The sequence below is a fragment of the Ranitomeya imitator genome, chromosome 2 (assembly GCF_032444005.1).
Source record: "Ranitomeya imitator isolate aRanImi1 chromosome 2, aRanImi1.pri, whole genome shotgun sequence".
Taxonomy (NCBI): domain Eukaryota; kingdom Metazoa; phylum Chordata; class Amphibia; order Anura; family Dendrobatidae; genus Ranitomeya; species Ranitomeya imitator.
In genome coordinates, this window is record NC_091283.1 from 377,319,273 (window position 1) to 377,461,171 (window position 141,899).

The 141,899-nt window shown below is 45.7% G+C and overlaps 1 protein-coding gene across 2 annotated transcripts; it reads right to left on the reverse strand.

Annotated features, from left to right (window-relative positions):
* Nucleotides 1-337: 337 nt before the first annotated feature.
* Nucleotides 338-50,891, reverse strand: LOC138664036 (gastrula zinc finger protein XlCGF66.1-like). Of its 2 annotated transcripts, XR_011318279.1 has the most exons (6): nt 50,816-50,891; nt 19,587-19,736; nt 19,278-19,457; nt 19,059-19,180; nt 18,878-18,975; nt 338-842 (listed from the first exon to the last, which is right to left on the reverse strand). XR_011318279.1 is itself a non-coding variant. In XM_069750450.1 (5 exons), exons 2-5 carry the CDS (start codon nt 19,662-19,664, stop codon nt 18,963-18,965), a joined length of 393 nt encoding a protein of 130 aa, XP_069606551.1. In that variant the 5' UTR covers nt 19,665-19,736; nt 50,816-50,891; the 3' UTR covers nt 17,723-18,962. The 2 variants fall into 2 exon arrangements, 1 of the variants encoding a protein (XP_069606551.1); XM_069750450.1 differs by lacking the exon at nt 338-842 and having other exon boundaries at nt 17,723-18,975.
* Between the last annotated feature and the right edge of the window lie 91,008 nt (nt 50,892-141,899).

A 141,899-nucleotide genomic window follows, 5' to 3' on the forward strand; every position in this document is an offset into this window, starting at 1 on the left:
GACTTATGACCATGGGATAGTTCAGTTTTTCTTTTTTAATACAATTGCAAAAATTACTACATTCCTGTTTTTTTCAGTCAAGATGGGGTGCAGAGTGTACATTAATGAGGAAAAATGAACTTTACTGAATTTACCAAATGGCTGCAATGAAACAGAGTGAAAAATGTAAAGGGGTCTGAATACTTTCTGTACCCACTGTACATTTATTCCTGCCTGCAGGAGATGTGTTGGCTCCAGCCCTGGTTTCATGGATTTTCTCCACCTCATAAATTACATTATGTTTTCAATCCTAAAGTATTCAGATTGTGCAGTAATCTCTCCTGAAATGGGGGCGCTAATACTTTCTTGGCAGCGCTTTTCATAGCCCTGACTTTTTCCTTCTTCCCACATCAGGGATTTTGGAAGCCAACAGCATCATTACCCTCCGTTTTCTCATCATAATATTTTTCTCACTTGTCAGCACATTCTACGTATGCTGTCATTTGGTTTTGTAGTTTACGGATCTGGGCAGGTAACGGTCAGTGTCTTCTAATCTGAGGGGGTAGGTGGATCCTCCAGGTTGTAAATTCTATAGAAAAGGGCTTTCAATGCCCAAAGTCATTTGAACAGTTTTGGGTGGAGGAGAATGTTGTGGTCTAGAGGCAAAATGGTGATCATGGTAATACGGCCGGACTACACCACCGATAAAGCCGCCACAGCCGGTGACTGAGAAGAATCTGTGACCTCTCTGCATTTAGTGGTTACTACTCACCTGGGTAGCCATATGTGGGAATCTCCTCTTTACACCGCTCATCCCCCCTCACATATGTCTCTGTAGTATTAATATGGGTCAGATCTTCACCCTGAAACAAATATTATAAAAGTCACCGACAGATGGAGAAGTCCCATCTATGTTCAGCTCTAATCCTGCCATCTCCACCGCTCTCATTACACAAGTATAAAACATATAATACTGGTGGATAAAGCAAAACTGAACACAAGACGTTCACAGACATCTACACAATGTGACAGGGTCACTGGTAAGGTGATAGAGGGGAGATATGTGTCACTGCACTTAATGGCGTCAGTGGTGTGAAACCAGAGCATTTTTTCTCCAGCACACTACGTGTTGTGAGGGTTAAGTTGTATTAACAGGGCTGGTTTTATGTGGACCTTCACAGAGCGGGTGGGAGAAGGTCCACTTTTGTCTCCCCTGGCAGACCTGCCAGGACCTGCATGAGGACATGATCATGTGATCAATCACATGATGGGGAAGTTGCAGGCTTGGGTTGACATAACCGAGCTCTACAGTCTGGGTTCAGCTAGCCTGGAGATAGGACTCCAGAGGCTTTGTGGCTCATCAAGTACAGACTGAACCTGTCCTGCTCCAGAGCGGGGTGCCACCCGCAACATATGGACTGTGCTGCTCCAGAGCGGGGTGCCACCCACAACATATGGACTGTGCTGCAGAATTTTGTTTTCTTTTATCGTTTTGTTTTTGTTTTAGCCAAGAAGGCGGAGTTCGTTTTCCCCACAAGTTGGTTTATGCTGCCTTACAATACATCAACGATGATTTAAATAGACGGTGTTCCCATTTTTCCTACCTCAGTGTGCCACCACGTGAGTGAACTACCACAACATCATAAAACCTCTTTCACACGTTCATGTCTCCGGTATGTGAGGTGACAGTTTTCACACGTACCGGAGACAGGTACACATGTACACCCATTCAAAACAATGGGTCTGTGCACGTCAGTGTGTTTCCATGGACCGTGTGTCCCGCACGTAGTAATGTCCGTTTTTTACCGTCAGCACGGACGGCAAAACCTACTGCACACGTGCAGATGGAGAACACACATTGATGTCCTCCGTGCGACACGCATCAACATTGCGGAAGAAGAGCTACAGTAAAGCCGTTTCCCGGCGGCAGGTGCTGAAGACGGCTCTCATTATTCTCCCCTGCTCTACCGGCGGTCAGCACTGTTAATAACAGTGACAGCAGGAGCGGATTATCAGGGTATTCATCACCCGCCGCCTGCAATATATCAAAATAAATGAATGAAAACCCCGGTGTGGGTTCCCTCCTATTTTCTTGAACCAACCAGGAAAACCTCACAGCTGGGGGCTGCAACCCTCAGCTGTTAGCTTCAGCATGGCTGACTATCAAGAATAGAGGGGTACCCACACTATTTTTAAAAATTATTTAAATATATAATTTTAAAAAATGGTGTGGGGTCCCCCCCATTTTTGACAACCAGCCTTGCTAAAGCTCACAGCTTGGGGCTGGTTTTCTCAGGCTAGTAAGGGGTCATGGATATTGACCCCCCAGCCTAAAAACAGCAGCCTGCAGCTGCCTAGAAAAGTTGCATCTATTAGATGTGTCAATTTTGGCGCTTTGCCCGACTCTTCCCACTTGCCCTGTAGCAGTGGCAAGTGGGGTTAATATTTGAGGGGTTGATTTCATCTTTGCATTGTCAGGTGACATCAAGCCCAAAGCATAGTAATTGAGAAGTGTCTAATCCTATAGTTATATGGTAAATAAAGACACAGCCAGAATAAAGTCCTTTAATTAAAAAAATGACTGACTCCTTTAATATTCTCAATTAAACCATACTTACAACCTCGCCTAATTCCACTGAAGCCCTCGATCTCCTGTAATAAAAATAAAATAACAAAACAACAATATTCCATACCTGTCTGTAATTCTGTCCTATGCATGCGTAATCCGTGTCTGGGGGATAAATATAGTTCTTACCGATAACGGTATTTCTCTGAGACCATGACGGCACCACGGAGAGAGGGGATCCGCCCACCAAGGACAGGAAACCTACAGATAAAAAGGGCGGTACCACTCTCCCGCATCAGTTGTTTACTAGAGAACGATGGAAGACTATGGAACAGCTTATTAGTTTCAATATTACTTAACTTAATTGAGATACCGCGTGACCTGTCATAAATAAACTATGGCGCTATATTAACGTGCACACCCATGAGTGAAGGGAGGGAATGTACGGGTGCCGTCATGGGCTCAGAGAAATACCGTTATCGGTAAGAACTATATTTTTCTCTGTCGCCCATGACGGCACCACGGAGAGATTTCATAGATCTGTACATTCAGGGAGGGACCACCGCTTCCAGAACCCTTTACCGAAAGTAAGGTCCGAAGAGGAGATAAGGTCCAATCTATAGTGCCTATAGATTGTGGAAGGTGATGACCAAGTAGCAGCTCTACATATCTGGTCAATCGAAGCTCCGGCCTTCTCCGCCCAAGAAGCTGCCACTGCTCTCGTTGAGTGAGCCTTGACCTCCCCTGGAACAGATATTCCACTTGATGAGTAGGATAGGCTGATAGCATCTGTGATCCATCTCGTCAGAGTAGCTTTGGAGGCTTTTTTCCCCTTTCAGGGATCCTGAAAGCACACAAAAAGAGAGGCATCCTCCCTACTCTCTCTGGAGGCTTCTAAGTACTGCATGAAGCATCTCCTGACATCTAGTGTATGCAATGATTCCTCCTCCCTATTTTTAGGGTTAAGACAAAAGGAGGGTAGAGATATCTCTTGAGTTCTGTGGAACCGGGATGCCACCTTCGGGAGGTATGCTGGATCTATTTTGAGAGTAACACTATCCTCTAAAAACCGTGTATAAGGAGGGTTAGCAGATAGTGCCTGTATGTTGCTTATTCTACGAGCAGATGGGAGGGCGACGAGCAGGGGTGTTTTGAGGGATAGGAGTTTTAATGGGATATCCTCTAAGGGTTCGAAGGCGGTTTAGACAGGGTTTTAAGGATCGAAAATAAATCCCATTGAAGGGAACTTTACTGGACGTGGCCTCGAACTACCTGCTGCCCTGATGAACCTGGAAACCCACCGATCCATAAAGTGATGTTTTAAGGGACAGATTCCCAGAGAAGCCTCTGACCGGGGTTCAAAAGGAGGTTTGGATAGGGATATAATATCCAAGTTTAAATTCCAAGGAGGAGTAAACCGAGAGGGGATGGGTCTTGACCTGGCCAACGCTTTGATGAACCTGGATATCCCAGATACCCAGCCGGGTCGTAATTGTACAGGGCCCTTAAAGCCAAGACCTGAACTTTTAAAGTATTTGTGGCTAGTCCCTGTTCCAATTCCTTGCAGAAACTCTAAGACAGTTATTGGAAACTCCCTCTTCTAACTTGGAACCTGAAAGGAAGTTCCTCCAGGTATCCCCCCCAGCAGTTTGGTGGTTCCTATATGGTCTTCTCTACTCCTGAAACATTCACAATCAATATTATGGCTAATATTCTGAGGAGTTGCACCAGAGAAGTCTGGGTGACCAGCGTTTTGACCATTGCCACATATTAGGGCTCAGAGTATCGGCCCCCGACCACCTGCTCTATATTTCCACGAGGAGGGGACTTGGAGAAGCAACATGTGCCTGTTCAGACTGGATTACCCAGTCATGCACCGCCTTCGTCTGCTTGCGTCATAATGGCGCGTTTTCACCCCACGCGTGCGCACTAGCCTCCGGTCCTGGACTGCGGGAAGATCAAACCAATAACAGTTAGTACACAGATAATGGCAGAGCATTAGGATGTACACACATTACTCATCCAGGAGATGACATCTATTCCGAATCTTTAGGTGTCTAAACCCTAAACAAGGGTTGGATGTTATTGCAACTAAGGAATACACAATCCGGGAGGTAATATTTCCTAACATCACCAGAGTTGGCCTTCTCATTAGAAACGATGAAAGGGAAACGTGGATCATCACTCCTATTTTACTGATATTACACGCATATACATATCCTAAGAGGCAAGCTTGTCAGCATTATAGACAGCCATGGAGGGAGTAGCCATACTCTATGGCTAGAGAAAAGCAGGATTCTTCCCACCAGAGAGGTGCTGATTCGCCACAAGGTGCCAAAGACAGACATGCCGTCCCTGGTAACCATAATACAATAGACTTATGGGACGAGAATCTGTCTACTAGATGTTAATCAAGGAAACCAGCCCGATTGTCACATGTGGGATTGGGAAGGATTTTTTCCTTCCACTTCTTGGTATTTTCTGCTCCCAGGACAGTAGTCTGTCTCTTTATAGGTTGAGAAAAACTGTTCCATACGGAAGAACTGCTAATTTACTCAGACAATTCAAGCAAAGCTGCTTGCTAAGCCCTGTTGTAAAGAATGAATCAACAGAAGTTAGAACTGGGTACAAAACCACTAGGACTCTATAAGCCAGGGTTGGGGCCCAAGACAAAAATGTGAAATGGTAGACCAACGATATGCCTTGCGCGTAAGCACACATTTTGATGCATGGAGGCGCTATTGATGCAATGTGAAGCAAAAGCACAATGAAGCACCACGATGCAATATGATGCAATACAGTGCATAAAGGCAATATGAAGCACAATGATGCGACATGATGTAATATGATGCAACATGATGCACAGAGGCACTGTCAACTATGATGCACATAGGCAATAAGAAACACTATAATACGTGATGCACAGAGGCACTATGATACAATATGATACACAGAGGCACTTGATATGATGTATAGAGGCAGAGAGGCACTAAGATGCAACATGATTGCCAGAGGCACTCAATATGATGCATAAAAGCACAATGATGCAATATGAAGCAGAGGTACTCAATATGATGCATAAAGGCACTATAATGCAACATGATGCACAGAGGCACTCAATATGATGCATAAAAGCACAATGATGCAATATGAAGCAGAGGTACTCAATATGATGCATAAAGGCACTATAATGCAACATGATGCCCAGCGGCACTCAATATGATGCATAGAGGCACTGATGCAACATGAAGCACGGAGGCACTTAATATGATGCATAAAGGCACTATGATGCAACATAATGCATAGAGGCTCTCAATATGATGCATAGAGGCACAATAATGCAATATGAAGCACAGATGCACCCAGTATGATGCATAGATGCACTATGGTACATTATGACACCCAGAGGCACTCAGTACGATGCATAGAGGCACCATGATGCAATACAATGCGCAGAGGCACTCAATACGATGCCTAGAGGTACCATGATGCAACATGATACATAGAGGCATGCAATATAATGCATAAAAGCACTATGATGCAATATGATACACAGAGACATGCCATATAATGCATAGAGGCACCAAGATGCAATATTATGCACAGAGGCACCTAGAATAATACATAGAGGCACTATGATGCCACATGACACACAGAGGCACTCAGTAAGATGCACAGAGGCACTATGCTGCAACATGATGCAGAGGCACGCAACATAAGGCATAGAGACACCATGATGCAACATGATACGTAGAGGCATGTAATATAATGCATAGAAGCACTATGATGTGACATGATACAGAGACACTCGATATAATGCATAGAAGCAATATGATACACAGACACGCAATATAATGCATAGAAGTATCAACATGCCACATGATGTCCAGCCACACACAATATAAAGCATAGAGCTACAGACATGCTTGAAGATGTCAAACCGGCCCATAGTTAAAAGCAAAAGAACAATCTCTCAGAGATACTGATAAGCCTCCACTTCGAATAGTATATCTCATTTGTTAGACTGACCCCACCCGAAGGAGCTAACTAATGAGCCTCAGCTGAAGGGCAGTCTTCATGGAGACAAAGTGCTTCATTAACACTATATGTCCTCCCAAGGCCTAGAGTAGTTAAGTTGCAAAGAAAAGTGAGACACCTGTTTATCAGACCCTACTTCAGGGGTCCCCAACTCCAGGCCTCGAGGGCCTCCAACAGTGCAGGTTTTCAGGATTTCTTTAGTATTGCATCGGTGGTAATGTGATCGTCTGCACAGGTGATGATTCCAACCCCTGTGCAATACTAAGGAAATCCTGAAAACCTGCACTGTTGGCGGCCCTCTAGGCCTGGAGTTGGGGACCACTGCCCTACTTCCAAAGGTCACTTTGAAGCCCAATCATAAGGCTCTGCGCAGACAAGACATGCAACTAACTTAAGCCAAATCATGAGATGAAGCCTGGACATATGGCCTTATAGCCTAGAGGTCCAAGGTCTGGCTGTGTATATGTGAAAACATACCTCGCTTATGAAGATCTAGCACAGCTTAGCACAAAGGCATGAGCTATCAACAGAACATTCCGCCATGCACATACCTGTGCTGGCTCCATATCTGCTAAAAAACAGGGGGAGCGTTACTGCACTTACCTGTGCTGGCTCCATACCTGCTAAAAAACAGGGGGAGCTGATAACGCCAAGAGCCCATCATGAGGAGAAGCGGCGTCCCATCAGGAATGCTGTATTGCTGTCAATGATTTTCTCTCCCCCATGAGGTCCAGGCCTGGCAACCGAAGTAGCGGTGGCTTGCCAGTCGGCGTTGGTGCAGAGTGCCTCCACTGCGGGCGGAAGCGCTCCACCCAGGAGTCTCTTCACTGGTCTCTGTGGCTGAGGGACTCCCCCCGGAGGGTTTCAGCCCCGGGCTCAGCTCCGGTGTTTCTCTGGAGAAGATTCTGGGAGAGGCAGCATGCGGCTTTTTTTTTTTTTTTTTCACGCTGCACACTTGGGGCCCCCGCTTTTGCAGATTGCAGGCTTACGCTTCAGGAGGGAGAGCGCCACTCTCCCCGTAACCACAGAGGGACCCCCCTGTATGTTTATCGCTGCTGCGGCATCTTTTTTTTTTTTTTTTTTTTGTGGCTAGTGCTGCGGTTTGCACTGCGGCCCGCTTTTTGCTTTCCAGTAGGCCACCGTGCTGCTCCTGCGGTTCCTTTAACAACTGATTACTGAAGCAGCCTCTTTTTATGCGGCGGCGATTCCCGCCGCTTGATTCAATTATGCTCCTGCGCAGAAGCGCCTCTTCCGGCGCCTGAACAGGAACGCTGTCTGCCGACGCCCGCGGAGTGTGCCATTATCGCTCTTTCCACCAGCTCGCACACGCGCAGTTTGCTCAAGATGGTGCCGCACATGACCCGCTGCCCACCGGAGCTCCTGGTCTCTTTGCAGCCTGCCCTAACGCGCGGTTCCCTGCACGCCGGTCGGCTATGCAGTGTGCAGGCTGACGCTTCCAAAGGGAGAGCCGCGCTGCTCCTCCCGCAACCACAGAGGGACCCCCCTGGATGTTGCCGCTGCTGCATCTTACCTGGGGAGGTGACCGCGAACTCCATGTCACCTCCCCCACACACCCTAAAGGCCTACTAGCCCCAGCGGTGGTGCCTCGGGTCACCACACCAGCCGAGGCAGAGGGACCCCAGCTGCCTGAGTCGGACTGATTGGCCCCGGAATCCCACGACGATCTTCCTTCTGGTAAGTCTGTAGGTCTCCCATCAAGGACAGGAAACCAACTGATGCGGGAGAGTGGTACCGCTCTTTTTATCTGTAGGTTTCCTGTCCTTGGTGGGCGGATCCCCTCTCTCCGTGGTGCCGTCATGGGTGACAGAGAAAATTAGTTTTTAACCTGGACGGTGCCAAGATGCGACCGTTCAGGCTGAGAACCACTGGTGAATGAGCTGATGAAAGCGCAGCATCATTTACCATCGTTGACATCATCGAGGCCGGGCTGAACTGCGGTGACGTCAGTATCGTGGGAAAATGCTAGTGATGATTTCACCGCTTGTCACTGAGGCTGCGCTCGCAGCAGCTCATTCACCAGTGGTTTTCAGCCTGGACGGTCGCATCTTGGCACCCTTCAGGCTGAAAACTATTTAGCCCCCAGACATGGATTACAGCGTGGGACAGAACGAGGGACAGGTATGGTATACTGTTGTTTTTTTATTTCACTTTTATTATAGACTGAGGGCTTCGGTGGAATTAGACGATGCAGTAACTATGGTTTAATTGAGATTAATAAAGGAGGGGGACGTGTCCTAGCTGGCCATGTGAGCGGACGCATAGAAGAGCGCTCCCGCTGCTAAAGGGCTAATTATTCTGTGCAGACGCTGCTGACTGGACTTTTCTGCCACATACCGGCTGGCTGAGGGTCAGGGGAGCAAAGCGGTGCTGAGCGGTGGACCCGGCTTTGGAGGCAATGACCAGGCGGCGGCAGAAGGATGCGGGTGCTGGCGATGCAGGAGCCAGCCAAGATGGCGCTGATGCCAGAGAAGGCGCTGACAAGGAGAACGCCGCATGTCAGAGGCGTATGGAGGTGGCGGCGAAGCTTCAGCAGTATGCCAGAGTGGATGCTGCGGAGGAGGCAAGACAAGGAACCAGAGCTGGAGCGGGTATGGAGGAGGAGGATGCGGTCCTGGCTGCAAAGCATGAGGTACAGAAGGGGAGGGAGAAAAGCAGCATGGCGGGGGCAAAAGGGGGACCTGAAGATTTGATACAGGAAGAGGAGACGACCCTCAGGGATGTTTTTGCGTTGGTCTCCTCATGCAAACAGTCCCTAAATACTCTGACCCTTCAGATGCAGGAGGTAAAAGGGGAAACAGCACAGATAAATGCAGCCCTGCAAAAGATGGACAGACGTATGGGGGTGGTGGAGGAGAGGGTGAACACGGCAGAAGACCATATAGTAAAACTGCAAAAAGTGGAGAAAAAGTTCGCCCAAGCAATGCCAGAGCTCGCTGCCAAAAATGAGGATCTGGAAAACATATCCAGAAGGAATAAAATACGTATAGTGGGTCTGCCTGAAAAAACTGAGGGGAGAAACCCCACAGAGTTTATTGACAGCTGGCTGCTGGAGAAAATTGGGGGCACAGTGCTGACAAAAGTTTTTGCTGTTGAGAGAGCTCATAGGGCCCCGCCGCAGCCCCCTGCCCCAGGAGCGAATCCTCGTATCATGCTTGCCAAAATACTGAATTACAGGGACAGAGACATTATCCTCAGGAAGGCTAGAGAAATGGAGGATTTGACGGCTGGAGGTCAAAAGATTGCTATTTACCCGGATTATTCTGCTGGGGTTCAGAAACAGAGGATGAAGTTCACTGGAGTCAAGAGACAACTGAGGGAGCTGGGAGTGCAATACTCTATGCTGTTTCCTGCAAAGTTGAGAGAGGTGGCTTTTGATAAAACCCATTTTTTCCTGACTCCAGAGGACGCTACCCAGTGGATTGATACTAATGCTAAAAAACTTAAGGAAAAAGGCGATTGACATGTCGGGGAGATCTGGATGGGAGTTATTTCTCTGTCGCTGGAGGAGGGATCTGCGTTTAATAGCATAATTGCCAAAGGGATGAGCAACTGTTGAGGGCTGAGCTGGGCCATATTGAGTGATTGGCCGGAGGGGGCAGTAACGGTTAATAAGTATAGGGGAGGAGGGTTACGCAGGGTACTGTGTATTGTTTTGTAGTTTCTCTACATGTTTATATAAGTTGGAATGTTCTGTTGTGTTTTTTTTTTTTTTTTAAAACGTGTGGGAAATTCTGATCGTCACGGCAGAGGGAGGCGAGTGGAGAGGGCAAAGCAAGGGAGAGTGTTCGCAATGGGCGGTGGAGCCCCACTCTTGATGAGAGGTAGAATGTGTTGTATTGGGTGGGTTAGGGGGGCAAGTTGGGAGTTGGGAGGGATTAGACAGCTCATACTTGGGAATGAAGATACTATGAAGGATGATGAGTCACATGATGGGGGGCCGCATTAAAATATTGAGTTGGAACGCGAGAGGCCTTGCGGATAAGTCTCGGTGGGCGGCGAGTCTGCAGTATGTTCGAGAACAGAGAGTCTCAATGATATGTCTGCTGGAGACGCACTTAGTGAGGGAGAAGGTAGATGTATTAAATAGGCGCTGGATCCAAAAGGCATACCATTCTACCTTCTCTACGTATTCTAGGGGTGTGTCGGTGTTGGTACCTGTGGGAGTGCAGTATGAAGAGGTGATGGTACAGGTGGATGTGGATGGTCAGTATGTGGTGGTGCAATGTAAAATAAATGGAGTGTTGATGTGTATAGCGGCAATGTATATTCTGCCCCCATACTCAAGTAAAAAAATTAGAGAGGTGTTGGAACGGGTGGAACGTTGGGGCCCGATACCATTTCTAATCATTGGTGATCTTAATAATATATGTGATGACTTTTGGGATAAAAATAAAAACTCCCAGAATAGGACAGTGGGACACATTACTACGTTTGGGACTTATATTCGCGAAGTTGGTATGACTGACCTTTGGAGAGTTAGACATGTTGGGGAAAGGGGGTATTCATGTTATTCACCGGCTCATAGTACTCTATCCAGAATTGAGCTGGCACTAGGCAATCGTCTGTTGGACACGATGGTGGGGGATGTGAGATATTTACCTAGGGCCCTCTAGGACCATAGTCCAATTGAGGTGGAGTTCCGACTGATGGGGACACAGGCTGCGAACAGGAGAGAGTGGAAAATTCACCCTAAAGGTACCTTCACACATAACGATATTGTTAACGATATCGTTGCTTTTTGTGACATAGCAACGATATCGTTAATAAAATCGTTATGTGTGACAGCGACCAACGATCAGGCCCCTGCTGGGAGATCGTTGGTCGCTGAAGAAAGTCCAGAACTTTATTTCGTCGCTGGATCTCCCGTGGACATCGCTGGATCGGCGTGTGTGACACCGATCCAGCGATGTCTTCACTGGTAACCAGGGTAAACATCGGGTAACTAAGCGCAGGGCCGCGCTTAGTAACCCGATGTTTACCCTGGTTACCATCCTAAAAGTAAAAAAAACAAACAGTACATACTTACCTAACGCTGTCTGTCCCCGGCGCTGTGCTCTGCACTCCTCCTGTACTGGCTGTGAGCGTCGGTCAGCCGGAAAGCAGAGCGGTGACGTCACCGCTCTGCTTTCCCGCCGCTGTGCTCACACAGACAGTACAGGAGGAGTGCAGAGCACAGCGCTGGAGGACAGACAGCGTTAGGCAAGTATGTACTGTTCGTTTTTTTTTACTTTTAGGATGGTAACCAGGGTAAACATCGGGTTACTAAGCGCGGCCCTGCACTTAGTTACCCGATGTTTACACTGGTTACCGGCATCGTTGGTCGCTGGAGAGCTGTCTGTGAGACAGCTCTCCAGCGACCAAACAGCGACGCTTCAGCGATCCGGATCGTTGTCGGTATCGCTGCAGCGTCGCTTAATGTGAAGGGGCCTTAACTGGCTGCACAGTATAGATTTAGATAAGATAAAACAGGAGTTGTAGGAATTTTTTGTGCTGAATGATGGGAGTGTAGATGCTCTTACTGTATGGGAAGCCATGAAGGCGTACTTAAGAGGGCTGTTGTTAAGAGATATTAGTAAATGTAAGCGGAAGACGAGAGAGGCAGAGAAGGCAGCGATTGATGGGCTAAGAGCAGCGGAAGATGAGATGGTAATAATGGGTACTCCTGAAGCTGGGAACAGATTAAAGGCAGCGCAAAGTCACCTGGAGAAAATTTTGTTGGGAAAGGCAGAAAGGAAGCGGGAATTTCTAAAGCTGGCTTACTATCAGGAGGGTGAGATGGTCTGTCACATGCTGTCGCTGGTGGCTTCTGCCCAGAGGAGTACTTTGTTTGTCCATTCTCTAGTTTCCGGGAGTGGTACGAGTGTCTCCAAAAATTCAGAGATTTTGGAGGTCTTTGCGGACTTTTAAGCAGACCTATATTCCTCTCAGGTAGACGAGTCGGCGGGAGACACAGTGGCGTTCCTTGAGGGTGTGGGGCTCACGATGTTGAGTGACGCAGATAGAGAGGGCTTGGAGGCTCCCGTCACGGAGGAGGAACTGGGTCGGGCATTACAATCCATGGCTAATGGGAAGCCACCTGGAGTGGATGGGTTTCCCGCTGAGATCTATAAAAATATGGGGGAGGTGCTAATTCCCAGAATAAAGGCGGTCCTAGATGAGGCTAAGAGTAGAGGGTATCTGCCAGCATCCATGAGAGAAGCCATAATAGCGGTGATTCCTAAGGAAAGGAAAGACTTGGGGAAACCTGAGTCGTACCGGCCAATCTCCTTGCTCACTATGGATGTCAAGCTTCTGGCCAAGGTGTTGGCGACGCGGTTGACGAGTGTCATCTCCAACCTGGTGCACCCAGACAAATCTGGCTTTATGCCTGATAGATCCACGGCGGTCAACCTAAGGAGGCTATTTATGAATCTGCAGCTTAGGTCTGATAACTGTGGCCAGAGAGTTATTGCATCCTTAGATGCCCATAAGGCATTCGACAGTGTGGAATGGGGATATCTCTGGCAGGTGTTGCAGTGTATGGGGTTTGGCTCGCAGTTTGTGTCCAGGATTCAGCTGCTGTACTCGCAGCCGGTGGCTAGAGTCAGGGTGAATGGGGAGTTATCGCGGACTATACAATTAGCTATAAAGATGAGACAGGGGTGTCCGCTCTCTCCTCTTTTGATTGCTCTGGCCGTTTAGGCCGATTAATTTAGGCAGATTAACTCCCTGTTCAGGAATTTTTTTATGGGGGAGACATCATCAACGTATCAGACTGGAGAAGCTTCAGCGACTCAAGGAAAATGGGGGCTTGGCACTGCCAATCCTGAAGTATATTTTCTTGCAGCCTAGAGTCAGCATTTAAAGGGCTGGGTGCGTGAGGGGTCGTCCAGTGCGGTACAGCAACTGATGGAAAAGGTGACAAAAAGAAGGCCAGTAATACAGTGTCTGGAGGATGGATCCCTGGGGGCTTTGGGGAAATTGTATCCAACTATATTATTGATATGTAAGCTGTGGGGTAGACTGAAACATATACGTGGGATTACGGGGCTGACCAGATTCTCCCCGTTATGGCATAATAATAATTTACCGGAGTTTGTGGCACTGGGGGTGTTACCAGAATGGCAGGCCAAGGGGATTCACTACGTGTATCAGATAATTGAGAAGAGGGAGTTGAAATCCTTTTCCCAATTGCAGGTGGAGTTCGGTATCGGGCCTGCGGGGGAATGTCAGTATTTGCGGATGAGACACGCATTTGGAGCTCAGAATAGGGACGGAGGCATCAGAATTCAAAGGGATATAGTGTTGGAGTATGTGTGTGGTGAAAGGACTACTGGGGGGTGTTATTTCCACTCTTTATAAAGACTTGCTGCATACTTACTGTAGTGAAACCTCCACCAGGGGGAGCTGGTGAGGGAAGAGAGGTTAAACACTAAGGGAAGTAACACAGCTCAGGCACAGGTGTCACAGGTAATGAGAGACGTCAGACATGCCAAAATCATACAGAGAGATATCAGAACTGTACACAGGGGCAGTCAGGAGAATAGTCAGGGACACGAAAGTAATCAGAGCCTACCGGGAACGTGGTAACCAAAACGTGAGACGTAAGACAAAGTCGGGGTACAAGCCAAAGTCAGAACCAGGAGGGTAATGTGGTATCAGAGACAGAAAACAACAGCCGAAGTCCAGGGAACAGATCGAGCCATACACGGGTACGGGCAGTCAGAGACACAAGGATCACCAAAATCAGGATACAGGTCAGGGGTTCAAGCTGGGAAACATGAACTATCACTAACAGCGGTAGGCAGGCTGTGAGGGACTGAAATAGCCCAGCTAGCTCAAGAACGAGGCTGAGGAGATTAACCCCCGCATGACCAGTCTCAAAAGAGGAAAGATGAAAATAAACTCCGGACTGGACCATGACCTTTTGGGGTTTCCGATAATGGCGAGAGCTAAGTAGGAGAGGGATTTGGGCAGAATGGAGAATGAAACTTGGGAGTCGGTGCTGGAGTGGGTTCCACGGCTGTCGCTGAGCGAACCGTATAGGCTGTCACAGCTTTATGTAATACACAGAGTATATAGGAGGTGTTATATAAGGCAGGACTGCGTGCTGATTCTGAGTGCCCGAGGTGTAAGTCTACAAATGCTGGTATATTTCATATGATGTGGACGTGTCCGAGACTGGCTGCATTTTGGTTGGTGGTTTTGAGTCGTGTGGAAGGAGCGTACAGATGCACGGTGCCAAGGGACCCAATGGTGTGCTTGCTGGGATACATGGATGAGATTGGAGTGGATAACAACCTGAAGACAGCTATTGCCAGATTGTTGTATATGGCCCGAAAGGTAATAGCGCGAAATTGGATTAAGGATGAACCGCCTCCAAAAGAGAATTCCTCCAATATGTGAAGCAGGGCCTGATATTGGAAAAGGGGTTTTATAAGAAAAGAGGGAAAATAGAAACGTTTGATAAATTGTGGTCTTCGTGGCTTGCCATGGGATAGGTTCGCTATAGAGGACGGGTGAGTCACGGTCCTGAATTGGTGAAAACAAAACATGAGGCCTGCAGTCCTAAATGAGATGATAGTCATTCTATAGTTTTGATGGTCAAGCTATTAAAAGAGGTGGGCTGTCTTATAGGGAGGGGGCGGGATAAGTTGGGAATGGGGGGGTTTGTTTTGGGGGAAAACTTTGTATTGAAAACAAGAATGTAACATGTATATTGTAATGTTGTTCTTAATAAAAATTTATTTGAGTAAAAAAAAAAAAAAGAGAGATTAATAAAGGAATCTGTGTCATTTTTTCAATTAAAGGATTTTATTCTTGCTGTGTCTTTATTTATATACTGTACTGTATAGGATTAGTAATGGATAGGTGTCTTATAGACACTTCTCCATTACTAAGCCGTGGGCTTGATGTCACCTGACAATATAAAGGTGACATCAACCCTACAAATATTAACCCCAATTGCCACCGCTACAGGGCAAGTGGGAAGACTCGGGCAAAGCACCAGAATTGGCGCATCTAATAGATGCGCCTTTTCTGGGCAGCTGTGGCCTGCTGTTTTTAGGCTGGCTGGAGGGGGGCCAAAAGCAATGGCCCCTTACCAGTAAGAGAATACCAGACCCCAGCTGTGAGCTTTAGCGAGGTAGGTTGCCAAAAATGTGGGGGACCCCATGCCATTTTTTTTACAATTATTTATTAAAGTATTTAAAAACAAACATAGCATGGGGACCCCAGTGTGAGGATATGGCCGCTTACTAAAGACTATAGGCCAAATGGTGGTGGAGCGGAGTCCACAGCTCTAAGGGTGTGTGCACACGTCAGGATTTCTTGCAGAAATTTCCTGAAGAAAACCGGAAATTTTCTGCAAGAAATCTGCATGCTTCTTTTCGCGTTTTTTTTTTAAGCATTTTGCAAGCGTAAGTAGCTTGCAGAATGCTAAAGCTTTCCAAGCGATCTGTAGCATCGCTTGGAAAACTGATTGACAGGTTGGTCACACTTGTCAAACATAGCGTTTCACAAGTGTGACCAACTTTTTACTATAGATGCTGCCTGTGCCGCATCAATAGTAAAAAGATATAATGTTAAAAATAATTAAAAAATAAAAAAAAGGTTATACTCACCCTCTGACGGCCCCCGATCTCCTCAGCGGTTGCTTTGTGTGTAGGACCTGCGATGACGTCACGGTCACATGACTGCGATGTCACGGTCACATGACCGCAACGTCACGGTCACATGACCGTGACGTCATCGAAGGTCCTTGACACAGAGCATCTATAGGAACGGAAGCAGCCACGTGCACCGATGAGAGGCGGGCCATCAGAATGTGAGTATATCACGATTTTTTATTTTAATTCTTTTTTTTTTTTTTAACAATTATATGGTGCCCAGTCCGTGGAGGAGAGTCTCCTCTCCTCCACCCTGGGTACCAACCGCACATGATCTGCTTACTTCCCGCATGGTGGGCATAGCCCCATGCGGGAAGTAAGCAGATCAATGCATTCCTAGGTGTGCGGAATCCCCGCGATTCCGCAAATTAATGAACATGTTGCTTTTTTTCTGCGATGCGATTTTTTTCGCGGAAAAAAATGCAACATTTGCACAAAATATACGGAATACACTGAAAATAATGGGAGGCATATGTAAGCTGTTTTTTCGCGTTTTTTTCTCATTTTTATCGCGAAGAAACGTGAAAAAAATGCAAAAAATCCTGAACGTGTGCACCTACCCTAAGACATAAAGACTTTTTCCAGCATGGAGCACCGGTGACATCATTATCATTGTACTTTAATAGTTAATTTGCTTGATGTGTTTTATTAGTGATTTTATTGCTGTTTCATTAGTGGTTTTCTTGCTCATCAGTTCATGATCAGGAATCAATGTCTCTATTCAGTGGCAGTCAGCAGAGGAAGACGAGCAGACTAGAGTTTATGTGAACCTAAGGGTACCGTCATACTAAACGATATCGCTAGCGATCCGTGACGTTGCAGCGTCCTGGCTAGCGATATCGTTCAGTGTGACAGGCAGCAGCGATCAGGATCCTGCTGTGATGTCGCTGGTCGGGGCTAGAAGGCCAGAACTTTATTTGGTCGCTGGCTCTCCCACTGACATCGCTGAATCGGCGTGTGTGACGCCGATTCAGCGATGTCTTCGCTGGTAACCAGGGTAAACATCGGGTTACTAAGCGCAGGGCCGCGCTTAGTAACCCGATGTTTACCCTGGTTACCAGCGTAAAAGTTAAAAAAACAAACACTACATACTTACCTACCGCTGTCTGTCCCCGGCGCTCTGCTTCTCTGCTCTGGCTGTGAGCACAGCGGCCGGAAAGCAGAGCGGTGACGTCACCGCTGTGCTTTCCGGCTGCCCGGCGCTCACAGCCAGAGCAGAGAAGCAGAGCGCCGGGGACAGACAGCGGTAGGTAAGTATGTAGTGTTTGTTTTTTTAACTTTTACGCTGGTAACCAGGGTAAACATCGGGTTACTAAGCGCGGCCCTGCGCTTAGTTACCCGATGTTTACCCTGGTTACCGGCATTGTTGGTCGCTGGAGAGTTGTCTGTGTGACAGCTCTCCAGCGACCAAACAGCGACGCTGCAGCGATCGACATCGTTGTCGGTATCGCTGCAGCGTCGCTGTGTGTGAAGGTACCTTAAGGCCAGACTCTATAAATCTCATTTGTATCAAGGTCTCGCTCCCCATTGTACTCCCAAACCTGGCCCATTGTGTGGGTGGGGATAGTAGACTCAGGGGAGCCGTCACCACGGGAGGTCTCACATACAGTCCCAGCTGATGGAATAAGCCTTGTTCTATGAGCTAAAGGAAAATGTTTAAGGGAGCCGGAGAAAAAGACATAGGGTTGAATCAGGCAGTTGTTTGAGGGATTTCGATGGAAGAGGATCCAAGCTGGAATGGATGGATGATCTATGCTTTGGAGATTGTTGGCTGGAGGGGTATCCATGAGCTATGGTCTGGATATCCATTGTCTGGAGGAACATAGGCTGTGACTGCACACTATACCAGCTGGAGGTACAAAATCTGTGGGCCAACCAAAAGTTGGGAGACAGTGGGCATCGCCTGGTATGGAGCCAGTGGAATTACCGATCTCAGATTGGGAACTTGTGGACTAAAGACATTGTATTTTGGCCATCTACCTGGATTTTTTAAACAACCATGGATGTATGGAATAAAAAAATTAGTTGCATCGTTAACCTGCCTAGGTGATTTTTATAACCCACAACCTCAGATCTTCACACGATCTATTCTTGGTAACCAGCCTTGCTGAAGCTGACAACTGAGGGTTGCAGCCCCCAGCTGTGAGTTTTGCCTGGTTGATTCAAGAAAATAGGGGGGAACCTACACTGGGTTTTTCAGTAATTTATTTAACTATATCGCAAGTGGCGGCTGAGGAATACCCCGATCATCCGCTCCTGCTGTCACTGTTATTAGTGACAGCAAGTGACGGATGATGGGAGTAGAAGTCTCAAAAGCCCCCACCTGCTGTCATCGTTCAGACTTAATTATAACTCATCATTCTCTTCTGCTCCTGATGATCGCCGGCAGAGCAGGGGAGAACGATGAGAGCCGTCTTCAGCACCCGACACCGGGGAACAGCGCTTACAGTAGCGCTTCTTCCCCGGCGGCAGTCTGTGTGGTACTGAGGCGGTACACGGTTGCCACATGTGTGCCGCAAGTATTACAGACACAGATATCTCCGGTATTGGTTTTTCCGTGATCGGAAATAAACGGAAGTGTGAAATTCGCCTAAGGGAGATCTCATGACACCTTCTCTCCATCTACCTGATCCTGAGGAACATTGGGATCTTCTTGTTTACAGTCCTGTGGAAGAAGAAGAGTACGGGGACATCTTTCTGGTGTTGTCCTCTTACTGGATAGATCTGGAGGAAACACATACAGGGACTGAATTCATTCTTTACATGCAGATAATTATAGGCCGTGTGTATTTAGTCCTGTCTATTACCTGGAGATGTGAGGGGCTGGGGAACCTCCATTATGACGTTCTTGTACAGATCTGTGTCCTTCTAAATACTCCCACTCCTCCATGGAGAAATAGACAGCGACATCCTGACACCTTATAGGAACCTGACACATACAATGATACCGTCATCCCCCCCCCCCCCCCCCCCCGATTCCTTCATAGCGTTACTGTATAATGTCCCAGCATTCCCAGCACTGTCACCTCTCCAGTCAGCAGCTCAATCATCTTGTAGGTGAGTTCTAGGATCTTCTGGTCATTGATCTCCTCATGGATCAGGGGGTGAGGTGGAGGCCCCGTGATTGGGCTCAGGGGTCTTCCCCATCCCTCAGACACAGGGTCCTGACAGCGATCACTAGAGGTCTTCTTCACCACTGTGTAATCCTGGTAATGGAGAGACACATTAATAAATCTCACTACAGACATTTCCAGAGTCCTCACCTCTCCAGTTCTGTCCATCTGTTATTCCCATAGATAAGAATGATGTAATGTGACGTCATCAGAATCTCTCACCTCTCCAGTAATCCGGAAGAGGATCTCTAGGGTGAGGTGTAATATCCTCTCCGCCATCTTGTCTCTGTCCATATCCATCTTTGATGGGTAAATCAGGAAAGTTTTCTTTTGCAGACGATCTTCACTGAGAGAATCAGATATTGTAGAGACCTGAATGAGAAGATGAGCCGATGTAACATCATAAGAATCCTGTGTAATAATACAATTACTGGAGATAATAAGGGAAACATATGAGGAGATTTATTATTTTACAGTATTTAGTTTCCTTCTTTACATCTACTAATAAATCCTATATATTTAGGCCACAGACAACAAGCAGTTTCCTCCTTGGAGTCGGCAGCTGAATACGTTTCTCATAGACTCATCTTCCATAACGCTAATTCTCGTCTCATTTACCGACCCTGGAATCGGCATTAGTAATACTGCAGGAGATATTCATTACACACGACATGAGAAATAACTACTTCATGATGACGACGACATCTTCATCTTCTACTACGGCTCTAGAGACATATTTGTCCAGAGTCAGTCACTGACTCCATCACCACCGGCTGTCTATATGAAGGTTTCCCGTCTTCCCCGCACTGTAATTTTCTATCACATTAGATATCAGGTCTGATTCACACACAGAAGTTTGTTTATAGCCTAGGAAGGGGGTAATACCCATGGAGTTTTCCAGGCTAGTAATATCAGCTGACAAACTGTATACTTAGCCTTTAGTGGCTATTAAAATGGGGGACCCCCCAAAAAAGTGATGTAGGGTCCTCCTATAATTAATAACCAGCAAAGGTTATGCAGACAGTTGCGGGTTGATATTAATAGCCTAGGAAGGGGCCATGGATACGGTGGCCCCAGGCTTAAAAAAAATCAGCTCTCAGCCACCCAGAAAAGGCACATCTCTAAGATGCTCCAATTCTGGCACGTAGTATCTCTCTTCCCACTTGACCTTTAGTGGATATCACTGAAATTGTGATGATGGGAAGGAGAGGGTGACCAATACCACACCCCACTGAGCTCTGTCAATTCATAGCCATCATAGCAACCGAGTGGGCTACCATTTTGGATGATGCACTCCTGCCTATCCAACTATCGTATGGTAAATATCTCATAGATTCTGGGTTCATTAGTATTTGCACCAAGAATGAGGCTAAGTGAGTATTTATTAATTGTCGGTGGTCGGGGGTAGTCAGTGAGGTGGATGGTACCATATTGTGCATGTAGGGGGCAGTACTGTGGGAACATTAAAAAGTGGGGGGATGGCAGTACTGTGGGGACATTATAGTGTGTCTGAGGAGGATGCCAGTCCTGTGGAAACATTTTCCTGTGTCTGTGGGAAGCCACTATTGTAGGAACAAAATACTGTGTGTGCTGGGATGATGGTACTGTGGGAAATTTATACTGTGTGGGGGGTATAGCGGTACAGTGAGAACTTTATACTGTGTATGGTGGGGGTATGGCCTTACTATGAGAAGATTATACTGTGTGTGGGGGGATGGAGGTACTGTAGGAACATTACATTGTGTGTGGGGGTATGGCGGTACTATGAGAAGATTATACTGTGTGTGGTGGGATGAGGTACTGTAGGAACATTATACTGTGTGTGGGGGGTATGGTGGTACTGTGAGAACATTATACTGTGTGTGGTGGGATGGAAGTACTGTAGGAACATTATACTGTGTGTGGGGGTATGGCGGTACTGTGAGAATATTATACTGTGTGGGGGGGTAAGGCGGTACGGTAGAAACATTATACTGTGTGTGGGGGTATGGCGGTACTATGATAACATTATACTGTGTGTCTAAAAGTGAGGTATCGCGCTAGAACAGCTACAACAGACTATAAATGTGTTTTTTTTTTCTTCCTGAAAACTGTAGTGTGCCCACAAACGACTAATACTGAAACTACCAATGCTGGTATCAATCGTGTATAGAAGTAGTAATAAACACTTACTCTTTGCCTAGGTCATGGAAGATAATACCAGTTGGTATAAAGACCTGCGGGTGCTGTTGCTGGGGGTTCCGAATAACCAGGCGGCAAGAGTAATTAGAGTAGTTAGAGTAGTTGGAGGACGCGCAGAGCCAGAAGCGCCCCAGCCGGTGGCGTCCCTGGATGCGCGGCTGAAAAAATGGCTGACAGTGCTCTGCAGCGTGTGACGTCACGAGGCTACGGAGCCCTGCTAGGGCAAAAAGCTAACCAACACGTTTCGAGGGACTCTGTCCCTCTTCGTCAGGGTTACCGCCCCTTCCCTGCCGATTGCCATATATAGCCGTTCAAAGTAGTTATCCTGTTAACCCACGGTGTACTGGACCAAGAAAGGCTGTGACCGCATACCAATTAGTCTTCGTGCTCATTTGTATACCGGATCATATCAGCCATATACTGCATGTAATTGCTGACACCAATAGCCTATTTGAGCCAGGAACATTGGTTTTAATGCTAATTTGTGTGCGATCTGACTTGCCGTGTAATTATATAGTGTTATTATCCCCAATACAGTTATGCACTAGTTCTGCAATAGAAAAGAGGGATGAGTGTGGGAGCGCTCTAGAGATGTAGGGAAATGCTGCAGAAAGAACGAAGGTGCCAAAAGAAATAAAAGTATTTAAAAATTGGAACTATAATTCCTTTACTAGTATTAGTAATTAAAATTAGTATTTAGAACTGAAAGTGGGTATTAGAATACGCTACTGGGAATAAAATTATTTACGCATGCAATGAACCGAATGGGCAACTAAAACTTTTATTAATAAGTAAAAAATGAAAAATGAAAAATAGACGTGAAAAAAAGGCATGAAAAAAAAATGACATATATATAAAAATGAAATATACATATAAATGGAAATAGAAATAGAGTTAAAATGTGCTCATACATTTATGACCAAGTATATACGAATGCACTCATCGGTCTATTGAGCACGCTAGTTGCTGAATAAATAATGGCTAATGATAAAAGCAATTTTAATAGTAGGCTGCTTTAAATACGCCCTTCCAGGCTTAAAATCTTTTTACGTATATTTTTATCTTTATTTTTGTCTCTTTACCTACATAAAACCAAAACAGTTTTTTTGGGTTTTGTTTAAAATAAAAAACTCCCCCAAGAATCACCCCACTACTCCAAATTAAAACGCATATAACTCCAACTCATAGTTAAGGCCCATAGGGGCCAAACTATTTAGAGTGAAAATCCATTGGGATTCGACCCTGGATATTTTCTTAAGGTAGTCTCCCCCTCTTTGGTTTTGAAGAACGATCTGTATACCACAAAAATGGACATCCCTCAAGGACTGATTATGTTTGTCCTTAAAATGAAGTGAAAGGGGGTGTCCTAAAAATCCTTTTTGTATATTTTTAAAATGCTCCTTAATCTGCTCCATTAGGCGTCATTTGGTGCGGCCTACATATAATTTCCTACACGGCACTGAATGAGATAAATAACCCCTGTAGAAAAACAGGATATATTTTCTTTGATTCGAAACTCCTTAGTGCCATATGAGTCAAAGAATGTGACTTGATGAATTTTTTTAAAAGAAGTATGTAAACATCCAAAACAACCTCCGCACGGTAAAAAGCCCACATTCGAATGGTTAGATGTTTGAAAACACTTTTTGTTGATTGCCGTAGTAGGGGCTATAAGGTTGCCAAGTGTTTGAGCTCTTCTATATATGAACCTAGGGTGGACGGGAAGAAGCTCACCTATCACTTTATCTTTCTGTAAAACAGGCCAGTGTTTGCGAATGATGCGAGCAAATTTATTATATCCCGCATGGAACTGTGTCACAAATGGCAAAGTGTAAACCTGTTCCGATAGGTTGCTGTTTCAGGAGTCCTTCTTAGCTGTTTGCTTAAATAAAGAACCCCTATCCGTTTGGGCCAGCTCATATTGTGTTTTCTCTAGCAGTGGCCTGGGGTACCCCTTTTCCAGAAATTTCTTGGTTAAAAAGTTGGCTTCCATATTATAGTAACATAGTAACATAGTAACATAGTTAGTAAGGCCGAAAAAAGACATTTGTCCATCCAGTTCAGCCTATATTCCATCATAATAAATCCCCAGATCTACGTCCTTCTACAGAACCTAATTGTATGATACAATATTGTTCTGCTCCAGGAAGACATCCAGGCTTCTCTTGAACCCCTCGACTGAGTTTGCCATCACCACCAGATTCTCACTGCCCTAACAGTAAAGAATCCTCTTCTATGTTGGTGGAAAAACCTTCTCTCCTCCAGACGCAAAGAATGCCCCCTTGTGCCCGTCACCTTCCTTGGTATAAACAGATCCTCAGCGAGATATTTGTATTGTCCCCTTATATACTTATACATGGTTATTAGATCGCCCCTCAGTCGTCTTTTTTCTAGACTAAATAATCCTAATTTCGCTAATCTATCTGGGTATTGTAGTTCTCCCATCCCCTTTATTAATTTTGTTGCCCTCCTTTGTACTCTCTCTAGTTCCATTATATCCTTCCTGAGCACCGGTGCCCAAAACTGGACACAGTACTCCATGTGCGGTCTAACTAGGGATTTGTACAGAGGCAGTATAATGCTCTCATCATGTGTATCCAGACCTCTTTTAATGCACCCCATGATCCTGTTTGCCTTGGCAGCTGCTGCCTGGCACTGGCTGCTCCAGGTAAGTTTATCATTAACTAGGATCCCCAAGTCCTTCTCCCTGTCAGATTTACCCAGTGGTTTCCCATTCAGTGTGTAATGGTGACATTGATTCCTTCTTCCCATGTGTATAACCTTACATTTATCATTGTTAAACCTCATCTGCCACCTTTCAGCCCAAGTTTCCAACTTATCCAGATCCATCTGTAGCAGAATACTATCTTCTCTTGTATTAACTGCTTTACATAGTTTTGTATCATCTGCAAATATCGATATTTTACTGTGTAAACCTTCTACCAGATCATTAATGAATATGTTGAAGAGAACAGGTCCCAATACTGACCCCTGCGGTACCCCATTGGTCACAGCGACCCAGTTAGAGACTATACCATTTATAACCACCCTCTGCTTTCTATCACTAAGCCAGTTACTAACCCATTTACACACAATTTCCCCCAGACCAAGCATTCTCATTTTGTGTACCAACCTCTTGTGCGGCACAGTATCAAACGCTTTGGAAAAATCGAGATATACCACGTCCAATGACTCTCCGTGGTCCAGCCTATAGCTTACCTCTTCATAAAAACTGATTAGATTGGTTTGACAGGAGCGATTTCTCATAAACCCATGCTGATATGGAGTTAAACAGTTATTCTCATTGAGATAATCCAGAATAACATCCCTCAGAAACCCTTCAAATATTTTACCAACAATAGAGGTTAGACTTACTGGCCTATAATTTCCAGGTTCACTTTTAGAGCCCTTTTTGAATATTGGCACCACATTTGCTATGCGCCAATCCTGCGGAACAGACCCTGTCGCTATAGAGTCCCTAAAAATAAGAAATAATGGTTTATCTATTACATTACTTAGTTCTCTTAGTACTCGTGGGTGTATGCCATCCGGACCCGGAGATTTATCTATTTTAATCTTATTTAGCCGGTTTCGCACCTCTTCTTGGGTTAGATTGGTGACCCTTAATATAGGGTTTTCATTGTTTCTTGGGATTTCACCTAGCATTTCATTTTCCACCGTGAATACCGTGGAGAAGAAGGTGTTTAATATGTTAGCTTTTTCCTCGTCATCTACAACCATTCTTTCCTCACTATTTTTTAAGGGGCCTACATTTTCAGTTTTTATTCTTTTACTATTGATATAGTTGAAGAACAGTTTGGGATTAGTTTTACTCTCCTTAGCAATGTGCTTCTCTGTTTCCTTTTTGGCAGCTTTAATTAGTTTTTTAAATAAAGTATTTTTCTCCCTATAGTTTTTTAGAGCTTCAATGGTGCCATCCTGCTTTAGTAGTGCAAATGCTTTCTTTTTACTGTTAATTGCCTGTCTTACTTCTTTGTTTAGCCACATTGGGTTTTTCCGATTTCTAGTCCTTTTATTCCCACAAGGTATAAACCGCTTACACTGCCTATTTAGGATGTTCTTAAACATTTCCCATTTATTATCTGTATTCTTATTTCTGAGGCTATTGTCCCAGTCTACCAGATTAAGGGCATCTCTAAGCTGGTCAAACTTTGCCTTCCTAAAGTTCAGTGTTTTTGTGACTCCCTGACAAGTCCCCCTAGTGAAAGACAGGTGAAACTGTACAATATTGTGGTCGCTATTTCCTAGATGCCCGACCACCTGCAGATTTGTTATTCTGTCAGGTCTATTAGATAGTATTAGGTCTAAAAGTGCTGCTCCTCTGGTTGGATTCTGCACCAATTGTGAAAGATAATTTTTCTTGGTTATTAGCAGAAACCTGTTGCCTTTATGGGTTTCACAGGTTTCTGTTTCCCAGTTAATATCCGGGTAGTTAAAGTCCCCCATAACCAGGACCTCATTATGGGTTGCAGCTTCATCTATCTGCTTTAGAAGTAGACTTTCCATGATTTCTGTTATATTTGGGGGTTTGTAACAGACCCCAATGAGAATTTTGTTACCATTTTTCCCTCCATGAATTTCGACCCATATGGACTCGACATCCTCATTTCCTTCGCTAATATCCTCCCTTAAAGTGGACTTTAGACAAGACTTTACATAGAGACAAACCCCTCCTCCTCTCCGATTTTTACGATCCTTTCTAAACAGACTGTAACCCTGTAAGTTAACTGCCCAGTCATAGCTTTCATCTAACCATGTCTCGGTTATTCCCACTATGTCAAAGTTACCTGTAGATATTTCTGCTTCTAGTTCTTCCATCTTGTTTGTCAGGCTTCTGGCGTTTGCGAGCATGCAGTTTAGAGGATTTTGTTTTGTTCCAATCTCCCCGCTGTGGATTGTTTTAGAAATGTTCTTACCTCTCTTCTGAGTATGTTTTCCTGGATCTTCTTTGTTCAAGTCTAATGTTTTTCTTCCCGTCCCCTCTTCTTCTAGTTTAACGCCCTCCTGATGAGTGTAGCGAGTCTTCTGGCGAATGTGTGTTTCCCAGGTTTGTTGAGGTGTAGTCCGTCTCTGGCGAGGAGTCCATCGTACAAGTAATTCACACCGTGGTCCAGAAATCCGAATCCTTGTTGTCTGCACCATCGTCTTAGCCAGTTGTTTGCATAAAGGATCCTGTTCCATCTCCTGGTGCCATGCCCGTCTACTGGAAGGATAGAAGAAAAAACTACCTGTGCATCCAGTTCCTTTACTTTCTTCCCCAACTCTTCAAAGTCTTTGCAGATTGTCGGTAGGTCCTTCCTTGCCGTGTCATTGGTGCCAACATGTATCAGAAGAAATGGGTGGACGTCCTTGGAGTTGAAGAGCTTTGGTATCCTATCGGTCACATCCTTGATCATCGCACCTGGAAGGCAGCATACTTCTCTTGCAGTTATGTCCGGTCTGCAGATGGCTGCTTCTGTGCCTCTCAGTAGTGAGTCTCCCACCACCACCACTCTTCGTTGCTTCTTGGCTGTACTTTTTGCTGTCACTTGTTGCTGTGTGCCCTTTTCTTTTTTGCTTGCTGGTATTGCTTCATCCTTAGGTGTGCCATCTTCATCCTCTACAAAGATTTGATATCGGTTCTTCAGTTGTGTGGTTGGTGATTTCTCCATGGTCTTCTTGCTTCTTTTGGTCACATGCTTCCACTCATCTGCTTTTGGAGGTTCTCTGACACTTTTTTCACCTTCTGTGACCAGTAGAGATGCTTCTATTCTGTCTAGAAAGTCTTCATTCTCTTTGATGAGTTTCAAAGTTGCTATTCTTTCTTCCAGACCCCGCACCTTTTCTTCTAAAAGGGCCACTAGTCTACACTTCTGACAGGTGAAATTTAATTCTTCTTCTGGTCGATCTGTGAACATGTAGCACATGCTGCAGCTCACCATGTAGGTTGTCACATCTGCCATGTTGTTCCTAGATCCTGCTGACTTGCTGTGTGTTTTCCTTCTTGTGTAATCTACTCAGCCAAGCTCTCTTGCAATAATGTCCTACAGGCAAAAATTTGCGCGCCGTAAGGCGCGCGGTTTGGTGATTCTTTCCAAGCAGCTGGTCCCGGCTGTACCCAACGATCTTCTAGCTTAGGGAGACTCTTCGCTTTTCCCAGAAGGCACCTGTAATATGCAAATTAGCCTCCTCAAGCTTGAATCCCTGGTTTGGTGATTCTTTCCAAGCAGCTGGTCCCGGCTGTACCCAACGATCTTCTAGCTTAGGGAGACTCTTCGCTTTTCCCAGAAGGCACCTGGAATATGCAAATTAGCCTCCTCAAGCTTGAATCCCTGGTTTGGTGATTCTTTCCAAGCAGCTGGTCCCGGCTGTACCCAACGATCTTCTAGCTTAGGGAGACTCTTCGCTTTTCCCAAAAGGCACCTGGAATATGCAAATTAGCCTCCTCAAGCTTGAATCCCTGGTTTGGTGATTCTTTCCAAGCATTCCAAGCAGCTGGTTCCGGCTGTACCCAACGATCTTCTAGCTTAGGGAGACTCTTCGCTTTTCCCAGAAGGCACCTGGAATATGCAAATTAGCCTCCTCCAGCTTGAATCCCTGGTTTGGTGATTCTTTCCAAGCAGCTGGTCCCGGCTGTACCCAACGATCTTCTAGCTTAGGGAGACTCTTCGCTTTTCCCAGAAGGCACCTGGAATATGCAAATTAGCCTCCTCAAGCTTGAATCCCTGGTTTGGTGATTCTTTCCAAGCAGCTGGTCCCGGCTGTACCCAACGATCTTCTAGCTTAGGGAGACTCTTCGCTTTTCCCAGAAGGCACCTGGAATATGCAAATTAGCCTCCTCAAGCTTGAATCCCTGGTTTGGTGATTCTTTCCAAGCAGCTGGTCCCGGCTGTACCCAACGATCTTCTAGCTTAGGGAGACTCTTCGCTTTTCGCAGAAGGCACCTGGAATATGCAAATTAGCCTCCTCAAGCTTGAATCCCTGGTTTAGTCCTCAATCGTTGAGCAATTGCACCTAATCCTAGTAAATTGCACTTTTGGTATATTTGTAAGCCAAAGTCCAATAGTAGAGAAAACATACATCCGCACTGCTCAAAGGTCCAACTCAGTGACCGTATTATAATATCGGTCTAGCACCACAGAAAGTGATACTGGCTGTATGAATCCTTTACACCTGAATCAACGGGGTGCTGCTGCCAGGAAAAATGTGTGCAGAATCCAAATGGCAAAAAAGAAAAAGTAGGCGCGCACTTACCCTGTTGTATTCATACAGCCAGTATCACTTTCTGTGGTGCTAGACCGATATTATAATACGGTCACTGAGTTGGACCTTTGAGCAGTGCGGATGTATGTTTTCTCTACTATTGGACTTTGCATTTTGATTTTCTTTGTACACACTACCAGCACGCTTGGTCGCTCACACCCTTGCACCAGGTGATCATTAACAGACTTTTGCTTGTTAGCACTGTTCGGATCTCCATAGCTATGGAGCCCGAGGCTGTTTCCTTATCACATGGACTCCTAGCAGGGAGGGAAAATGTGGATGCTTATTTTTCTGAATGTGAACTACACGACAACGTTTTTTCACTTAGCACAAAGATGCTGGAACACAAACTATTTATGGCCGCAGAAAGAGAGGTAAATTTGTTTTGGACAAATAATTCTTTGAAGTCTTACATGGAGTGCGGTCGAGTACCGCGAGGACTGCGTGTCATAAAAGAAATGGCTCAATATAAAGATAATGTATCCTTCATTAAAGAGTGGGAGAAAATCTTACTACAATGCTCCCAGGAATTACTCCGCCTCGTGTTGAAGCAAAACATTATTAATTATGAAGCCACTAAAGCCGAACTTACTAAAACTAAAGAAGAATTGAGAACCAGGTTGTCTGACACACAATGGTCAACTATTGATAAAAAACTGGATACAAAACTGGTCATTTTGCAAAATGAGATAAAGCAAAGGAAAAGAGACAAATTTATAAGAGACAAAATTGATTTTGAAACAGACAGAATTTTTACTTGGAATAAAGGCAGCCTATCAGAAGGCCATCGCAGATCCCGCAACAAATGGAATCAGAACAAGGGACAAGGACGTAACAAGTCCCTGTTTAAAAAGAACAAAAATAAAAAAGATTACCTTACAACAGACTCAGACTCAAGTGCTACCAAGGATCCTTGTACATCTAAAAACCAAATGCCATTGCCACCAGCATCTATCTCAGGTGTTTCCCCTTTAGACGCAGGACGCGCCGAGGGGGTAGGAGAAATGGCAGAAGAAAATCCAAAAAAAAGGCGGCAAGTTTCGTGGCGGCCAACGAAGTAGCGGTTGTTAATTTAACCCCACGAACCTTGAGTGAAGCACATCTGTCGGTGTTGTCCAAAGGATTGAATTTTTGTATAGCAGAACCATTTAATCTGGTAGATTTTAAAATCGACCTTTTCAAGGCGGTTCGCAAGATCCATTTGTTTAAGTCGTTTTCTGCAGTTAGTAACCATGCCACCCCCCGTGAAGTGTTCCCAGGTGAGTCACCTTGCCATGTGGGTCCCCTGGGCTTTTTTGTCACAGAGGACCCATTTGGTGATGTGCGGGAAGAGACCCGTGACCTTTTGGATTCTATGAGCATTACTCCGGTTTCTGCAAGTCATAAAGATAAAGTAACTGCACCTTTTACTGGAGGTAATAAATCTACCTATATGCCCCCAGTAGCCCCAGGTAATCTTGTAGATGTTTTCCAATCGCAGGTTTTAAAAGACATGGAGGCTTTAATATATGAAAAGCCCATAGAAAACCTTCTTTTAAAGGAAAAACAAGCTTTGGGTGAAATACAGGGCTGGTCTGATGTGATTGTCCGTAGTGCGGATAAAGGTGGCAACGTGGTGCTGCTTACAAGAGAATATTACAAAACAGAGGCATTGAGACAGTTGTCAGATGATACAACGTATTTGAAGCTTAAGGGGGACCCTACGGTAAAATTTAAAAATCTCTTGCGTTCGTTGCTAAGAGATTTTGTGGATAAAAAGGTGTTTTCTTGTAAACAGGCTGAAAAGCTACTACCGGATTTTCCGAGACGCCCACATTGGTATCACATACCGAAATTACACAAATCAGTGGAAGCCCCCCCTGGCCGTCCCATAGTGTCAGGGGTTGGTTCGTTAACTGAGCCTATCTCCTCTTACATCGACTGGCTGCTGCGCCCCCTGCTGTTGGATGTCCCTTCGTTTATTAAAGACACGGGAGACTTTCTGAATGTGATTAAGGATTTTGAATGGCAGGAGTCATATGCTCTGACTTCGATTGATGTCGAAAGTCTTTATACACGTATTCCACAAAAGTTGGGGGTGGAAACAATTAGAAGCATTTTGGAGAATACTCCCACTGGTCATGACACTGTGGAGTTCATTTGTGATGGACTCTCGTTCATTTTAGAACACAATGCTTTTTCTTTTGACGGCCAGTGGTACCTGCAGACGGTGGGTACCGCTATGGGTACCCCCGTCGCATGTACCCTGGCAAACCTCTTTCTTGCGAGGTTTGAGGAGGAATATATTTATTCCAACAAAAACCCATTTCTTCGACATATCAAGCTATATGCTAGGTATGTCGATGACATGTTCATGGTGTGGGATGGGCACCAGGATGCCTTCACGGAGTTCGTGAGGTACCTGGGGACATCCAATACCATGAACATGGGGTTTACCTCGCAATTTGGAGGCACCAACTTGGTCTTTTTGGATGTCCAGTTATGCATTGAGGACGGGGGGATCTCCACTAGAGTATATCGTAAACCCTCGGCATGTAATTCTTTATTACATTATAACAGTGCTCATCCGCCATACATGAAGGGATCTCTGCCCTATAGTCAACTTCTTAGGGTTAAGAGAATCAATAGTGATCCTGCAGGTTTTGCGCAGCAGTCAGTCGATTTGATTGGAAGATTTAAGAAACGTGGGTACCCCCCATCTATTTTAAAAAATGCCTACGATAAAGCAGCAGCCACGGATGTTTCCACCACCTCCAAAAAAAGACAAAAAGAAGAAAAAAAGTTTGTCTTCAGTTTTAAGTTTGGCCCTCTTGACAACCACATCAGAACCGTCATACGTAAAAATTGGTGTATTTTACGTCAAGATACTGACCTCAAAGAAATAATAGATAGGGGACCTCTCTTTGCTAGCCGTCGCAGTACAAACATTAGAGACAGCATAGTCCGCAACCGCTTTGTCACTACCAAAAATAATTGGCTCACAGATAGTATCCCTAAAGGCAACTTCACATGCGGGGGTTGCAACTTCTGCAAGTACCATCATACGGGTAATAGAATTAGAGTAGGTCATATCCAGCACACTGTACGGGACTTTATTTCTTGCAGGACTACCCATGTCGTCTATGTTCTTTTTTGTCCGTGCAGACGCTTCTATATTGGCAAAACCTTCCGCCCACTGTTTGTTCGGATTAGGGAGCATTTTTACTCCATTAGAACAGGGAAAGGAGCTCCAAGGTTAATAGACCATCTACACACTTGCCATGCAGGAGATGCCCAAGTACTAAGATTTGCGGGTTTGGAGCGGGTCTCGTTGCCTGAGGGAGGAGGGGATTTGCGCCGCCTCCTGCTGCGCAGAGAAGCCAGATGGATCCTGCGTGCAGACGCAGCAGGACCAGCTGGTTTAAATGACAAAGTCGACATGTCGGTTTTCTTATAAAAATGTCTCAATCTTGGTTTCTAAAAGCTGTATTCAGTTTATTTGTAGTTCTCAGCATGTGCTATTTTATTGTTGTTGTTTTTAATACCATTTTGTTTTAAATGTAACACTGTTTATGTTTGGAGTCCAGGGGGAGGAGTCTGGGATCCAGATGGGTCTATAAAACTCCTTCCTGTTCCACTCAGCATTAGGACCCGTTGAAGTGCTGTAGAGCACGAAACGATCGTTGTCCGTGGCTGACCCTATCCCTCCCTGCTATCCGTTTGTTTATATGTCCTAATAAAGTGATATTCACCGCAACAGGGTAAGTGCGCGCCTACTTTTTCATATTTGTAAGCCAACCCGGAAGGTGGCAGCTGGTGAGGTGTATAAAACTATTAGAATCAACCGCCTTCCGGTGGCATTTAGTGCGCAATTGGTCGTTCTCCACATAGATAGTGAGATCCAAGAAATTTACCTTAACAGGACTTGTGTGGTATGTAAATTCCAGGCCATAGGAATTGTTGTTAAGCCCCAAAAGAAAGGTGCTAAGCTCAACTTGGGAGCCTTCCCATATAAACAAAATGTCGTCAATAAACCGACGCCACATAACCAGACCAGGATGTAATTTACCCGCATTATATATGGGAGACTCCTCCCATTTGGCAACATAAACATTAGGGGCAAAACGCATGCCCATGGCGGTGCCCCATGTTTGGAGGTAATATTAGCCTTCATATATAAAATAATTGTGTTGCAAAATGAACTTGTTACAATCCACAATAAAGTGAGTCTGTTCACTTGTGTATATGTCAAGGGCCATAAGAAAGTATTCGGCCACTTGGCAACCTTTGTCCTGATCGATGACCGTGTACAACGACCTAATGTCCAATGTACCTATTATATAATCTTTTTCCCACTTGATGGTGTCTAAAATCTGTAAGGTGTGACCCGTGTCCTTTAAATATGATGGTATCATTGTCATGCATTTCTATAAGTGTACATCGACATATCGGGACAGGTTGGACGTTAAGCTGTTAATGCCCGATATTATGGGTCTACCAGGAGGACGAGTCATGCTCTTGTGGAGCTTAGGAATATGGTAGAATAAAGCCCTACTTGGATTCTTATTCATTATAGACTTAAAGGGCCACTGTCACCCCCCTCCAGCCGATATAAACTAAAAGAGCCACCTTGTGCAGCAGTAATGCTGCATTCTAACAAGGTGGCTCTTTTAGTTTTGTGTTCAGGTATTACTAAAATAAAGCAGTTTGAAACTTTGCAAAAATACCTATCTCTGTCCATGGAGGCGGGTCCTCAGCCCCCAGCTTGAATGGTACTCTGCCGTCACTCCAATCTTTAGGGGCTTTCAGCGCCGCCCCCTCCGCGCTGTTTTCTTTTCAAATCCGGCGCCTGCGCTGTGTAAATATTTGTGGGGCAGGCGCAGTAAGCTCTGGCCGTCTGACGTCCCATGTTATGATCTGGTGATTCAGAACCATAATGGGCCTAGTGGTTAAGAGCACACAAAGTGACCTGACAGTTACCAATAACAAGGACGAGCTCTGAGACGTGGGAACTCTGCTGACCGCAATCCCTAATCCTATCATACCACACTAGAGGTAGCCGTGGAGCGCTCCTGACCAGTCCTAGGCGCCTCGGGCACAGCCTGAGAAACTAGCTAGCCTGAAGAGAGGAAAATAAGCCTACCTTGCCTCAGAGAAATTCCCCAAAGGAAAAGGCAGCCCCCCACATATAATGACTGTGAGTTGAGATGAAAATACAAACACAGAGATGAAATAGATTTTAGCAAAGTGAGGCCCGACTGACTGAACAGACTGAAGATAGGAAAGATAGCTTTGCGGTCAACACAAAACCCTACAAACAACCACGCAGAGGGCGCAAAAAGACCCTCCGCACCGACTAACGGTACGGAGGTACCCCCTCTGCATCCCAGAGCTTCCAGCAAGCAAGAAAAACCAATATCGCAAGCTGGACAGAAAATATAGCAAACAAAAGTAACACCAGCAAAACTTAGCTTATGCAGGATAGACAGGACACAGGAACAATCCAGGAGAGAGCAAGACCAACACTAGAACACATTGACTGGAGGCCAGGAGCAAAGCACTAGGTGGAGTTAAATAGAGCAGCACCTAACGACTTAACCTCGTCACCTGAGGAAGAAAACTCAGAAGCCGCAGTACCACTCACATCCACCAAAGGAAGCTCATAGACAGAACCAGCCGAAGTACCACTCATGACCTCAGGAGGGAGCTTGACCACAGAATTCACAACAGTCCCAGCCAGGCTTGCAGACTGCGCCTGTGCGGGCAGTGCGGCCACCCACCTCGGTAATCCCTGCCCCGCACTGTGTTATGCATCATGCACAGTGCAGGGCTAGGATTCCTGGGCATGCGCACTGCATGTGTCAGACTGTCACCCAGGTCCCCCGCCTTACAGCCTCTGTCTATTCAGCTGATTGTCCCGGCGATTGCTATGAGGAGGAGGAGGCACGATCAGCTGAATAGACAGAGGCTGTAAGGCGGGGGACGTGGGTGACAGTCTGACACACGCAGTGCGCATGCCCAGGAATCCTAGCCCCGCACTGTGCATAATGCATAACACAGTGCGGGGCAGGGATTACTGAGGTGGGTGGCCGCACAGGCGCAGTCTGCAAGCCTGGCTGGGACGTCAGACCGCTAGAGCTTACTGCGCCTGCCCCACAAATATTTACACAGCGCCGGCGCCGGATTTGAAAAGAAAACAGCGCGGAGGGGGCGGCGCTGAGAGCCCCTGAAGATTGGAGTGACGGCAGAGTACCGTTCAAGCTGGGGGCTGAGGACCCGCCTCCGTGGACAAAGATAGGTATTTTTGCAAAGTTTCAAACTGCTTTATTTTAGTAATACCTGAACACAAAGCTAAAAGAGCCACCTTGTTAGAAAGCAGCATTACTGCTGCACAAGGTGGCTCTTTTAGTTTATAACGGCTGGAGGGAGGTGACAGTGGCCCTTTAAATTCCTTTGTATACAAAATACCCATGGATTTCCCTTTTTGCGCTAAGACATTAAGTTTACTAATGTAATGTGAGGTGGGATCACCCGTCAATTGCTTACAAGTCACTTGGTCTTGAAGAAGTCGAACTGATTCCTCATGGTACATGGATCGGTCGAGAACCACAATGCCACCCCCTTTGTCCGCAGGCCGTACAATCAGGGCCGGCGTCAGCACCCGGCACAGCGGGCAAATGCCGGGGCCTTGGGAAGAAAGGGGGGCCCACTAGCAGCTGGGAGAGCAGAGCAGGAGATAACATGCTCTCTCCGCCCACAAAGTCACTGCTGGCTGCGTTCTCTTAACCCCTATGTGCCAGCTCTCACACAAGCATCTTATCACTCAGTGAGTGCAGCCAGGCAGGCACACATAGGGGTTAAGAGAAGGCAGCCAGCGTGACTGTTTGTGGGCGGAGAGAGCAGTTCTCTGCTCTGGCCCCTGGCTGGCTGCAGACAGTGCTGCAGTGCTGAACTTATCAGGAAGATTCCGGAGGAGCTAGTCCTACCAGAGTGCAAAGGTATCCAGCAATAATTGCAGTTGGTCCTGTGGCTCAGTCTGCTGCTGTCTGTCTCTGCTGCCTAAAAATGTGGGTGATGTCTGGAGGAGCAGCTGGTGGGGTGCAGCCTGCAGCCACCCAGCTCTCCCAGAACCCCAGAATACATGCATGCTGCACCAAACCTGCACCAGTGGGGTAGGAAGAAGCTTAACCCCTTCCCATCTGTATGAAGGTTATTGCTAAACCTTAAATATAACAATCTGACCCGCATAAATGGGGTTAACCAGATGCCAGGACGACGGGGAGCTGCTGCCATGTGGGCTGTAGGTTGGGGCCCCGTGGCCCCATGCTGGTGACTGGAGGGACTCTGCCCAGTGCTGGCATGTGGGTGATTTCTGCTCCGGAGTCTCAGCTTCTCTCCTCCAGGTCACACTGTGCAGTCACAGCAACATTGGTTGTGTCTGTCCAGGTCCCAGCAGCTGCCACTGCTCCCACCAAGGACATGGCATCACTTAACCCTTCCCCTGCGGCCACTGGCAACAAATCCACATTATTCCTTGATTAAATCAGGTTCCAACCCAATAGAGGAGCAGACATTTCCTGCTGCCATTAGGGTCCGGGAGTGGGTGACATTGGCTGCCCTGCTACTCTGTAGTGGGGGGTGACAAGTGTAACATGGGGTAACGATGAAGGAGAAATGCACAGGATAATAGTGAGAGCGACAGAGGGCAGTGTATGGTATGGAGCAGTCACGGGTGGGCTGCAGGATCCCCCCATACTGTACATGATTGCTCGGGACAGGGAGGCGTTTAATGAGCTTCTAATGACGGGGCACTAATTGGGTCATTAGGGTTTGTGGAAAGGATTCAGCATCAGGTCCCTCATTAATGCCCGAGCGATGTTACTTTGTAGCACAGATCTGTTAGGGCCGCAAAACCAAACAACGTTGTTTATGTAGAAAAGTCTTTGTTTCATAGAAAAACTCAAAACAGAAAAGATTTTCTGATACAACAACGCCCTGCTCACGACACTGCACAGCACCTCTCCTGTATATATACACTGCACAGCACCTTTCCCCCTGTATATATACACTGCACAGCACCTTTCCTCCTGTATGTATACATTGCACAGCACCTCTCCTGTATATATACACTGCACAGCACCTTTCCTCCTGTATATATACACTGCACAGTACCACTCCTCCTGTCCTGTATATATACACTGCAGAATTTACAATAGCTGTCACTCATGTAAGAAGTGAAATCTGGCATTGTACTATACATTTCTCTGCCATATCTGTGCATCATAAATCGGGTATGTGTTAAAGGGGGGGGGCCCACTGAGACTCTTTCGCCCGGGGCCCTCAAAAACCTGGAGCCGGCCCTGCGTACAATAATATCCTGATTGGCCTGGAGGTCTTTATTTGCCTTCTTCTCCTGACACCTGCTGGTGTAACTTTCACATTTGCACTTTATTATTATTTTATTCAGAGTATTGTGTTTACAGTGGACATGTTGACACACAATTGTGAATCTTTGTACTCTCTTGCACCTTACTAATTTATATGCAAAAAAATGTTTATGTATGTTTATCATACGCACTATATATAACACTTTGGTTTTGTAATTGTGCACTTATATATATTTGGTAATTCTGCACTGCATATTTTTTGTTGTGATACTTTTTTTGATATTTTTGCCTAGTTGCACCCTGAGATATTTCCACATTTATTTTACATATTCTTTTGTAGTGCGCCCCCTTTTTCTTGTACCATACAGATATGCATTGTATTTATCATTTTATGTAATTTTTTGATTCTATATTATTTTTAACCCGGTATACCAATAAAAAAATAAATATATACTTTCTGTACTTTGGACTTTAAGTCGGCTTTTGTTCTTGTGTTTCTATGTGCGTGTGTGTGGGGGTATAGCGGTACTAAAGGAACATTATACTGTGTGTGGGGGTATGGCGGTACTGTAGGAACATTTTACTGTGTGTGGGGGGTATGGCGGTACTATGAGAACATTATACTGTGTGTGGGGGTATAGCGGTACTGTAGGAACATTATACTGTGTGTGGGGGGTATGGCGGTACTATGAGAACATTATACTGTGTGTGGGGGTATAGCGGTACTGTGAGAACATTATACTGTGTGTGGGGGTATGGCGGCACTATGAGAACATTATACTGTGTGTGGGGGTATGGTGGTACTATGAGAACATTATACTGTGTGTGGGGGTATGGTGGTACTATGAGAACATTATACTGTGTGTGGGGGTATGGCGGTACTATGAGAACATTATACTGTGTGAGAGTATGGCGGTTGTTATGTTTGCTAATGACAGGTGTTATGAAGGCAATCCAGAAACACAGTGTGCTTAGCGATCAGAGCGCACACAGTGATCTGACAAATACCCAAAAATACAAGAACGAGCTCTGAGACGTGGAAACTCTGTAGACTGCACACCTGATCCTATCCTAAACACAACTAAAAGCGGCTGTGGATTGCGCCTAACAACTACCTAGGCAACTCGGCACAGCCTAAGAAACTAGCTAGCCTGAAGATAGAAAAATAGGCCTGACTTGCCCCAGAGAAATTCCTCAAAGGAAAAGGCAGCCCCCCACATATAATGACTGTGAGTAAGATGAAAAGACAAAACGTAGGGATGAAATAGATTCAGCAAAGTGGGGCCCGATATTCTAGGACAGAGCGAGGACAGTAAAGCGAACTTTGCAGTCTACAAAAAACCCTAAAGCAAAACCACGCAAAGGGGGCAAAAAAAACCCACCGTGCCGAACTAACGGCACGGCGGTACACCCTTTGCGTCTCAGAGCTTCCAGCAAAACAAAAGACAAGCTGGACAGAAAAAAAGCAACAAAAAAGCAAAAAGCACTTCGCTATACAGAGCAGCAGGTCACAGGAACAATCAGGAGAAGCTCAGATCCAACACTGAAACATTGACAAGGAGCAAGGATAGCAGCATCAGGCGGAGTTAAGTAATGAAGCAGTTAACGAGCTCACCAGAACACCTGAGGGAGGAAGCTCAGAAGCTGCAGTACCACTTGTGACCACAGGAGTGAATTCAGCCACAGAATTCACAACAGGCGGTACTATGAGAACATTATACTGTGGGGGGGTATGGCGGTACTATGAGAAAATTATACTGTGTGTGGTGGTATGGCGGTACTATAAGAACATTATACTGTGTGTGGGGGTATGGCGGTACTATGAGAACATTATACTGTGTGGGGGTATGGCGGTACTATGAGAACATTATACTGTGTGTGGGGGTATAGCGGTACTGTGAGAACATTATACTGTGGGGGGGTATGGCGGTACTATGAGAACATTATACTGTGTGTGGGAGTATGGCGGTACTATGAGAACATTATACTGTGTATGGCGGTAGTGTGAAAATCCCTTTTTTACGAGAGATGCCAGTACTGTGGAAACATTATACTCTGTGAGCGCCATCATATACATTACATAAGGGGTGTAAAAAGGAGAGTCATAAAAAAGACTCATCAGGGCTGTGCTGCATTTGTACAAACAGACTGCTATCTGCCGTCCAGACGGGACCATGTGACATCAATGGGAAGAGGGAGGGTTTCCGGAGGGAAGAGTCTAGAAGGTGCATCTGGTCAGGAGACCTTGATGACGCAGTTACTGATATTATAAAGGCCGGAGCCCCAAAGGCAGAACAGATTTGGCGCCAACAAAGGAAAGGAAAGGGGTGCGGGGAAGAATCTGAGGTACCAGCTCATGGTAAAGTGCCCGAGGCAGCTGGGTGTGGGGCAGAACCTGCTTACAGGGCATAATGGGGGCATTACACTGTGTGAGGCCAAGAAAGGGGCCCTGTACTAGGAGAACAATCCGCTCCCTCACTTCCTGTCCTCCATAGTTGGCTCGTATGTATCTATTATAGGAAACAGAACAACAACGTTATGATTCTTATAAAGTGGCAACAACAACCCCAAAAGAGTGTCAGTGCAGAAGGGGTTAATGTCCCCGCGCCCAGTAATGGGGAATCTCCACATACCTCCACCTGCAGAGCCCCACTCCACATATATGGCTGCTCTGTGCGCACAGGACCTGTGATGAGGTCACGGGGGGAGGAGTCAGGGGGTCACATGATCCGCAGTGAAGCAGCTACATGAGTCTCCTCAGTAATGCCGTAGCCATGTTGGTTGTGGCATTACAGTGATTGGCTGGCCGCACAGCATCATCAGGTCTATAAGAGACCTGGCACCGCCCTGCTCGTCACAATCAGCTCCGGAATCAGACGGTGTAGGGAGAGATTCTGCCGAGATAGGGTCAGATGTGGGGGGTTTCCAGTTAGTGAGGGTCTACCATCATAGAATCCACAAATCCCGCTAAACCAACAGTCCTCCTAAGGACTAATTCCGGAGTATATAGATTGCAGTGCTAGGTAGGCAGGGAGTGTATGTGGCTCTATACATATCAGTACAAGGCCTGCAGGCGCTGTATGTGGGTATATAGATATCACTGCATACATCACTGTCTGCTGCTGCCTATTACATATATACATAGCCCCAGGTGTCAGTGGTCAGGAATACATTTTTTTGCATCTTAATCCTGATTATTTTATTCCAGAGCCCCTTTTTTCCCCATTTGCTTGTTGACACTGCAGACAAGAGCCAGATCCTTTTCAGAGTTCAGCGTAAAAATCCGACTATTTTACACGGGTTTGTCCGTCTCAGCGATCATATCTGAGTGCCTAGAAAATTCTGCCATTTTTTGTGGTACTGTAACATTTTTTTTGGAGTGTCTTATCCAATTTCTTCACACCATTTTGCTGTCCAAAAAATATTTAGCAACAGAGCAGATATTGTAAACTGAGTTTTGTACTCCACACGGATCACATATCATTGTGCTCAAAATTGTGCCATTTCAGGACACCATAGAATTTTTATTTTTGTGCCATTGCAACTTATTGACACAGTTTTGCTGGCCAGAAAAAAATACAGGCCTGGTATGTGAAAGTGGCTCTCTCTGTCACACGCCTCATCTATCTGTGGGGCTACAAATTGTGGCATTTGAGGCCTCCATTGAACTGCGTTTGCTGTGTGTTACCCTAGTTATTGACACTAGGGTTGAGCGAAACGGGTCTGTCATTTTCATAAGTCGCCGACTTTTGGCAGTCGGGTTTCATGAAACCCGACCCGATCCCTGTGTGGGGTCGGCCATGCGGTACGCGACTTTTGCGCCAAAGTCGCGTTTCAATTATGCGAAAAGCGCCATTTCTCAGCCAATGAAGGTGGACACAGAGTGTGGGCAGCGTGATGACATAGGTCCTGGTCCCCACCATCTTAGAGAAGGGCATTGCAGTGATTGGCTTGCTGTCTGCGGCGTCACAGGGGCTATAAAGGGGCGTTCCCGCCGACCGCCATCTTACTGCTGCTGATCTGAGCCTAGGGAGAGGTTGCTGCCGCTTCGTTAGAAGCAGGGATAGCATTAGGCAGGGTCCATTAACCCCCAAACCGCTTGTTCTGTAGCGATTTCCACTGTCCAACACCACCTTTTGTTTGCAGGGACAGTGGAGGCTACATTTTTTTTCCTCAGCGCTGTAGCTCATTGGGCTGCCCTAGAAGGCTCCCTGATAGCTGCATTGCTGTGTGTACGCCGCTGTGCAAACCAACTGCTTTTTTCAAAGCACAAATCCTGTTGTTCCTTCCTTTCTGCACAGCTATCTTGTTTGTGTGTCCACACTTTTTATTTCATTTGTGCAGCAGTCCACTCCTTGTTATTGCTGCCTGCCATACCTGGCTGAGATTACTGCAGGGAGATAGTAATTGTAGGACAGTCCCTGTTTTTTTTTTTCGTTACATCTGTTCAAGCCACTTTCTGCCACAGAAAATATACTCTAATACAGTGGCCCAGATTTATTCACTAGTCTCCCTGAATTAAAAAAAAAAGGGTGCAGATTAAAATTGGCAAATCTGCATCAGTGGCAGTCCTGTGTGTGGCATCTGTGTCTCATTTTCTGGCACAGAAAACATACAATCTAAGGCCGGCTTCACACTTGCGAGATTTACGGACGTAAGAGCGCAGAAACTACGTCCGTAAAACTCGCAAAAAATACGGCACAATTATTCTCTATGCCCCTGCTCCTATCTGCCGTATTTTACTGATCAGTATTATACGGCTTTCTACGGCCGTACAAAATCGCAGCATGCTGCGTTTGTCACCATACTGCGCAAGAAATACGCCAATGAAAGTCTATGGAAGCGTGAAAAATACGGATTACACACGGACAAGCAGTGTGACTTGCGAGAAATACGCAGCGCTGTTAGAGAGAAAAGCCGGTAATTCAGTGCGGTGTACAGAAATATCACACTGACAGCTTACAGTAGAATAGGTAGAATAAATGTGGACACATAGAATAGGTATATATATATATATATATATATATATATATATGTCAGTGAGACACATATATGTATATATATATATTAACCCCTTCATGACCGGGGGATTTTTCGTTTTTCCGTGTTCGTTTTTCGCTCCCCTCCTTCCCAGAGCCATAACTTTTTTATTTTTCCGTCAATTTGGCCATGTGAGGGCTTATTTTTTGCGGGACGAGTTGTACTTTTGAACGACGTCATTGGTTTTAGCATGTCGTGTACTAGAAAACGGGAAAAAAATTCCAAGTGCGGTGAAATTGCAAAAAAAGTGCAATCCCACATTGGTTTTTTGTTTGGCTTTTTTGCTAGGTTCACTAAATGCTAAAACTGACTTGACATTATGATTCTCCAGGTCATTACGAGTTCATAGACACCAAACATGACTAGGTTATTTTTTATCTAAGTGGTGAAAAAAAATTCGAAACTTTGCTAAAAAAAAAAAAAAAAAATTGCGCCATTTTCCGATACTCGTAGCGTCTCCATTTTTCATCATCTGGGGTCGGTTGAGGGCTTATTTTTTGCGTGCCGAGATGATGTTTTTATTGATAGCATTTCGGTGCAGATACGTTCTTTTGATAGCCTGTTATTGCATTTTAATGCAATGTCGCAGCGACCAAAAAAACGTAATTCTGGCGTTTCGAATTTTTTTCCCGCTACGCTGTTTAGCGATCAGGTTAATACTTTTTTTTAATTGATAGATCGGGCGATTCTGAGCGCGGCGATACCAAATATGTGTAGATTTGATATTTTTTTTATTGATTTATTTTGATTGGGGCGAAAGGGGGGTGATTTAAACTTTTATGTTTTTTTTATTTTTTTCACATTTTTTTAAACTTTTTTTTTTTACTTTTGCCATGCTTCAATAGCCTCCATGAGAGGCTAGAAGCAGGCATAGCACGATCGGCTCTGCTACATAGCAGCGATCTGCTGATCGCTGCTATGTAGCAGAATTGCACGTGTGCTGTGAGCGCCGACCACAGGGGGGCGCTCACAGCGACGGGCAATCAGTAACCATAGAGGTCTCAAGGACCTCTATGGTTACCATTCACAAGCATCGCCGACCCCCGATCATGTGACGGGGTTCGGCGATGACGTCATTTCCGGCCGCCCGGCCGGAAGCGGTAGTTAAATGCCGCTGTCTGCGTTTGACAGCGGCATTTAACTAGTTAATAGGTGCGGGCAGATCGCGATTCTGCCCGCGCCTATTACGGGCACATGTCAGCTGTTCAAAACAGCTGACATGTCCCGGCTTTGGTGCGGGCTCACCGCGGAGCCCTGCATCAAAGCAGGGGAGCCGGCATCGGACGGTATAGTACGTCCGATGCCGGTAAGGGGTTAATATTTATTCCAGCGCTATACAGCTTGAAAGCCGGTAATTCAATTACCGGCTTTTTCTTTCTCCTTCCTAAAACCCGACATGATTTGAGACATGGTTTACATACAGTATTTTTAGCCTCATTCCCCGGGGTTTTGCAGCGAGGAGTAGCATTGCATTAGCAAAGCTCCTTGCTGCAAAATGTTTTAACCCCTTCAGAAGGATTTACATCGTTGGACGTTACAGATCTGCGGAGGGTAAGTATATTGTTGGTTTATTATGTTTTTTCTTTCACAGAACGAGGGTCTTCAGTGACTGGATTGGGCGTAGAATAAAATACTCCAACAACCATTGTTTTTATTTCATTAAAATAATTTTAAATAATGTGTTTGTGTTTTATTTAACCCTTTACTAATATTGTATTAATAATGGATAGGTGTCATAATTGACGCCTCTCCATTATTAATTAGGCCTTACAATAGCAAGGTGGCATTAACCCTTCATTACCCCATATCCCACCGCTACACGGGAATGGGAAGAGAGTGGCCAAGTGCCAGAATAGGCGCATCTTACAGATGTGCCTCTTCTGGGGTGGCTGGGGGCAGATATTTTTAGCCAGGGGGGGGCCAATAACCATGGACCCTCTCCAGGCTATTAATATCTGCCCTCAGTCACTGGCTTTACTACTCTGGCGGAGAGAATTGTGCGGGAGCCCACGCCAATTTTTTCCGCCATTTAACCCTTTATTTTAAGAGCTAGAACGGCCAAATTTTGCAGATACACTCTACTGACATTAGTAGTGTGGAATCTGCAAAAAAAATGGAGAGAAGACATGGTTTACTGTATGTAAACCATGTCTCAAATCATGTCGGGTTTTAGGAAGGAGAAAGAAAAAGACGGTAATTGAATTACCGGCTTTCAAGCTGTATAGCGCTGGAAAAAATATTAATATATATACATATATGTGTCTAATGACATATATATATATATATATATATATATATATAGACATTATATATATATATATATATATTTTTTTTTTTTTCTTTTTGGGACACATGGATCATTTCTATAACGGTATGTTGGTTTTGCAAGCCTGCGAGAAAACCACGCAGTACGGATGCCATACGGATTACATACGGAGGATGCCATGCGCAAAAAACGCTGACACACCCTGCCTGCGGAGGAGCTACGGACCACTATTTTCGGGACATTTCAGCGTATTACGGCCGTAATATACGGACCGTATTTTCATACGCTGAGTGTGAAGCCGGCCTAACAGTGGGCCTGATTTCTTGCCAATTTTCCCCGAAATAAAAAAAAAAATAGTGGGAGATTAATATTGGCATTTGTGCTCGAGTGCCAGTCGTGTGTGCCATCTCTCTCAAATTGTGGGCCACAGAAAGCATAGTGTCTGTTTTTTTTTTATTTTGGTTTTTAAATTCTCCCTGAAAAAAAAAAAGATAGTGGGAGATTAATATTGGCATTTGTGCTTCAGTGCCAGTCGTGTGTCCCATCTCTCTCAAATTGTGGGCCACAGAAAGCATAGTGTCTGTTTTTTTTATTTTAGTTTTTAAATTCTCCCTGAAAAAAAATAAATAGTGGGAGATTAATATTGGCATTTGTGCTTCAGTGCCAGTCCTGCGTGTGTGGCATCTGTCTCATTTTGTGCCACAGAAAACCGAGTGTGTAACATTGTGCCTGATTTTCCTTGCAGTCTCACCCACCTATAAAGGGATATCTAAATCCTACAGAAGTTTGAGTTCACCTTGTAAGTTGTTTTAAAGTAACAAATACCGTTACTTTGGTTACATTTTTAAAACAATGAGGAAGTCTGGTGGAAGAGGTCGTGGCCGTGGGCGTTCATTGCCAGCTGGTAATGATGGTAGTGGTGGTGGAGCATCAGGTGGTCGTGGGAAAAACAATATAGCACCTAAGTCTCGAGCTGTGGAGCCAGGTTCGTCATCTGGCTACACAAGGCCTCGAACGCTCCCTTTTCTGGGAGTAGGAAAACCGCTTTTAAAGCCGGAGCAGCAAGAGCAAGTTTTGGCTTTCCTTGCTGACTCAGCCACTAGCTCTTTTGCCTCCTCTTCTGAAACTGGTAAATGTAAAAGCAGCGCGTCGTTAGTGGATGTTCACGCTCAGGGACAAGTCGCTCCATTGTCCTGTTCAGCAAAAACAACAACAGAGAAGGATGCGTCAGGCGACACAACGGGTTACTCCATGGAGCTCTTTACACATACCGTTCCTGGGTTAGAAAGTGAAACAGTTAACAGGCCATGCCCATTACAAGTTGAATCGGACATGGAGTGCACAGATGCATAGCCACAGCCAGATTACTATGCTGTTCCTTTGACTCAGACCACAACATTACCCTCGCAGTGTACTGATCCAGAATCAGACCCTGATTAGACTATGGTGCCCCGTCACGAACGCTATACCACCGGCTTACACGGTAACACAGACGAAGTTGCACATGAGATAGAAGAGGAGGTCATAGATTACCCAGTTGTTGACCCCGATTGGCAGCCATTGGGGGAACAGGGTGCAGGCGGCAGTAGTTCTGAAGCGGAGGAGGAGGGGCCGCAGCAGGCATCAACATCGCAACAGGTTCCATCTGCCGGGCCCGTATCTGGCCCAAAACGTGTGGCAAAGCCAAAACCAGTTGGAGGACAGCGTGGCCATCCGGTTAAAGAAGCTCAGTCTGCAATGTCTGAAAAGGTATCCGATGCTAGAAAGAGTGCAGTCTGGCATTTTTTTAAACAACATCCAATTGATCAGCGCAAAGTCATCTGTCAAAAATGTTCAACTTCCTTAAGCAGAGGTCAGAATCTGAAAAGTCTAAATACAAGTTGCATGTATAGACATTTAACCACCATGCATTTGCAAGCCTGGACTAACTACCAAACGTCCCTTAAGGTTGTAGCACCCTCGGCGAATGAAGCTAGTCAGCAACGCTACATCCCTTCCGTCACTGTAAGGCCACCATTTTCCGCACCACCTGCAGTATCTGTGCAGGTTTCGTTGCCAGGCCAAAGCTGTCAGGGTCAGGGAATCACCAGTTTCATAGTAGGAAACACTGCATCTAGGTCACCGGCAAGAATACCGTCTCCAACCGTCTCTCAGTCTGCCATGTCCACCGGCACCCCCGCTAGTTCCACGATCTCCAGCTCTCCAGTCCAGCTCACCCTACATGAGACTCTCATTAGAAAAAGGAAGTACTCATCCTCGCATCCGCGTACACAGGGTTTGAACGCCCACATAGCTAGACTAATCTTGTTAGAGATGATGCCCTACCGGTTAGTTGAAAGCAAAGCTTTCAAAGCCCTGATGGACTATGCTGAACCACGCTACGAGCTACCCAGTCGACACTTCTTTTCGAGAAAAGCCATCCCAGCCCTCCACCAGCATGTTAAAGAGCGCATCGTCCATGCACTCAGGCAATCTGTGAGTACAAAGGTGCACCTGACAACTGATGCATGGACCAGTAGGCATGGCCAGGGACGTTACGTGTCCATCACGGCACACTGGGTGAATGTGGTGGATGCAGGGTCCACAGGGGACAGCAATATTGGGACAGTTCTGCCTAGCCCACGGTCTAGGAAACAGTTGGCTGTAGCCGTTCGCCCCCCCCCCTCCTCCTCCTCCTCATCCTCCTGCAGAAACGAGAGCTCGTCCACAGACCGCAGTCGCACAACCACTCCATCCGCAGCTGCCACTGTTGCACACCAGGTGTCCCATTATGGGGCAGCTACTGGCAAGCATCAGCAGGCTGTATTGGCTATGAAGTGTTTGGGCGACAGACACACCGCGGAAGTTCTGTCCAAGTTCTTGCAGAAAGAAACGCAGTCGTGGCTGGGCACTGTAGATCTTGAGGCAGGCAAGGTAGTGAGTGATAACGGAAGGAATTTCATGGCTGCCATCGCCCTTTCCCAACTGAAACACATTCCTTGCCTGGCTCACACCTTAAACCTGGTGGTGCAGTGCTTCCTGAAAAGTTATCCGGGGTTATCCGACCTGCTCCTCAAAGTGCGCGGACTTTGCTCGCATATCCGCCGTTCGCCCGTACACTCCAGCCGTATGCAGACCTATCAGCGGTCTTTGAACCTTCCCCAGCATCGCCTAATCATCGACGTTGCAACAAGGTGGAACTCAACACTGCACATGCTTCAGAGACTGTGCGAACAGAGGCGGGCTGTTATGTATTTGTGGGAGGATACACATACACGGGCAGGCAGTAGGATGGCAGACATGGAGTTGTCAGGTGTGCAGTGGTCGAAGGTACAAGACATGTGTCAAGTCCTTCAGTGTTTTGAGGAATGCACACGGCTGGTAAGTGCAGACAACGCCATAATAAGCATGAGCATCCCCCTAATGCGTCTGCTGATGCAAAGTTTGACGCACATAAAGGAGCAGGAGTCTGCAGCAGAGGAAGAGGAAAGCCTTGATGACAGTCAGCCATTGTCTGGTCAGGGCAGTGTACAGGACGAGGTAGCTGGCGAACAGGAGGAGGAGGACGAGGAGGATGATGGGGATGAGTATTTTTTTAATGAGGAAGCTTCTCCGGGGCCACTTGAAATTGGTGGCGTGGCAAGGCCGGGTTCTGGTTTTTTGAGGGACACAAGTGACGTAGATTTGCCTGTAACTGCCCCTCAACCCAGCACAACCGCAGATTTGACAACTGGAACTTTGGCCCACATGGCGGATTATGCCTTACGTATCCTCAAAAGGGACCCACGCATTATTAAAATGATGACCGATGACGATTACTGGTTGGCCTGCCTCCTTGATCCTCGCTATAAAGGCAAATTGCAAAATATTATGCCACATGAGAACTTGGAACAAATATTAGCAACCAAACAATCAACTCTTGTTGACCGTTTGATTCAGGCATTCCCAGCACACAGCACTGGTGATGGTTCTCACACGAGCTGCAGGGGGCAGCAGACCAGAGGTGTTAGAGGTGCACAAATCAGAAGTGGCGTTGGACAGAGGGGTTTTCTGACCAGGTTGTGGAGTGATTTTGCTATGACCGCAGACAGAACAGGTACTGCAGCATCAATTCAAAGTGACAGGAGACAACATTTGTCCAGTATGGTTACTAACTATTTTTCATCCCTTATCGATGTTCTCCCTCAACCGTCATTCCCATTTGATTACTGGGCATCCAAATTAGACACCTGGCCAGAATTGGCAGAATATGCATTGCAGGAGCTTGCTTGCCCAGCAGCTAGTGTGCTATCAGAAAGAGTATTCAGTGCTGCTGGTTCAATATTGACCGAAAAAAGGACTCGTCTGGCTACCCAAAATGTTGATGATCTAACCTTCATTAAAATGAACCACGACTGGATTTCAAATTATTTTGCCCCACCTTTCCCGGCTGACACCTAGCTTTCCAATGAAAAGGTCTTACTTCTGGACTGCTCTGACTGAGTTTTCCAATCTCGTAATTTGCAGCAGCTGTTTGTCCAGCATACGACATGTTTACACCTCCCTAAATGGCCAAACTCCCCCCACGGGGCCGTGGTCTCGCCACTTGGCGCAAGCACCCGTGAGAGTGCCGTTTGTCTGAAGAGGTGGGTGTGCACGCTTTTGGTCGACGGCACTGCCACTGGGTCCCTCATAGTACAATAAAGTGTCTCTGGCGGTGGTGGCGCGCAACCAACGTCAGACACACCGTTGTAACATGAGGGGCCTTGGGCCTGTACCGCCGGCCACAAGACAGTTCCCCCCCCAAGCTCAAACAGTGCTCTACGATTTGCAAAATTATCTCTCACAGCTCCACCAATGTTTAGTCTATGCGCTGACATCCTTCAATGCCTGGCACTGACAATACCAATGTGTTGACATGTATGATGCTACTTAAAATAGTCAGGGGCAGTGTCCTATATTTACACCAGTAAATACTTTGCGCCAAATTACTAGGTCTGAAACTCAGCAGAGGAGCCCACCCCTGTACCTAAGTATTCCACCCTTTTGTTTTTTGGTTTTGTTGTATTGCGAGACATTAACATCTATTTATTTTTTGGGAGTACTAACTGTCAGACACTCATTACAATCGGCCTCCGCTGACAACACCAATGCTGCCTGTGTACCCCTGCAAGATAATTCCAAGTGCATAGAGCCTACTTTTGTTATGTTAGGCCTACTAAGCCTGTCTGCGGTCCCTCCTTCCAATAGTCCTCCACTGACCACACCACTGCTGCCCGTGTACCCCTGGAAGCTATTTTAAAGTGCCTACAGCCAACTTTTGTTATGTTAGGCCTACTAAGCCTGTCTGCGGTCCCTCCTTCCAATAGTCCTCCACTGACCACACCACTGCTGCCCGTGTACCCCTGGAAGCTATTTTAAAGTGCCTACAGCCTACTTTTGTTATGTTAGGTCTACTAAGCCTGTCTGCGGTCCCTCCTTCCACTAGTCCTCCACTGACCAGACCACTGCTGCCTGTGTACCCCTGGAACCTATTTTAAAGTGCCTACAGCCTACTTTTGTTATGTTAGGCCTACTAAGCCTATATGAATAATCAGGATCACTTTGCACTCAATACAAGTAGGTGCTTAGGAGGAAAAAAATAAAGTCAATAGAATAGAACAACCTCCAGCACACTTAAAAAAGTTGAGAAAAGTCTTGTCTTCAATTCACAATGATGCAATTTTATTCATTAATTCTGGGGGTTCATAGCCATGAAACAAAGTATAACGAGAGATTTTCCCAACGTTTTGACCGTAAAACGGTCTTTATCAAGGGTACAATCTATACAAGTAAAAACAAAAAATACAACATAAATAAATAGAATACTATGAAAATACAGATAATAAATCAAAAACTGTTATTACATAACATCCACAAAAATACTGGTAGTCCATATATGTATCTGAACTCTCAAAATCAACACCATGGAAAAAAGTAAATATGATATTCATTTATCAAATTAATCATAAAACCAGGTGTTCACATAATATAGGCCTTGAAGGCAGGACAATTAATGATGCATGGTTCCCAATGAACCTAAAGAGACAATAATGGGTAAATAAATCAATACATAACTAAATATCTATAATCATCCCAATAGAGGTCAGAGCCGTGAGAAAATAAGAATGGGGAGGTACAAATGTATATAGTCGCTCTATAATATACAAATCCTGCACAAATTGTATAGCACATAAGCTATAAGGATATAAATGAACACACGGAAGTTAGTAACGATGTATCCCCATAATGAGCCAGAGGTCCCCGGGAGAAAAAAGGAAAAGACCACCAACAATGAACAAATAAACAAGCCTCAGCGTGCTGTGAAAGATAAATACCTTTAGTGGTGAACAAGATAAGTGGAGCAGTAGTGGAGCAGTAGTGGAGCAGTGTGTAGAAGGACCTTATATAGGGCACTGATGTAATATCCGGTCAGTCACATGTGGTGAAGCCGAGTCATCCCGGAAAAAGCCGAACAAGAAAGAGGAGAAGTATGCATGTGTCGTAACCATAGCGCCGGGAGAAGCCGAGCGATATAGTAAAGCAGAAGGGAGAGAAAGCCACGCAGGCACAGACATATAAAGCGTCGCTCATATAGTACCGGAATCAAAAGAACTAGGAGAATAAAAGATAAAGCGCTAACGCTAAGCAGTACAAAACTATATGGGAGGAAGGAAACAAAGAATATTAACAGGAAAATAAAAGGAAAAAAAAGAAAAGAAAAGAACCAAAGAAGAGGAGATAAGCGCTCATATAGGGGATACATACCTATACATCAAGGAACCTATGAAAAAAAAAAGAAAAATAAATGACTCAAATATATATACATACAGCCTACTTATTAAACACTGTGACGTATGATCAAGATATATTCAATAACTAATCTCATACTCCCTATTCAGTCCCCACGGTTCCAGGGTTTGTAATGTGAAAATCCAAAAAGATTCCCTGGATTTAAGTCTCTTGATCCTGTCACCTCCCCGTCTAGGTAATGCTACACTCTCTATGACCTGATATTTAAGTTGAGACACATTATGTCCAGCAGCAGCAAAGTGTGCTGGAATAGGTAGCATTAGTTTTTGCAAAAAAAAGGGAAGAAGCCAGCACTGCTTATGGTCAGAACGCAATAACTGAAGTGCAATTGCACATAAATTCTAACTGTATTTCAAATATGAGACATTTAGCAAACAATTGATCAATTCTTTGAGCTACCCCGCCACTTCACGGCAATCTCATAATGGGGCAGTCCTAATCTTCGTATTTTATTTACGTTGTGCCATTATGGCTTCCTGAATGTATAAAAAAAAAAAAAAAAAAAAAAGGAGGACCACATTAAATGCGAACTGTACCTGGAGCATTTTCAGAATCACTCCCTTGGTGCCAGGAAAGGCAAGCGCAGATAAAGGCCGATCAGGTCCAGTGCGGACATTTCAGATCTGGCTTCCACACTGACAAACCCGCACCAAAGATGAAGGGTGAGACAGGCTGAGACACAGGTGCACAACTAACTTGAGCCTGAGGCGGGGCAGGGCTGCTGTGTGTGTGCACAGCAGCCTATCAATCACAGTGAACACAGAAAGAATGGCGCACATAACCCAGCGTGCGCGGCAACAGTGGTGGTCAGCCACATACCAATGCAAAGCAAAAAAAAGGGAAGAAGCCAGCACTGCTTATGGTCAGAACGCAATAACTGAAGTGCAATTGCACATAAATTCTAACTGTATTTCAAATATGAGACATTTAGCAAACAATTGATCAATTCTTTGAGCTACCCCGCCACTTCACGGCAATCTCATAATGGGGCAGTCCTAATCTTTGTATTTTATTTACGTTGTGCCATTATGGCTTCCTGAATGTATGAAAAAAAAAAAAAAAAAGGACCACATTAAATGCGAACTGTACCTGGAGCATTTTCAGAATCACTCCCTTGGTGCCAGGAAAGGCAAGCGCAGGTAAAGGCCGATCAGGTCCAGTGCGGACATTTCAGATCTGGCTTCCACACTGACAAACCCGCACCAAAGATGAAGGGTGAGACAGGCTGAGACACAGGTGCACAACTGACTTGAGCCTGAGGCGGGGCAGGGCTGCTGTGTGTGTGCACAGCAGCCTATCAATCACAGTGAACACAGAAAGAATGGTGCACATAACCCAGCGTGCACGGCAACAGTGGTGGTCAGCCACATACCAATGCAAAGCAAAAAAAAGGGAAGAAGCCGGCACTGCTTATGGTCAGAACGCAATAACTGAAGTGCAATTGCACATAAATTCTAACTGTATTTCAAATATGAGACATTTAGCAAACAATTGATCAATTCTTTGAGCTACCCCGCCACTTCACGGCAATCTCATAATGGGGCAGTCCTAATCTTCGTATTTTATTTACGTTGTGCCATTATGGCTTCCTGAATGTATAAAAAAAAAAGGAGGACCACATTAAATGCGAACTGTACCTGGAGCATTTTCAGAATCACTCCCTTGGTGCCAGGAAAGGCAAGCGCAGGTAAAGGCCGATCAGGTCCAGTGCGGACATTTCAGATCTGGCTTCCACACTGACAAACCCGCACCAAAGATGAAGGGTGAGACAGGCTGAGACACAGGTGCACAACTAACTTGAGCCTGAGGCGGGGCAGGGCTGCTGTGTGTGTGCACAGCAGCCTATCAATCACAGTGAACACAGAAAGAATGGCGCACATAACCCAGCGTGCACGGCAACAGTGGTGGTCAGCCACATACCAATGCAAAGCAAAAAAAAGGGAAGAAGCCAGCACTGCTTATGGTCAGAACGCAATAACTGAAGTGCAATTGCACATAAATTCTAACTGTATTTCAAATATGAGACATTTAGCAAACAATTGATCAATTCTTTGGGCTACCCCGCCACTTCACGGCAATCTCATAATGGGGCAGTCCTAATCTTCGTATTTTATTTACGTTGTGCCATTATGGCTTCCCGAATGTATAAAAAAAAAAAAAAAAAAGGAGGACCACATTAAATGCGAACTGTACCTGGAGCATTTTCAGAATCACTCCCTTGGTGCCAGGAAAGGCAAGCGCAGGTAAAGGCCGATCAGGTCCAGTGCGGACATTTCAGATCTGGCTTCCACACTGACAAACCCGCACCAAAGATGAAGGGTGAGACAGGCTGAGACACAGGTGCACAACTAACTTGAGCCTGAGGCGGGGCAGGGCTGCTGTGTGTGTGCACAGCAGCCTATCAATCACAGTGAACACAGAAAGAATGGCGCACATAACCCAGCGTGCGCGGCAACAGTGGTGGTCAGCCACATACCAATGCAAAGCAAAAAAAAGGGAAGAAGCCAGCACTGCTTATGGTCAGAACGCAATAACTGAAGTGCAATTGCACATAAATTCTAACTGTATTTCAAATATGAGACATTTAGCAAACAATTGATCAATTCTTTGAGCTACCCCGCCACTTCACGGCAATCTCATAATGGGGCAGTCCTAATCTTCGTATTTTATTTACGTTGTGCCATTATGGCTTCCTGAATGTATAAAAAAAAAAAGGAGGACCACATTAAATGCGAACTGTACCTGGAGCATTTTCAGAATCACTCCCTTGGTGCCAGGAAAGGCAAGCGCAGGTAAAGGCCGATCAGGTCCAGTGCGGACATTTCAGATCTGGCTTCCACACTGACAAACCCGCACCAAAGATGAAGGGTGAGACAGGCTGAGACACAGGTGCACAACTAACTTGAGCCTGAGGCGGGGCAGGGCTGCTGTGTGTGTGCACAGCAGCCTATCAATCACAGTGAACACAGAAAGAATGGCGCACATAACCCAGCGTGCACGGCAACAGTGGTGGTCAGCCACATACCAATGCAAAGCAAAAAAAAGGGAAGAAGCCAGCACTGCTTATGGTCAGAACGCAATAACTGAAGTGCAATTGCACATAAATTCTAACTGTATTTCAAATATGAGACATTTAGCAAACAATTAGGACTGCCCCATTATGAGAATGCCGTGAAGTGGCGGGGTAGCTCAAAGAATTGATCAATTGTTTGCTAAATGTCTCATATTTGAAATACAGTTAGAATTTATGTGCAATTGCACTTCAGTTATTGCATTCTGACCATAAGCAGTGCTGGCTTCTTCCCCTTTTTTTTTGCTTTGCATTGGTATGTGGCTGACCACCACTGTTGCCGCGCACGCTGGGTTATGTGCGCCATTCTTTCTGTGTTCACTGTGATTGATAGGCTGCTGTGTACACACATAGCAGCCCTGCCCTGCCTCAGGCTCCAGTTAATTGTGCACCTGTGTCTCAGCCTGTCTCACCCTTCATCTTTGCTGTGGGTTTGGCAGTGTGGAAGCCAGATCTGAAATGTCCGCACTGGACCTGATCGGCCTCTACCTGCGCTTGTCTTTCCTGGCACCAAGGGAGTGATTCTGAATATGCTCCAGGTACAGTTCGCATGTTATGTGGTCCTTTTTTTTTTTTTTTATACATTCAGGAGGCCATAATGGCACAACGTAAATAAAATACGTAGATTAGGACTGCCCCATTATGAGAATGCCGTGAAGTGGCGGGGTAGCTCAAAGAATTGATCAATTGTTTGCTAAATGTCTCATATTTGAAATACAGTTAGAATTTATGTGCAATTGCACTTCAGTTATTGCATTCTGACCATAAGCAGTGCTGGCTTCTTCCCTTTTTTTTTGCTTTGCATTGGTATGTGGCTGACCACCACTGTTGCCGCGCACGCTGGGTTATGTGCGCCATTCTTTCTGTGTTCACTGTGATTGATAGGCTGCTGTGTACACACATAGCAGCCCTGCCCTGCCTCAGGCTCCAGTTAATTGTGCACCTGTGTCTCAGCCTGTCTCACCCTTCATCTTTGCTGTGGGTTTGGCAGTGTGGAAGCCAGATCTGAAATGTCCGCACTGGACCTGATCGGCCTTTACCTGCGCTTGTCTATCCTGGCACCAAGGGAGTGATTCTGAAAATGCTCCAGGTACAGTTCGCATGTTATGTGGTCCTTTTTTTTTTTTTTTTTTATATACATTCAGGAGGCCATAATGGCACAACGTAAATAAAATACGTAGATTAGAACTGCCCCATTATGAGAATGCCGTGAAGTGGCGGGGTAGCTCAAAGAATTGATCAATTGTTTGCTAAATGTCTCATATTTGAAATACAGTTAGAATTTATGTGCAATTGCACTTCAGTTATTGCATTCTGACCATAAGCAGTGCTGGCTTCTTCCCCTTTTTTTTTTTGCTTTGCATTGGTATGTGGCTGACCACCACTGTTGCCGCGCACGCTGGGTTATGTGCGCCATTCTTTCTGTGTTCACTGTGATTGATAGGCTGCTGTGCACACACACAGCAGCCCTGCCCTGCCTCAGGCTCAAGTTAACTGTGCACCTGTGTCTCAGCCTGTCTCACCCTTCATCTTTGGTGCGGGTTTGGCAGTGTGGAAGCCAGATCTGAAATGTCCGCACTGGACCTGATTGGCCTTTACCTGCGCTTGTCTTTCCTGGCACCAAGGGAGTGATTCTGAAAATGCTCCAGGTACAGTTCGCATGTTATGTGGTCCTTTTTTTTTTTTTTTATACATTCAGGAGGCCATAATGGCACAACGTAAATAAAATACGTAGATTAGGACTGCCCCATTATGAGAATGCCGTGAAGTGGCGGGGTAGCTCAAAGAATTGATCAATTGTTTGCTAAATGTCTCATATTTGAAATACAGTTAGAATTTATGTGCAATTGCACTTCAGTTATTGCATTCTGACCATAAGCAGTGCTGGCTTCTTCCCCTTTTTTTTTTGCTTTGCATTGGTATGTGGCTGACCACCACTGTTGCCGCGCACGCTGGGTTATGTGCGCCATTCTTTCTGTGTTCACTGTGATTGATAGGCTGCTGTGTACACACATAGCAGCCCTGCCCTGCCTCAGGCTCCAGTTAATTGTGCACCTGTGTCTCAGCCTGTCTCACCCTTCATCTTTGCTGTGGGTTTGGCAGTGTGGAAGCCAGATCTGAAATGTCCGCACTGGACCTGATCGGCCTTTACCTGCGCTTGTCTTTCCTGGCACCAAGGGAGTGATTCTGAAAATGCTCCAGGTACAGTTCGCATTTAATGTGGTCCTTTTTTTTTTTTTTTTTATACATTCAGGAGGCCATAATGGCACAACGTAAATAAAATACGTAGATTAGGACTGCCCCATTATGAGAATGCCGTGAAGTGGCGGGGTAGCTCAAAGAATTGATCAATTGTTTGCTAAATGTCTCATATTTGAAATACAGTTAGAATTTATGTCCAATTGCACTTCAGTTATTGCATTCTGACCATAAGCAGTGCTGGCTTCTTCCCCTTTTTTTTTGCTTAGCATTAGTTTTTGACACCTGATGGTAGACTTGTGTTGGGATATGCGGTCCTGGATATGCTGGGAAGTCTCCCCAACATACCCGAGACCGCATGGACACTTAATCAAATATATGACATAAGAGGAGTTGCATGTGAAAAAACCATTTATATTGAAAATTTTTCCGGATCGGGGGTGTGAGAAGGTCTCTCCCTTCGTGATGTTAGAACATTGAAAGCAATGAAGACAAGGGAACGTACCTCGCTTCTGTGTAGAGAGAGTCCTTTGTGTGTAATGGGGTTTATCAGACCCAATGTCAGCCTAACCAAAAGATTTCTGAGATTAGAGGGTTTTTTGTAACACATGATGGGGGTGTCATTAAATTCCGGGATACCCGGATATGCTTTACCCAACAAATCCCAGTGACGTAAGACACAGTTTTTTATCTTATAAAGATATGGATGAAACGTGCTGACAAAAGGTATTCTTTGTCTCCCCAAATCCACCCTGTTGCTCCTAATATTATTTGTCGCCTTTTGAAGTGTTCTTAAAGGATAACCACGTTGTAGGAATTTAATTGACATTTCATGATGTCGTATCGCCTGCTTCTCCTCATTAGAGACAATCCGTGATAACCGATGATATTGAGAAATAGGTAAAGACTGCTTGACATGTCGAGGGTGACAGCTACTATAATGCAATAAACTGTTCTTATCAGTTGGTTTACAGTACAGGTCCACATCAAGATTTCCGTCAGCTTCTAATGTAATCATTGTGTCCAAAAAATTAATGGATACATTACTTTTTTGCATGGAAAATGACAAATTAGGAACACAGGTGTTCATGTCACTTACGAACCGAAGGAGAAGATCCTCTCCCCCCCTCCAAATCATAAAAACATCATCTATATACCGTTTCCAGTATATAGAATGTGTTTGAAATAACGGATGTGTATAAACATAAGTTTCCTCAAAAGCTGCCATAAAAATGTTTGCATATGGCGGTGCCATGTTCTAGCCCATGGCTGTCCCAGTTCTTTGTATGTAATACTGATCGCCAAACATAAAGAAGTTTTTGCGTAACACAAAGGATAGTAAATCCACACAAAACTGAAGCTGATCCGGGGAAAAATCAGTATGTTCTGTCAAAAACCATTGAACCGCTTCAATACCTCTTTGATGATCGATACACGTATATAAACTGTTCACGTCTAACGTGACGAGTGTGCACCCAGAAGCCACGGGAGTGATGGCGTGCAATTTAGATAGAAAATCTGTTGTGTCTTTGAGATATGAAGAAATATATAGCAGGGGAGTAAGAATACGATCCAATGTGATGGCCAGGGGAGAAAGAAGGGAATTAGTTGATGCCACAATAGGTCGTCCTGGTGGATTCATTAAGTCCTTATGCACCTTTGGCAATACGTAAAATACAGGTATCATCGGTTGGGTATTGATGAGATATTCACTTAGTTTGGCGTCAATCGTACCTTTTTCTTTATATGTTTTTATAATCAAACGTATCTCCCTTGCCACATCAAAAGTAGGATCTCGATCAATTGGCTGATATGTGGTTCTATCATTCAACTGTGACTGTATGATAGATGTGTAATGTGATTTATCCATTACCACTATGGACCCCCCCTTATCGGCGGGTTTAATCACTATCCGCTTGTTCTCTTTCAAATTTGTCAATGCATCTTTTTCTATAACAGATAAATTTCTATGTATATGTATGGAGCCTTTTTGAATGGATTTCAGGTCTGCTTCAACATCCCTCTTAACTAGTGAAATATAGGTCTCAACAGGATGATAAGTGCGTGGTGGATTGTAATTGCTAGAGACTCTGAGGCCTAATTGTTTAAGTTGAAATGATGTTACAGATTGACTCAAGTTGTTAGCATCAGCAGTCCTTTCCTCAATAGGATTGCTATTAAAATGTACTTTTAGTCTTAAAGACCTAAAAAAACGGTGTAGCTCTTGATCTAGCCGTTGAAGGAGGGGGTGGGGCAAAACGATAGTCCCTTTTGTAGGACGTTGTCTTCAGTGGGTGAGAGATTAGGCCTCAGAGTCTCTAGCAATTACAATCCACCACGCACTTATCATCCTGTTGAGACCTATATTTCACTAGTGATTAAACCCGCCGATAAGGGGGGGTCCATAGTGGTCATGGATAAATCACATTACACATCTATCATACAGTCACAGTTGAATGATAGAACCACATATGTTATGAAAGGCAATTCAGTACTACAATGGACATAGCGGTCAGAGCACATACAGTGATCTGACAACCCAAAATCATAGAACGAGCTCTGAGACGTGGGAACTCTGCAGACCGCAATCCCTAATCCTCTCCAAACAACACTAGAGGCAGCCGTGGATTGCGCCTAACTCTGCCTATGCAACTCGGCACAGCCTGAGAAACTAACTAGCCTGAAGATAGAAAATAAGCCTACCTTGCCTCAGAGAAATACCCCAAAGGAAAAGGCAGCCCCCCACATATAATGACTGTGAGTTAAGATGAAAAGACAAACGTAGAGATGAAATAGATTCAGCAAAGTGAGGCCCGACTTTCTTAACAGATCGAGGATAGAAAAGGTAACTTTGCAGTCTACACAAAACCCTAAAGAAAACCACGCAAAGGGGGCAAAAAGACCCTCCGTACCGAACTAACGGCACGGAGGTACACCCTTTGCGTCCCAGAGCTTCCAGCAACAAATTAGACAAGCTGGACAGAAAAAATAGCAAACAAATAGCAAAGAAGAACTTAGCTATGCAGAGCAGCAGGCCACAGGAATGATCCAGGGAAAAGCAAGTCCAACACTGGAACATTGACAGGAAGCCAGGATCAAAGCATTAGGTGGAGTTAAGTAGAGAAGCACCTAACGACCTCACCAGATCACCTGAGGGAGGAAACTCAGAAGCCGCAGTACCACTTCCCTCCACCAACAGAAGCTCACAGAGAGAATCAGCCGAAGTACCACTTGTGACCACAGGAGGGAGCTCTGCCACAGAATTCACAACAGTACCCCCCCCTTGAGGAGGGGTCACCGAACCCTCACCAGAGCCCCCAGGCCGACCAGGATGAGCCACATGAAAGGCACGAACAAGATCGGGAGCATGGACATCAGAGGCAAAAACCCAGGAATTATCTTCCTGAGCATAACCCTTCCATTTAACCAGATACTGGAGTTTCCGTCTAGAAACACGAGAATCCAAAATCTTCTCCACAATATACTCCAATTCCCCCTCCACCAAAACCGGGGCAGGAGGATCAACAGATGGAACCATAGGTGCCACGTATCTCCGCAACAATGACCTATGGAATACGTTATGTATGGAAAAAGAATCTGGGAGGGTCAGACAAAAAGACACAGGATTAAGAACCTCAGAAATCCTATACGGACCAATAAAACGAGGTTTAAATTTAGGAGAGGAAACCTTCATAGGAATATGACGAGAAGATAACCAAACCAGATCCCCAACACGAAGTCGGGGACCCACACGGCGTCTGCGATTAGCGAAACGTTGAGCCTTCTCCTGGGACAAGGTCAAATTGTCCACTACATGAGTCCAAATCTGCTGCAACCTGTCCACCACAGTATCCACACCAGGACAGTCCGAAGACTCAACCTGTCCTGAAGAGAAACGAGGATGGAACCCAGAATTGCAGAAAAATGGCGAAACCAAGGTAGCCGAGCTGGCCCGATTATTAAGGGCGAACTCAGCCAAAGGCAAAAAGGACACCCAGTCATCCTGATCGGCAGAAACAAAGCATCTCAGATATGTTTCCAAGGTCTGATTGGTTCGTTCGGTCTGGCCATTAGTCTGAGGATGGAAAGCCGAGGAAAAAGACAAGTCAATGCCCATCCTACCACAAAAGGCTCGCCAAAACCTTGAAACAAACTGGGAACCTCTGTCAGAAACGATATTCTCTGGAATGCCATGTAAATGAACCACATGCTGGAAGAACAATGGCACCAAATCAGAGGAGGAAGGCAATTTAGACAAGGGTACCAGATGGACCATCTTAGAAAAGCGATCACAGACCACCCAAATGACTGACATCTTTTGAGAAACGGGAAGGTCAGAAATAAAATCCATAGAGATATGTGTCCAAGGCCTCTTCGGGACCGGCAAGGGCAAAAGCAACCCACTGGCACGAGAACAGCAGGGCTTAGCCCGAGCACAAATCCCACAGGACTGCACAAAAACACGCACATCCCGCGACAGAGACGGCCACCAAAAGGATCTAGCCACCAACTCTCTGTTACCAAAGATTCCAGGATGACCAGCCAACACCGAACAATGAACCTCAGAGATAACTTTATTGGTCCACCTATCAGGGACAAACAGTCTCTCCGCTGGACAACGATCAGGTTTATTAGCCTGAAATTTTTGCAGCACCCGCCGCAAATCAGGGGAGATGGCAGACACAATTACTCCTTCCTTGAGGATACCCGCCGGCTCAGACAAACCCGGAGAGTCGGGCACAAAACTCCTAGACAGAGCATCCGCCTTCACATTTTTAGAGCCCGGAAGGTACGAAATCACAAAGTCAAAACGGGCAAAAAACAGCGAACAACGAGCCTGTCTAGGATTCAACCGCTTAGCAGACTCAAGATAAGTCAAGTTCTTATGATCAGTCAATACCACCACGCGATGCTTAGCTCCTTCAAGCCAATGACGCCACTCCTCGAATGCCCACTTCATGGCCAGCAACTCTCGGTTGCCCACATCATAATTTCGCTCAGCAGGCGAAAACTTCCTGGAAAAAAAAGCGCATGGTTTCATCACTGAGCAATCAGAACCTCTCTGCGACAAAACAGCCCCTGCTCCAATCTCAGAAGCATCAACCTCGACCTGGAACGGAAGAGAAACATCTGGTTGACACAACACAGGGGCAGAAGAAAAACGACGCTTCAAGTCTTGAAAAGCTTCCACAGCAGCAGAAGACCAATTGACCAAATCAGCACCCTTCTTGGTCAAATCGGTCAATGGTTTGGCAATACTAGAAAAATTGCAGATGAAGCGACGATAAAAATTAGCAAAGCCCAGGAACTTTTGCAGACTTTTCAGAGATGTCGGCTGAGTCCAATCATGGATGGCTTGGACCTTAACAGGATCCATCTTGATAGTAGAAGGGGAAAAGATGAACCCCAAAAATGAAACCTTCTGCACACCAAAGAGACACTTTGATCCCTTCACAAACAAAGAATTAGCACGCAGGACCTGAAAAACTGTTCTGACCTGCTTCACATGAGACTCCCAATCATCCGAGAAGGTCAAAATGTCATCCAAGTACACAATCAGGAATTTATCCAGGTACTCTCGGAAGATGTCATGCATAAAGGACTGAAACACTGATGGAGCATTGGCAAGTCCGAATGGCATCACTAGATACTCAAAATGACCCTCGGGCGTATTAAATGCAGTTTTCCATTCATCTCCTCGCCTGATTCGCACCAGATTATACACACCACGAAGATCTATCTTGGTGAACCAACTAGCCCCCTTAATCCGAGCAAACAAATCAGATAACAATGGCAAGGGGTACTGAAATTTGACCGTGATCTTATTTAAAAGGCGGTAATCTATACAAGGTCTCAGCGAACCATCCTTCTTGGCTACAAAAAAGAACCCTGCTCCTAATGGTGACGATGACGGGCGAATATGCCCCTTCTCCAGGGATTCCTTCACATAACTGCGCATAGCGGCGTGCTCAGGGACGGATAATTTAAACAGTCGACCTTTTGGGAATTTACTACCAGGAATCAAATTGATAGCACAATCACAATCCCTATGCGGAGGTAGGGCATCGGACTTGGGCTCATCAAATACATCCCGGTAATCAGACAAGAACTCTGGAACCTCAGAAGGGGTGGATGACGAAATTGACAGAAATGGAACATCACCATGTACCCCCTGACAACCCCAGCTGGACACCGACATGGATTTCCAATCTAATACTGGATTATGGGCTTGTAGCCATGGCAACCCCAACACGACCACATCATGCAGATTATGCAACACCAGAAAGCGAATAACCTCCTGATGTGCAGGAGCCATGCACATGGTCAGCTGGGTCCAGTATTGAGGCTTATTCTTGGCCAAAGGCGTGGCATCAATTCCTCTCAATGGAATAGGACACTGCAAGGGCTCTAAGAGAAACCCACAACGCTTAGCATACTCCAAGTCCATCAAATTCAGGGCAGCGCCTGAATCCACAAATGCCATGACAGAATACGATGACAAAGAGCAGATCAAGGTAACGGACAGAAGAAATTTTGACTGTACCGTACCAATGGTGGCAGACCTAGCGAACCGCTTAGTGCGCTTAGGACAATCAGAGATAGCATGAGTGGAATCACCACAGTAGAAACACAGCCCATTCAGACGTCTGTGTTCTTGCCGTTTAACTCTGGTCAAAGTCCTATCGCACTGCATAGGCTCAGGTTTATGCTCAGGTAATACCGCCAAATGGTGCACAGATTTACGCTCACGCAAGCGTCGACCGATCTGAATGGCCAAAGACATAGACTCATTCAAACCAGCAGGCATAGGAAATCCCACCATGACATCCTTAAGGGCTTCAGAGAGACCCTTTCTGAACATAGCTGCCAGCGCAGATTCATTCCATTGAGTGAGCACGGACCACTTTCTAAATTTCTGACAATATACCTCTATCTCATCCTGACCCTGACAAAGAGCCAGCAAAATTTTTCTCTGCCTGATCCACTGAATTAGGTTCATCGTACAGCAATCCGAGCGCCAGGAAAAACGCATCGATATTACTCAATACAGGATCTCCTGGCGCAAGAGATAATGCCCAGTCCTGAGGGTCGCCGCGCAAAAAAGAAATAACAATCAAAACCTGTTGAACTGGATCACCAGAGGAGCGAGGTTTCAAGGCCAGAAATAATTTACAATTATTTTTGAAACTCAGAAACTTAGTTCTATCTCCAAAAAACAAATCAGGAATAGGAATTCTTGGTTCCAACATAGCTTTCTGATCAATAGTGTCTTGAATCTTTGTACTCTTGCCGAGAGCTGATCCACAAATGAAGACAGACTTCTAATGTCCATCGCTACACCTGTGTACTGAACCACCCAAATGTCTAGGGGAAAAAAAAAGGCAAAACACAGTGCAAAGAAAAAAAAAAATGGTCTCAGAACTTCTTTTTTCCCTCTATTGAGAATCATTAGTACTTTTGGCTTCCTGTACTGTTATGAAAGGCAATTCAGTACTACAATGGACATAGCGGTCAGAGCACATACAGTGATCTGACAATAACCCAAAATCATAGAACGAGCTCTGAGACGTGGGAACTCTGCAGACCGCAATCCCTAATCCTCTCCAAACAACACTACAGGCAGCCGTGGATTGCGCCTAACTCTGCCTATGCAACTCGGCACAGCCTGAGAAACTAACTAGCCTGAAGATAGAAAATAAGCCTACCTTGCCTCAGAGAAATACCCCAAAGGAAAAGGCAGTCCCCCACATATAATGACTGTGAGTTAAGATGAAAAGACAAACGTAGAGATGAAATAGATTCAGCAAAGTGAGGCCCGACTTTCTTAACAGATCGAGGATAGAAAAGGTAACTTTGCGGTCTACACAAAACCCTAAAGAAAACCACGCAAAGGGGGCAAAAAGACCCTCCGTACCGAACTAACGGCACGGAGGTACACCCTTTGCGTCCCAGAGCTTCCAGCAACAAATTAGACAAGCTGGACAGAAAAAATAGCAAACAAATAGCAAAGTTAAGTAGAGAAGCACCTAACGACCTCACCAGATCACCTGAGGGAGGAAACTCAGAAGCCGCAGTACCACTTCCCTCCACCAACAGAAGCTCACAGAGAGAATCAGCCGAAGTACCACTTGTGACCACAGGAGGGAGCTCTGCCACAGAATTCACAACACACATATCAGCCAATTGATCAAGATCCTACTTTTGATGTGGCAAGGGAGATACGTTTGATTATAAAAACATATAAAGAAAAAGGTACGATTGACGCCAAACTAAGTGAATATCTCATCAATACCCAACCGATGATACCTGTATTTTACGTATTGCCAAAGGTGCATAAGGACTTAATGAATCCACCAGGACGACCTATTGTGGCATCAACTAATTCCCTTCTTTCTCCCCTGGCCATCACATTGGATCGTATTCTTACTCCCCTGCTATATAATATTTCTTCATATCTCAAAGACACAACAGATTTTCTATCTAAGTTGCACGCCATCACTCCCGTGGCTTCTGGGTGCACACTCGTCACGTTAGACGTGAATAGTTTATATACGTGTATCGATCATCAAAGAGGTATTGAAGCGGTTCAATGTTTTTTGACAGAACATACTGATTTTTCCCCGGATCAGCTTCAGTTTTGTGTGAATTTACTATCCTTTGTGTTACACAAAAACTTCTTTATGTTTGGCGATCAGTATTACATACAAAGAACTGGGATAGCCATGGGCTAGAACATGGCACCGCCATATGCAAACATTTTTATGGCAGCTTTTGAGGAAACTTATGTTTATACACATCCGTTATTTCAAACACATTCTATATACTGGAAACGGTATATAGCTGATGTTTTTATGATTTGGAGGGGGGGAGAGGATCTTCTCCTTCGGTTCGTAAGTGACATGAACACCTGTGTTCCTAATTTGTCATTTTCCATGCAAAAAAGTAATGTATCCATTAATTTTTTGGACACAATGATTACATTAGAAGCTGACGGAAATCTTGATGTGGACCTGTACTGTAAACCAACTGATAAGAACAGTTTATTGCATTATAGTAGCTGTCACCCTCGACATGTCAAGCAGTCTTTACCTATTTCTCAATATCATCGGTTATCACGGATTGTCTCTAATGAGGAGAAGCAGGCGATACGACATCATGAAATGTCAATTAAATTCCTACAACGTGGTTATCCTTTAAGAACACTTCAAAAGGCGACAAATAATATTAGGAGCAACAGGGTGGATTTGGGGAGACAAAGAATACCTTTTGTCAGCACGTTTCATCCATATCTTTATAAGATAAAAAACTGTGTCTTACGTCACTGGGATTTGTTGGGTAAAGCATATCCGGGTATCCCGGAATTTAATGACACCCCCATCATGTGTTACAAAAAACCCTCTAATCTCAGAAATCTTTTGGTTAGGGCTGACATTGGGTCCGATAAACCCCATTACACACAAAGGACTCTCTCTACACAGAAGCGAGGTACGTTCCCTTGTCTTCATTGCTTTCAATGTTCTAACATCACAAAGGGAGAGATCTTCTCACACCCCCGATCCGGAAAAATTTTCAATATAAATGGTTTTTTCACATGCAACTCCTCTTATGTCATATATTTGATTAAGTGTCCATGCGGTCTCGGGTATGTTGGGGAGACTTCCCAGCATATCCGGGACCGCATATCCCAACACAAGTCTACCATCAGGTGTCAAAAACTAATGCTACCTATTCCAGCACACTTTGCTGCTGCTGGACATAATGTGTCTCAACTTAAATATCAGGTCATAGAGAGTGTAGCATTACCTAGACGGGGAGGTGACAGGATCAAGAGACTTAAATCCAGGGAATCTTTTTGGATTTTCACATTACAAACCCTGGAACCGTGGGGACTGAATAGGGAGTATGAGATTAGTTATTGAATATATCTTGATCATACGTCACAGTGTTTAATAAGTAGGCTGTATGTATATATATTTGAGTCATTTATTTTTCTTTTTTATCTTTTCTTTTTCATAGGTTCCTTGATGTATAGGTATGTATCCCCTATATGAGCGCTTATCTCCTCTTCTTTGGTTCTTTTCTTTTCTTTTTTTTCCTTTTATTTTCCTGTTAATATTCTTTGTTTCCTTCCTCCCATATAGTTTTGTACTGCTTAGCGTTAGCGCTTTATCTTTTATTCTCCTAGTTCTTTTGATTCCGGTACTATATGAGCGACGCTTTATATGTCTGTGCCTGCGTGGCTTTCTCTCCCTTCTGCTTTACTATATCGCTCGGCTTCTCCCGGCGCTATGGTTACGACACATGCATACTTCTCCTCTTTCTTGTTCGGCTTTTTCCGGGATGACTCGGCTTCACCACATGTGACTGACCGGATATTACATCAGTGCCCTATATAAGGTCCTTCTACACACTGCTCCACTACTGCTCCACTACTGCTCCACTTATCTTGTTCACCACTAAAGGTATTTATCTTTCACAGCACGCTGAGGCTTGTTTATTTGTTCATTGTTGGTGGTCTTTTCCTTTTTTCTCTCGGGGACCTCTGGCTCATTATGGGGATACTGTTGTGAATTCTGTGGCAGAGTTCACTCCTGTGGTCACAAGTGGTACTTCGGCTGATTCTCTCTGGGATCTTCCGTTTGTGGAGGGAAGTTGTACTGCAGCTTCTGAGTTTTCTCCCTCAGGTGATCTGGTGAGCTCGTTAGCTTCTTCTCTACTTAACTCCACCTGATGCTTTGATCCATGCTTCCTGTCAATGTTCCAGTGTTGGACTGGTTTTTTCCCTGGATCATTCCTGTAGCCTGCTGCTCTGCAAAGCTAAGTTTTGCTTTTGTTATTTTGTTGCTATTTTTCAGTCCAGCTTGCTTTATTGGTTTTTTCTCGCCTGCTGGAAGCTCTGAGACGCAGAGGGACGACCTCCGTACCGTTAGTCGGTGCGGAGGGTCTTTTTGTCCCCTCTGCGTGGTTATTTATAGGTTTTTGTGCTGACCGCAAAGTTATCTTCCCTATCCTCGTTCTATTCAGCTAGTCGGGCCTCACTTTGCTAAATCTGTTTCATCTCTATGTTTGTGTTTTCATCTTACTCACAGTCATTATATATGGGGGGCTGCCTTTTCCTTTGGGGAATTTCTCTGAGGCAAGGTAGGCTTATTTTTCTATCTTCAGGAATAGCTAGTTTCTCAGGCTGTGACGAGGCGCCTAGGTTCTGGTCAGGAGCGCTCCACGGCTGCCTTTAGTGTGGTTTGATAGGATCAGGGATTGCGGTCTGCAGAGTTCCCACGTCTCAGAGCTCGTTCTTTAATTTTGGGTGTTTGTCAGATCACTGTATGTGTTCTGACCGCTATGTCCATTGTGTTACCGAATTGGTTAACATAACAGTACAGGAAGCCATAAGTGCTAATGATTCTCAATAGAGGGAGAAAAGAAGTTCTGAGACCATTTTTTTTTCTTTGCACTGTGTTTTGTCTTTTTTTTCCCCTAGACATTTGGGTGGTTCAGGACACAGGTGTGGACATGGAGATTCAGGGTCTGTGCTCTTCAATGGATAATCTCGTTATAAATGTGCAAAAGATTCAAGATTTGGTGGTTCAGAAGCCTATGTTAGAACCAAGAATTCCTATTCCTGATTTGTTTTATGGTGATAGAGTCAAGTTTGTGAATTTCAAAAATAATTGCAAACTGTTTTTGGCCTTGAAACCTCACGCCTCTGGTGACCCAGCTCAACAAGTGAGAATTATTATTTCTTTTTTTGCGTGGCGACCCTCAGGATTGGGCATTTTCTCTTGCGCCGGGAGATCCTGCATTAGGTAATATTGATGCGTTTTTCCTGGCGCTCGGATTGCTGTACGATGAGCCTAATTCAGTGGATCAGGCAGAGAAAAATTTGCTGGCTTTGTGTCAGGGTCAGGATGAGATAGAAGTATACTGTCAAAAATTTAGAAAGTGGTCTGTACTCACTCAATGGAATGAAGCTGCGCTCGCAGCGATTTTCAGAAAGGGTCTCTCTGAAGCCCTTAAAGATGTCATGGTGGGATTTCCTATGCCTGATCGTCTGAATGAATCTATGTCTTTGGCCATTCAGATCGGTCGACGCTTGCGTGAGCGTAAATCTGTGCACCATTTGGCGGTATTACCTGAGCTTAAACCTGAGCCTATGCAGTGCGATAGGACTTTGTCCAGAGTTGAACGGCATGAACACAGACGTCTGAATGGTCTGTGTTTCTACTGTGGTGATTCCACTCATGCCATCTCTGATTGTCCTAAGCGCTCTAAGCGGTTCGCTAGGTCTGCCACCATTGGTACGGTACAGTCAAAATTTCTTCTGTCCGTTACCTTGATCTGCTCTTTGTCATCGTATTCTGTCATGGCATTTGTGGATTCAGGCGCTGTCCTGAATTTGATGGACTTGGAATATGCTAAGCGTTGTGGGTTTTTCTTGGAGCCCTTGCAGTGTCCTATTCCATTGAGAGGAATTGATGCTACACCTTTGGCCAAGAATAAGCCTCAGTACTGGACCCAGCTGACCATGTGCATGGCTCCTTCACATCAGGAGGATATTCGCTTTCTGGTGTTGCATAATCTGCATGATGTGGTCGTTTTGGGGTTGCCATGGCTACAAGTCCATAATCCAGTATTAGATTGGAAATCCATGTCGGTTTCCAGCTGGGGTTGTCAGGGGGTACATGGTGATGTTCCATTTCTGTCAATTTCGTCATCCACCCCTTCTGAGGTCCCAGAGTTCTTGTCTGATTACCGGGATGTATTTGATGAGCCCAAGTCCGATACCCTACCTCCGCATAGGGATTGTGATTGTGCTATCAATTTGATTCCTGGTAGTAAATTCCCAAAAGGTTAATTGTTTAATTTGTCCGTGCCTGAGCACACCGCTATGCGCAGTTATGTGAAGGAATCCCTGGAGAAGGGGCATATTCGCCCGTCATCGTCGCCATTAGGAGTAGGGTTCTTTTTTGTAGCCAAGAAGGATGGTTCGCTGAGACCTTGTATAGATTACCGCCTTCTAAATAAGATCACGGTTAAATTTCAGTACCCCTTGCCATTGTTATCTGATCTGTTTGCTCGGATTAAGGGGGCTAGTTGGTTCACAAAGATAGATCTTCGTGGTGCGTATAATCTGGTGCGAATTAAGCAGGGCGATGAATGGAAAACTGCATTTAATACGCCCGAGGGTCATTTTGAGTATCTCGTGATGCCGTTAGGACTTGCCAATGCTCCATCAGTGTTTCAGTCCTTTATGCATGACATCTTCCGAGAGTACCTGGATAAATTCCTGATTGTGTACTTGGATGACATTTTGATCTTCTCGGATGATTGGGAGTCTCATGTGAAGCAGGTCAGAACGGTTTTTCAGGTCCTGCGTGCTAATTCTTTGTTTGTGAAGGGATCAAAGTGTCTCTTTGGTGTGCAGAAGGTTTCATTTTTGGGGTTCATCTTTTCCCCTTCTACTATCGAGATGGATCCTGTTAAGGTCCAAGCCATCCATGATTGGACTCAGCCGACATCTCTGAAAAGTCTGCAAAAGTTCCTGGGCTTTGCTAATTTTTATCGTCGCTTCATCTGCAATTTTTCTAGTATTGCTAAACCATTGACCGATTTGACCAAGAAGGGTGCTGATGTGGTCAATTGGTCTTCTGCTGCTGTGGAGGCTTTTCAAGAGTTGAAGCGTCGTTTTTCTTCTGCCCCTGTGTTGTGTCAACCAGATGTTTCTCTTCCGTTCCAGGTCGAGGTTGATGCTTCTGAGATTGGAGCAGGGGCTGTTTTGTCACAGAGAGGTTCAGGTTGCTCAGTGATGAAACCATGCGCTTTCTTTTCCAGGAAGTTTTCGCCTGCTGAGCGAAATTATGATGTGGGCAACCGAGAGTTGCTGGCCATGAAGTGGGCATTCGAGGAGTGGCGTCATTGGCTTGAAGGAGCTAAGCATCGCGTGGTGGTATTGACTGATCATAAGAACTTGACTTATCTCGAGTCTGCCAAGCGCTTGAATCCTAGACAAGCTCGTTGGTCGTTGTTTTTTGCCCGTTTTGACTTTGTGATTTCGTACCTCCCGGGCTCTAAAAATGTGAAGGCGGATGCTCTGTCTAGGAGTTTTGTACCCGACTCTCCGGGCTTATCTGAGCCGGCGGGTATCCTCAAGGAAGGAGTAATTGTGTCTGCCATCTCCCCTGATTTGCGGCGGGTGCTGCAAAAATTTCAGGCTAATAAACCTGATCGTTGCCCAGCGGAGAAATTGTTTGTCCCTGATAGGTGGACGAATAGAGTTATCTCTGAACTTCATTGTTCGGTGTTGGCTGGTCATCCTGGAATCTTTGGTACCAGAGAGTTAGTGGCTAGATCCTTTTGGTGGCCCTCTCTGTCGCGGGATGTGCGTACTTTTGTGCAGTCCTGTGGGATTTGTGCTCGGGCTAAGCCCTGCTGTTCTCGTGCCAGTGGGTTGCTTTTGCCCTTGCCGGTCCCGAAGAGGCCTTGGACACATATCTCTATGGATTTTATTTCTGACCTTCCCGTTTCTCAAAAGATGTCAGTCATTTGGGTGGTCTGTGATCGCTTTTCTAAGATGGTCCATCTGGTACCCTTGTCTAAATTGCCTTCCTCCTCTGATTTGGTGCCTTTGTTCTTCCAACATGTGGTTCGTTTGCATGGCATTCCAGAGAATATTGTTTCTGACAGAGGTTCCCAGTTTGTTTCGAGGTTTTGGCGAGCCTTTTGTGGTAGGATGGGCATTGACTTGTCTTTTTCCTCGGCTTTCCATCCTCAGACTAATGGCCAGACCGAGCGAACCAATCAGACCTTGGAAACATATCTGAGGTGCTTTGTTTCTGCTGATCAGGATGACTGGGTGTCCTTTTTGCCTTTGGCTGAGTTCGCCCTTAATAATCGGGCCAGCTCGGCTACCTTGGTTTCACCGTTTTTCTGCAATTCTGGGTTCCATCCTCGTTTCTCTTCTGGACAGGTTGAGTCTTCTTACTGTCCTGGTGTGGATACTGTGGTGGACAGGTTGCAGCAGATTTGGACTCAGGTAGTGGACAATTTGACCTTGTCCCAGGAGAAGGCTCAACGTTTCGCTAATCGCAGACGCCGTGTGGGTCCCCGACTTCGTGTTGGGGATCTGGTTTGGTTATCTTCTCGTCATATTCCTATGAAGGTTTCCTCTCCTAAGTTTAAACCTCGTTTTATTGGTCCGTATAGGATTTCTGAGGTTCTTAATCCTGTGTCTTTTCGTCTGACCCTTCCAGATTCTTTTTCCATACATAACGTATTCCATAGGTCATTGTTGCGGAGATACGTGGCACCTATGGTTCCATCTGTTGATCCTCCTGCCCCGGTTTTGGTGGAGGGGGAATTGGAGTATATTGTGGAGAAGATTTTGGATTCTCGTGTTTCAAGACGGAAACTCCAGTATCTGGTTAAATGGAAGGGTTATGCTCAGGAAGATAATTCCTGGGTTTTTGCCTCTGATGTCCATGCTCCCGATCTTGTTCGTGCCTTTCATGTGGCTCATCCTGGTCGGCCTGGGGGCTCTGGTGAGGGTTCGGTGACCCCTCCTCAAGGGGGGGGGGTACTGTTGTGAATTCTGTGGCAGAGTTCACTCCTGTGGTCACAAGTGGTACTTCGGCTGATTCTCTCTGGGATCTTCCGTTTGTGGAGGAAAGTGGTACTGCAGCTTCTGAGTTTTCTCCCTTAGGTGATCTGGTGAGCTCGTTAGCTTCTTCTCTACTTAACTCCACCTGATGCTTTGATCCATGCTTCCTGTCAATGTTCCAGTGTTGGACTGGTTTTTTCCCTGGATCATTCCTGTGGCCTGCTGCTCTGCAAAGCTAAGTTTTGCTTTTGTTATTTTGTTGCTATTTTTCAGTCCAGCTTGCTTTATTGGTTTTTTCTCACCTGCTGGAAGCTCTGAGACGCAGAGGGACGACCTCCGTACCGTTAGTTGGTGCGGAGGGTCTTTTTGTCCCCTCTGCGTGGTTATTTATAGGTTTTTGTGCTGACCGCAAAGTTATCTTCCCTATCCTCGTTCTATTCAGCTAGTCGGGCCTCACTTTGCTAAATCTGTTTCATCTCTATGTTTGTGTTTTCATCTTACTCACAGTCATTATATGTGGGGGGCTGCCTTTTCCTTTGGGGAATTTCTCCGAGGCAAGGTAGGCTTATTTTTCTATCTTCAGGAATAGCTAGTTTCTCAGGCTGTGACGAGGCGCCTAGGTTCTGGTCAGGAGCGCTCCACGGCTGCCTTTAGTGTGGTTTGATAGGATCAGGGATTGCGGTCTGCTGAGTTCCCACGTCTCAGAGCTCGTTCTTTAATTTTGGGTGTTTGTCAGATCACTGTATGTGTTCTGACCGCTATGTCCATTGTGTTACTGAATTGGTTAACATAACAGGATACATCGTTACTAACTTCCGTGTGTTCATTTATATCCTTATAGCTTATGTGCTATACAATTTGTGCAGGATTTGTATATTATAGAGCGACTATATACATTTGTACCTCCCCATTCTTATTTTCTCACGGCTCTGACCTCTATTGGGGTGATTATAGATATTTAGTTATTTATTGATTTATTTACCCATTATTGTCTCTTTAGGTTCATTGGGAACCATGCATCATTAATTGTCCTGCCTTCAAGGCCTATATTATGTGAACACCTGGTTTTATGATTAATTTGATAAATGAATATCATATTTACTTTTTTCCATGGTGTTGATTTTGAGAGTTCAGATACATATATGGACTACCAGTATTTTTGTGGATGTTATGTAATAACAGTTCTTGATTTATTATCTGTATTTTCATAGTATACAATTTATTTATGTTGTATTTTTTGTTTTTATTTGTATAGATTGTACCCTTGATAAAGACCGTTTTACGGTCGAAACGTTGGGAAAATCTCTCGTTATACTTTGTTTCATGGCTGTGAACCCCCAGAATTAATGAATAAAATTGCATCATTGTGAATTAAAGACAAGACTTTTCTCACCTTTTTTATGTGTGCTGGAGGTTGTTCTATTCTATTGACTTTATTTTTTTCCTCCTAAGCACCTACTTGTATTGAGTGCAAAGTGATCCTGATTATTCATATTGACAGATGTTTTTAGCCGGGGGAGGGGGGCAATAACCATGATCCCTCTGTAGGCTATTAATATCTGCCCTCAGTCATTGGCTTTCCCTCTCTGGTGGAGATTGCGCAGGAGCCAATGCCAGTTTTTTCCATGATTTAACCCTTTATTTTAACACGTAGAGCCCACAAATTTTGCACATACACTACTAACATTATTAGTGAGGGATATATAAAAATATAAACAATATGCAATGGTTTACTGTATGTAACCATGTCTCATATCCTGTCGCGTTGTGTAAGGATTTAGCAAAAGCCGACAATTGAATTACCGGACTTTATGCTATCTAGCTCTGTATGAAATATAAATATATAAACATGTGTCTCATTGACATGCATTATATATACTGTATATATATATATATATATATATATATATATATATACTGTATATATATCTATAATATAACGCTGGGAGCGTCACTCTGTCCGAAGCCTTTATAGACTGCGCAAGCGCCGGCGCAGTCTGTGCCTCACAGAGTGACGCTCCCAGGAGATCGCGGTATGCGTAAACACTGAACGCACACCGCGATCTCCAACAGAGAAGCAGGGACAACCAGGAGGGTAAGTATGAGCTATATTCACCTGGCCCCGTTCCACCGCTGCGCGCCACCATCTTCCCGGTCCTCGGCCTGTGACCTTCAGTTCAGAGGGCGCGATGACGCGCTTACTGCGCGCCAACGCCGCCCTCTGACCAGTCACAGCCAGAGGACCGGGAAGATGGCGGCGCGCAGCGGTGGAACGGGGCCAGGTGAATATAGTAAGTGCTGGGGGGCCTGAGCTAGCGGCGATACCGGCACCTGACCCCCACAGCGCGCCGGTGTCCCTGCCTGCTCAGGCCCCCCAGCACTCGGCGCCCAGCAACCATAGGTGAGTATGGTATTTTTTTTTTATATATTGCAGCAGCATACGGGGCATATAATACTATGGAGCGTCTTATGGGGGCCATGAACCATAATGGAGCAGTGTACGGGGGCATATAGTATGGAGCATCTTAAGGGGGCCATAAACCTTTATGGAACAGCGTACGGGGAATACACTATGGAGCATCTTATGGGGGCCATAAACCATAATGGAGCAGTGTACGGGGCATATACTATGGAGCATCTTATGGGGGCCATAAACCATAATGGAGCAGTGTACGGGGGCATATACGATGGAGCATCTTATGGGGGCCATAAACCTTTATGGAACAGCATACGGGGGCATATACTATGGAGCATCTTATGGGGGCCATAAACCTTTATGGAGCAGTGTACGGGGGCATATACTTTGGAGCATCTTATGGGGGCCATCAACCTTTATGGAGCAGTGTACGGGGGCATATACTATGGAGCATCTTATGGGGGCCATCAACCTTTATGGAGCAGTGTACGGGGGCATATACTATGGAACATCTTATGGGGGCCATCAACCATAATGGAGCAGCATACGGGGCATATACTATGGAGCATCTTATGGGGGCCATCAACCTTTATGGAGCAGCGTATGGGCATATGGATGGGAGCAGCAAATTAAAGAACGGTGGCGCAGGATGGGAGCAGCACATGACAGAATGGGGGCGCAGGATGGGAGCAGCACATGACAGAATAGGGCAGCACATGACAGAACGGGGGCGCAGGATGGGAGCAGCACATGACAGGATGGGGACGCAGGTTGAGAGCAGCACATGACAGGATGGGGACGCAGGATGGGAGCAGCACATGTCAGAATGGAAGCGCAGGATGGGAGCAGCACATGACAGAATGGGGGCGCAGGATGGGGGCGCAGGATGGAGCAGCACATGACAGGATGGGGGCGCAGGATGGGAGCAGCACATGACAGGATGGGGACGCAGGATGGGAGCAGCACATGTCAGAATGGGGGCGCAGGATGGGAGCAGCACATGACAGAATGGTTGCGCAGGATGGGGGCGCAGGATGGAGCAGCACATGACAGGATGGGGGCGAACGATGGGAGCAGCACATGACAGGATGGGGACGCAGGATGGGAGCAGCACATGACAGGATGGGGGCGCAGGATGGAGCAGCACATACCAGGATGGAGACCATATACCAATATAAATGCTCGCCACCCGGGCGTAGAACGGGTTCAATAGCTAGTATATATATATATACACACACTATATATATATATATATTGATGCCTATGCAGCATCAATAGTAAAAAGATCTAATGTTAAAAATAATTATAAAAAAAACCTGCTATTCTCACCTTCCATAGTCCGACGATGCGCTCGTGCCTGCCGCCAGCTTCCATTCCCAGAGATGCATTGCGAAATTACCCAGAAGACTTAGCGCTCTCGCAAGACAGCTAAGTGATCTGGGTAATTTCGCAATGCATCCTGGGACAAAAGATGGTGGCAGCCGCGCACATCGCCAGAGCTTCACTGCATCCCGGCGGGTGAGTATATCACTATTTTTTATTTTAATTATTTTTTTTTAACAGGGATATGTGCCCACACTGCTATATACTACGTGGGCTGTGTTAGATACCGCGTGGCTGCTATATACTACATGGGCAGTGTTAGATGCTATGTGGGCTGTATTCTATATTGCGTGGACTGCGTTATATATTACATGGCTGCTATCTACTATGTGGGCAGTGTTATATACTACGTGGCTGTGTTCTATACTGCGTGCTATATACTACGTGGCCACTGTTAGATACCATGTGGGCTGTGCTATATATTGCGTGGGCTGTGTTATATATTACGTGGCCAGTGTTACATACTACGTGGGCTGTTATATACTGCGTGGCTGCTATATACTGCGTGGCTGCTATATACTGTGTGGGCTGTGTTATATACTACGTGGGCTGTGTTATTTACTGCGTGGCCTGGGCTGTGTTATTTACTGCGTGGCCTATATTAACGCATCGGGTATTCTACAATATGTATGTATGTATATAGCAGCCACATGGTATATACCACAAGCCACGTAGTACTATATACTACGTGGCCTGTGCTATATACTATGTGACTGCTATATACATACATATTCTAGAATACCCGATGCGTTAGAATCGGGCCACCATCTAATATATATATATATATATATATGTATATATATATATACAGTTAGGGCCAGAAATATTTGGACAGTGACACAAGTTTTGTTATTTTAGCTGTTTACAAAAACATGTTCAGAAATACAATTATATATATAATATGGGCTGAAAGTGCACACTCCCAGCTGCAATATGATAGTTTCCACATCCAAATCGGAGAAAGGGTTTAGGAATCATAGCTCTGTAATGCATAGCGTCCTCTTTTTCAAGGGACCAAAAGTAATTGGACAATGGACTCTAAGGGCTGCAATTAACTCTGAAGGCGTCTCCCTCGTTAACCTGTAATCAATGAAGTAGTTAAAAGGTCAGGGGTGGATTCCAGGTGTGTGGTTTTGCATTTGGAAGCTGTTGCTGTGAGCAGACAACATGCGGTCAAAGGAACTCTCAATTGAGGTGAAGCAGAACATCCTGAGGCTGAAAAAAATGAAAAAATCCATCAGAGAGATAGCAGACATGCTTGGAGTAGCAAAATCAACAGTTGGGTACATTCTGAGAAAACAGGAATTGACTGGTGAGCTTGGGAACTCAAAAAGGCCTGGGCGTCCACGGATGACAACAGTGGTGGATGATCGCCGCATACTTAATTTGGTGAAGAAGAACCCGTTCACAACATCAACTGAAGTCCAGAACACTCTCAGTGAAGTAGGTGTATCTGTCTCTAAGTCAACAGTAAAGAGAAGACTCCATGACAGTAAATACAAAGGGTTCAGATCTAGATGCAAGCCATTCATCAATACCAAAAATAGACAGGCCAGAGTTAAATTTGCAGAAAAACACCTCAAGAAGCCAGCTCAGTTCTGGAAAAGTATTCTATGGACAGATGAGACAAAGATCAACCTGTACCAGAATGATGGGAAGAAAAAAGTTTGGAGAAGAAAGGGAACGGCACATGATCCAAGGCACACCACATCCTCTGTAAAACATGGTGGAGGCAACGTGATGGCATGGGCATGCATGGCTTTCAATGGCACTGGGTCACTTGTGTTTATTGATGACATAAGAGCAGACAAGAGTAGCCGGATGAATTCTGAAGTGTACCGGGATATACTTTCAGCCCAGATTCAGCCAAATGCTGCAAAGTTGATTGGACGGCGCTTCATAGTACAGATGGACAATGACCCCAAGCATACAGCCAAAGCTACCCAGGAGTTCATGAGTGCCAAAAAGTGGAACATTCTGCAATGGCCAAGTCAATCTCCAGATCTAAACCCAATTGAGCATGCATTTCACTTGCTCAAATCCAGACTTAAGACGGAAAGACCCACAAACAAGCAAGACCTGAAGGCTGCAGCTGTAAAGGCCTGGCAAAGCATTAAGAAGGAGGAAACCCAGCGTTTGGTGATGTCCATGGGTTCCAGACTTAAGGCAGTGATTGCCTCCAAAGGATTTGCAACAAAATATTGAAAATAAAAATATTTTGTTTGGGTTATGTTTATTTGTCCAATTACTTTTGACCTCCTAAAATGTGGAGTGTTTGTAAAGAAATGTGTACAATTCCTACATTTTCTATCAGATATTTTTGTTCAACCCTTCAAATTAAACGTTACAATCTGCACTTGAATTCTGTTGTAGAGGTTTCATTTCAAATCCAATGTGGTGGCATGCAGAGCCCAACTCGCGAAAATTGTCACTGTCCAAATATTTCTGGCCCTAACTGTGTATATATATATATATATATATATATATATATATATATATATATAGTATATACTCGAGTATAAGCCGACCCGAGTATAAGCCGACCCCCCTAATTTTGCCACAAAAAACTAGGAAAACTTAATGACTCGAGTATAAGCCTAGGGTGGAAAATGCAGCAGCTACCGGTAAATGTCAAAAGTAAAATAGATACCAATAAAAGTAAAATCAATTGAGACATCAGTAGGTTAAGTGTTTTTGAATATCGATATTGAATCAGGAGCCCCATATAATGCTCCATACAGTTCATTATGGGCCCCATAAGATGCTCCATATTAAAATATGCCCCATATAATCCTGCATAAAGGTTAATAATGGCCCTATAAGATGCTACAGAGACACATTTGCCCAATATAATGCTGCACAAATGTTGATTATGGCCCCATAAGATGCCCCATACAGACACTTACCCCATATAGTGCTGCGTTATGGTCCCATAGGCCCCCCTGCCTCACAGGGGCCCCATAGCAGCTGCGTGATGTGCTGCTAGCTGAGGGCCCCTGGGGGAGCGGGGGCCCTAGGCACTGGCAGCTGCCTGCCCCTAACACCGGCCCTGAATGAGCCCGCCTGTCTTGCCAGCCCTGCATACAGACACTTGCCCCATATAGTGCTGCACAAACGTTATGGCCCCATAGATGCTCCATACAGACACTTGCCCCATTTGCTGTTGCTGCGATAAAAAAAAAAAATCACATACTCACCTCTCCATCGCTCAGGCCCCCGACACTTTCAATCTTCACCAGCTCCCTGTTCCGGCGCCGCTCCATCTTCAGCGTCTTCTGCACTGACGTTCAGGCAGAGGGTGCGCACTAACCACGTTACCGCGCCCTCTGACCTGAGCGTCACTGGAGAAAACGCTGAAGACGGAGCGGCGCCGGAACGGGGAGCAGGTGAATATCGCGCAGAGCTCCCCTCCCCATTATACTCACTTCCTCCTGATGCTGTGCAGTCACTGCTTCCCCACGCCGCAGCTTCTTCCTGTATTCAGCGGTCACCGTTACTGCTCATTACAGTAATGAATATGCGGCTCCACCCCTATGGGAGGTGGAGCCGCATATTCATCACTGTAATGAGCGGTACCATGTGACCACTCAGTACCGGAAGAAGCTGCGGCATCGGGGAAGCAGAGACCTGCAGGGACCGCGCCAGGAGCAGGTGACATCCCCGCTCCCCCTCCCCTGCCGACCCCTAGGTATGACTCGAGTATAAGCCGAGAGGGGGATTTTCAGCCCAAGAAAATGGGCTGAAAATCTCGGCTTATACTCGAGTATATACGGTATATATATATCTATATATATATATATATATATATATATATATATATATATATATATATATATATATATAGACTGGATATGTTTTCACGAATGTTTGAGCCCATGGATCCATTATATGTCCATTTTGCAAGTCGGCGAGAAAGTCTCGCCATACAGATGACACACGGATACTTTTTGGAGAAAAAAAATCGCATCCTCGCATTGAATATGGATGCCATAAGGAACAATGTTCATGAACATTTCTGCGTATCTCGGCTGTAAAAAACAGACCGTATTTTTATACGTTAGGTGTGACGCCGGCCTAACTGAAAACTACAAATACAGATTACACAGCAGTAAACCAGAGTTGCATTCATTTATGGTGGACCATTGGAGCTGCTATGAATCCTGACCAGAAGATTAGAGGAAATAATATTGCTCCCCATTTCAGGAGAGATTGTGCAGTAATCTGAATTTCTTAGGATCAAAAACAATGTAATTTATGAGGTGGAGAGAATCCATGAAACCAGGGCTGGAGCCAACACATCTCCTGCAGGGGGAATAAATGTATATTACAGCCATCAGCCACGCACAGCTCAGAGATATATCATGGCACCGGTGTGATGGGTTTATGTAGATTATCACAATCCTCCTTTAAGTTAGTCGGTTTTAATACAAATTGAAAAGTCAGGATAAAGGGAAACTCTGTTATTGTCCAGAAATTCACACTTGGCCTCACTGCACATATAATGTTGTCGATCATAAAAGTGAAGTTTGGCCAGAAAGACTGGACCTGGTCTTGTAGGGACCATATGATCACATTCAGCAGCATGGAAGGGAGAGAAGGGAGATTCATCCGATAAGATCTCAGGGTTCTAGGAAGCCAACAGCATCATTACCCTCCGCTTTCTCTTACAGGCCCATCCTAATATTTTTCTTCAAGTGATTTTCTATTTTGTCAGCACATTCTACGTACGCTGTCATTTGGCTTTGTAGATTACAGATCTGGGCAGGAAACAGCGTCTCCTAAACCCAGGGGGTAGGTGGATCTACCAGGTTGTAAGTTCTATAGAAAAGGGCTTTCAATTTTGGGTGGAGGAGAATGTGGTGGTCTAGAGGCAAAATGGTGATCATGGTAATACGGCCGGACTACGCCACCGATAAAGCAGCCACAGCCGGTGACTGAGAAGAATCTGTGACTTCTCTGCATTTAGTGGTTACTACTCACCTGGGTAGTCATATGTGGGAATCTCCTCTTTACACCGCTCATCCCCCCTCACATATGTCTCTGTAGTATTAATATGGGTCAGATCTTCACCCTGAAACAAATATTGTAAAAGTCACTGACAGATGGAGAAGTCACATCTGTGATCAGCTCTAATCCTGCCATCTCCAACGCTCTCATTACACAAGTATAAAACATATAATACTGGTGGATAAAACAAGACTGCGCACAAGACCTTCACAGGCATCTACACATCATACACTCACAGAAGTTATGTCGCTTATTCATGTTATGTAAATAAAAGCTTATAACCTGATGTTAAATTCATCCATTGGTTGTATAAATTATTCTTTTGAAAGCTGAAACTCTCCGAAATGTGGTTTAGGTTAAGAAAATAAATTGCCATCATTGCAGAAATATTGATCACTTAAAGGACACAGAATGGTCAGATTTTGGCAAGACAAAAGTTTTGTCGCCTGGTCGTATAATGCACCCAATCCTAGCTTACATCCTCACCTGTGTGTTATGAACAGGTGATTCAGAACCACAATGGACCTAGTGGTTAAGAGCACACAAAGTGACCTGATAGTTACTAACATAGGACGAGCTCTGAGACGTGGGAACTCTGCTGACCGCAATCCCTAATCCTATCATACAACACTAGAGGTAGCCGTGGAGCGCTCCTGACCAGACCTAGGCGCCTCGGGCACAGCCTGAGAAACTAGCTAGCCCTGAGGATAGAAAAATAAGCCTACCTTGCCTCAGAGAAATTCCCCAAAGGAAAAGGCAGCCCCCCACATATAATGACTGTGAGTTAAGATGAAAATACAAACACAGAGATGAAATAGATTTTAGCAAAGTGAGGCCCGACTTACTGGATAGACCGAGGATAGGAAAGATAGCTTTGCGGTCAGCACAAAAACCTACAAACAACCACGCAGAGGGGGCAAAAAGACCCTCCGCACCGACTAACGGTACGGAGGTGCTCCCTCTGCGTCTCAGAGCTTCCAGCAAACAAGAAAAACCAATATAGCAAGCTGGACAGAAAATATAGCAAACAAAAGTAACACAAGCAAAACTTAGCTTATGCAGGGCAGACAGGCCACAAGAACGATCCAGGAGAAAGCAAGACCAATACTGGAACATTGACTGGAGGCCAGGAACAAAGAACTAGGTGGAGTTAAATAGAGCAGCACCTAACGACTTAACCTCGTCACCTGAGAAAGGAAACTCAGAAGCCGCAGCCCCACTCACATCCACCAAAGGAAGCTCATAGACAGAACCAGCCGAAGTACCACTCATGACCACAGGAGGGAGCTTGACCACAGAATTCACAACACCTGTGCTCAGTAAATGATTGGTTAATTAGTGTGTGTGTGTGTGTGTGTGTGTGAAGCCCCAGAGTCCTGGTTGTCGCAGTGGCATTGCTTTCCCCTTGGGGAGAGTGATGTCATGCTTGGAGGAGATGAAGGATAACTTTCACCAGGTAAATCTCACATACAATACGTTCACACTCCAGGCCAGAAGAGGGAGCTCTGAACCTGGTTTCAGAGTGAACTTCCCGTATATATTCTGGCTGGACAGGAATTTAGAGAGCATTCTGTCAAAGGACAGAGAAATGAGCAGTTGGTCCAGAGAGACCAAGGGAGCAGAGAGTGCCTGACAGCAGACTGGAGCAGTCTGAGCATAGGGACGTGTTTGGAGCTGTGCAGCCGGAGGTGCTGCAGCTCAAGCATTGAAAGGATTAAGAAGGACAAACAGATTGTGGAAGAGATTGCACGAGAGAAAAAGCACAGGAAGATAACGCCAGTGGAACAGAGATGAGAGCTGGCTACCTCCCTGGATAGTGCAGATGCCGGTAGCCAGAAGACCGTTGCCGTGCTGAACTATACAGTGGCATAGCAGAAACCAGCAGGACAGCTGGATTGTAGAACACCTGTCCGCATTGATACCCAGGAGATACAGTGAAGACTATAGGGCCTGGGTCATGATAGAGACCCTGTAAAAAGGTCCAGTTCACCTGTCATATGGGTTGTGTCCTAATCTTTATGAGGGACAGAGAGGAACTGTGAGGACCTTATTTGAAGCCTTAGGCAGTAAGGAACCACATCACCACCGCACTTTGAGGAAGGCTTTGATCTACACCTGGTGAGAGGACTCTGGAGTTGCCTCCAAGCCGGCCGGACCCTGCCTATACCTGTTGTCTGGTGCCCTGAACTGCAGTTGCCTGAAGCCTACAGTAAACCAGGTAAAGACATTGCAAACCTATGTCCTCGTTCTTCATCGCACCATTCATCATCTTCACCTATACACTGGGAGCCCTGGGGACCTACTTCACCTGTGGGAAGTTATACCATCTAGCTGCCATACCATCACCCCAGTGGACCGCTTTAAGCATCGTCGGTCCCTACTGACCGAATACCACAGGTGGCGTCACAAACTATATTCATAAAACCCCTAAAAAACCTTTCCTTTAATTGGGCACCCAGGTACACCGTGATATCCCCTTTAAGTACTGGACCCGGTACGGAGTACACCACGGCCCAAGCGGGTGACTCGTGTGTATAAAGAGAAACCCAGCACCCCAGACCTTCACTTGAACTGCAACTTGAGATCTGACAACATGCCAAAAATCCACCCTGCGACCAAAGCCTGGATTATCAAGAGGATGATGACCAGATCCACTGCAGAGGTGGCTGGCACATTTAATGTGTCTCAGCATCAAGTACAAAGAATTATAAAAAGATTTGAAGAGACTGGAGATGTGTTTGACAAGCCCAGGTCTGGCAGACCCCGCAAGACAACTGCTCAGGAGGAACATTTGTTGGTTAGAAAATCCAAAGGAAGCCCCTCTTCCACTGCAGCAGAGCTCCAACAGGCCTGGTCACCTCAAGTCCCTGTGTCAACTAGAACAGTTTGTAGGATTCTGTCTCAAAATTGCCTCCATGGTTGAATCAGTGCCCCAAAGCCAGCACTAAACAAAAGGCACATAAAAAATTGTGTGGCATTTGCAAAGTCCCACAGCCTGCTAAACAGATGGAGGCTGGAAAAGTGGCAGAAGGTGGATTTCTCTGATGAATCTTCAGTAGAATGACACCACAGCCGCCGCAATTACTACAGGAGACCTAATGGAGCCTGTATGGATCCAAAATACACCCAGAAAACAGTTAAATTTGATAGTGGAAAGATCATGGTCTGGGGTTACATTCAGTATGGGGTGTGCAAAACATTTGCAAGGTGGAAGGCAATATCAATAGCCTAAAATATCAAGAAGTATTAGCTACCTCTTATATTCCAAATCATAAAAGGGGTCAAATTCTGCAGCAGGATGGTGCTCCATCTCATACTTCCATCTCTACAACAAAGTTCCTCCATCAAAAAAGAGCAAGGTGCTCAAGGACTGGCCAGCCCAGTCACCAGACATGAACATCATTGAGCGTGTTTGGGTAGGATAAAAGAGGAAGCTTGGATGACAAAACCAAAGAATCTAGATGAACTCTGGGAGGCATGTAAGACTGCATCCTTTGCTATTCCTGATGACTTCATTAATAAATTGTATGAATCATTGTTGAACCGCATGGATGCAGTCCTTCAAGCTCACGGAAGTCACACAAAATATTAAATATGACTCTAATTGCACCACAACTTCATTCATCAATGTTATGCAACATATATTTGTATTTTAAGTTAATTATTTATCACATTACTTTCTGTGGGCGACAAAACTTTTGTCTTGCCAAAATCTGACCATTCTGTGTCCATTAACTGATCGATATTTCTGCATTGATGCCAATTTATTTTCTTAACCTAAACCACATTTCGGAGGGTTTCAGCTTTCCAAAGAATAATTTATACAACCAACGGATGAATTTAACGTCAGGTTATAAGCTTTTATTTACATAACATGGATAAGCCACATAAATTCTGTCAGGGAGTGTAGTGGAGATCTCCTGACACCTTCACTCCATCTACTTGATGATCCCGAGGAGCATTGGGATCTTCTTGCTTGCAGTCTTGTGGAAGAAGAGGACGGGGACATCTCTCTGGTGTCATCTTACTGGATAGATCTGGAGGAAACACATACAGGGAGTGAATTCATTCTACATATACAGATAATTTTAGGCTGTATGTATTTAGTCCTGTCTATTACCTGGAGATGTGAGCGGCTGGGGAACCTCCATTATGACATTCTTGTACAGATCTCTGTGTCCTTCTAAATACTCCCACTCCTCCATGGAGAAATAGACAGCGACATCCTGACACCTTATAGGAACCTGACACATACAATGATACCGTCATCCCCGATCCCTTCATAGTGTTACTCTATAATGTCCCAGCATTCCCAGCAGTGTCACCTCTCCAGTCAGCAGCTCAATCATCTTGTAGATGAGTTCTAGGATCATCTGGTCATTGATGTCCTCATGGATCAGGGGGTGAGGTGGAGGCCCCGTGATTGGGCTCAGGGGTCTTCCCCATCCCTCAGACACAGGGTCCTGACAGCGATCACTAGAGGTCTTCTTCACCACTGTGTAATCCTGGTAAAGGAGAGACAATAATAAACCTCACTACAGACATTTCCAGAGTCCTCACCTCTCCAGTTCTGTCCATCTGTTATTGCCATAGATAAGAATGATGTAATGTGACGTCATCAGAATCTCTCACCTCTCCAGTAATCCGGAAGAGGATCTCTAGGGTGAGGTGTAATATCCTCTCCGCCATCTTGTCTCTGTTCATATCCATCTTTGATGGGTAAATCAGGAAAATGTTCTTTTGTAGAAGATCTTCGCTGAGAGGATCTGATATTGTAGAGACCTGAATGAGAAGATGAGCCGATGTAACATCATAAGAATCCTGTAATAATACAATTACTGGAGATAATAAGGGAAACATATGAGGAGATTTATTATTTTACAGTATTTAGTTTCCTTCTTTACATCTACTAATAAATCCTATATATTTAGGCCACAGACAAAAAGCAGTTTCTTCCTCGGAGTCGGCAGCTGAATACGTTTCTCATAAACTCATCTTCCATAACGCTAATTCACGTCTCATTTACCGACCCTGGAATCGGCATTAGCAATACTGCAGGAGATATTCATTACACGTGACATGAGAAATAACTACTTCATGGTGAGGACGACATCTTCATCTTCTACTACGGCTCTAGAAACAGATTTGGCCAGAGTCGGCCACTGACTCCATCACCACCGGCTGTCTATATGAAGGTTTCCCGTCTTCCCTACACTGTAAACTTCTATCACGTTAGATCTCAGCTCTGTTTCACACACAGAAGTTTGAGGCTTTTAGAAAAGCTTTTTGGTTTCCACAATCAACGCGGACAGAAATGATCTGATCATTGTATTGTCATTCGATATTGTGTGTAATAAACTCTCCTTCATCCATGACTTCTTCCTTTCTAATTCTCTTAATTTCCTGGCCCTTACTGAAACCTGGATCCAGCAGTCAAACACCACCGCTGCTGCTGCTCTTTCATATGGTGGACTACATTTCTCTCATACCCCAAGATCGGACAACAGAGCAAGTGGAGGCATTGGTCTGCTCCTTTCACCCAAATGTACCTTCCAAGTTATCCCACAAGTACCCTCACTTGTCTTCCCATCCTTTGAGGTCCATGCTGTCAGACTCTACATCCCCTTCTCCATGCGAGTGGCGGTGGTGTATCGTCCTCCTGGCCCCTCTCATCTGCTCCTGGATCACTTTGCCACCTTGCTTCCACACTTTCTCTCCTGTGACCCCCCCACCCTCATCATGGGTGATTTCAACATCCCCATTGCTTCTTCCCTCTCCCCATCTGCTTCTCACTTTTTATCTCTAACCTCCTCTTTCGGCCTCTCGCAGCATACTAACTCCCCAATGCATGAAGATAGAAACTCCCTCGACTTGGTCTTCTCCCAGCTTTGCTCAGTGGATGATTTCACAATCTCCCCTCTCCCGCTCTCTGACCACAACCTTCTTTCATTCTCTATCAAGAACTGCCATCCCACTCAGGTCACCCCCATTTTCCACACTTATAGAAACATACAGGCCATTAACACCCAGAAACGTATGAAGAACTTGAAGACCTCATTGGCCCCAATCTCCTCCATCTCATGTCCTGATTCTGCTCTGAAGCATTACAATGAAACCCTGCAAAGTACCCTGGATGAAGCTGCTCCTCCTATACATAAAACAACTCAGCACAGACGGCGTCAACCGTGGCACATACTGCAAACACGTTTCCTGCAGCGGTGCTCCAGGTGCGCCGAACGTCTGTGGAGAAAATCTAATTTACCCGAAGATTTCATCCATTATAAGATCATACTAAAAACATACAATTCTGCCCTTCACCTCTCCAAACAATCCTATTTCAACACCCTCATCACCTCCCTGTCCAATAACCCTAAACGTCTCTTTGACACTTTCCAGTCCCTGCTCAACCCAAGAGTGCAGGCCCCAAACACAGATCTCCGCGCTGACGATCTGGCCAATTACTTCAAAGAAAAAATTGACCACATTCGACAGGAAATCATCTCCCAATCTCTTCATACCATGCACTGTCCTCCCTCCCCCACTGCATCTAGTTCACTCTCTGACTTTGAACCAGTTACAGAAGAAGAAGTAATCAGGCTCCTTGCATCTTCTTGCCCAACCACTTGCACCAGTGATCCCATTCCATCACATCTCCTCCAGTCCCTTTTCCCGGCTGTCACTTCTCACCTAACAAAAATATTCAACCTTTCTCTCACTTCCGGTATTTTTCCATCCTCATTTAAGCATGCCATCATACATCCATTACTTGAAAAAAAACATCCCTCGATCAAAACTGTGCCACTAATTATAGACCTGTCTCTAATCTTCCCTTCATCTCTAAATTCCTCCAACGCCTGGTCCACTCCCGTCTTACCCGCTATCTCTCAGATAACTCTCTTCTCGACCCTCTTCAATCTGGTTTCTGCTCTCTGGACTCTACTGAAACTGCCCTCACTAAGGTCTCTAATGATCTACTAACAGCTAAATCTAATGGTCACTACTCCATGCTAATTCTCTTGGATCTCTGTGCAGCATTCGACACTGTGGATCATCAGCTCCTCCTCACTATGCTCTGCTCCATCGGCCTCAAGGACACCGTTCTCTACTGGTTCTCCTCCTAACTCTCTGACCGCTCCTTCACTGTATCTTTTGCTGGTTCCTCCTCCTCTCACCTTCCCCTTACTGTTGGGGTTCCTCAAGGATCAGTCCTAAGCCCCTGTTGTGAATTCTGTGGTCAAGCTCCCTCCTGTGGTCATGAATGGTACTTCGGTTGGTTCTGTCCATGGGCTTCCTCTGGTGGATGTGAGTGGGGCTGCGGCTTCTGAGTTTCCTTCCACAGGTGACGAGGTTAATTCGTTAGCTGGCTGCTCTATTTAACTCCACTTAGATCATTGCTCCATGCCACCTGTCAATGTTCTAGTATTGGTCTAGTTCGCTCCTGGATCGTTCTGGTGACCTGTCTTCTCCAGCAGAAGCTAAGTTCCTGCTTGTATTTCTCTTGTTTGCTATTTTTCTGTCCAGCTTGCTATTTTGATTTTTGTCTTGCTTGCTGGAAGCTCTGGGATGCAGAGGGGCGCCTCCGCACCGTGAGTCGGTGCGGAGGGTCTTTTTGCGCCCTCTGCGTGGCCTTTTGTAGGTTTTTGTGCTGATCGCAAAGTTACCTTTCCTATCCTCGGTCTGTTCAGTAAGTCTGGCCTCTCTTTGCTAAAATCTATTTAATCTCTGTGTTTGTGATTTTCATCTTAACTCACAGTCATTATATGTGGGGGGCTGCCTTTTCCTTTGGGGAATTTCTCTGAGGCAAGGTAAGCTTTATTTTTCTATCTTTAGGGCTAGCTAGTTCTTAGGCTGTGTCGAGTTGCATAGGGAGCGTTAGGAGCAATCCACGGCTATTTCTAGTGTGTGTGATAGGATTAGGGATTGCGGTCAGCAGAGTTCCCACGTCCCAGAGCTGGTCCTGTATTATTGTAACTATCAGGTCTTTCCGTGTGCTCTTAACCACCAGGTCCATTATTGTCCTAACCACCAGGTCATAACAGGCCCCCTCCTCTTCTCTTTGTATACCGCCCCTATTGGACAAACAATCAGTAGATTTGGTTTCCAGTACCATCTCTATGCTGATGACACCCAATTATACACCTCTTCTCCTGTTATCACGCCGACCTTTTTAGTAAACACCAGTGATTGTCTTACCGCTGTCTCTAACATCATGTCCTCCCTCTATCTGAAACTGAACCTATCAAAAACTGAACTCCTAGTGTTTTCTCCCTCTATTAACCTACCTTTGCCTGACATTGCCATCTCCGTGTGCGGGTCCACCATTACTCCAAGGCAACATGCCCGCTGCCTTGGGGTCATACTTGATTCCGAGCTTTCATTCACCCCCCACATCCGATCACTGGATCGCTCTTCTTATCTGCATCTCAAAAACATTTCTAGAATTCACCCTTTTCTAACTTTCAACTCAGCAAAAACTCTTACTGTTTCACTTATTCATTCTCGTCTGGACTATTGTAACTCTCTACTAATCGGCCTCCCTCTTACCAAAATGTCCCCGCTCCAATCTGTCCTGAATGCTGCAGCCAGGATCATATTCCTCACCAACCGTTACACCGATGCCTCTACCTTGTGCCAGTCATTACACTGGTTACCCATCCACTCCAGAATCCAGTACAAAACTATTACCCTCATCCACAAAGCACTCCATGGCTCAGCACCACCCTACATCTCCTCCCTGGTCTCAGTCTACCACCCTACCCGTGCCCTCCGCTCCGCTAATGACCTCAGGTTAGCATCCTCAATAATCAGAACCTCCAACTCCCGTCTCCAAGACTTTACACGTGCTGCACCGATTCTTTGGAATACACTTCCCATGTTAATATGATTAATCCCCAATCCCCACAGTTTTAAGCGTACCCTAAAAACTCATTTGTTCAGATTGGCCTACCACATCAGTGCATTAACCTAACTATCCCTGTGTGGCCCATTAAAAAAAAAAAAAAAAAAATAACATAATCTGGTTCCTCGCATCATGTTCTCATACACTTTATGCAGTTAATAGCCCTCTGTGTCTGTACTGTTACATACTTAGGCAGTTAACTGGTTCATGCAGCTTTACATGAACACCCGATCCTTACACTATGGCTGGTCCGAACAACGAAAGCAATTGTTACCATCCACCTCTCGTGTCTCCCCTTTTCCTCATAGTTTGTAAGCCTGCGAGCAGCAGGGCCCTCATTCCTCTTAGTATCTATTTTGAACTGTGATTTCTGTTATGCTGTAATGTCTATTGTCTGTACAAGTCCCCTCTGTAATTTGTAAAGCGCTGCGGAATATGTTGGCGCTATATAAATAAAATTATTATTATCCCAAATTCTCCATGTACAGTGATTTATGGGGTTTATTTCTGGCCTTAGGCTTTCCTATATTACAGGAAAAACACCAGAAAAAAAACAGATATTAAAATGTTTCTATAGAAAATTGGCTCCAACAATTCTTGTAAAAAGAAAAAACATAGAAAAAGCAAAAGACGCATTTTATAATTTTTAACATGTTTTTGTGCACCAGAACATAGATGTACACCACAGGTACGGCACAGATGAGGCTTCAACAAAAACCCCGACAGTTTAACCACTTGCTGCTGTGAAAAGCAAACATGACATCTAAAGGTACCTTCACACTGAGCGACGCAAAGAGGTGAGTCTTCAGGTTCTTTTTGAAGGTTTCTGTGGTAGGCGAGAGACTGATTTGTTGGGGTAGAGAGTTCCAGAGTATGGGGGAAGCACGGGAGAAGTCTTGGATGCGGTTGTGGGAAGAAGAGATGAGAGGGGAGTAGAGAAGGAGGTCTTGAGAGGATCGGAGGTTGCATGTAGGTAGGTACCGGGAGACCATGTCACAGATGTATGGAGGAGACAGGTTGTGGATGGTTTTCTATGTCACTGTGAGGGTTTTGAACTGGAGTCTCGGGGCGATAGGAAGCCAGTGAAGGGCTTGACATAGGGGAGAGGCTGGGGAATAGCGGGGAGACAGGTAGATTAGTCGGGCAGCAGAGTGTAGGATGGATTGGAGTGGTGCCACAGAGTGCTAGAGGGGAGTCCAGAGAGTAGGAGGTTGCAGTAGTCGAGGCGGGAGATTATCAGGGCATGCACTAGCGTTTTTGCGGTGTTGCGGTCAATGAAAGCACGGATCAGGGAAATATGTTTGAGTTTGAGACGGCAGGAGGAGGCAAGGTTTTGGATATGTGGCTTGAAAGAGAGGGCAGAGTCGAGGATCACCCCGAGGCACCAGGCGTGTGGGACTGGGGAAAGTGAGCAGCCATTGACATTGATGGATAGGTCTGGTGGAGGGGTAGAGTGAGATGGGGGAAAGATGATAAATTCTGTTTTGTCCATGTTCAGTTGTAGAAAGCGAGCAGAAAAGCAGGCTGAAATAGCAGACAGACAATGCAGGATTTTGGTAAGTAAGGAGGTGAGGTCAGGTCTGGATAGGTAGATCTGCGTGTCATCAGCGTAGAGATGGTACTGCATACCGTGGGATTCTATGAGCTGTCCCAGGCCGAAAGTGTAGATGGAGAAGAGTAGGGGTCCTAGAACAGAGCCTTGAGGAACACCGACTGACAAGGGGCGAAGTGAGGAGGTGGTGTGGGGGAGGGAGACACTGAATGTTTGGTCTGTCAGATATGACAAGATCCAGGAAAGGGCCAAGTTTGTGATGCCAAGAGATGAGAGGATTTGTAGCAAAAGGGAGTTGTCCACAGTCTTTCACGGAAATCCCAAGTCGCTGATTGGTTGCGGCAAAACGGCCAATCAGCGACGGGCACAGTCCGGGGGCAAAATGGCCACTCCCTACTCCCCTGCAGTCAGTGCCCACTCCATAATCCCCTCCAGTCAGCACTCACAAAAGGTTAATGGCAGCGTTAACAGACCGCGTTATGCTGCGGTGTAACGCACTCCGTTAACGCTGCTATTAACCCTGTGTGACCAACTTGTTACTATTGATGCTGCCTATGCAGCATCAATAGTAAAAAGATCTAATGCTAAAAATAATAATAATAATAATAAAAAAAAATTCATTATATACTCACCCTCCGTTGGCCCCCCGGATCCAGCCGTGGCCTTTCCCGCTCCTCCCAACGCCCTGGTGACCGGTCCATGCATTGCGGTCTCGCGAGGTGATGACGTAGCGGTCTCGCGAGACCGCTACTTCATCATCTCGTGAGACTGCAATGCACTCTTGGGACCGGAGCATTGCGAGGAGCATCGGTAAATGTCTCGGCTGGATTCGGGGGCCGACGGAGGGTGAGTATATAACTATTTTTTATTTTAATTCTTTTTTTAACAGGGATATGGTGCCCACATTGCTATATACTACGTGGGCTGTGTTAGATACTGCATGGACTGTGGTATATACTACATCTCTGTGCTATACACTATGTGGGCTGTGCTATATACTACGTGGCTGGGCAATATACTACATTGCTGTGCTCTATACTACGTGGCCTGGGTTATATACTGTACTGCATGGGCTGTGTTATATACTACATCTCTGTGCTATATACTATGTGGCTGTGCAATATATTATGTGGTGGTGCTATATACTATGTGGCTGTGGTATATATTACGTGGTTGGGCAATCTACTACATCGCTGTGCTATATACTACGTGGCCTATGTCAGGGGTGTAAAACTGCATTCCTCCAGGGCCGCAAACCATGCGTGTTTTCAAGATTTCCTTAGCTTTGCACAAGGTGCTGTAATCATTATGTGTGTAGGTGATTAAATTATCACCTGTGCAGTACAAGGAAATCCTGAAAACATGACGTGTTTGCGGCCCTTGAGGAATGCAATTTGACACCCCTGGCCTATGTTATATACTACATGGCTGTGTTATATACTACGTGGCGGTGTTATATACTATGTGGCAGTGTTATATAATACGTGGCTGTGCTATATACTACGTGGCTGTGCTATATACTACGTGGCAGTGTTATATACTACATAGCTGTGCTATATACTACGTGGCTGTGTTATACACTACGTGGCTGTGCAATATATTACGTGGCTGTGCAATATATTACGTGGCTGAGCAATATACTACGTGTCTGTGCTATATACTACGTGTCTTTGCTATATACTACGTGGCTGAGCAATATACCACGTGGCTGAGCAATATACTACATGGCTGGGCAATATACTACGTGGATGGGCAATATACTATGTGGCAATTTGAACCACGCTTCGCTAATTGGTCGCGGCAGGCCGGCCGGCCGAATCCTGTGTGTAAATTGCATTATTCTGAAAACTTCATAAATAAACTACATACAGATTCTAAAATACCTGATGCGTTAGAATCGGGCCACCATCTAGTTTTGAATATTGGCCACACATTTTCTATACGCCAGTCCTGTGGTACAGATCCTGTTATTATGGAGTCTTTAAAGATTACAAATATAGGGATTTTTGTGTACTCACCATAAAATCCTTTTCTCCGAGCCACTCATTGGGGGACACAGGACCGTGGGTGTATGCTGCTGCCACTAGGAGGCTGACACTAAATAAATACAAAAAAGGTTAGCTCCTCCTCTGCAGTATCCACCGCCCTCTGGCTCTGGATAATACCAGTTCGTAGCCAAGCAGTAGGAGATTAACAAGATTTAACCATAGTAACAACATGTCAAAGACTAAAACACTCATCATAGGCAACAAGCCAAAAACAAGGGTGGGTGCTGTGTCCTCCAATGAGTGGCTCGGAGAAAAGGATTTTACGGTGAGTACACAAAAATCCCTATTTCTCCATCGCCACATTGGGGGACACAGGACCGTGGGACGTCCAAAAGCAGTCCCTGGGTGGGGAATAACAACCCAACAGTGTAAACTTATGGCACCTGCTGTCTACAGGTGCGCAACCGCAGCCTGCAGAGTACGCCTGCCCAGGCTTGCTTCTGAGGATGCCTGAGTATGGACATTGTAATGCTTTGAAAAGTGTGCAGGCTAGATCAGGTTGCAGCTTTGCAAACCTGCTTTGCAGATGCTTGACTCTGAATGGCCCAGGAAGCACCCGCCGACCGAGTGGAGTGTGCCCTGAGGCCCGCAGGAATAGACTTGCCTCTGACGCGGTAAGCCTCTTCAATGGTCGACCGAATCCATCTGGCAATTGTCGACTTAGAAGCGGCCAGTCTATTCCGGTGTCCAGCTGGGAGCAAGAACAGAGCATCCGTCTGACGAAAGGATGCTGTCCTGGACACGTACTTCCTGAGAGCTCTGACAAGATCCAAGGAGTGAAGAGCCTTCTCCACGCGGTGGAAGGAAGACACCATCTCCGGGAGGAAAGTAGGGGATGGTCTGAGGACCACCTTGTCTCAGTGGAACGTAAGGAACGGTGTCTGACAGGAAAGAGCAGCCAACTCCGAGACTCCTCTGACCGAGGTAATAGCGACAAGGAAGGTCACTTTCCATGAAAGAAGAGATAGAGGGATGTCCTGCAATGACTTGAAGGGAGATTCCTGCAGGAGACCTAGGACCAGATTAAGGTCCCAAGCCTCTAGAGGCGCTCTGTAGGGAGGCACCACGTGAGAGAATCCCTGAAAAAAAGTTCTGACCTGAGGCTTGGAAGCGATTTTCCGTTGAAAAAGGACTTACAAGGCCGAGACCTGCCCTTTAAGGGACTGGACTTTAAGCCCCAAGTCCAGACTGGATTGGAGGAAATCCAGGTTGGTAGGAATGTTGAAAACCATCAGAGGACGGCCTCTGCTTCTGCACCAATCGAAGAAGATCCTCCAGATCCGATGGTAGATGCGCGATGACAACGGCTTTCGGGCATTGATCAAGGTGGAAACTATCTCGCGGGAGAAACCCGCTTGAGTCAGAACCCAGGATTCAACAGCCATGCCATCAAGCACAGGGCCCCTGAGTTCTGGTGGTAAATCGGGCCCTGAGAAAGTAGATCTGGACGATCTGGTAGGCGCCAAGGAATGTCTGCGAGGAGCTGGATCAGCTCTGCATACCACGCCCTGCGAGGCCAATCCGGGGCGATGAGAATCACCGGGACACCCTCTGCCTTGATCTTCCTGATTACTGTTGTGAATTCCGTTCTGGAGCTCCCGCCTTTGGTTGCTAATAGTATTTTTGTGAGTTCTGCCCTTGGGCTCCCTCTGGTGGTTTCGAGTGGAACTGCTGCTCCTTTAGGTAGCTGTAACAGCTGCCTTCACTAATCGCCTTGCCTGGGTTTGCTATTTAAACCTGCTCTGGGCTTTAGTCCATGCCTGCTATCAATGTTCTTGGTTGGATTTGGTTCTCTCCTTGGAATTTTCATATGGCCAGTCCTTGTCTGCAAAAGGTAAGTTTTTGCTAGTTTTTGTTTGTCCATTTCTTTGGACTCTATTGCTTTGCAATTATGTCTCTTTTTGTCCAGCTTGTCACTATGTCTTATTCAGTCTAGCTGGAAGCTCTGGGAAAGCAGATTTGCCCCTCCACACCGTGAGTCGGTGTGGAGTTCATTTTTGTAAACTCTGCGTGGATTTTGCAGTTTTTTATACTGACCGCACAGTATCCTTTTCTCTCTGTCTATCTAGTTTAGTATTGGCCTCCTTTGCTGAATTCAGATTTCATTTCTATGTACGTCATTTCCCTCTCCATTCACAGTCAATATTTGTGGGGGGCTATCTTTCCTTTTGGGGGATTTCTCTGAGGCAAGATAGCTTTCTATTTCCTTCTTTAGGGGTAGTTATTTCTTAGGATGTGAAGAGGTGTCTAGGGAGAGTCAGGAACATCCCACGGCTATTTCTAGTGTTGTTGTTAGGATTAGGGACTGCGGTCAGTAGAGATACCATCTTCTCAGAGCTCGCTCCATGTTGCGTTTTAGCCACCAGGTCATATCAGTGTGGCCTCTTAACCACCAGGTCATAACAGTACAGCAGGCCGGAAATGAATTAAATGCATCTCAAAAGAAGGAAAAGAACGTTCTGAACCATTTTTTTTTTTCTGTGCTCTGTTCTGTCTTTTTTTTCCTCTTAATATCTGGTGGTGCTGGATATATGCTCTGGTATGGAGGTTCAGAGTTTGTTTTCTCGTGTGGATCAACTTGCTGCAAGAGTCCAGAGTATCCAAGATTATATTGTCCAGACTCCGGCTCTAGAGCCTAGAATTCCTACTCCTGATTTGTTTTTTGGGGACAGATCCAAGTTTTTGAACTTTAAAAATAGCTGCAAATTGTTTTTTGCTTTGAAACCCCGTTCTTCTGGTGATCCCATTCAGCAGGTAAAAATCATCATATCCTTACTGTGTGGTGATCCTCAAGACTGGGCTTTTGCTCTTGAAACAGGGGATCCGGCATTGTTGAGTGTGGATGCATTTTTTCAAGCGCACGGATTGTTGTATGGCGAACCTAACTCAGTAGAGCATGCTGAGAAAACACTGTTGGCCCTGTGTCAGGGTCAAGAAGCGGCAGAGTTATACTGCCAGAAATTTCGAAAATGGTCTGTGCTCACTAAGTGGAATGAAGAGGCTCTGGCTGCTATTTTCAGAAAAGGTCTTTCTGAAACCCTTAAAGATGTTATGGTGGGCTTTCCTACGCCTACCGGTTTGAGCGAATCTATGTCTCTAGCCATTCAGATTGATCGGCGCTTGCGTGAGCGCAAGGTGGTGCACCATATGGCAGTATCCTCTGAGCAAAGTCCTGACTCTATGCAATGTGATAGGATTTTGACTAGAGCAGAAAGACAGAAATTCAGACGTCAGAATGGCCTGTGTTTTTACTGTGGTGATTCTGCTCATGCTATTTCTGATTGCCCTAAGCGTACTAGGAGGGTTCCTGGGTCTGTTACCATTAGTACTGTACAGCCTAAATTTCTCTTGTCTGTTACCCTGATTTGCTCATTGTCGTCCTTCTCTGTTATGGCATTTGTGGATTCTGGCGCTGCCCTGAACTTAATGGACTTAGAATTTGCCAAGCGCTGTGGTTTTTCCTTGGAGCCTTTGCAGAGTCCTATTCCCTTAAGGGGGATTGATGCTACTCCATTGGCCAAGAATAAACCTCAGTATTGGACTCAGTTAACCATGTACATGGCTCCAGCACATCAGGAAAATATTCGCTTTTTGGTGTTGCATAATTTGCATGATGTTGTTGTGCTGGGTTTTCCATGGTTACAGGTACATAACCCAGTGCTGGATTGGAGAACTATGTCTGTAACTGGTTGGGGTTGTCAGGGGATACATAGTGATATTCCTTTGATGTCCATTTCCTCGTCCCCTTCTTCTGAAGTTCCTGAGTTTTTGTCGGATTTCCAGGATGTATTTGATGAGCCCAAGTCCAGTTCTCTGCCTTCTCATAGGGACTGCGATTGTGCCATTAATTTGATTCCTGTCTGTAAGTTCCCTAAGGGCCGACTTTTCAATCTGTCTGTGCCAGAGCATGCTGCTATGCGGAGTTATGTAAAGGAGTCCTTGGAGAAGGGGCATATTCGCCCGTCTTCGTCACCGTTGGGAGCGGGATTTTTTTTTGTTGCCAAGAAGGATGGCTCCTTGAGACCCTGTATAGATTATCGCCTTCTCAATAAGATCACTGTCAAATTCCAGTACCCTTTACCTTTACTTTCTGATTTGTTTGCTCGGATTAAGGGTGCCAGTTGGTTTACTAAAATCGACCTTCGAGGGGCGTATAATCTCGTGCGTATTAAACAAGGTGATGAATGGAAAACAGCATTTAATACGCCCGAAGGCCATTTTGAATATCTTGTGATGCCATTCGGGCTCTCTAATGCTCCATCGGTATTTCAGTCCTTTATGCATGATATCTTCCGGAATTATCTGGATAAATTCATGATTGTGTATTTGGATAATATTTTGGTTTTCTCCGATGATTGGGAGTCTCATGTAAAGCAGGTTAGGATGGTATTTCAGGTCCTTCGTGCTAATGCGTTGTTTGTGAAGGGGTCTAAGTGCCTCTTTGGAGTTCAGAAGGTTTCTTTTTTGGGTTTCATTTTTTCCCCCTCGGCTATTGAAATGGACCCTGCTAAAGTCCAGGCCATTCATGATTGGACTCAACCTACATCTGTAAAGAGCCTTCAGAAATTTTTGGGCTTTGCCAATTTTTATCGCCGCTTTATTGCTAATTTTTCTAGTGTGGTGAAGCCTCTGACCGATTTGACGAGGAAGGGCGCTGATGTGGTGAATTGGTCCTCTGCGGCTGTTGAGGCCTTTCAGGAGCTTAAACGTCGTTTTACTTCTGCCCCTGTGTTGCGTCAGCCAGATGTTTCTCTCCCTTTTCAGGTTGAGGTTGATGCTTCTGAGATTGGGGCAGGGGCCGTTTTGTCTCAGAGAAATTCTGATGGCTCTTTGATGAAACCGTGTGCTTTCTTCTCCAGAAAGTTTTCGCCTGCTGAGCGTAATTATGATGTCGGCAATCGAGAGCTGTTGGCTATGAAGTGGGCATTTGAGGAGTGGCGACATTGGCTTGAGGGAGCCAAGCATCGCGTGGTGGTCTTGACTGATCACAAGAATCTGATTTACCTCGAGTCTGCTAAGCGGTTGAATCCTAGACAGGCTCGGTGGTCTCTGTTTTTCTCACGTTTTGATTTTGTGGTCTCGTATATTCCGGGTTCTAAGAATGTGAAGGCTGATGCCCTTTCTAGGAGTTTTTTGCCTGATTCTTGAGCCGCCTGGGATCCTCAAGGAGGGGGTGATTCTTTCTGCCATCTCCCCTGATTTGCGGCGGGTACTTCAGGAGTTTCAGGCTGATAAACCTGACCGCTGTCCTGTGGAGAAATTGTTTGTTCCTGATAGATGGACTAGTAGGGTAATTTCTGAGGTTCATTGTTCGGTGTTGGCTGGTCACCCTGGGATTTTCGGTACCAGAGATTTGGTGGCTAGGTCCTTTTGGTGGCCTTCCTTGTCGCGGGATGTGCGTTCGTTTGTGCAGTCCTGTGGGACCTGTGCTCGGGCTAAGCCTTGCTGTTCCCGTGCCAGCGGGTTGCTTTTGCCTTTGCCTATTCCTGAGAGGCCCTGGACGCATATTTCCATGGATTTTATTTCTGATCTTCCTGTCTCTCAGAAGATGTCTGTCATCTGGGTGGTTTGTGACCGGTTTTCTAAGATGGTCCATTTGGTGCCGTTGCCTAAGTTGCCTTCCTCCTCTGATTTGGTTCCATTATTTTTTCAGCATGTGGTTCGTTTGCATGGTATTCTGGAGAATATTGTGTCTGACAGAGGTTCCCAGTTCGTTTCTAGGTTTTGGCGGTCCTTTTGTGCTAGAATGGGCATTGATTTGTCTTTTTCTTCAGCATTCCATCCTCAGACAAATGGCCAAACGGAGCGAACCAATCAGACCTTGGAAACCTATTTGAGATGCTTCGTGTCTGCTGATCAGGATGATTGGGTGACCTTTTTGCCGTTGGCTGAGTTTGCCCTTAATAATCGGGCTAGTTCTGCTACCTTGGTTTCGCCTTTCTTTTGTAACTTTGGTTTTCATCCTCGTTTTTCTTCAGGGCAGCTTGAGCCTTCTGACTGTCCTGGTGTGGATTCCGTGGTGGACAGGTTGCAGCAAATTTGGACTCATGTGGTGGACAATTTGATGTTGTCTCAGGAAAAGGCTCAGCGTTTTGGTCGGTGTTTTGGTCCCCAGCTTCGTGTTGGTGATTTGGTCTGGTTGTCTTCTCGTCATGTTCCTATGAAGGTTTCTTCCCCTAAGTTCAAGCCTCGCTTTATTGGGCCTTATAAGATTTCTGAAATTATCAATCCAGTGTCTTTTCGTTTGGCCCTTCCAGCTTCCTTTTCCAATCATAATGTGTTCCATAGATCCTTGTTGCAGAGATATGGGGTACCTATGGTTCCCTCCGTTGATCCTCCTGCTCCGGTGTTGGTTGAGGGGGAATTGGAATATGTGGTGGAGAAGATTTTGGATTCTCGTTTTTCGAGGCGGAAGCTTCAGTATCTGGTCAAGTGGAAGGGTTATGGCCAGGAGGATAATTCTTGGGTTGTTGCCTCCGATGTTCATGCTTTCCGATTTGGTTCGTGCTTTCCATTTGGCTCGTCCTGATCGGCCTGGGAGCTCTGGTGAGGGTTCGGTGACCCCTCCTCAAGGGGGGGGGTACTGTTGTGAATTCCGTTCTGGAGCGCCCTCCTGTGGTTGCTAATGGTATTTTTGTGAGTTCTGCCCTTGGGCTCCCTCTGGTGGTTTCGAGTGGAACTGCTGCTCCTTTAGGTAGCTGTAGCAGCTGCCTTCACTAATCGCCTTGCCTGGGTTTGTTATTTAAACCTGCTCTGGGCTTTAGTCCATGCCTGCTGTCAATGTTCTTGGTTGGATTTGGTTCTCTCCTTGGAATTTTCATATGGCCAGTCCTTGTCTGCAAAAGATAAGTTTTTGCTAGTTTTTGTTTGTCCATTTCTTTGGACTCTATTGCTTTGCAATTATGTCTCTTTTTGTCCAGCTTGTCACTATGTCTTATTCAGGCTAGCTGGAAGCTCTGGGAAAGCAGATTTGCCCCTCCACACCGTGAGTCGGTGTGGAGTTCATTTTTGTAAACTCTGCGTGGATTTTGCAGTTTTTTATACTGACCGCACAGTATCCTTTTCTATCTGTCTATCTAGTTTAGTATTGGCCTCCTTTGCTGAATTCTGATTTAATTTCTATGTACGTCATTTCCCTCTCCATTCACAGTCAATATTTGTGGGGGGCTATCTTTCCTTTTGGGGTTTTTTTCTGAGGCAAGATAGCTTTCTATTTCCTTCTTTAGGGGTAGTTATTTCTTAGGCTGTGAAGAGGTGTCTAGGGAGAGTCAGGAACATCCCACGGCTATTTCTAGTGTTGTTGTTAGGATTAGGGACTGCGGTCAGTAGAGATACCACCTTCTCAGAGCTCGCTCCATGTTGCGTTTTAGCCACCAGGTCATATCAGTGTGGCCTCTTAACCACCAGGTCATAACAGATTACTCTGGGAAGCAGGGGCAGGGGGAAACAGGTAAGGGAGGCGAAACTGACTCCAAGGAAGGACTAGCGCATCCGCCCCGATTGCTCTGGGGTCCCGGGACCCTAGCGCGTCCGCCCCGATTGCTCTGGGGTCCCGGGACCGGGCTACAAATTGAGGTACCTTGGCATTGAACCCGGAAGCCATCAAGTCTACGTCCGGAGTACCTAAACGATGGCAAATCTGTTGGAATATGTCCTGATGGAGAGACCACTCTCCTGAGGCGAGACCTTGCCAGCTGAGGAAATCCGCGACCCAATTCTCCACTCCTGGAATGTGAACTGCCAATATGACCGAGAGGTTGTTTTTGGCCCAGCGAAGGATGTGCTCTACCTCGCGCATTGCAGCTCTGCTGCGGGTTCCCCCTTGATCGTTTATATAAGCCACAGCCGTGGCATTGTCCGACTGTATACGGATGGGGCGGCCTGCTAGGAGATGATGGAACCGCTTTAGGGATAGCCAAATTGCACGTATCTCCAGGATATTGATGGGAAGGTGAGACTCGTGATGAGTACAAGTTCCCTGCACAGTGTGATGGCGAAAAACCGCACCCCAGCCTAGGAGGCTGGCGTCGAAAGTGACTACCAGCCAATGGATTGGGAGGAAAGACCTCCCTTGGAGGAGAGAGGATCGGAGCATCCACCATTGGAGTGACTGCTTGCCCCAAGGAGAGAGAGGACACAGTTGGTCGAGGGAAAAGGGACTCCCGTCCCATGCGTCCAGCAGAGCATGCTGTAGGGGACTTAGGTGCAGTTGCGCAAATGGAATTGTCTCCATTGCGGCCACCATCTTCCAGAGAATCCTCATGCCGAAATGGATGGAACAAGGGGACGGCTGAAGAAGCTTCCAGACCCCCTGTTGAAGAGCCAGGACCTTGTCCTGAGGAAGAAGCACCAACCCTAGGGAGGTGTCCAGGGTCATGCCCAGAAAGGAGATCCTTTGAGCTGGAACAGGAGATGACTTTTTTTAGGTTTTTTAGGCCCAACCAAGAAAGATTATCCAAGGAAAAGTGGACGCTCTCCTCGCAGGCTCGGAAAGATGTGCCTTTGACCAGTAAGTCGTCTAGGTAAGGAAGCACGACTAGACCCCGAAAATGCAGAATGGCCATGACAGCCACCATGACCTTTGTGAAAACTCTGGGGGCGGTGGCAAGGCTGAAGGCCAAGGCCGTGAATTGAAAATGTTCTTCTCCGATGGCGAAGCGAAGGAACCTTTGATGAGGTGGGAAGATTGGGATGTGGAGGTACGCATCCCGGATGTCGATGGATGCTAAGAATTCGCCTTGTTCCATTGAGGCAATGATGGAACGGAGAGATTCCACCATGAAATGACGGACTTTGACAAATCTGTTCAAGAGCTTTAGGTCCAGGATGGGCCTTACCGTTCCATCCTTTTTGGGGACCATAAACAGATTTGACTAAAAGCCGCGGAACCTTTCGTCCTCTGGGACAGGGACAATCACTCTGTCTTGTCGGAGTGACTGAATGGCCTTGGAAAAAGCCCAAGCGTGCATTCCCGCTTCAGGAGGGCGGGAAGCGAAAAACTGGGTTGGAGGGGGAAGGAAAAATCGATTTTGTAACCGGAGGACACCAGATCCCTGACCCACTCATCGTGAACGACTGAGAGCCAGACATGACGAAACAAAAGAAGGTGTCTGCCTACTTTGCTGGTGTCATCCGGAAGAGATTGCGAGTCATTTAGAGGAAGACGGTTGGGGTCTGGATCCCCTGGACCAAGGCTGTGTCAAGCGGCCCCTCCAGGAATGGTTGGGCCTGTATGGAGCCTGAGGGCTTTTGTCTCTGCCGGCGCGGTGCCCCGAGCCAGAGGAAATGGCTGAGGAATGCCATGCGTAAGATCCACGAAAGGGCCGAAAACGAGCCTGCGGCTGTCGTCGGAACGGTTGTCTGAACCTCTGCTGGGGAAGGGAAGTACTTTTTCCCCCCGTAGTATCTGAAATCAGTTTGTCCTGCTTTTCGCTAAATAGACGGCCCCCGATATGTGGCAGAGATGTGAGGGACTTTTTAGAGATGGAGACCGTTCGCCAATTCCTTAGGCATAGCGCTCTTCTAATCGCCACAGCGTTTGAAGCCGTAAGTGCAGAGCAGTTTGCCGCGTCCAGGTGAACTGGACTGGATTACTAAGTAATCACCCACCAGGGAAATTTGATTTGCTAGCTCCGCTAAGTCAGAAGGAAGATCACTGCTTTGTAAGGCCTTGTGCAGGGAGTCTGCCCAAGAAGTCACGGCTTTGGCTACCCAGGTAGCAGCGAAGGAGGGAAAGAGTGCCGAGCCTGAAGCCTCGAAAGCTGTCAACTAGGCGGTCTGTGGGATCTTTGACAGAATATCTGTCCGGCACGGAGAGGACAGTTTTAGAGGACAAACGTGAGACAGGAGGATCCACAGGAGGGGATTCTGTCCATTGTTTGCGGAGATCAGGAGAAAAAAGGATATTTGGACTCTAGAGATCTCTGGCCCTGAAAGCGTTTGTCTGGACACTCCTTATGCCGCTGGACTATGTACTGGAACTCCGGGTGATTGGCAAACACCCTGTGAGTACGTTTTGTCCTTTTAAAAGATACCGAATTTTCCATACTGGAGGTCGCCGGTTCCTCATCAACCTAAAGGGACTGGTTGACGGCCTCGATGAGACTATCTATAGTGCTCTGATAACCTGGCGACTCCAGATCTAGAGGCCCATCAGACTCAGGATCAGAGTCCTGGTTGGAAGAGGTGCCTGGGGAGCGAGAACAGGAAGTGGAGCTAGCGGATGCCGAGGCACCAGAGGGCCTGGGGGACGAGCTACGGATGCGCTTCCTAGATAGCCGCTTCCTAGATGTGCCTAGAGTGAGAGCGGCCCCTGCAGGCTGAAGATTCCGCAGCCGTAGGGGAAGCTTCCTGAATAGGCGGTTAGTGGTCCTGCTCCTGGTTGGATCCAGGAGGGACTCGATAGCTTTAGTCAAAGACGCCATAGATTGCGAAAGTGACACAGCCCACTCAATGGGACTGGTCACTGTGGGTTCATTTGCAGCAGGGGGCTCCTGAGCGCATTTAGGGTCACAAGCATTACAGAGCGGAACAGTATGCCCGCTTGGTAGCGCAGCCTGACAGGAGGTGCAAGAAGTGAAGAACACTGTATGTGTTTTTGCAGACTTTTTGGGTATATGCAGAGACATGTTGTCAGCTAACCTCCGTGCAGGGCTGTGGGGCACCTGTGCAGCTAGTGATCGGAGCACTGTGTGCAGGAGTAGGAGGGCCTGTGTCAGTGTGCAGCGCACCTACCCAGGTCCTGTGTCCGGAAGCCGCACTGAGACCAGAGAGGGACGTACTCCCTGATTTGGTGGCGTTCTGAGGCTCCTGAGAGACAGCGGGAGCTCTCTCTTCCGTCCAAGATAGCTGCCAAGAGTTAAGAGGCGCTTTTCGCAATGTGCGAGAAGCGCTGAAGCGGTGGGCAGGGCCTCGTGCGTGACGCGAGCAGTGGGCAGAACGCAGCCTAGCTAAGGCCGAAGCCGGGGACTAAACTAGCGGTGCCCAGCCGCGAAATGCGGCCGAGCCCGCGGTGCGCTTGGGAGCCCCCCTACCCTATCAGACTCACCGCTTGTGGTCCTCTTCAGGTGAGGTACAAGGGAAGGTGCAGAGAACCTCAATCCACCACCCTCTTGATGAGGGGGTGGAGAGGGACTGAGGAGCTCCATGCAGCATCGCTGTTCCACAGTGGTGGTGCAGAGGGAGGGCGGCCTGACTGTGCTCAGTGAAAGTGCCTCTGTGTATCCTAAGTGTTCGCTCCCCTAGGATTTCACAGGGCTAGGTCACGGCCAAACATCCCACGTCGCAGGAAAGGATACGGGGAGTAAACTTGTCGTGCTCACCTGTTGGTGTTTCGGGGGAGATCAGCCCTGTTAAAAGGGTCCGTTGCCCCCTTCGTCCTATTGCGCAAAGATAAAAATAAAAATTAAAAAAATGAAACGTTTGGAAAAATTCAGACGCAGTGTGCCTCCAACAGACACTAAGCAATAACTGGTATTATCCGGAGCCAGCGGGCGGTGTATACCACAGAGGAGGAGCTAACCTTTTTTGTATTTACTTATTGTCAGCCTCCTAGTGGCAGCAGCATACACCCACGGTCCTGTGTCCCCAATGTGGCGATGGAGAAAATGGTTTATCAATGACTGTACTTAATTCCTGCAGTACTGGGGGGTGTATCCCATACGGGCCCGGAGATTTGTCAATTTTAGTGATTTTTAGACGCCGCCTTACTTCCTGCTGGGTTAAGCAGGTGATATATAATGGGGAATTTTTGTTATCACTGATCATATTGTCTGCCATGGGATTTTCCTGTGTAAATACTGATGAAAAAAAGTCATTTAGCATACTGGCTTTTTCCTCATCCTCCTCCACCATTTCACCCACACTATTTTTAACCCCTTAAGCCCCGAGGGTGGTTTGCACGTTAATGACCGGGCCAATTTTTACAATTCTGACCACTGTCCCTTTATGAGGTTATAACTCTGGAACGCTTTAACGGATCTTGGCGATTCTAACATTGTTTTCTCATGACATATTGTACTTCATGGTAGTGGTAAAATTTATTCGATATAACTTGCGTTTATTTGTGAAAAAAACGGAAATTTGGCAAAAATTTTGAAAATTTCGCAATTTTCCAACTTTAAATTTTTATGCCCTTAAATCACAGAGATATGTCACGCAAAATACTTAATAAGTAACATTTCCCACATGTCTACTTTACATCAGCACAATTTTGGAACCAAAATTTTTTTTTGTTAGGGAGTTATAAGGGTTAAAAGTTGACCAGCAATTTCTCATTTTTACAACACCATTTTTTTTTAGGGACCACACCTCATTTGAAGTGATTTTGAGGGGTCTATATGATAGAAAATACCCAAGTGTGACACCATTCTAAAAACTGCACCTCTCAAGGAGCTCAAAACCACATTCAAGAAGTTTATTAACCCTTCAGGGGTTTCACAGGAATTTTTGGAATGTTTAAATAAAAATGAATATTTAACTTTTTTTCACACAAAATTTATTTCAGCTCCAATTTGTTTTATTTTACCAAGGGTAACAGGATAAAATGGATGCCAAAAGTTGCTGTACAATCTGTCCTGAGTACGCTGATACCCCATATGTGGGGGTAAACCACTGTTTGGGCGCATGGCAGAGCTCGGAAGGAAAGGAGCGCCATTTGACTTTTCAATGCAAAATTGACTGGAATTGAGATGGGATGTCATGTTGCGTTTGGAGAGCCCCTGATGTGCCTAAACATTGAAACCCCCACAAGTGACACAATTTTGGAAAGTAGACCCCTTAAGGAACTTATCTAGATGTGTGGTGAGCACTTTGACCCAACAAGTGCTTCACAGAAGTTTATAATGCAGAGCCGTAAAAATAAAAAATCATATTTTTTCACAAAAATGATCTTTTCGCCCCAATTTTTTATTTTCCCAAGGGTAAGAGAAGAAATTAGACCACAAAAGTTGTTGTGCAATTTGTCCTGAGTGCGACGATACCCCATATGTGGGGGTAAACCACTTTTTGGGCGCATAGCAGAGCTCGGAAGGGAAGGAGCGTCATTTGACTTTTCAATGCAAAATTGACTGGAATTAATATGGGACGCCATGTTGGTTTGGAGAGCCCCTGATGTGCCTAAACATTAAAACTCCCACAAGTGACACCATTTTGGAAACTAGACCCCCTAAGGAACTTATCTAGATGTGTTTTGAGAGCTTTGAACCCCCAAATGTTTCACTACAGTTTATAACGCAGAGCCGTGAAAATAATTGTTTATTTTTTTCGCAAAAATTATTTTTTAGACCCCAGTTTTGTATTTTCACAAGGGTAACAGAATAAATTGGACCCCAAAAGTTGTTGTCCAATTTGTCCTGAGTACGCTGATACCCCATATGTGGGGGGAACCACTGTTTGGGCGCATGGCAGAGATCGGAAGGGAAGGAGCGCCATTTGGAATGCAGACTTAGATGGATTGGTCTGCAGGCGTCACGTTGCATTTGCAGAGCCCCTGATGTACCCAAACAGTACAAACCCCCCACAAGTAACCTCATATTGGAAACTAGACCTCCCAAGGAACTTATCTAGATGTGTTGTGAAAACTTTGAACCCCCAAGTGTTTCACTACAATTTACAACGCAGAGCCGTGAAAATAAAAAATCCTTTTTTTTCCCACAAAAATGATTTTTAGCCCCCAAAATTTTTATTTTCCCAAGGATAACAAGAGAACTTGGACCCAAAAAGTTGTTGTCCAATTTGTCTCGAGTACGCTGATACCCCATATGTTGGGGTAAACCCCTGTTTGGGCGCACGTGAGAGCTCGGAAGTGAAGGAGCACTGTTTTACTTTTTCAATGCAGAATTGGCTGGAATTGAGATCGGACGCCATGTCGCGTTTGGAGAGCCCCTGATGTGCCTAAACAGTGGAAACCCCCCAATTATAACTGAAACCATAATCCAAACACACCCCTAACCCTTATCCCAACGGTAACCCTAACCACACACCTAACCCTGACACACCCCTAATTCTAATCCCAACCGTAAATGTAATCCAAACCCTAACCCTAGCCCTAACCCTAGCCCTAGCCCTAGCCCTAACCCTAGCACTAACCCTAGCCCTAACCCTAATGGGAAAATGGAAATAAATGCATTTTTTTAAATTTTATTATTTTTCCCTAAGGCTAGGTTCACATTGCGTTAGGGCAATCCGTTTAGCGCTAGCGCTAGCGGATTGCGCTAACGCAATGTCTTTTTAGGTGTCGCGTTTAGTGGTCGCGTTATCGTCCCCGCTCTGGAAGATCGGGGATCGGACCTTGGGCGCGCCGCGGACGCTGTAAGCAGCGTCTGAGGCACGCCACAAGAGAACGGCACCTTGTTAGCGCGAGCAGAAAATGGCACGCTCTAGCGATGCGCTACACCCGAAAATCACACGAAAATCACATTGCTGTCAATGGGTGTGCTAACGGACCCGTTGCACGGCGCTAATTGCGACATTTTCGCCGTGCAACGCTGTCCGCTAGCGTTAACCCATTAACGCAATGTGAACCTAGCCTAACTAAGGGGGTGATGAAGGGGGTTTGATTTACTTTTATAGCGGGTTTTTTAGCGGATTTTTATGATTGGCAGCCGTCACACACTAAAAGACGCTTTTTATAGCAAAAAAGTTTTTGCGTCTCCACATTTTGAGACCTATAATTTTTCCATATTTTGGTCCACAGAGTCATGTGAGGTCTTGTTTTTTGCGGGACGAGTTGCCGTTTTTATTGGTAACATTTTCAGACACGTGACAGTTTTTGATCGCTTTTTATTCCGATTTTTTGTGAGGCAGAATGACCAAAATCCAGCTATTCATGAATTTCTTTTGGGGGAGGCGTTTATACCGTTGCACGTTTGGTAAAATTTATAAAGCAGTTTTATTCTTCGGGTCAGTACGATTACAGCAATATCTCATTTATATCATTTTTTTATGCTTTTATACGATAAAAGCTATTTTATAGAAAAAATAATTATTTTGGCATCGCTTTATTCTGAGGACTATAACTTTTTTATTTGTTTGGATATGATGCTATATGGCGGCTTGTTTTTTGCGGCACAAGATGACGTTTTCAGCGGTACCATGGTTATTTATATCCGTCTTTTTGATCGCGTGTTATTCCACTTTTTGTTCGGCAGTATGATAATAAAGCGTTGTTTTTTGGCTCGTTTTTTTTTTTTCTTACGGTGTTCACTGAAGGGGTTAACTAGTGGGCCAGTTTTATAGGTTGGGTCACTACGGACGCGGCGATACTAAATATGTGTACTTTTATTGTTTTGTTTTGTTTTTTTTGATAAAGAAATATATTTATGGGAATAATATTTTTTTTTTCTTCTTTATTTAGGATTTTGTTTTTCTTTTTTTTGTTACACGTGTGGAAACTTTTTTTTTTACTTTTTCACTTTGTCCCAGGGGGGGACATCACAGATCACCGATCTGACAGAGTGCATAGCACTCTGTCAGATCGGTGATCTGACAAAAAGCCGGGCAGGATTAGAGCTGCAGCTGCAGCCTGCTCCTGACACGGAAGTGCTCCCTGCAGGACCCGGATGCAGCCCCGCGGCCATTTTGGATCTGGGGCCTGCAGGGAGAAGACGCTCGGTGCACGGTGAGTACATCACCGTGTACCAATCGTCTCAGGGAAGCCCGCAGGGAGCCCCCTCCCTGCGCGATGCTTCCCTGCACCGCCGGCACACCGCGATCATGTTTGATCGCGGTCTGCCAGGGGTTAATGTGCCGGGAGCGGTCCGCGACCGCTCCTGGCACATAGTGCCGGATGTCAGCCGCGATAGGCAGCTGACACCCGGCCGCGATCGGCCGCGCTCCCCCCGTGAGCGCGGCTGATCGCTATGACGTACTATCCCGTTGGTGGGAATTAAGGCCCACCCCACCTTGACGGGATAGTACGTCATATGGGATTAAGGGGTTAAGGGGGCCAACACTACCACTTTTTAGTTTCTTACTATTTATGTAGAATATTTTGGGATTATTTTTACTCTCTCTGGCAATGAGTCTCTCTGTCTCAATCATTGCTGCCTTGATTTGCTTTTTACAGAATTTATTTAATTTTCTGTATTTATTTAATGCCTCATCACTACCTACTTCCTTTAATTATCTATATTCTTTCTTTTTGTCACTTATTGCGCCCCTTACAGCTCTATTTAGCCATATTGGTTTCCTCCTATTTCTAGTATGTTTATTCCCATACGGTATATACTGTGCACAGGTCCTATCCAGGATGCTAATAAATGTCTCCCATTTTATTTTCTTTGTGTATTTTTATGTCTCAGGATATCGTCCCAGTTAATTGCACTAAGATCATCTCTCATCCGTTGGAAATTTGCCCTCCTGAAGTTTAGTGTCCTTGTAGCGCCTCTACTACACCAGACAGAAAAGTTAAATAAAAAATAATAGCAAAGTATTAATAAAATACAGACAGCAATTCAGTAATTCCTCCCTTGGAAACTCCCTGAATCCAAAGTCACTGAATCACAAGTCATCGAACAATTTTCCGATAACGTAGCATCTCCATTTTTCGTGATCTGGGGTCATGTGAGGGCTTATTTTTTGTGCGCCGAGATGACTTTTTTAATAATACCATTTCGGTGCAGATACGTTTTTTTGATCGCCCATTATTGCATTTTAATGCAATGGCGCGGCGACCAAAAAAATGTAATTTTGTCATTTTGTTTTTATTTCTCGCTACGACATTAAGTGATCAGGTCAATCTTTTTTTATTGATAGATCGGGTGATTCTGAACGCGGCGATACCAAATATGTGTAGGTTTTATTTTTTTTATTGTTTTATTTTGATTGGAGGGAAAGGGGGGGATTTGAACTTTATATTTTTTTCATTTCTTTTATATTTTCAAACACATTTTTTTTTTAAATTTTGACATGCTTCAATAGCCTCCATGGGAGGCTAGAAGCATGCACAACTGGATCACCTCTGCTACATAGAGGTGAAGCACAGATCACCTTTATGTAGCAGAAATGCAGGGTTGCTATGAGTGCCAACCACTCTGGTTGTGATGGCAATGCACCGATGACCCCTGATCACATGACGGGGGTCCGCGGTGCGAGCACATCCGGCCGTGTGGCCAGGAGCGCTTGTTAAATGCGGCTGTCATGCCACGATTCCGCTTGCACCCATTGGGCGCACATGTCAGCTAACAGCTGACATGTCGCGGCTTTGAGGTGGGCTCTCCGCCGGAGCCCACCTCAAAGCGAGGGATACTGCCAGCTGACATACTATTTAGTCAGCTGGCAGAAAGGGTTTAACAAAGGTTTAAAGTGAAAAAACATCATAGTTTCAGCATCAAGAAATATCCATCACTATATGGAAAGCAGAGTCACTGAACAATGTTAGTTAAGTCTCGTCCATAACTACTTTATTATACTCTATTATCCTGTACACAGTGGAGGAGATAGAAATCACAGGTCCGACAACAACAGCTGGAATTGGGCCCTCCAACGTAAAGAAAAAAAATCTATATATATAAAGCTGAGTGTATGTTTGTGTGTGTATGTATGTGTGTGTGTCAAGCCACGCCCATTCTACATAGCAACCAATCACTAAGCATCTTTCATTTCACTAGTGCTGTTTAAAAGATGCTGAGCTGTGATTGGTTGCCTTGACTAACAGATTTCCCACTCCACAACACCTCAGCAGACACTGGCCGGGTGGAAGAAATCTAGCATCCCTGGGAACATAAGCTCCAGCCATTGTCTGCCCCCCAGAAAGGAGCAGAGAGCACATGACAGAAATGAATCCCCCCTCCTCTATTACTGCCGTGCTCTATTGTTACCGGCATAGAAAATCGCATCATCAGCGGCCGCACACAGAGCCGCACTGCCAGGTTACATAACAGCACATCTCCAGGAACTCCCTGCTAAGTGCCACCCAGCTCGGGACTATGGGATGGAGGATATGCATGATGGGTATATGGGTACTAGACTATGGGATGGAGGATATGTATGATGGGTATATGGGCATGGGACTATGGAATGGAGGAAATGTATGATGGTATATGGGCACTGGACTATAGGATGGAGGATGTGTGATGGGTATATGGGCAATGTGCTATGGGATGGAGGATATGTATGATGGGTATATGGGCACGGGACTATGGGATGGAGGATGTGTGATGGGTATATGGGCATGGGACAGAGGATGTTTGATGGGTAAATAGGCACTGGGCTGTGGGATGTAGGATATGTATGATGGGTATATGGACACTGGACTATGGGATGGAGGATGTGTGATGATCTCCCGCTTCGACTACTGCAACATCCTTTTCTGTGGCCTCCCTGCTAAAACCCTTGCACCTCTCCAGTCCATCCTTAAATCTGCTGCCCGACTAATTAATCTCTTTTCTCGCTACTCCTCCACTTCTCCCCTCTGCAAATCTCTTCACTGGCTCCGATTCACTCAGAGTATCCAGTTCAAATTACCAATACTGACCTACAAGGCCATCTATAACCTGTCTCCTCCATACGTCTATGAACTAATCTCCCGATATCTTCCCTCACGTAATCTCCGGTCCTCCCAAGACCTCCTTCTCTCCTCCACACTTATTCGATCCTCACCCAACCGCCTCCAAGACTTCTCCCGAATATCCCCATCCTCTGGAATTCTGTGCCCCAACACGTCCGACTATCAACCACATTCGGATCCTTCAGACGGAACCTGAAAACCCACCTCTTCAGGAAAGCCTCCAGCATGCACTGACCCCGCTGCCTCCTCACCCTTACCGGAGCTACTGCCTTACCAATACCCGAGCTGCTGCAGCCCCCCAGAATGTAGAATGTAAGCCCGCAAGAGCAGGGTCCTCTCCCCTCTGTATCAGTCTGTGATTGTTAGTTTGCTTATTGTAAGTGATGTTTGTAATTTGCATGTAACCCTTTCTCATGTACAGCACCATGGAATCAATGGTGCCATATAAATAATAATAATAATAATAGTATATGGGCACTGGACTATGGCTGGAGGATAATCATTATACCTTGTTATAACTAACCACAGTTAGTTACTATGCCCAGGCAATGCCGGCTCTTCAGCTAGTATACAGTGCCTTGCGCATTCGGCTCCCTGGAACTATTCAACCTTTTCCCACATATCATGCTTCAAACATAAAGATACCAAATGTAACTTTTTGGTGAAGAATCAACAACAAGTGGAACACAATTGTAAAGTTGAACAAAATTTATTGGTTATTTTACATTTTTGTGAAAATTCCAAAACTGAAAAGTGGGGCATGCAATATTATTCGGTCTCTGTAACTTAATACCTTGTTGCCCACCTCTTGCTGCGATTACAGCTGCAAGTTGCTTGGGGTATGTCTCTATCAGTTTTGTACATCGAGAGACTGAAATTCTTGCCCATTCTTCCTTGGCAAACAGCTCGAGCTCAGTGAGGTTTGATGGAGATCGTTTGTGAACAGCAGTTTTCAGCTCTTTCCACAGATTCTCAATTGGATTGAGGTCTGGACTGGGACTTGGCCATTCTAACACCTGGATACGTTTATTTGTGAACCATTCCATTGTAGATTTTGCTTTATGTTTGGGATCATTGTCTTGTTGGAAGACAAATCTCTGTCCCAGTCTCAGGTCTTTTGCAGACTCCAACAGGTTTTCTTCAAGAATGGTCCTGTATTTGGCTCCATCCATCTTCCCATCAATTTTAACCATCTTCCCTGTCCCTGCTGAAGAAAAGCAGGCCCAAACCATGATGCTGCCACCACCATTAGGGTTGAGCGACTTTTCTTTTTATAGGATCGGGTCGGGTTTCACGAAACCCGACTTTTTCAAAAGTCGGGTCGAGTAGAATTGGCTGATCCTATAGAAAAGTCGGGGTCGGGGTCGGCCGAAACACGAAACCCAATGCAGTGCATTGGGTTTTTAATGGTTCCCAGGGTCTGAAGGAGAGGAAACTCTCCTTCAGGCCCTGGGATCCATATTTAAGTGTAAAATAAAGAATAAAAATAAAAAATATTGATATACTTACCCTCGGACACGCCCTGGTTCTCACCGGCAGCCTTCCTTCCTAAGAATGAGCGCCTGAAGGACCTTCGATGACGTCGCGGCTTGTGATTGGTCACGTGAGCGGTCACATGGGCGTCACGCGACCAATCACAAGCCGCGACGTCATCCAAGGTCCTTTAGGCGCTGATTCTTAGGAAGGAAGGCTGCGGGTTAGAACCAGGGCGCGTCCGAGGGTGAGTATATACCTATTAGGAATATACTCACCCTTGGACGTGCCCTCGGACGCTTCCTTCCTAAGAATTAGCGCCTGAAGGACCTTAGATGACGTCGTGGCTTGTGATTGGTCGCGTGACACCCATATGACCGCTCATGCGACCAATCACAAGCCGCGACGTCATCGAAGGCCCTTCAGGCGCTCATTCTTAGGAAGGAAGGCTGCCGGTGAGAACCAGGGCACGTCCGAGGGTGAGTATATCAATTTTTTTAATTTTTATTCTTTATTTTACACTTAAATATGAATTCCGATACCGATTCCCGATATCTTAAACATATCGGAACTCGGTATCGGAATTCCGATTCCAGATCAGAAGATCGCCGACCTCATGGCCGACCCCACACAGGGGTCGGGTCGGGTTTCTTGAAACCCGACTTTGCCAAAAGTCGGCGACTTCTGAATCTGGCCGACCCGTTTCGCTCAACCCTAACCACCATGTTTGACAGTGGGGATGGTGTGTTCAAGGTGATGAGCTATGTTGCCTTTACGCCAAACACATCTTTTGGCATTGTTGCCAAAAAGTTTGATTTTGGTTTCATCTGACCAGAGCACCTTCTTCCACATGTTTGGTGTGTCTCACAGGTGGCTTGTTTCAAACTTTAAACAACACTTTTTATGGATATCTTTGAGAAATGGCTTTCTTCTTGCCACTCTTCCATAACAGCCAGATTTGTGCAGTGTACGACTGATTGTTGTCCTATGGACAGACTGTCCCACCTCAGCTGTAGATCTCTGCAGTTCATCCAGATGGGCCTCTTGGCTGCATCTCTGATCAGTCTTCTCCTTGTTTGAGATGAAAGTTTAGAAGGACAGCCGGGTCTTGGTAGATATGCAGTGGTATGATACTCCTTCCATTTCAATATGATCACTTGCACAGTGCTCCTTGGGATGTTTAAAGTTTTTGAAATCATTTTGTATCCAAATCCAGCCTTAAACTTCTCCACAACAATATCACGGACCTTCCTGTTGTGTTCCTTGGTCTTCATGATGCTCTCTGTGCTTCAAACAGAACCCTGAGACTATCACAGAGCAGGTGCATTTATACGGAGACTTGATCACACACAGGTGGATTATATTTATTATCATTAGGCATTTAGGACAACATTGGATCATTCAGAGATCCACAATGAACTTCTGGAGTGAGTTTACTGCACTGAAAGTAAAGGGGCCGAATAATATTGCACGCTCCACTTTTCAGTAATGGCTGGAGCAGGGCCGCCCAACCCCCACAGCAATGCCTGAGCGGAGGCCAGCATGACAAGGGGTTGGAGGAGGGTATTTAGGGTAATTGGGAGGAGGGTCTAGGTATGGGGGGTAATATGGGGATAGCTGGGGGGTGGGGCCTGTCAGTTCCCGCTCTTCAAGCCCCCGGAGCACATCCCTTACCATGTCGGCGTTGGATCGGGTCTTGGAGAGCCTCAGGGCAGCGGCTGCTTCGCACCCTGATGGCTGGCTGGAGGCGCAGGTAGCAGGGATTATCGGCGGGAGACAGGCAGCGGCAGCGGCAGTGGCGTCCCCGCTGGAGCGGCGGCCCAAAGATGCAGGCCCCCGGAGAGACTGGCCCCAGATATGGCTCCCAGGGGCCCCCGCAGGTGCAGGAGCCCCTCCCGGGACCCTCCAGGCCGGACGCCGGTGAGTAGCGGTGCCAGCAGACCCCGGCCTGGGAGGAATCCTATTGCCGGGCGGGTCCTTTCGGCGGCTGCTGGGCCTCACCCTCATGCTATCAGGGGGGTGGAGCCAGCGCGCCGGGCAGCGAGGGAGGCGCAGCAGTGCGGGGGGCCGCAGCGGCGATGCTCCTGTCGCACGGCCTGTCCCTCCTTTTAATAGCAGCAATGGAGCCAGTGGGGGGGCGGACGGTTATGGGCAGCCCAGTTATGTGCCGGTCCTGTCGCCGGGAGCTGGGCATTATCCGGCCCAGCTGGACAACTGCGGGGACACAGCGGCGGTGCCTGATCGGGTGGCTGGTGCACAGTGGGACTTGGCCGGAGGCTCAGGACTGGTAGGCACTCCGGCCACAAGCAGAGGGACATCCCATTCCCCAGCGGCGGCACCGGGCTATTCGCAGGAGGCACAGCGATCTCAGCAAGTGTCGCCGAGTCAGGAGGTCGGGCAGCAGGGACGTCAGGAGACCGGCGGTTTGGCTGGAGGGGTCACAGCCTCCTCGCAGCCCGGTGAGTATATGTCTGTGTCTAGTCCATGTATGCAAAACGTTTCCGTACCGGTGGCCGGTGGTACGCTGGGTAGTATGGCAGGTGCGGATGTGGCGAATGGTGCTGCTGTTGCGGGGGGGGGTAGGGGTGCAGGAGGTGTTACATAGCGTACAGGCTTTATTGTCTAGGTTGGATAGAGTTTTATTGGAGCAAAGGCAGCTAGCTGCTTGGGTAGCCCCTTGCGGGCCCCCGGTTGGTGTGGTGGCGACGACGCAGGTGCAGGCGTCGCCGATTTCCGTGTCGGTGCAGACGGAAAAGGAGAAGGAATGCAGGGTGCATCTTGATGATAGGGCTCACGGGGAAGTCTATGTATGTTTTGAAGGAGCCCCAAAGGAGCCCATCTTAAAAAGGAAGTGAAAGAGAAAATCGGTAAAGATGAATACGTTGAGATTTTTTTGTTGCTTCCGCTAGAGAAGTTTCATTTGGATAAGGGCAAAAAAGAGGAAAGCAAGAAAGAGGATGAGGAGAAACGGAGGTGGCATCTGATACCGCAGACGTTTTCGAACTGGCTGCAGGCGTTTGCGATTTTAGCCAGCGTGATTGCCGAAAAGGCTCCGGAGAACAGCGCTGGGTTGTTCTGTTATATGGATTCCATCGGTGAGGCTTATCAGGTTTATGGGGGGCAGGCATGGCTCAGATATGATGAGCAATTTTGGCAGCGGAAAGCTATCCGGCCTGCCATAAGGTGGGATCAGAAGGATATCGGTTTATGGCTGAGGGTCATGGCGCAGTATAAATTTGGGCATTCCTTTCATGGGGATCCGGATCCTCGGGTCAGGCTAACCAGGCCAGTGGTTCAGGTTCCGGGGCCCAGTCAGGTAATTCGGGAGAGCGGAAGCCGGGATTATGTTGGCAGTTCAATGAGGGGCAATGCAAGTTTGGGGCCAGCTGCAAATTTAAGCATCTCTGCTCCCATTGTAGAGGCTCCTCGCATGGGGCTGCTAAATGTTTTTAAAAAGGCAAGTCCAAGTCAGGGGCTGGTAATACCCAAGGGGGCGACTCCAGTGAGTTTGGAAAAGATGGCCCCTTATCTAAGTAGATACCCGGATAAGGAGAAGGCCGAATTAATATTTTCAGGTTTTAAGGATGGTTTCGTGATACCGGCTCCTAGTTTTGTGGTGCCGCAAGGGGTTTAAAATTTGCGTTCTGCCTTGTTGCACAGTGCGGTGGTCACTGAAAACTTAGAGAAGGAAGTGTCGTTGGGTCGTATGGCGGGCCCGTTTGAGGTACCACCGTTGCCGGATTTAGTTGTGTCACCGCTTGGGGTAGTGCCTAAGAAAGAGCCAGGAAAATTTCATCTAATTCATCGCTTGTCCTACCCGTGTGGGTTGTCCGTCAACGATGGTATAGCGCCAGAGCTTTGCTCGGTGGTATATGTATCTTTTGATGAAGCGGTGGCTTGGGTGTGCAGGTCTGGGAGAGGGGCGCTGTTGGCAAAAACGGACATTGAATCAGCTTTTCGTTTGTTGCCGGTTCACCCCTCCAGTGTTAAGCTTTTTGGTTGTTTTTGGAATGGGTTTTTTTTCGTGGACAGGTGTTTACCGCTGGGTTGTTCCTTGTCCTGTGCTTTATTTGAATCGTTTAGTTCATTTTTGGAGTGGGTGGTCCGTGATGTGTCCGGTTGTGATTCTGTTATCCACTACCTGGATGATTTTTTGTGCGTCGGCCCAGCAGGGTCCGATCGTTGCTGGAGGTTGTTGAGCGCGGTTCAGTGGGTGGCTGATCTTTTCGGGGTCCCGTTGGCACCGGGAAAGACTGAAGGCCCAGACACGTGTCTTTCGTTTTTGGGCATTGTGATCGACACGGTGCAGTGGGAGTTTCGTTTGCCGATGGAGAAGGTGGAAGGTCTTCGGGCTGAAGTGGCCAGGGCCTGTCATTTAAAAAAGTTGTCTCTGCGTGAGGTGCAGTCATTGCTGGGGAAGCTTAATTTTGCGTGTCGTGTTTTGCCATGGGTAGAGTTTTTTCCAGAAGGTTAGCGAGTGCTACGGCTGGAGTGCGTGCCCCTCATCATTTTATCAGATTGTCTGCAGAGGTGAGGGAGGATTTGGTTGTTTGGAATAGGTTTTTGACAGACTATAACGGACGCTCATTGATCATGGATGAGGTGATGGATAGCGACACGCTGGAGTTGTTTACGGATGCCGCAGGGGGCATTGGTTTTGGAGCATATTTTCGGCGGCAGTGGTGCACGGAACAATGGCCTGAAGCTTGGATTGCTGCCGGCTTGGTCAGGAATATTGCATTGTTGGAGATTTTTCCCTTCCTTGTAGCGGTCCATTTATGGCGTAAAGACTTCCGTAATAGGCGTTGTGCGCTTTAATTGTGATAACATGGGTGTCGTTTGCGCTATCAACGGGCTTTCGGCATCATCGCCTCCTGTGGTGTGCGTGCTGAGACAGTTGGTTTTGTCATGCTTAGCGTTGAATGCTCAGGTGACGGCATCCCACGTGCCAGGTGCTCACAATGCAATTGCGGATTCTCGTTCTCAGTTCAACCGTTTGTTAGCCCCGGAGGTAGAAGTCGTCGGCTTGAGATGCCCCGCGGAGCTTTGGCAGGTGGTATTCAAGACGCTGAAGGTTTGATTAGGTCGTCGCTGACGCCTAAGACTTGGGATGCTTATCAGGCAGTTTGGTCATCCTGGGAGGGGTTATTGGTGGCAGGGCACTATGGGGCGAGTGCGGAGGATCAGGTGGGGGCATTATTATCCTGGTTAAGTGTGTGGGCAGCTGAAGGTTGGTCCGCGGCTAAGGTGTCACGTACTTTGGCGGTTCTAGCCGTTGGTTTTAAATTAAGGGGGCAGAAAGATCTGTCGAAGGTCTTTTTGGTGAAGCACGTGGTTAAAGGTTTTCGGAGGCGTCAGGGTCATGGTGATACTAGGCGCCCGGTTTCGTTTGCTTTGTTGGAACGTTTGGGGGGGATTTTGCCTTCTGTATGCTCGTCGGAATTCGAATGCAGTCTCTTCAGGTTGGCATTTTCGCTTGCATTTTTCGGGGCGCTTAGACTGGGGGAGCTGGTTGCTCCCAGTAAACATGTTTTGGGGGGCATTCTAGCGAGGGATGTGTTATTGTCTTCTGATAGGGTGGAATTTTGGTTGTGGAGGTCAAAAACGGATCAGGAGGGTCGGGGTCAGAGAGTGGTATTGGGACAGATTGCGAGTTCGGTTATGTGTCCGGTGAATTGTTTAGCTAATTTTTGTAGGCTGAGGCCAACAGGGGAAGGGGCTTTGTTGTGTCATGCTGATGGTATGTTTCTGTCCAGATATCAATTTACGGTGGTTTTCAGGAAGGCGTTGAGGTTATTAGGGCTGGACAGTTCGTGCTTTGCTCCTCACTTTTTTCGCATCGGGGCGGCAACGGAGGCCGCTTTGGGCGGTTTGGGTAGTGAGGAAATTCGCCGTATTGGGCGGTGGCAGTCCAATAGGTATCGCAGTTATGTTAGGCTGCACCGGGTTACCGTGGAGCAGTAATGCCTTGTGATCTGGGGGTAGTTGCTTGCTGTGATGGTTTGTTTAAGTGTTGTTTTTGTTGTTTCAGGGTCTCCGCCGGTATTGGTGTGGATCTTCGGTCACTCGTTCGTTCACTGGGGAGCCTTGCGTGCGGACGTGCGGAGAGAGGGGAGACACCTGGGTTTCAAACGAGCGGTGGTTCGATGGTTGGGTTTCCGGGGTATGCTCTGGAGCGGAGTTTTGAAAGAGGTGCACAACAGCGCGAGTTTGGACATTGCACCGGATATTTTGGTGTTGCATGCCGGGGGGAACGACCTTGGGGTCCGACCTTTCAGGGAATTAATTAGGGACATTAAACAGGATTTGCTGCGGTTGTGGGTGTTGTATCCTGGCCTTACTGTTGTTTGGTCGGAAATTGTGCCACGTTCTCGTTGGTGGAACATGCGATCCTGTGTTAAAATTAACAAGGCCAGGGTGAAGGTGAAAAGGGCGGTGTCGGCGTTTGTGTCACGGAACGGGGGTGTGGCGGTGCGACATTTCGAATTAGAAAAGGGTGAAGGTGGTTATTGGTTGGCGGACGGTGTGCATTTGAATGCGGTGGGTAGTGATCTTTGGGCTTTAGGCCTGCAAGAAGGGATTGAAAGGGCCATGGCTTTTCGGTCTGGGGGGGTCTCGGGCCTTTGAGGTGGTCATCGGCCCTCGTTGTGGCGGCTGGGTGGAGTCCTTGGAGTTGGTGGAAATTGGTTCTGGGGATCCATCAGCATATGGGTCCCCTATTTTCGGAGTTTAACAGGTTTTGGATCTGGTGAATTGTGGTGGCCGAATCCCCGTGAAGTTTTCGTGAACAGTTAAACCCTTGGGTTTATTGGTGCTCCCGAGCCAGGGTGGTAACGGCTGGGAGTAATTATGTGTTTACGGTTATGTTCACAGTTATGTTTGGGATATTCGCCAGATCCTTTTGTAGCTTCAAGGACTCCTCCTAGTTCAAGAGTAATATTTACATTGTGGTTAATTGTTATTTATTCTATGTGTTAAATAAAAGGCTGCTGTGGCCAAATTATTCCAAAGATAATTCTTGTCTTGTGTTTTGTGGGAATGGGAATGGGGAAGGGTAACGGAGAAAAAGGGAGGTGATCAAGGGGTATAGGTGGTCACCCGGTATACCCAGTGTCTCGACAATACCATTGTCAAGTTTTTGAATTTCCACAAAATTTAAAATAACCAATAAATTTTGTTCAACTTCACAATTGTGTTCCACTTGATGTTGATTCTTCACCAAAAATGTACATTTGGCATCATTATGTTTGAAGCATGATATGTGGGAAAAGGTTGAAAAGTTTCAGGTGGCCGAATACTTTCTCAAGGCATTGTATATATATATATATATTTGGCAGAGTCATATCTCCCGACAAATTGCATGCTGTTGTTGAAGGCCCAGACCAGATGATATGGAGATGAATGAGGGAGACCAAAGTTCAAAAATAGACTTTTCTTTACTTAACAAGAACTTGATGAGAAGTATATTCATCAGACACCAGGCACAACACTTTATGAATGCTTCTTTTGCGTTGTGCAGGGTCAGGAACTTTCCGGTTACATGTGGCTGTACATAACTTTTGTTATAAGCCACAATAGTGCAGTAAACCTGAGCTAATGACCTCTTCCTGCTCTTTGTCTCCACTATGCTCCCTGCCTGAATTCTTACTACCATTATATCTTTGCTTACTTAAGGTACCTTCACACACAACGATATTGTTAACGATATCGTTGCTATTTGTGACGTAGCAACGATATCGTTAATGAAATCGTTATGTGTGACAGCGACCAACGATCAGGCCCCTGCTGGGAGATCGTTGGTCGCTGAATAAAGTCCAGAACTTTATTTCGTCGCTGGATCTCCCGCGGACATCGCTGGATCGGCGTGTGTGACACCGATCCAGCGATGTCTTCACTGGTAACCAGGGTAAACATCGGGTAACTAAGCGCAGGGCCGCGCTTAGTAACCCGATGTTTACCCTGGTTACCATGCTAAAAGTAAAAAAAAACAAACAGTACATACTTACCTACAGCCGTCCGTCCTCCAGCGCTGCGCTCTGCACTCCTCCTGTACTGTCTGTGAGCCGGAAAGCAGAGCGGTGACGTCACCGCTCTGCTTTCCGGCTCCCAGACAGTACAGGAGGAGAGCAGAGAAGCAGAGCGCAGCGCTGGAGGACAGACGGCTGTAGGTAAGTATGTACTGTTTGTTTTTTTTTACTTTTAGCATGGTAACCAGGGTAAACATCGGGTTACTAAGCGCGGCCCTGCGCTTAGTTACCCGATGTTTACCCTGGTTACCGGCATCGTTGGTCGCTGGAGAGCGGTCTGTGTGACAGCTCTCCAGCGACCAAACAGCGACGCTGCAGCGATCCGGATCGTTGTCGGTATCGCTGCAGCGTCGCTTAATGTGAAGGGGCCTTTACAGAACGTACTATCTGATGTCTCCCTCCTGGCACACAACACCCTATCAATTCAGGAGGACTGCAATCATATAGACCAAAGGTCTGTACTTCTCACTTTCTATCTGACTCATCACAAGCAAATTGTTCTCCTGTGTGCCCATGTAGCTCAGTATGAGGTCTCCACACAGTATGACGGCCCCCACAGCACCTCACACAGTGTTATGGCTAGAGATGAGCGAATATTTCAATGTTCTGTTCGTCTCACAATTGTCGAATTTGCAATATTCGCCGATTAAATCGTTGATTAAATCACCAAATATAGCCGAACATGCGCAGCCCTAAAGCCGGTATTTCCCAAGCTCTGTGACCGCGTGATAATAACCGGCGTAGTGATTCTGATCTGCGGTAAATTCATCCCCACCAGTCAGAGAGCCGCAGTTCCCACCCTGTCAGAAGGCAGCGTGACCGCTCATCTGTGATCAGAGGTATAAAGTTTACCTCCAGTCACTGGTGTCAGTTTGATGGGACTACAGCTCCCATCATCCGACACCTACAGCCGCTAATAACAGTGAGAGCTGGAGCGGCTGATTGGTGTATTCATCAACCGTTACTGCGCTGTAAATAAATAATAAAAAAAGAAACTGCGTGGGTTCCTCTGTATTTTTGATAACCAGCCAGGCAAAACTCACAGCTGGGGGCTGCAACCCTCAGCGGTCAGCTTCAGCAAGGTTGGTTATCAAGAATAGAGGGGTCCCCCCAAAAGCCGTATATTCATGTGCGGCGTTCAGTAAAATCACTGCGTGACAGGTTAGAATAGAATAGATGGAACAGATATATACACATAGAATACATAGATATATAGATGTCAGTGATACACACATATCTATATATATCCAAAAATGAAGAGAAATGAAGTGGCACTCACCCGATGTTGCTATATGAAAATGTCCTTTATTCAGAGCATACACTCACAGACATATAGTGGAGAGGCGGCTTGGTAAGGAGAGAGGTGCAGGAGGAGGCAAGAGGACGACGGCCGTTTCGCGCCTGCGCGCTTCAACGGGTCCAGGTGCGTGAATTAAAAACGTCACATCCTATATAGGAGACTGAACATCTTGATGTGAACAGGTGATAACATTAAAAACACATTTGGATACAAGCACCAAATTATGCTGATAAGCAAAAACAAAGACATTTTCTATATATACTATACATAATACTAATACAGAAATTATAATTCTTAAAGGAAAATAGACTTATCCAATTTGTCGTTCAATCCTATTGCACCTTGCGCATTTGTTTCAATAATCCACCTCGCTTCGCGTTGTAACAATACATTTCCGCGATCTCCCCCATTATGGGGATTTTTTACAATTTCCAAACCTGCAAACCGTAAAACATTCGGGTCTGCATTGTGCGTATCACGCATATGTTTCACGAAGCGGGGGCAGCCCTTCCCAGAAGAGACTGAATTATAATGTTCTCTAAATCTATGGAACAGTGGGCGGATGGTTTTACCGATATAGAAGAAATGGCATGGGCACATAATTAAATAAACCACATATTGTGATTTACATGTTATTAACTGACGGACTGTATGACAAATGTGACCGATGCGGATGGGATTATCAAGTAGTCTAAATCGGCAATAACTGCAATTTCCACATTTGTGGTTACCTATAGGTTGCAGTTCCCTCAACCAATTGGGATTTTCGTTGACTGTCAAGCGGTTTTTCACAATAAGGTCCCCCAAGTTTTTTGTACGTCTGTAGGCGAAAATTGGGTGGTCTTTTGTCAAAGATGAAAGTTCCCTATCAGACTGCAAAATATGCCAGTTTTTTTGTATAGCCGCATAAATTACTTTATTCATCGGGCTATGCATGAATGTGAATACAAACTTACTATTACCACTGTCACTAGGGGAATTTCTTATTTTTTTGCGATTTTTAAGCAGATCTTCCTGTGCTAATTTTCTAACCCTATTTTCCGCTGCTGACAAAATTTTAGGGGGATAATTTCTTTCCAGAAAATTGGTTTTAAGTTCAGTTAGTTGTTTATCAAAAACTTCCTCATTATTAATAATTTTCCTATATCTAACCATCTGGCTGTAAGGTATGCTGTTTTTTTGTGTGAAAAGGATGAGCGCTATTAAAATGCAATAAACTGTTTGTCGCTGTCAATTTTTTGTGTACCGATGTATTAATTTTACCTTCCACTATTTCGATCTTGACATCTAAGAATTCAAGCGACAAACCCCCAAATAAGGCGGTAAACTGCATATTATCTTCGTTGTTGTTATTAAGATAAGAAACAAAATTCTCAAAATCCTGTTTTGAGCTGTCCCATACAATAAAGACATCATCTGCAAATCTATAATAAGCACGTATAAACCGCAAGAAAGGATTATTAGTTGAAGTTATATATCTTTCCTCAAAGACTGCCAGGAATAAATTCGCGAAAACAAACGCGACCGGCGTCCCCATTGCGGTTCCGGTTCGTTGTAGGAACCATTTTTTAATGAACCTAAATGCGTTATGTGATAGTACAAAGTCCAGGCTTTCAGTGATGAAATCAATGAAGTCCTGGTCTTTATTACAATTCTGTAATATCAAACGTATTGCTTCGATGCCCTTGTTGTGGGGGATCCGTGTATACAGGTTCACAATATCAATCGAGACTAATGAAAAAGTGGGCTGCCAATCTAAAGTACGTAAAGCTAATAAAAAATCCCCCGAGTCCTTAACAAAGGAGGGAATTTTATGCAGCAGGGGTTTGAGTAACCAATCCAGGAATTTGGACAAGGGTTCTGTTAATGAGCCAATGGCAGATATTATAGGTCTTCCAGGTGGTTTAGTAGCATGTTTATGAATTTTTGGCAAACTGTACCAGTTAGGGATAGTAGGATGTTCAGGAAGCAGTTTCTCTGCTTTATTTTTTAATAATACCCCTTTTACTACATATTTATTCAAAAGCTTTCTCAATTTTTCTTTAAATTTCGAAGTAGGATTGAAATCTAATGGGGTGTATGTAGATCTATCATTCAACTGGGACATTGCCTCCTCAATATAGTAACTTCTATCTAGAATAACTATCTATTGCCACCCTTGTCTGCTTTCCAGAAGATTGTGTCATTCCACCGCTGCATTTCATAAATCGCATTCTCCTCTTCCCTTGACAAATTTTTTTGGGGGTGCTGATATAGAATGGCTTCCACATCTTTTATCACCAAATCCTGGAATAAGTCTATAGCATTTCCTGGAGAGATGGGGGGCATAAACGTTGATTTTATACCTCCTCTGAAAGATTCTACATTGGGGGTAGCCTCTGCAATAGTCTGTGAATCTCGTAATGTGGTGGTTGATTCATTCAGGTTAGCAAGGAGCCATGCATCTTCAATATCTTTCTGATCAGCCGGTGGAAAAGCCATAAAGCCTAAACTCCCGATGAGGGCAGGGCTTTCTGTAGAGGTATCAAAAGAGGGTTTTTTCTCTTTAACATTTGAAAAAAATTTTTTTAGATGCAACTTTCTTGTAGCTTTAAACAAATCGATCTTAAAGTCTGTAAAATTGAATTCCTCTGGGATACAAAAATTTAAACCCAACGAAAGCACTTGTTCTTGCTCCTGGGTCAAAGTTCTTTTTGACAGATTAATTATTTGCACTTTATTACTATCAGTTATCACTTTCTCCAGGATACTTGTTTGCGTTTCTTTTGTGGGTTTCTTTTTTCGTCCACCTCTTCGGGTCTTTTTCCTAAAGGGATGTCACTATGAGAACACGCAGCTGTGGCTCCTTTATTTTCTGAACCTTCTTCAACCCCACTAGAATCAGAGTCTGTTACCCATCCATCTCTTTGCATTTTTCGTTTATTGAATTTTTTAAAAGATTGATTTCTCTGAAAATTTCTCTTTTTGCTCCTATACTTATTCCAGGAAAAAATCTGCCCAGTGGCAAAATCATTTTTGTCTCTCAAAAATTTATCTTTTTTCTTCTGTTTTGTTTCAATCTGTACTAAAACCAATTTTTTATTTAATTTTTTTTAAAAATACCTTATTTTGGATTTCTGTAACACGTGAACTCAGCTCTTGTTTAGCATTCTCCAATTGCTCACACAATGCAGCATATTCTTTGTAAATCACAATATGTGGTTTATTTAATTATGTGCCCATGCCATTTCTTCTATATCGGTAAAACCATCCGCCCACTGTTCCATAGATTTAGAGAACATTATAATTCAGTCTCTTCTGGGAAGGGCTGCCCCCGCTTCGTGAAACATATGCGTGATACGCACAATGCAGACCCGAATGTTTTACGGTTTGCAGGTTTGGAAATTGTAAAAAATCCCCATAATGGGGGAGATCGCGGAAATGTATTGTTACAACGCGAAGCGAGGTGGATTATTGAAACAAATGCGCAAGGTGCAATAGGATTGAATGACAAATTGGATATGTCTATTTTCCTTTAAGAATTATAATTTCTGTATTAGTATTATGTATAGTATATATAGAAAATGTCTTTGTTTTTGCTTATCAGCATAATTTGGTGCTTGTATCCAAATGTGTTTTTAATGTTATCACCTGTTCACATCAAGATGTTCAGTCTCCTATATAGGATGTGACGTTTTTAATTCACGCACCTGGACCCGTTGAAGCGCGCAGGCGCGAAACGGCCGTCGTCCTCTTGCCTCCTCCTGCACCTCTCTCCTTACCAAGCCGCCTCTCCACTATATGTCTGTGAGTGTATGCTCTGAATAAAGGACATTTTCATATAGCAACATCGGGTGAGTGCCACTTCATTTCTCTTCATTTTTGGATTAACATTGCTATTTATGTTGTGCACCACACCAACGCTTTTGCTTATTGCATGCCGCAGTGGTTCTCATCTGAGTCTCTTTGATCCATACTCCAGCGCTGGTTGTTTGAGGTTTGGGCAAAACTCCACGTCTTGTTTTATTTGTGGAGGAAACACCTGGTGCCATTCCACTTTTTTTGATACATATCTATATATATAATTGTCTAAGGGTTTTTCCGTCTGTCTGTCTGTCTGTCTGTCTTGGAAATCCCGCATCTCTGATTGGTCGAGGCCGCCAGGCCTCGACCAATCAGCAACGGGCACAGCATGGCGACGATGATGTCATAAAGATTGCCTCAACCAATCAGCGACGGGCACAGTCTGCCGCGAATTCGCCTCGACCAATCAGCGACGGGCACAGTATCGACGTAGATGTCATAATGGTTGCCATGGCGACGATGATGTCATAAAGGTTGCCTCGACCAATCAGTGACGGGCACAGTCATATACTACGGGGACATGCATATTCTAGAATACCCGATACCCGATGCATTAGAATCGGGCCACAATCTTGTATATATATATATATATATATATATATATATATATATATATATACACATAGATAGACAGATAGAAGAAAAGCCAGGAATTCACCAGTTTTGATAGTGTAAGGGTGGTTTCACACTTGCGTTTTTGTCTGCAGCGTTTTTTGTACCAAAAACGCATGCGTTTTTTCCCCCTATCTTTAACATTAAAAACGCATGCGTTTTTGTTTGTACGCATTTGGTCGCGTTTTGCAACGCATGCGTTTTTCTCCTGCATGCGTTTATTTGCAGAAATGCAACATGTAGTATTTTTGAGAGGCGTTTTTTGGACTCATAAAAACGCATGCGTTTGTATGCGTTTTTTTTTTTGCATCAAAAATTGCATTAGAGTCATTGGAAACGCATGCTTTTTTTGTGCATGCGTTTGCATGCGTTTTTGAACACATGCGTTTTTTTAAGATAAGGTTGTCTAGACACTGATAAGCCACCCCCTAGCAGCAGGGTGATAAAAGGGAGGTTGGGGGAAGTTTCAGGACACTTCTCTTCAGACTCCCAAGAAGACAAGACACTGCCTGGACGCATTTTGGTGGACAAGACCCAGAGCAATGTGAGTATATCCTAGCCAATGCCTTTATTTTCAATTTTTGGGATCTACATGTCCTAATTTTTGCAATTTTTTTCTTTCAACATGCATCAGTATGTCTTCTGCGGAGTCGTCATCTGGTGAGGAGTTTGAGCCACGTCAATCTGAAGTGGATCTTGTCAGTGAGGTGAGTTTTTGGCCCGTCAGCTTGGTAAGTATTCACTGTCACATCGACACATGTGACAATTTGATTTTTCATTTTTTTTAGAGCACTTCTACTGAGGGACAGACAGGGACGGAGCAGCGGAGTCAAGGTCAAGTGGGAAGACGGCAGCGGGTATGTATACAAGGCTGACTGTCCTCATTGTAATATTCTTGAATCTTCCTTTCTTTACCCTTTATTTCTTTTAATTTTTCTTTTGGAATCCTTTGCTAAAGTTGACTTTCATATTCATGCGATTTCTCATCATCTGTAATTTTTTTTTTCCTAATGTGATTGAGCAAACTTAAATGATTTTCTTGTAATTTTAGGTTTCACAACGGGACGATGACCGGATCGATAATGACCTCCTGATAACACTGGTCCAGGAGCGAGTCCCGCTGTGGGACGGACGGGATCCACAGCATTCTGTAAACACTACACTACGCCGCTTATGGAGTGAGGTGGCACAAACATTGTGGGATGGCTGGGAGAATGCCCTGCCACGGGTCCGTAATGCATTTGGTAAGTATTGCACTGCAGTGTGAAGCAGCAGACCTTGGCCATGCTCTCTTGACTGTGTGTGATGAAAGAAATTTTTCGGAGTTTTTCATCACACACAGTTGTCTTTGCACGGCCAAAAGTCCATTTTCTGACCATTATATTTTATTTTTATTTAACAGTGGAGAAAATAAGAACACATTGGCGTTCCATGAAGGACCGCTTCAATAAGGATCTGCGCGCAGAGAATCGTGCTGCAAGTGGTTCCGGAGCAAGGCACCGGCTCTACAAGTACCATAGAGTGCTGTCCTTTTTAAGACTGGTCCTTCTCCAGAGAGCGTAAGTATTTCTCACATGCTTCCGGTTGTATTGCATTGACATAATATGTAATTTCAAATTCCACAGGATGTACCGTCTTGTTATATTTTGGTATTAATTTTCTGTTTCCTTTTTTCACAGCACACACAGCACGACTGTCGCCCCAGGTTCTGGAGCGGTCCTTCAGCCGGCAGCCACGGACCCGTCCCAGCCAACCAGCAGCGCAGCAGCAGGTGGGCCTTCCACACTCACTGGAGACCAGGGAGCTGGCCCATCAGGTATTCCCCTTTCACAGTCCTCTGTCACTGCACCCTTTTTTGCGGGCTCATCCCGACAGCGACAGAGGGCTTCGGATAGGTCACTCATGCCCGAGTTTTTGCACTTGAGCTCGGTTTTACACGAAGCAATCAAGGCTTTAGGTGACAGAATGGATGTGTCCCATAACCTCTTAGATTGCTGGATCCAGGATGTCGCCAAAAGCCTTGATCAAGTTAAAGCCGACCTCCAGAGGCCAGCTCATCATTTTTTTAACCAAATACAGCAGGGCATGTCGGAACACCTTAGCCCTGATCTCCAGCTCAGTGTGATGCAGGCCTGCAATGTTTCTTTTGTGCAGGCTATGCAGCAGAGTCAGAGTCGCAATTTACAGCAGACAGTGGTGGCATATCCAACTGTGCCGTCACTGTCACGATTAACCGCCATTCCTACCTCTGCTGCATACCACTGCACGGCCACCTCTATTCCATCCACAGGTGTACTCCACTACAGCGCCAACACGATGACGAGTGCTGTTGGACATCCCACCGCCACCACCGTGACAACCGCAGCTCCAGCTTGGACCTCCTCCGCTGACACCACGATGCCGCAGGACCCTGGCGTGGCTTTTCGGCCCGGCCCCCTCCCGATGCAGCAGGACCCAGGCATGGCATATCGGACTGGCCCCCCCCCCGATGCAGCATGACCGAGGCATTGCTTTCCGGGCAGGACACCCCCCGATGCAGCAGGACCCAGGCATGGCGTATAGCAGTGATTTTCAACCAGTGTTCCGCGGCACACTAGTGTGCCGCGACACATGGTCGGGTGTGCCGCGGGGAAGTGTCTCCCCCGGCGGCTGCATTCTGCCGCCCCCGCACTGGGAGTCAGCTGTTCTCTGTGCCGACTGTCAAGCTGACAGCCGGCACAGAGAAGCTGCAGCGCGCCGGCTCCCGGAGATCAATTGTACACAGACATCTACCAGCTGCAAGTACAATTGAGGCTCTGACCGCTGGGTCAGAGCGACGCCAGCAGCGTGATCAAGTCATGTGATCACGCTGCTGACGTCACTATCCGGCACGCAGGAGAAAGAAGAGACTTGGTGGTAAGTGCTCCTGTAGTTGTGGAGCTGAAGACACCGAAGATTCAGCGTGGGGCGGGTTTATGGGGAATATTTATTCAGTGTTTGGGGGAGTCAGGATTTAATCAGTGTGTTGGGGGGGGGATTTATTCAGTGAGGGGGATTTATTCAGTGTGTGTGGGGGGATTTATTAAGTGTGTGTGGGATTTATTAAGTGTGTTGGGGAGATTCAGTGTGTGTGGGGGGGATTTATTCAGTGTGTGTGTGGGGGATTTATTAAGTGTGTGGGGGGATTTATTAAGTGTGGGGGGGGATTTATTTAGTGTGTGTGTGGGGATTTATTCAGTGTGTGTGGGGGGGATTTATTCAGTGTGTGTGGGGGGGATTTATTAAGTGTGTGGGGGGATTTATTAAGTGTGGGGGGATTTATTCAGTGTGTGTGTGTGGATTTATTCAGTGTGTGTGGGGGGGATTTATTCAGTGTGTGTGGGGGGATTTATTCAGTGTGTGTGGGGGGATTTATTCAGTGTGTGTGGGGGGGATTTATTCAGTGTTTGTGGGGGGATTTATTAAGTGTGTGTGGGGGATTTATTAAGTGTGTGGGGGGATTTATTAAGTGTGGGGGGATTTATTCAGTGTGTGTGTGGGGATTTATTCAGTGTGTGTGGGGGGGATTTATTCAGTGTGTACGTGGGGGGATTTATTCAGTGTGTACGTGGGGGGGCTGGAATTTATTTAGCATGTGTGGGGCAGGGTGCATTTATTCTGTGTGGAAGGGGATGGATTTATTCTATCGGAAGGGGAGTGGATATATTCTGTGGGGGTGAATGGGGAGATGGGGGTGGACACAGTAGCGAGGGGAAAAATGTGTGCTGACACAGTATTGGGAGCAACGGTGATGGGATGTGTGAGGACAGTATGGGGAGTCGGGGGAATGTGTGAGGGGGGGATGTGTGAGGAGGAAATATGGAGAGAGCAAAGGGGTATGTTAGCAGGGGGGGATGTACATGAGGAGGCTATTAGAAATGTGTGCAGACAGTATGGGGGGATGAAAGTGTGAGTGGATACAGAATAGATACTGAGTAGTGTGAGGGTAACAGCCAGAAGGAGACAGTATGCCAAGTGGGAGGAGTGTAATGAAGGGGCACAGTAGAGAGACTGGGCTCTCTAGGAGGGACACAGTATGAGAAGACAGTGTGAAGTATAGAAAAGAGAGAGAGGGCAGTGTGGATGGCATGTACCATAAGAGGAATAGTGAGGGTCATATTATGTGCTGGGAATAAAGTGAGGGGCAATTATTTACTCAGGGGCTCAGCCTAGGGCAGATATTTTTATTCCGGAGCATTAAAATAACACTGCTATCTTTAAGGGTGTTGTGTCGGGATGTGCTGCAGAAGACAGGAGAAGATGGAAGTCTGCAGAAACGAGCTCTGCCGGTGGATGAGAAGAATCATCATGGCATCTGGACAAGGTGAAGATGAAAAGAAAGAGGCGACTCCACAAACAACGTCATCTATCAGGTACCTGGATGTAAATGGTTTTTTTTTGTGATACTAATTCTCATATTTTTATTTATGTTAGGAACATTAAAGGGGATGTCCAAGGTTGTGATGAGTCTGCAGTCATACTATGTGACTGCAGACTTCTGAATTCTCACAGTGTACACTGCTATCATAATTCTCTGATGTTGGTGATTTACATACATGTGGTCACGTGCTCACTAGACATGTGTGGCCTCATTCAATGAAAATGAATTGACTGAGGCCGGACACGTCTAGTTAGAATGTGGCCAGAAGTATCCAAATCACATACTTGTGCTGTCAAGACCGTCCACTCTGGCCACCGGCAAGGGAGAATCCTGAAAGTGTGCAGTGCTTGCGCTGTGAGAATTCAGAAGCGTGCAGTCACATAGAATGACTGCAGACTTTCATCTCAAACCTGGACGCACCATTTTGTGCCATTTTGGTTGGTGGTGTGCCCCGGGATTTTTTAAGTATAAAAAGTGTGCCGCGGCTCAAAAAAGGTTGAAAATCACTGCTTTAGCCGACTTGGATTTAGCCTCTACCATATATGTGGTGTGTGGCTCTGCAGGTGGAGGTAGGTGCTGGAGATTCCCCATTACTGGGTGGGGGCAGGGGGGCATTAACCCCCTCAGTGCTGAGACTAATTTAGTGTATTTGTGTTGCTACATGAGTCGCACGCTCGGCTCCTCTCTGCCTTGCACACCTGGCTCTGCTCTGTACACGCCACACGCTCTTGTGCTGCTCCTCTTCGTGTATACACTGGTGGCCAAAATTGTGGATACACTTGAATCTTTTAATAATTTTCGAGGTTTCTGGAACTTTCGCCGATCTTACTTGCTTGATTACGTAATTATATTTATAGCTCAGGATCGCAATCTATTACTAAAAATGTTTTTGATATTTTGTCAGTAATTTTTATCATTTTGACAAGACATCTTTCTCTGTAAAATTCATAAGTTTTTAGCTATATGTTAACGTTTCTTTACTTCCGCATTAAATGAAAAAGTGTTTTAAAGGGAACCTGTCACCCCGTTTTTTCAGATTGAGATAAAAATACTGTTAAGGCTACATTCAGATTAGCGTTTCCCGACGCTGCGTCGGGAAACGCAGCGGTGACGCACGCGTCATGCGCCCCTATGTTTTACATGGGGGACGCATGCGTTTTTCTTGTTGCGTTTTCCGACACGTGCGTAGTTTTTGACGCTAGCGTCGGACGCAAGAAAATGCAACAAGTTGCATTTTTCTTGCGTCCGATTTCGTCAAAAAAACGACGCACGCGTCGCAAAACGCAGCGTTTTTGCGTGCGTTTGCGCGCGTTTTTGCGTGCGTCATGCGTTGCGTCGCCGACGCAGCGGCGCGCAACGCTAATCTGAACGTAGCCTAAATAGGGCCTGCGCTGTGCGTTACAATAGTGTATGTAGTGTACCCTGATTCCCCACCTATGCTGCGAAATACATTACCAAAGTCGCTGTTTTCGCCTGTCAATCAGGCTGGTCAGGTCAGGTGGGCGTGGTGACATCGCTGTTTCTTCCCCTGCTTTCCCTTGGTGGCGTAGTGGTGTGCGCATGTCCAAGTGCCGAATCCACTGCGCGCAGGTGAAGAAAAAGCGCGCGATCTGCGCTATTACCCTTGTCATCGGTGGGGGCGGCCATCTTCCTGAGGCCGCGCCTGCGCAGATGGAGTGCTCTGCTGCACGGGGCTTCAGGAAAATGGCCGCGGGATTCCGCGCATGCGCAGATGGAGATCGCGGCGGCCATTTTCCCAAAGCCGAGTTTGCATCAGCCGTCACTTGATAGTTTCAGTATAGGGCCTACAGGCTATAATGTCCTTACAAAATAATGAGAATTTTTATTTTTTGTATTTTATTAATATATCAATAATATATACATTTTTTTACTGAATAATTATAAATGTCTATTTTAAGATCACAAACGCCTGAATGATTGTTTTTGTTGTTGTTTTTTAGATTTTAACCCCTTAGTGACAGAGCCAATTTGCTGTTTAATGACCAACCAAATTTTTACAATCCTGACCACTTTCACTTTAAGGTTATAACTCTGGAATGCTTCAACGGATCCCGGTGATTCTGATTGTTTTTTCGTGTCATATTGTACTTCGTGTTAGCGGTAAAATTTCTTCGATATAACTTGTTTATTTATTAAAAAAAACAGAATATGGCGAAAATTTAGCAATTTTCAAACTTTGAAATTTTTATGCCCTAAAATCAGAGAGATATGTCACACAAAATACTTAATAAATAACATTTCCCACATGTCTACTTTACATCAGCACAATTTTGGAAACAATTTTTTTTTTGTTAGAAAGTTTGATGGTATGTGCACACGTTGCGGATCCGCAGTGGTTTTGCGGATAAACCTACGGAAAACAAAATCCGCAGTGCACATGCTGGGGAAAGAAACACGCGGAAACACTGCATTGTTTATTCTGCAGCATGTCAATTCTTTGTGCGGATTCCGCAGCGGTTTACACCTGCTCCATAATAGGAATCAGCAGGTGTAAAACCACAGGTTTTTAAATAGGCAGTGTAAGCGGTTTATACCTTGTGGGAATAAAAGGACTAGAAATAGGAATAACCCAATGTGGCTAAACAAAGAAGTAAGACAGGCAATTAACAGTAAAAAGAAAGCATTTTCACTACTAAAGCAGGATGGCACCATTGAAGCTCTAAAAAACTATAGGGAGAAAAATACTTTATCTAAAAAACTAATTAAAGCTGCCAAAAAGGAAACAGAGAAGCACATTGCTAAGGAGAGTAAAACTAATCCCAAACTGTTCTTCAACTATATCAATAATAAAAGAATAAAAACTGAAAATGTAGGCCCCTTAAAAAATAGCGAGGAAAGAATGGTTGTAGATGACGAGGAAAAAGCTAACATATTAAACACCTTCTTCTCCACGGTATTCACGGTGGAAAATGAAATGCTAGGTGAAATCCCAAGAAACAATGAAAACCCTATATTAAGGGTCACCAATCTAACCCAAGAAGAGGTGCGAAACCGGCTAAATAAGATTAAAATAGATAAATCTCCGGGTCCGGATGGCATACACCCACGAGTACTAAGAGAACTAAGTAATGTAATAGATAAACCATTATTTCTTATTTTTAGGGACTCTATAGCGACAGGGTCTGTTCCGCAGGATTGGCGCATAGCAAATGTGGTGCCAATATTCAAAAAGGGCTCTAAAAGTGAACCTGGAAATTATAGGCCACTAAGTCTAACCTCTATTGTTGGTAAAATATTTGAAGGGTTTCTGAGGGATGTTATTCTGGATTATCTCAATGAGAATAACTGTTTAACTCCATATCAGCATGGGTTTATGAGAAATCGCTCCTGTCAAACCAATCTAATCAGTTTTTATGAAGAGGTAAGCTATAGGCTGGACCACGGAGAGTCATTGGACGTGGTATATCTCGATTTTTCCAAAGCGTTTGATACCGTGCCGCACAAGAGGTTGGTACACAAAATGAGAATGCTTGGTCTGGGGGAAATTGTGTGTAAATGGGTTAGTAACTGGCTTAGTGATAGAAAGCAGAGGGTGGTTATAAATGGTATAGTCTCTAACTGGGTCGCTGTGACCAGTGGGGTACCGCAGGGGTCAGTATTGGGACCTGTTCTCTTCAACATATTCATTAATGATCTGGTAGAAGGTTTACACAGTAAAATATCGATATTTGCAGATGATACAAAACTATGTAAAGCAGTTAATACAAGAGAAGATAGTATTCTGCTACAGATGGATCTGGATAAGTTGGAAACTTGGGCTGAAAGGTGGCAGATGAGGTTTAACAATGATAAATGTAAGGTTATACACATGGGAAGAAGGAATCAATGTCACCATTACACACTGAATGGGAAACCACTGGGTAAATCTGACAGGGAGAAGGACTTGGGGATCCTAGTTAATGATAAACTTACAATACCCAGATAGATTAGCGAAATTAGGATTATTTAGTCTAGAAAAAAGACGACTGAGGGGCGATCTAATAACCATGTATAAGTATATAAGGGGACAATACAAATATCTCGCTGAGGATCTGTTTATACCAAGGAAGGTGACGGGCACAAGGGGGCATTCTTTGCGTCTGGAGGAGAGAAGGTTTTTCCACCAACATAGAAGAGGATTCTTTACTGTTAGGGCAGTGAGAATCTGGAATTGCTTGCCTGAGTCGAGGGGTTCAAGAGAGGCCTGGATGTCTTCCTGGAGCAGAACAATATTGTATCATACAATTAGGTTCTGTAGAAGGACGTAGATCTGGGGATTTATTATGATGGAATATAGGCTGAACTGGATGGACAAATGTCTTTTTTCGGCCTTACTAACTATGTTACTATGTTACTATGTTACTATGGATTCCGCATAAAAAACGCATGAAATCCTCTGTAAATCCGCAGGTAAAACTGTTGTGGATTCTGTTTTTGGGCTCCCTCTGGTGGTTACAGATGGTACTGGGTGACTTGTGTTCTCTGCGGTCTCTGGTGTCCACCTGTTCTATCAGGATATGGGAGTTTCCTATTTAACCTGGCTTTCTTGTCATTTCCTCGCCGGCGATCAATGTAATCAGTGTGTCTTGTTACCTCTGCTTTCCGCTTCTGTAATCATCAGGACAAGCTAAGTTTTTGATTTTCCTGTTCCACGTTTTGCTTTATTTTTGTTTTAGTCCAGCTTGCAGTTATGTGATTCCTTGTTGCTGGTTGCTCTAGTGGGCTGATATTACTCCTCATGTTCCATGAGTTGGCACATGAGTTCAGGTAATTTCAGGATGGTATTTTGTAGGGTTTTTCGCTGACCGCGCAGTTCACTTTTGTATCCTCTGCTATCTAGTTTTAGCGGGCCTCATTTTGCTGAATCTGTTTTCATTACTACGTATGTGCTTTCCTCTCATTTCACCGTCATTACATGTGGGGGGCTGCTATTTCTGTGGGGTGTTTCTCTGGAGGCAAGAGAGGTCTTTGTTTCTTCTAATAGGGGAAGCTAGTCCTTCGGCTGGCGCGAGACGTCTAGAATCATCGTAGGCACGTTCCCCGGCTACTGCTAGTGTTGTGAATTAGGTTCAGGTTCGCGGTCAGCTCAGTTTCCATCACCCTAGAGCTTGTTCTGTTTTTTGTGTGCTTGTCCTTTTGTGATCCCCTGCCATTGGGATCATGACAGTATCGCCGGCCCGAAAAGTGGTAATCGTATTGGCTGAAGTAGGAGGAAAAGTAGTCTGAGGAAGTTTTTTTTTTTTTTTTTCCTTCCCTCAGAGTTTGCTGCCTAGCCTTAATTGCAGCCTGGCTGCATCTTACCTCCTCTTAATCCTTGAATGGCTCTGACCTCAGCTGTTTATCATGGACGTCCAGAGTTTGGCTTCCAGCCTGAATAATCTTGCTGCTAAGGTTCAAAATATACAAGATTTTGTTGTACATGCTCCTATGTCTGAACCTAGAATTCCTATCCCAGAGTTTTTTTCTGGAGATAGATCTAGTTTTCTGAATTTTAGGAACAATTGCAAGTTGTTTCTTTCTTTGAAATCTCGCTCCTCTGGAGACCCTGCTCAGCAAGTCAAAATTGTAATATCTTTCCTGCGGGGTGACCCTCAGAATTGGGCATTTGCATTGGCACCAGGGGATCCTGCGTTGCTCAATGTGGATGCGTTTTTTCTGGCATTGGGTTTGCTCTATGAGGAACCTAACCTAGAGATTCAGGCTGAAAAAGCTTTATTGGCTCTCTCTCAGGGGCAAGATGAAGCAGAAATATATTGTCAGAAATTTCGGAAATGGTCGGTGCTTACTCAGTGGAATGAGTGCGCTCTGGCTGCAAAATTCAGAGATGGCCTTTCTGAGGCCATTAAAGATGTTATGGTGGGGTTCCCGGCGCCTACAGGTCTGAATGAGTCTATGACTATGGCTATTCAGATTGATCGGCGTTTACGGGAGCGCAAACCTGTGCACCATTTGGCGGTGTCTTCTGAACAGGCACCTGAGACAATGCAATGTGATAGAATTCAGTCCAGAAGTGAACGGCAAAACTATAGGCGGAAAAATGGGTTGTGTTTTTATTGTGGTGATTCAGCTCATGTTATATCAGCATGCTCTAAACGCACAAAAAAGGTTGATAAGTCTGTTGCCATTAGTACTTTACAGTCTAAGTTCATTCTGTCTGTGACTCTGATTTGTTCATTATCAGCCATTTCCGTCGATGCCTATGTGGATTCAGGCGCTGCCCTGAGTCTTATGGATTGGTCATTTGCCAACCGCTGTGGGTTTAGTCTGGAGCCTCTGGAAGTCCCTATTCCTTTGAAAGGAATTGACTCTACACCTTTGGCTATGAATAAACCTCAGTACTGGACACACGTGACCATGCGTATGACTCCCGTTCATCAGGAGGTGATTCGCTTCCTGGTACTGTATAATTTACATGATGTCTTAGTGCTTGGTCTGCCATGGTTACAAACTCATAACCCAGTCTTGGACTGGAAAACGATGTCTGTGTTAAGCTGGGGATGTCAGGGGGTTCATGATGATGCACCTCCGATTTCTATCGCTTCATCTACTCCTTCTGAGGTTCCTGTATTTTTGTCTGATTATCGGGATGTTTTTGAGGAGCCTAAGCTCAATTCGCTTCCTCCTCACAGGGATTGCGATTGTGCTATAGATTTGATTCCTGAAGACACAAAAGAGAATAGTAAAACCAAAAACACTCAGTTTGAAAAAATGCAGTAATCCGCAAGTGCTAGTAAAAGATGTAAAAAACAGGGTATTTGGTTGATACGTTTTTTGCAAAAAATGTATACTAAGCTGCTCTACCAATCTTCACGGTATACCCTTATCAGAGCAGTCCTAACTAATGTATGCAATCCCTATCTGATGTATTTAAAAACCTGATCATCTGTATATAACCTGTGTGAACAGGGTTCAGAGAGGAAACATCCATGTGTGCATACAGGGTAGAACAGCTTTTGTGCAGATAGCCCAAGAGGAGTGGTGGAACTCCCCAGTCTTGTAGACACAAGAGAACAATTATGGAAACAGGAACACATGGGCTACTTGCACAGTGAACAAGTCTGTATGATCATGTTCACACACCACCAAGAAGCCTGAAGACACAAAAGAGAATAGTAAAACCAAAAACACTCAGTTTGAAAAAATTGTTCACTGTGCAAGTAGCCCATGTGTTCCTGTTTCCAGATTTGATTCCTGGCAGTAAATTTCCTAAAGGTCGTTTGTTCAATCTGTCAGTGCCAGAGCATACTGCTATGCGGGATTATGTTAAGGAGTCCTTGGAAAAGGGACATATCCGTCCATCTTCATCTCCTTTGGGAGCAGGTTTTTTTTTCGTGGCCAAAAAAGATGGTTCCTTGAGGCCTTGTATAGATTACCGTCTTTTGAATAAGATTACGGTCAAATATCAGTATCCTTTGCCATTGTTGACTGATTTGTTCGCTCGCATTAAGGGGGCTAAATGGTTCACTAAGATTGATCTTCGGGGTGCGTATAATCTTGTGCGGATTAAGCAGGGTGATGAGTGGAAAACCGCATTTAATACGCCTGAGGGCCATTTTGAGTATTTGGTGATGCCTTTTGGACTTTCTAATGCTCCTTCTGTCTTCCAGTCCTTTATGCACGATATTTTCCGTGAATATCTGGATAAATTTATGATTGTGTATTTGGATGATGTTTTGGTTTTTTCTGATGACTGGGAGTCCCATGTTCAGCAGGTCAGGAAGGTGTTTCAGGTCCTGCGGGCCAATTCTTTGTTTGTAAAAGGTTCAAAGTGTCTCTTTGGAGTCCAGAAGATTTCTTTTTTGGGGTATATTTTTTCCCCTTCTACTATTGAGATGGATCCCGTCAAGGTTCAAGCTATTTGTGACTGGACGCAGCCTACATCTCTTAAGAGTCTACAGAAGTTCTTGGGCTTTGCTAATTTTTATCGTCGTTTCATAACTCATTTTTCTAGTGTTGTTAAGCCTTTGACGGATCTGACTAAGAAGGGTGCTGATGTTGCTGATTGGTCTCCTGCGGCTGTGGAGGCCTTTCAGGAACTTAAGCGCCGGTTTTCTTCTGCTCCTGTGTTGCGTCAGCCAGATGTTTCGCTTCCTTTTCAGGTTGAGGTTGATGCTTCTGAGATTGGAGCGGTGGCGGTTTTGTCACAGAGAAGCTCCGATTGCTCGGTGATGAAGCCATGTGCGTTCTTTTCTAGAAAGTTTTCGCCCACTGAGCGGAATTATGATGTTGGTAATCGGGAGCTTTTGGCCATGAAGTGGGCATTTGAGGAGTGGCGTCATTGGCTTGAGGGTGCTAGACATCGTGTGGTGGTCTTGACTGATCACAAAAATCTGATTTACCTTGAGTCTGCCAAGCGTCTGAATCCTAGACAGGCTCGTTGGTCACTGTTTTTCTCCCGTTTCGATTTTGTGGTTTCATATCTGCCAGGTTCAAAGAATGTGAAGGCGGATGCTCTTTCTAGGAGTTTTGTGCCTGATTCCCCTGGAAATTCTGAGCCCACTGGTATCCTTAGGGATGGGGTGATTTTGTCGGCTGAATTCTCACAGTGTACACTGCTATCATAATTCTCTGATGTTGGTGATTTACATACATGTGGTCACGTGCTCACTAGACATGTGTGGCCTCATTCAATGAAAATGAATTGACTGAGGCCGGACACGTCTAGTTAGAATGTGGCCAGAAGTATCCAAATCACATACTTGTGCTGTCAAGACCGTCCACTCTGGCCACCGGCAAGGGAGAATCCTGAAAGTGTGCAGTGCTTGCGCTGTGAGAATTCAGAAGCGTGCAGTCACATAGAATGACTGCAGACTTTCATCTCAAACCTGGACGCACCATTTTGTGCCATTTTGGTTGGTGGTGTGCCCCGGGATTTTTTAAGTATAAAAAGTGTGCCGCGGCTCAAAAAAGGTTGAAAATCACTGCTTTAGCCGACTTGGATTTAGCCTCTACCATATATGTGGTGTGTGGCTCTGCAGGTGGAGGTAGGTGCTGGAGATTCCCCATTACTGGGTGGGGGCAGGGGGGCATTAACCCCCTCAGTGCTGAGACTAATTTAGTGTATTTGTGTTGCTACATGAGTCGCACGCTCGGCTCCTCTCTGCCTTGCACACCTGGCTCTGCTCTGTACACGCCACACGCTCTTGTGCTGCTCCTATTCGTGTATACACTGGTGGCCAAAATTGTGGATACACTTGAATCTTTTAATAATTTTCGAGGTTTCTGGAACTTTCGCCGATCTTACTTGCTTGATTACGTAATTATATTTATAGCTCAGGATCGCAATCTATTACTAAAAATGTTTTTGATATTTTGTCAGTAATTTTTATCATTTTGACAAGACATCTTTCTCTGTAAAATTCATAAGTTTTTAGCTATATGTTAACGTTTCTTTACTTCCGCATTAAATGAAAAAGTGTTTTAAAGGGAACCTGTCACCCCGTTTTTTCAGATTGAGATAAAAATACTGTTAAGGCTACATTCAGATTAGCGTTTCCCGACGCTGCGTCGGGAAACGCAGCGGCGACGCACGCGTCATGCGCCCCTATGTTTTACATGGGGGACGCATGCGTTTTTCTTGTTGCGTTTTCCGACACGTGCGTCGTTTTTGACGCTAGCGTCGGACGCAAGAAAATGCAACAAGTTGCATTTTTCTTGCGTCCGATTTCGTCAAAAAAACGACGCACGCGTCGCAAAACGCAGCGTTTTTGCGTGCGTTTGCGCGCGTTTTTGCGTGCGTCGTGCGTTGCGTCGCCGACGCAGCGGCGCGCAACGCTAATCTGAACGTAGCCTAAATAGGGCCTGCGCTGTGCGTTACAATAGTGTATGTAGTGTACCCTGATTCCCCACCTATGCTGCGAAATACATTACCAAAGTCGCTGTTTTCGCCTGTCAATCAGGCTGGTCAGGTCAGGTGGGCGTGGTGACATCGCTGTTTCTTCCCCTGCTTTCCCTTGGTGGCGTAGTGGTGTGCGCATGTCCAAGTGCCGAATCCACTGCGCGCAGGTGAAGAAAAAGCGCGCGATCTGCGCTATTACCCTTGTCATCGGTGGGGGCGGCCATCTTCCTGAGGCCGCGCCTGCGCAGATGGAGTGCTCTGCTGCACGGGGCTTCAGGAAAATGGCCGCGGGATTCCGCGCGTGCGCAGATGGAGATCGCGGCGGCCATTTTCCCAAAGCCGAGTTTGCATCAGCCGTCACTTGATAGTTTCAGTATTGGGCCTACAGGCTATAATGTCCTTACAAAATAATGAGAATTTTTATTTTTTGTATTTTA

Bases quoted from the DNA above. Each gene is read 5' to 3' on its own strand.
- LOC138664036 (XM_069750450.1), bottom strand. From the start codon at position 19,664: ATGGATATGGACAGAGACAAGATGGCGGAGAGGATATTACACCTCACC. The intron at 19,458-19,586 runs GTGAGAGATTCT...CTCCATTACCAG, and splicing joins TCTTCCGGATTACTGGAGAG to GATTACACAGTGGTGAAGAA. The intron at 19,181-19,277 runs GTGACAGTGCTG...TGTATGTGTCAG, and splicing joins TTGAGCTGCTGACTGGAGAG to GTTCCTATAAGGTGTCAGGA.